General features: G+C 37.6%; 1 protein-coding gene across 2 annotated transcripts; it reads right to left on the minus strand.

Annotated features, from left to right (window-relative positions):
• Nucleotides 1-9,244: 9,244 nt before the first annotated feature.
• LOC126818655 (MAM domain-containing glycosylphosphatidylinositol anchor protein 1) lies at nucleotides 9,245-119,768 on the minus strand. Of its 2 annotated transcripts, none has more exons than XM_050546182.1 (8): nucleotides 117,458-119,768; nucleotides 56,317-56,444; nucleotides 36,257-36,476; nucleotides 34,359-34,379; nucleotides 23,651-23,695; nucleotides 16,342-16,632; nucleotides 15,423-15,446; nucleotides 9,245-13,916 (listed from the first exon to the last, which is right to left on the minus strand). In XM_050546182.1, exons 1-8 carry the CDS (start codon nucleotides 117,531-117,533, stop codon nucleotides 13,810-13,812), a joined length of 912 nt encoding a protein of 303 aa, XP_050402139.1. In that variant the 5' UTR covers nucleotides 117,534-119,768; the 3' UTR covers nucleotides 9,245-13,809. The 2 variants fall into 2 exon arrangements, with proteins under 2 accessions (XP_050402139.1, XP_050402138.1); XM_050546181.1 differs by having other exon boundaries at nucleotides 16,342-16,650.
• Between the last annotated feature and the right edge of the window lie 24,411 nt (nucleotides 119,769-144,179).

Genomic DNA, 144,179 nt, shown 5'->3' on the forward strand with positions numbered 1-144,179 from the left:
GACGGGCATACGCCATACAGTGTGCTATGGGGGGGGGGAAATTTTACCCGGGCAGCGGCACTATCGCCTACTCTTATATCTTTTACGTGCATTCCAATATATACACGGGACCTCGGTTTTTTGTCTCATCCAAACAACTAGACAGCTGTCAGCCCCTCCGTCCTGCATCACTGACAAGGGGAAACCACGCCGGAAAATCTGGATGAACTTTCTCGGCCAAAGCAGGGATAGAACACCCGACCTCCAGGCTAACGAGCCAGCGTCTTACCCACTTAGCCACGTGATCCCCCACTGACAAGGAAGAACCACACCGGAAAATCCCGATGAACTTCCTCGGCCAACGCAGGGACCCCCAGGTTAACGAGCCAAGTCCTACTCACCTATATAGCCACCGTTGCTCCCCACGGGATAATGAAGACGGGCGTACGCCATTCAGTATGCTAGCTACATGTGTGGTGCGTAACATCGCCTGGGAATACAAATAAAATGAACTGGGGTTTAATAAACTTCCTACTTTCCTGCACCAACCGGGATAATGACGACGGTAATACATCTTTTAGTGTACTACAAGTGAAGTATTTTCAAGGATTACTTTACGTACACGCCAACGTGTATACGGGAACCTCATGTTTTCGTAACCACCGAAGGACAAGACGCTGTGCCTTTACAGACTCTTTTTAGTGAACAACTCACATGGTAACATCAGGCTGAAAAATCACCGAGGGACTTTCTCGAGAATGAATCCCATAATGTCTTGGTTTTTGCAACTAGCGCCTTACAATTCCGTTCACGCTGAATTAAAATTTACACTTTAATGTATGTCAGTTTGTGACATAGTTTGTATTGAGTGCCTGTAAATCCCCCATATCTCTCATTCCACTTAGCCTTAAACGTTGCATTTGTATGCCCATGTTGTCCGAGAAAGTTGCCTGGGAATTCCCAGCGTATACTACAGTCTCCGCTTGTCATTGGCGTAGTACTGAGCGTCTATTCCTGCGGATGATACGAGAAACCGAGGTCTCGAGTACTCTTAGAGTAGGCGGAAACGCCGCTATATCGGGGCAAAATTCCCCCTATAGCGAACTGCATGGCGTACGGCCGTCTTTATTATCCCCGTTGTTCAGAAAAGTATACATGGCGTTACACCCCATTTCTTTTCACTTCATTTTTCACTTTACCTCATTTTCACTTTACTTGTGTAACTGGGAGCCACGGTGGCTAAGTGAGTAAGACACTGGCTTGCTTCCCCCGGGGGTCGCGAGTTCGATCCCGTTGTTGGCCGAGTAAGTTTACCGGGATTTCCGGCGTGGTTTCACCCTTGTTAATGGTGCAGAACGGAGAGCCTGACAAGGACAGCTGTCTAGTCGTTCGGATTATACGAAAAAACATTGGCAGTTGGAATTCGATATAAGAGTAGGATGTAGCGCCACTGCCCGGGCAAAATTTCCCTCATAGCACACTGTAGTAAACCCATTTCATTTTATTTTCATTTCAAGTGTGTAACTTTTCTGCCTTATATTGTATTTATGATTTTAAACGAGATTGTTTAGACCAGTATCTGGCCATCTGTCAGACAAGATTGACGTCATTGATCGCCGTGAAGCTCATGTTACATTATACCCACATATTTATGCAAAGACATGGGGAGTCACGACGGTTTGTATGAAAAGGTTAAATAGGGTGTCAAGAAATCGTTAAAACAAACCGTCGATGTGTTTACCGCCACCAACCAATTAGTTAGACTCTTTATAACCCCGCTTATTATCGTAGTGGTCATGTTTTCTGCGGTTCAAATTGTCGGGTTTTAACTGTCAGACAAGTTAAGAAAAAGAGTATGGCGCCGAGTATGGCGATCGCCCAGCGTCTACCGAGGTGGATTGCTAACACGGTGGTCCCAGGTTTGATACTGCCGTTGGCCGTCAATGTTCCTGTCAGACAAGTAAGAAGCTTAGTATAAAGGTAGAAGCCACGGCAGCCCAGTGGACAAGGTAGCTACTAGTCGCGTGTTTTATACTCGGTATTAGCCGTCCGTCTCTCTGGATTTTCCCATCCTGGTTTCCCCTTGCTAGTGGTGCAGGAAGGAGGGCCCGGGAAGGAACTTTGGGTTGTCGACGTTTGGGTGGTACGATAGGCCTAAGTTCACCCGTATACCTCGGTCTTTCGCCCCGAACGCCACGAGAGAGATGGCATTTAATGTCCACTCGACACAAACTCGGTCATTTTCGGGATTAAGATAGGGTTCAATTCAATGTTATTTCAATAATTCGCTTGTGCGCAGGGGTCTTTAGCTCTGGGGAGAAACCGGAGGAACTTGCAAAAACCCATCAGATTGAACAGGTGACCCTCCTCCTTGTCATATACAAGCGTCGGCTCGAAACCACGTCACTCGACTCAATGACCGATCTTATGATCTAAAGCTGTCACCAACTCCTCTTGTAAGTACCAGTAGTAGGTAAATTAGATTTAATCTAAACATATTTATCCTGTAACCAATTATTATTTCCGTTGAAATACTACAGAACCTTCTACACAATTAGCTACACCTCTTCGTATTGTAAACCCAAATATCTAATTCTGCCTCTGGCTTCATTATTATCATGGCTCTGTCGATGGTCGATTTTGAGATTTATGAGATTTTTGACTCAGATTTCGTCTCCGACACAACCAGACGTATACAATTCCATTTTAAGAAACAAAAAGTTTTATGGTCGAGGTTTATGGGAATTTTAACCGGGATTCTGTCCCCGACACAACCAAACTTATATAAAACTCTTTTTGTAGTAAATGTGTTTGAAAGTTCTTTTCCTCGCCTCATTGTTGTCATGGCTCTATAGATTTTGAGAGTTATGAGAATTAAACTATGATTTCGTCTTCGGCCCAACAAAACTTATACAACTCAATTTTTAGAAAAGGGGGTTTAAAACAAAGCATAAAATATATCATCAATAGTATAATTATATTCGTATCTTATTAGAGCGGATTTCAGTATCCGCCAAGACTGAAACACTTGTCACGACCGGGTTAAGAAGCCTTTTTCTACAAGTGTAATTCAATTATCGACGTTCGATTAGGTGACATCCGGTTGTAAATGGCGGGACTCTTACTGAAATCATCGACAATAAGTGATGTTGATATTCAGGATCATTCTAGGTTTCTGTCAGTCTCCATCTTCTGGTCAATAGCACAATTTATTGATTACTTATATGTTTGGTCGTGTTACGAATAGGATGGGGTTTATATGTGTCAAACTGGCTAATAATGACGATGAAGAAAATGAGGTTCAATGTCTCTTACGGCGAGCTGACTGACTAATTAAAGTGGCATGATTTAAGATAAAGAGCCTACAGTTCTCGTTATGATAGTTAGAAAATAGATAATGAAAACAAAATATGCTGAAAATTTCAGCCAAATTGCCTCACTCTGAACCGAGATATGATTGATTGAATTTTACTCTAGTCTCGGTCGTCATTACTAACGTTGGTATGATAATAAACGAAGTCTCGATTATCCATTTTTTACGTTAAATTATAAATCACAAAATGTATTCAAATCCACTAAATATCACACACTAACGATGGCACCGAGAGTTGAGTATGGTCTGGATAAGGTAATTAATGTCTAATTAATAATTAGATTGTCATTATTACCGCTGTCGTGATAATTAACAAAGTCTCGATTATCCACTTTGCGTTTAATTATCAACGGACGTTGAACAGCAGATCGGATTAAAATCCGCTGAAAATCGGACACATAAGATGGCATCGAGAATTGATTATGGTCTTTTCATGTTAATAAATGTGTAATTAATGGTTTGTATAACATTTCAGGCCCAAAGAAAGACCTGCAATTTAAGCGGATTTAGCTCCTCCATAATGCATGTTTTAAGGGAGGCAAAGGGCCATTATAAATCAGTTTTTAAAGGATCATAATATGTGATGAAAATTCATATTGATGTGTTTTATTGAATATTCACAATCCATAAAATCTGACTGTTATTAATTATGTCTTGATTGTGTTCATTATCGCACGTAGTACTGTGTACACAGAAATTAAATAGGGTTTAATGTCCTACTGTTCTGCTCCTAACATGGGCTAATGGAGACGGGCATACGTCATACAGTGTGCTATAAAAGAGAAATTTTGCCTTGGCAGCGGCGCTACGGCCTACTCTTATATCGAATTCCAACTGCCAAGGGATCTTTTACGTGCACGCCAATGTGTACACGGGGTTTCGTCCCATCCGAACGACTAGACAGCTCTCCTTTTCAGGCCCTGCATCCTGCATCACTGACAAGGGGAAACCAATGTAGGGATCGAACACCCGACCTCCAGGCTACACTGTGTACACATTAGCGTGCACGTAAAAGAATATTTAGTAGATGGAATTCGATATAAGTGTAGGCCGTAGCGCAGCTCTTCGGAAAACTCTTCCTCATAACACACTGTATGGCGCATGCCCGTCTTCATTAGCCCAGTCGCAGTAGAACAGTGAGAACGTTTGAAGAAACTGGAGGTGTTTTCTCCGGCGCCCCCCCCCCCACACACACACACCAGCACAACACATACACTGGTAAACTCCTGGCGCCTTCACTGTTTAACATTCCTGATAGATTTATATTATCAAATCAAAAACAATTATTATGTCGAAAATTATTGACATAGCGAGAGTTTCACTTTCATTCCATTTATATAATTACCCCCAGTTAAAGACATCGACTCGATTTCTGTAGATTCCAAATTATGTTTGACCTGTAAAACAAGCTAGGAACATTGCGAGTCAGATTATTTGATTAGAACTATAACCCAGACGACAACCGGCGCCTCTTGGTTCCCACGTCTGAGTCATCTTGTACATGCAATCATTCCTACGTCGGAGGAAGACCCCGACGTTCAACTTGGCTATTTCCGAAACCATTCCGGGCATTGAAGAAAGGTATCTTTGCCGGGACAACGGCCACCGCGTCCCCCTATTTCAGAAAAGTATCCCAGCAAGACGTTAAAGCTGGTAAGCTGATATCATTGACTTTAGCAATGACAAAGTTTGTCATCAAATCATATAAGTGGTCATTATTCTAAACTAACGTGTTGTATGTATAGAAAGTGGTTAGAAATTATACTATTGTCATTAATTAGCAGGTGTGTAACTAGCTGCAAAAGATGTCACTATTGGTGTAAAAGCGTGACTCATTATAACACCCATCATTATTGAATACACAAACCTGGACAATAGTGATGTATATCACTGAATAGTCAAAGCACCTACATAATGACTAATGCCTGATTACTAACAATTTTAACTGACTAATACACAATTATATAAAATAACTACTTTGATCTCTTAGTGTCGTATATTTTCATTTATAAAAGTTATTTGTTGCTTTAGTCAACGGGTAAGGTGTTGGCTCGCTAGCCTGGAGGTCGAGTGTTCAATCCCTGCATTGGCCGAGAAAGTTCATCGGTTTTTTCCGACGTGGTATTCCTTTGTCAGTGTCTAGTCGTTCGGATGGGACGAAAAACCGAGGTCACGTGTACACATTGGCGTGCACGTAAAAGATCACGTGGCAGTTGGAATTCGATATAAGAGTAGGCCATTGTCCCGCTCCCTCATAGCACACTGTATGGCGTATGCCCGTCTTCATTAGCCGACTCGGAGAAGAAAAGTAGGACGTTAACCCCCTTTCATTTCATTTCATTTCGCTTAGTCAGGGGGGTTGAATGGTTAGCACGTGCGCCCTGTACCATAAAAGTCTGTCATTGAGTCAACTGGCGTGGTTTCGATTCCCTGGTTGTACGTGACAAGGAGTAGGGTCGCCTGTCCAACCTTGTGGGTTTTCTCCGGGTCCTCCATTTTCCTCCCACTGCTAAAGACCTCTACGCGCAAGCGAATTATTGAAATAAAATTAAACCATGTTAGCCCGAAATGACCTAGTTTGTGTCGAGTGGACGTTAAACCCCATTTCTCCCTCTCTCTCTCTCTCTCTCTCTCTCTCTCGCTTGGTCAACGATATCAACTTTACAGTGTAAACGCCAGTTCATTCCACAGTTGCAAACCACTTTAATACACCTTGGTTTAAATATATTCGAGTGTTTTGCTCCATAGATCATACTTCTCCGGTAATAGTTCGATAAATTACTTAATTTCCACTAGAAGATGACACCTGTGACAAGAACCTGTTCATCATCATTACGCAAGCAACTGTATCGTGACAATACAGCAAAGCGTTCAATAAATATATAGCCAACGAGATCGCAGAAGATTAATTATTTACACAAACAAAAAAAATATAGATTATTTGGTATGAGGTGCTGAATTATACTCAAATCATACAGCAGTGTCGGACGGACTGAACAGATAATAAAAAAAATAATGTACATTTTCCGCTTTTCTGATTGATGTACGTGCTACTACGTATACGTGCACTCTATTTGAGAGTTTTTGTCAAATGTTTGGCTGTCAGTTGGAATAATTGCGTATATTGTCTATGGCAGTCGAGTGGACGTTAAACCTCTACCCCTCCCCCCTCTTTCTCTCTCCCCCTGTCTCTCTCATACTGTGTGGTATCAAGTGTTCTAGAAAGAATAAGCTTATCTTGCCTCTTGCAGCTAAATGAATCGAAGGGTTATATTTGGATTGGATGCGATATGCAAAGTCAAAAGTTACTTTGTAATATCGTGATAGTTTTAAATAAATAAAATAATGGTGTCCACTACATTACGTCTAGACTTTGTTCTATTAATTACTCTTCAAATCTTCCGCCTTCGTCTACATGACCAGGTCCAGTAAACATCCATTTCAGTAAGTAGTGGCTTCCATTATTATTGAAACAGGAATCATTCAATGATATATGAAAGGGCACCTGTCAGATCAGACCCGGTCAATTTTATTAACCAATAGGAAGGACTGACACAATTTATAAAATCGTTCCTAGGATTTCGCTAAGAAGAATACTGTCCACAATCTAGATATCTCAACTTGTGATTTTATATTTCAGTGGCTGGCACGATACTGTGGCTGTTGTTCATTTTCAGACCGGTTGATGACGAGATTGGGCCGGATGGGGATGATATTAGATCTGTTAAGGAGGGAATGTGGCTGGTTGGGGGTGCAGGGTGCAGGAGGTGGAGATCAGACCAGAAGGGTTTGGGGGGAAGGCGATAAGGCATGTTTGGGTGGAGATCGGGACGATTTGATTTAAGGAACCAGGCCGGAGACTTCACATCTGTATGGAAAGTGCGCATCTATAGCTCAGGTTAATTGGTTTTCTATTAACAGTGTTAATGCACTGATCTTTATAAATATAGCATTCACCTCCTTTTAATCCCTGTAAGAGATTTCCGTTGTGTAGGTTTAGTTCCTAATGGCCCCCTAATCAAAGGTGTTAAGCTTTAATTGCATTTGATTATTATGTTTGTTGCATATTCTGTATATATATTTGCCCACAATTCACATATTTGTATCATTTACTTGATAAAGACGAGGGTATCCTCGTCGAAACGTCGCTTAGTATTAAACTCAGTAATTGTGTATCCATAAAATTGTACCTTGTGTTAATATGTTCAATTACTAAATGCCAATCAAAGAAGATTCTGGTTTAGGGTTAGCCGTTATGATTACCTGCCTAGCCCTAACCATCGTGGTGTTAATCACGGCGTGTGGGAACTTCCGTCTTCCTCAAAAGATCAAATCCCCTCACCAAATTACATGATCTCCTGACTAAACGACTTATCGCCTCGCCAAACGACCTGAATATGCCCCCCCCCCCACAATAATATATTTGTTGCCATATGGATGGATAGGGACGTTCTCTATATGACCTAAACATTTGACTTACTGGCCCCACTTAAATTTACAACGTCTCCTTGACCAGTAGGACCATTCAGGACAGCCAGTACTAGGTGTTAGATAATATTCCACAGGCATTAATGTACTATACTGTTTTCGGTTTGTGAGGATTAAAGTTTGAGACTAGTCCAGACGAATATTGGACATACCAATTAGTAGGCAATTACGTTTTGTTCTATTTAAATATCTTGTCGTAGGAACATTTGTCTTTTGCCTTTTCGAGAAGAGTGTCGTGGAGTAGGGACTACCGGTTGGTTTGGATGGACTATTATTTGATCTCTAAGCCACATACGCTCACGCCAGCACTAGGGATCTGAACCACGACCACAAGTTAGAAGTGACTGAACAGGTATAAGAGGTAGACTCCAACCCAATTTTATACTATTGGTTTTAAACTATTGGTTTTAAACTATCTGTTATACTGTGACGGAGTTGTGGCCTTTTGTTATGAAATCGATGTTTTGCGAAGCCTTAACCCGCAGCAGTAGAAAACTCAATTCATTTTAAAAACAGTTTTAAAAAGTATCCTCTAATTATCCCAAGAAGGAATAGCGAGATTTTTAATTCTTAAAAATGACGTGATAGTCGTTATAGCAGTATTTTATTTCGATTTTCATTTTCAAAAGCCAATGCATTCCCACTAAACGTATATTTTGGAGCCACGGTGGCTCTGTGATTTTTCATTCTAGTTTCCCTTTGTCAGTAGAGCAAGACGAGCGGCCTAGCAAAGAAGAGTGACTAGTCCTTCGGATGACACGAACATAACATGAGGTCCCATGTAGACATTGGAATTCGAAGAGTATGCGGAAACGCCGACACTACATGGCGGATGGCCGCGGGTTCCCCTTGTCAGTTGCGCAGTACGGAGGGCATAGCAAGGGACATCGTATAGGCTTTCGGTGGGATAAAAACCAAGGTTACGTGTACACAAGAAACCTTGACTGTTGGAATTCTATATAAGAGTAGGCTTTAGCGCCGTTATCCGGGCAAAATTCACCGAATAGGACACTGCATGGCATATGCTTCAGAACACTGGGACGTTGAACTGCATTTCATTTCATTTCCGCGTGCGCGTGAAACCACAAGGTCCACCAGTCAAGTGGCGTGCTTTCGATTCCCCGCTGGTACGTGACGACATGGAGTAAGGTCGCCTGGCTAACCTCGTGGGTTTTCTTCAGGTCCTCCGGTTTCCTCCTATAGCTAAAGATCCCCCCTCTCTCTCTCTCTCTCTCTCTCTCCATTTCATTTCTCTCTCCATTTCATTTCTTTCTCCATTTAATTTCTCTCTCCATTTCATTTCCGTCGTTTGACTATCATAAAACTTGTATAATTAAACAGTGCCCAGGTAACAAGACGTAACATTGAACCACGTTTCAATGAACAAAAACATTCAAGAATAAATTAATGCAAAGTATTTTAATTGGACCGTTAAATAATAGAACAAAGCTAACCATTTTTATAACAAATTCTTTATTTACAAAAACTAGAACTTGAAGTAGCTGGTTTGTGATGCACTTCTCTTGTCAACACATAAAATGGTTGAAGATATAATCCAGTGACATAGTAGCTCGGTATTATTACAACCCGCATTGTGATGTGTATTCATAACCCAATACGATCAATCATACAGCAAGTTCATGTATTTTGGGCGTACGAATTATAGGAAATGAAATGAAATGAAATGGGGTTTAACGTCCTACTTTTCTGCTCCTAACCTGGGCTAATGAAGACGGACATACGCCATACAGTGTGCTATAAGGGAAATTTTGCCCGGGCACGCCAGTGTATACACGGGACCTCGGATTTTCGTCCCATCCGAACGACTAGACAGTTGTCCTTGCCTGGTCCTCCATCGTGCATCACTGACAAGGGGAAACCACGCCGGAAAATCTGAATGAACTTTCTCGGCCAATGCAGGAATCGAACACCCGACCCCTAGGCTAGCGAGCCAGCGTCTTACCCACTTAGCCACGTGATCCCCCGCGAATTATAGGACAATAACCGGTCGCGAAAGACTGACCATACGAAACATGCATAATGATGCTACATTAAAGATACATTATGTAAGATTAGATAAAGAGCTAGATAATTTAATTTGAATATGCTGAAAATTTCTGTCCAATTGCTTCACTTTAAGCCGAGAAAACCTTATTTTAAAAATTACTGTAGCCTCGATTGTCATTGTTACCGCTGTCGCGATAATTAACAAAGTCACGATTATCTATTTTTGCGTTTAATCATCAACGGACGTCGGACACATACGATGGCATTGAGATTTGATTATGGTATTTTCATGTTAATAAATGTGCAATTAATAATGTACATAACATTTCAGGCCTAAAGAAAGACCTGCAATAGGCAGATTTAGCTCTTGCATAAAGCATGTTTAAGTTGTTGGGCGTACCCGGTCTCCAGCGTCAATATAAAGCATGTTACGATTCTATAAATTATGCATTATGTTGCACCCCCTCCCCCAAAGGTCCCACACAAGAATATCTGGAGCCCAGTTTACAAGCATTATATAACCCCCCGTGCAATTATGATCCTCAGAGTTGTCCATATAAATATTTGATTTACAAGCCCGTAAGTCTTATGACCGCTGTGTGAATACATTTTATGTGTCGACAAGAAGGGGTAATTTTATTCTAATTACGTATCCATAAATACAGACTAATTAAACTATAAATATAAACAAGTTATGTACAATTATTCTCAAATATATACACATCGACAAAACTTATTTTAATCAAAGCATCAGTATTTTGTTCTGCATGGCTGTTGAGCTTTATAATAATTCAAAAACTGTCTGTCCAGTTAAGCGGTTCATGCTAGTGAGTGGCACTAGTGGGGTTATCTTGAGGTTTTATACCCGTATCTAAAGGACAGATCCTTTCATGTGATCGGTAAAATTTGTCCTGTGGTTACAGATGTTTTTGGACTACGGATAATGTCATGTAGGTTTTGTCCTACGGATAAATTCATGACGGTTTTGTCTTACTGATAAATTTATGTAGGATTTGTCCTACGAACTAATCAGCAACTGAGCCAAAATCAAGAATAATAAACTTCAGGAAATCTCCTTTAAAAGTTGTTTTAAAGCAGCAATCAGTTAGCTGACTGTGCCGGACTCCATTTCTTTCATATGAAAATATACATCGGGATGGTTGATTTTAAGTCTTATAATGAATTTTGTCGCGGAGAAAACTGTCCCATTAAGTAAGAGACAGCTTCTGTGTAAACGATCAACCTTACATATGATATTTTCAATTAAAGATACATTATGGGAGATTAGATTGATCCACTATGAACCGAGATTTAAGCGATTGAATTTTCAGCCTAGCCTCGATCATCATTATTAGGATAAAAAAACATAGTCTCAATTATCTAATTATGAATGGAAGTCGAACAGCAAATCGGAACCTAATCCAATAAACATCGCAGCCTACCAATGTCACCGAGAGTTGATTATGGTCTGGATAAGTTAATTAAAGTCTAATTAGTAATTTAGATAACATTTCAAGCCTAAAGAAAGACCTGCAATAGACAGATTTAACTCTTGCATAATGGATGTTTAAGATTATCATTTTAAAGGAGCTAAGTTTCTAACTCAATATCTTCGATAATATTCGAAATTAAAAAACACGAATTATAATTGAATATTGGTCAATTTCAATCAATATTGATGCTGTTATCTTGCCGTGAAACTATAGGATTCAATTATCCAATATTTAAGACACAATTAACATTAATTGTATAATCATTACACGAGTCGTGTACCCTATGGATTCGGGTGTCATTTTACAATGAACACATAAAAACATATTCTACTACACAATGTGCAAGTAATTAGTAATGGCTGATTCACAAACGATATAATAATAATTTAAAAAACGTGTAGAATGCACTAAACAGGCGTGCACGACTGCGGTTCAATTTGAACTGTTCACGTGTTTCACCGAACATAACTGATTAGAAATTACAATATTTTGTTTCAAAAATTGAATACAAATCACTTTGCATACATATTACATTATGTACTTTTCGAACCATTTTTGTATATTTCAAGGTTAAAAAAAATAGAGCCACATGCCCTTTAACTCAATATAACTTACCCTGAACCGCTTGATTGGAAGGTCAGTTAAGTTAGAATTTATTGATAAAACACACACACTATTAAGCATCATTTCACTATTATGCGGAGACAATTTTGTGATTAATACACAGAAGCGGTATACTTAAAAAGAAATACATTAATAAGACTAGCTGAAAATGAGGGATGTAGAATGAAAGCAGTCAAATCTCTTTCATAATCCTTCTTCTAGTGTCTGGTTCTCCTCCAAAATGGCTTTTGTTTCCTTGACGATTTCGGTCTTTTAAAGACTCTGGTTGTTACGTGCACAACATCATTTATATAGAAATGCTGGTGGTGGCGGGGATATTAACTTAGACGTGCGAAAGGAATTTAGAAGCTTGGGTAGTAAGTATGTACATAAAATGACCGCGAGTCTAGTGGAATGCGACAATAGGTAGGCTAAAAACGCCGCTGTCTTGGCGAACTCTCCCCCTGCATGTAACAGCAATTAAACTAAACCGTGAGTGAGTTCCAAAATGGCGATTGTATAGTTTAATGATGTGTTCCACCTTATTAATTTAATATCTACACATAGTATTAATATAACACAATTAATGGCGCTAAAATAATCAAACAATTTCACAAAAAACAACAAAAAAACAATAGGCCATTTATAATATATACAGCATTGATATTTATAATTATTATCCCATGTCTCTCCAGGAAACCGATGAATGGAAACTGCCAGAACTGTTTAAAGTGAGTATCGGAACATTTGTCAATCGAACACCAGAGTTGTTTAAAGACAGTATCGGGAGACTGGTCAATCGTACAACAGAACTGTTTAAAGACAGCACGGCGACATGAGTCAACCGCACACCAGACCTCTTTAAAGATGACAGTACGAGAAAATTTGTCAGTCGATCACCACAGTTGTGAAAGAACAGTACCGGACCATTTGTCCATTGATTAGTTTAAAAGGATTATTCCACAAGATCTTATCATCCATCTTGAATGACATCATTCTGTTTCCGAGTTACCTGTTACAAACACACCGGTCAGTAGGCCCCTGGTGATGATGTCATGCGTATTTCGTTTTACGGAGTAGCTACTTCCGTTTCCGTTTCTGTTTACTAATTTTTTCACTGTGGCAATCATTGTTTTTTTTTAAAGACTAAATATAAATGAATTATGTTATCAAAATCTATATATTACTACGAGTTATTATTTCAGATTCAGTATAAAATTGCACAGCCCATCCCTGTCACATTCGTTGCATTTTCAAAATTCTGCTATCGACGACAGCAATGATCTACATTGTTCGTGACAACTTCCCTTTTTTTCAGAACACTTTCAGTAAGCTAACCAATTTAAATTCCGTTGTTTTGCATAAACGTAATTTCACAAATAACACTAGCTTTCCTCATCAAGTTGAATATTTACGTTGTATTTTTATACACTCGAAAAAAATTGCTTCCGCTTAATGTTTGTGTTGTTTTTTAGTATTTAAAAATTATTGACGGGGACACGTTTTGAAAACAACTGCTGGATAACGCTTATTTGATTATTTAGAAGATCTAGGGGTCAAAGGGTGCCATAGGTTAAAGGTTTCACTGTGTATCGGCCATTTATAAGCAGGCTACCAGGTGCCTGACTATTTTTGTTGTCCTTAGTCTATGTCATTGTGTTTTAGATTGATTATACAGACCCGCTTTATCCATGCAAATTAGTTTATAGTTCATACAAATACATGTATTATCACATATAACACTCGCTCAGCTGTTGTATCACTCCGTCACTTTACGTCACCTCACACTGCGCATATTAACGTTATGCGCATGTCGACTAGATGGATTAAGGCACGCCGATTGCACCACATTTGTGTTCTACCATGTCACGTGATCGGCAGCCATATAGATAACGTCACTAAAAACATTAGAAAGAGTTTACCAGAACCACAGAACGAGGCTGAATCGGTGAGTGTATGAAGCGATCCAGTTCCTGCAAAGAGAGAACATTATTATAAATGAAAAGAACGTTGTACACTCAGAGTATGACTCTGAAATTGATCAAAGTCATTAGAACCGTTGGGGTTATAACACCTTTTTGCTTAACACACGTTCACGAATATTTAAGTATCTTGTTTCTGTGCTATAACTTATAAGTAGAATATGTTATTCGAAATAATGCCAAGGTATAATTCTTCGTGTATTTTCCACCGAAACGTAACTATACATATCTCCCCTATCATGTCAAACATTATATGGAATAGGCATGGTCTCGAGCTTGCACGAATTTATCTATGGCTAAATAAACAAGACTATAATACATTACAAATAATAATCGTCCCACTCCAACTCAACACGGTCATTCTTCAAAAAAAATGCACAGATACATCGGAATATTTGAAATTTATCCTTACTGCGTTAATGATAGGATAAACTAATAGAGGTACCGACACATTCCAACCGTTCGAAATCAGAAATCTTCCAGGTAAAGTCGAATATTATGCACAGATACACCGCAAGACCAGGGCCTTGTTTCACAAAATTTTAACTAAAGATAAAATCCAAATTTTAGTAGATAATTCAATTTTGATTGGCTAAGCACTAAAATCAATCTAATATTATCCAATCAAATTACTCAAATTTGGATTTTATCTTAGTTAAAATTTAGTGAAACAGGACCCTGGTCCTATTTTCAATATTTTAAAATAATTTTGTAATGCTTTCCTTACAGCATTATCAACATGAACTACATCTTGTTGTCCCCAACACTATAGACTAGAGTTTTTTGGTCACAGATGATTCTCATGCATTGTATCAAATCTATGGAATTCACCGCTGATCATGAAGAATTTAAAATCTCTTGACTGTTTGGAGAATTAGTTAAAGACTTTATTCGACTGCTTATAACTTTAATTGTGTTTTTGTCTTGTAAATGAAATGAAATGAAATGGTGTTTAACGTCCTACTGGTCTGTTCCGACTGAGCCAATGAAGACGGGCATACGCCATACAGTGTGCTATGGGGACAATTGTGCTCGAGCAGCCACACTATGGCTTACTCTTTTATCGAATCCCAACTGCCAAGGGATCTTTTACGTGCACGCAATGCATACACGGGACCTCGGTTTTTCGTTCCATCCGAACGACTAGACAGCTGTCCTTGTCAGGCCCTCCGTGCTGCACCACTGACAAGGAGAAACCACATCGGAAAACCCGATGATTTTGTCTTGTAATAAGTTGAGAGCTAACTGCGCATTGAACACTAAATTTGATGGGCTGGGCAGTATAAGTACTCGCTGTTAGTATAAAAGGATAAATAATGGATATACTTGTAAAACAGGAAGACCCGATCAATGCACAATATTATTTTTTAATATAATTATTTGTTTTCTTTACAACATTTACAATCTGATAAACAATTGTTCGATGTCAAGTGTTTTAAATAAATCAAAATAATGAACCCAATTTGGAAATGAAAATTACAAAATAAACAAAATTACCTCTTTTAACATTCGGTGATTCAGCTGCAAATAAAAAAAATTAAAAATACATTTTATTAAGAAATGCAAAAAAAGAGCATGATTAATGGTTGTTTTTTTTTAAGTCTGCTGCATTATTGTCGTCTGAAAAGTAGGGAAAGAAATGATGATAAATTGGAAATTAGCGACATAGCAGATATAGGTTGGATAAAAACACTATAACAAATCCACGTTGTTATTGTATTAAACAGCTTCCTTTTCATACGAATTCAAACTTTTAGATCAAGTCCCAGTATGTGCAGAATTCTCGCACTGGAAAAGAAATGAAATGAAATGGGCTTTAACGTCCTACTGTTCTGCTCCTATACTGGGCTAATGAAGACGGGCATACGCCATACACTGTGTGCAATGAGGGAAATTTTGCCCGGGCAGTGGCACTATCGCCTACTCTTATATCGAATTCCAACTGCCAAGGGATCTTTTACGTGCATTCCAATGTATACACGGGACCTCGGTTTTTCGTCTCATCCGAAGGACTAGACAGCTGTCCTTGTCAGGCCCTCCGTCCTGCATCATTGACAAGGGGGAACCACGCCGGGAAATCTGGATGAACTTTCTCGGCCAATGGATCGAACACCCGACCTCCCCGCAAACGAGTTCCGTGCCAATATCTCCGTCCTGCATCACTGACAAGGGGGTGCCACACTAAATAATACAGAGGAAATCTCTCGGTCTAAACCGGCATCGAACCAGGGACCTCCCCATAACCGGGTTCCGTGCCAAGACCCCCGTCCTGCACCACTGACAAGAGGACGCCACACTAAATAATATAGAAGAAATACGTCGGTCGACGCCGCATTCATCCAGGAACCTCACCGTAAGCGAGTCAGTGACCTACCTACTCAATGAACCACTATGGCTCTCTTTTTGATCAACTTACCTAATAAGACTGTGACGTGTTTACTGTCAATGACGTCCTCAGAACTTCTACAGATATAGGTTGCTGTATCTGACATAGAGCTTCTATCTATATACAGTTCACTGATTAATGCACGATGTTTTATACTGTGGTATTTAGTCATTATTATGTGTTGGTATTTATCACTGTCTATTTTATCGCCATTTTTAAACCAGTCGATGTCCTCTGGCATGTGTGGACCGCCGGTGGCGTTGCATCGAAGATGTATTCTATGTCCAAGTTCCACGTAATCTTTTCCCGTTACTTTGACAGCTGCAGAAAATATAACATCTGAAATTTAATAAGCAATCTTTTGAAATATTATTATCTGAAGGATATAACATAATAGTCACTTTTACCGCTAGCGCTAAGTTCCCACTATCACGATTCGCGCTACGATTGAACTGGCTAGATCTATTTGTTAAAGCCAACTCAATTTTCGTCACAGTCGCTGTGATGTGAATAAAGTTAGGGCCCGTGATTGTTGACGAGATTGTAGGTTAGGGTTAGGGTAAGCGTTAGGATTGAGTTCAGGAGTAGAGTTAGGATTGGGATTAACCCTAGCCTTGTTTAGATTTCGTGACCTTTGACCAAACTTGAAGTTGGCCTGTAAATTCCTATCTGGTCTTATCATCTGCACGTACCAGATAGTGGACTCAATAGGGACAATCCTAACGTAAAACATCGCACGGCAGTGGGAACTTAGCTTAAATACTATATTGCACAGGACAGGGGCGTGGTGGCAGTGAGTTTGCGAGTACACATACAATCCCCACTTTTTTTGTGCCATTACTTACTATCAAATAATTAACATTTCTTACAGACTTTTGCTACAGAAAAACAAATGTTAAAAAAATGTAGAAATGATAAAATATATGTGGTGTACACGATTGTCAATCATTATCAGAAGTCTTTTGAATTTTCACAAATTTGTCGGTAACTCTTGTTACCTTTGACTTTTGTAACGGGGAGAGGAGACACGCCCCCACCCACCCACATCACCCCTAACACATGCCCCACTCAGTTGACTGCCTACTCACGGTATTTACGCCCCCACCACGCCCTGCCACAGGAGATATTGTCTGTTTGGTAATAAACGTTATTTATATTATTTTATTTCCTGGATTGGTCAGTTTTTTCTTTTGATATATAGAATAGAACATTCGCTATTTAAAAAACAAATATTATATCAACAAAAATTGTATATAGTAAGGCCTCAGTAGAACTCTGTATATCGAGAGTTTCAACTTCTTGAGGGAAAAAACCCACCGAATAAGATCCCAGTTACACATGTGACGTCAACCACTTTGTGACGTCATCATCTTACAGGTGTATGTGACCAGAATGTATTACTTGCACTGATCAATGACCGGGTGGGTTATTTCTAGTTGAGTAGCGATACAACTATTAATAACTGATAAAACTAGATAAACACCTGCACCGTAATCACAACCCACACATCGACTCTTCCTTTTTATCCCGAATGGTTAGCACGTGCCCGCTGTATCATAAGGTCTGTCATTGAGTCAACTGGCGGGGTTTCGATTCCCCGGTTATACGTGACAAGGAGTAGGATCGTCTATCCAACCTCGTGGGTTTTCTCCGGGTCCTCTGGTTTCCTCCCACTGCTAAAGACCTCTACGCGCAATTATTGAAATAAAATTGAACCATGTTTTAGTCCCGAAATGACCAAGTTTGAGTGGAGTGGACGTTGAACCTCATTTCTTTCTCCCTCTTTTCTCGTTTTAAATTTGGTGCCTCATGTTAGTGAGTATAACCGGTTAATTCTGCGTAGAAGGCTTTTTAGAAACTTTGTGATTCCAATTGGCATATGTAGTCGGCCTAAAGATGCCTACGTCTTCATTTATCCGGGGGGTGGTGGGCTCATTTAGTCAAGTGGCGTGGTTTCGATTCCTGCTTGTAAGTGACAAGGAGTAGGGTCGCCTGTCCTACCTCGTGGGTTTTCTCCAGGTCCCCCGGTTTACTCCAATGCTAAAGACCCATGCACACAAGCGAATCATTGAAATAAAATTGAACCCAATGGGTCTCTCTTATTAATCCAGTTGATCTTATAATGAGAGCTACGGTATAGCATCCACCCAGTTTAAGTGATAACTGATAGTCGTTATTACCAGACTTTAATTGAACAATAGAACACGTTATACACGTCACGAAAAAATCTACCGGTCACTTCCGGATGACGCTATATTTCAAACACGATTTTTCCCAAAACAAAATTTCACATGTCGGCTTTTGATTTCTATCAATGGATACTCTGTGAAGTCCAAGAAGGTGCCTTTAAAAGATATAAAAGTGATACGTCTATACAATTAGTGTAAAAATAATTTATTTTTGTCTGTATTCGGGAATGAAGTTATTTTAGTTACAGAAAGTAACAATTCCGGAAATTAACATACAAGTATAGACAAATTGAAAATTGTTCTGGGCGATAAATAGACGAGTGCTTTGTCAAAACGATCGCGTGTGAACCAGTTTTAGAAAGTCGTGTTCCAGTCCCCAAAACTGTACAAAAAAAGGAAGATCAAAAGATTGACGTCTGAGAAATGTAGTGGAGATATCGAAACAATCCACACATATGAACTCATAAAACCAAAGATACGATAGCCTACAATTGGAGTCAGATTCTCCAAATTCTTATTTATCTTAACGACATGTTCCATCTACATAAGTAACCACTCGGCAAACCTCAGCAGATCCCAGTACCCTTCATCTAGCTGCGGCTGTACGACGAAGTCAGCCATTGGAACTACTTTCAAGTTCCCGGATTACCAACGGCGTTGCCCATTACGACGCCTTTGAAGAATGTTTAATCAAGTTTATCCGATTTTCTTCAAACAAGGACAACTTTGCACTGAAAATTCTAAACAGGCTTCGAACGACGCAATTTTGATAACTTCTTTTTAAAAGCGGCAAGTTTTCCTAATAGTTAAACCGGTGCGGCATCGCAATTGTACAGGCGTAGGTACGTATCACTTACCGTCATACAACCGAGGCTAAATGTAGAGTAACGGAATCTGCCGAGGTTTGCCGAGTGCATAAGTAACCAATTCCCAACGTCAATCTACGAAATTCGGCACGTCGACTTACAACTGGTACCAAAAAAGCATATTCTTAAAACTCATCTGTTCAAAAGATTATGATTATTAAAGTCATCCGTATCCCATTTTCAATAACCTGTGTCAGTGTCAATAAGTTACTTTGTGATATTTTTGTGTTGATCATATCTGATCTGTTTTACTTCAGGCATTCGTGTTTTTACCACTTGTTTATTGTAAAACGCCTTTGAACAATCTTTTTGGAAATGGCGCTATATTAAAATTTCGATAAATAATTGTCAAAGTTGAGGTTTGTGTTTTCTGCGAAACATATAATTTCTTCAGAATGAAAAAGATGGCAGTAATCTTCAAACATTGATGTGGACCTTTTGTAAAAACAAAACCTACAATTTTTTAATGACGTGGGAGAAATTTGCGCAGATATATAACATACTAATGCCACCGATCTTTATACCTTTTAGGGCAATATCTAATTTTTCACGGCTTAATACGCGCTAAAATGTACTCAAATGAATTATTTAAAGGTGATAAATCGCTATTCTTTGGCACCTAGAAATGAACACAAATCGGTCGGAATGCATAAAATAATGCATATTGATTGTATATAAATTGACTTACATTCAACTGTTTTTGTTTTTACTGTAATTTCCAATCAATTAATTATATTTTGCGAAATGCGCGAAGAGTTCAAATTAAATGTTCATGTTATTCCAGTCTACACCGGTAGTATTCTCCTGTGTCCACTCGATTATTAATTCTCTTTAATTAGAAATATTATTAAATGGCAGCCAATCAGATATATCAAACGAAGGGTGTCGTAGCGCGTAAATGTAATAAGTCTCCCGGAAGTAGAATGATGGAAAACAGAATGGACCGGAAGTAGCTATATAGATGTATATATAGAGACATATATATCAGAAAATAGCCAGATCGATACGGAATATAGACAAAATGTCTAGAAAACAGGAACTTATCAAATGGTAATTTTCTATCTTAATTTCATCCGTTTAGCTTGAAACGTTCAAGCAAGACATAGATTGCCTTTTATCCCACAACGGAACTAAGTTTTGATTATAAAATATAAAAGGCATTAAAGGAAAGTCTAACGTAAATAATATATTGGGTCTATTTCATATTTAACCACCAAGCAATTAAATGAAATGGGGGTTCAACGTCGTAGTTTACTGCACCAATCAGGCTAATGGAGACGGCCACTAAGTCATGCATAAAACAAACAGTAAGCCAAAGAGTAATTTAAAAACCAAAATTAAACCTATTACATATTTTAACAGCCAAGCAAATTAAATGGAATGAGGTTTAACGTCCTGCGTATTCTTCATCAACCGGGCTAACGAAGCCAGCCAGTCAATGGAAAGGGGTTTAACATCCTACTGTTCTGCACCGACTGGACTAATGATGATCGGGAGACAGTCAATAGCCAAGCAATGCAGATAACAAAACAATAAAGTCAAGGAGTATTTTTCAAAATCAAAATTGGGTGAAAAACACATTTAACAGGCAAGCAATTAAATGAAATGGTGTTTAAAAGTCCTAATTTTCTGCAACATCTGCAATAATGAAGTCGGTGACCGGCCAAGCAATTCATAGAACAATCAATCAAAGTGGGGGTAATTTCAGAATCACACTTTCCCCAATACCTATAAATAATGCAATCGTGACATCGAGCTGCATTCTATTGCAGACCACAATGGCGTTATACACTTAGCCAGATAATAGCCTGCTGAGTGCATAGGTGCCATCTCCTACAACTGGTCGACAATCATAAATTTGAACATGTTATTGTAATAACATAACGCTAGATTATGAAAATTGTTTAAGACAAACGGACCAATTTCCTTCGTGCTTCCGTGATGTCTGCCTGTGTAGCAAATACGATTTTTGGTTTTCTTAACAGTTCTTACGCAATAGGTTAGGTATGGGGGGATGTAAACCTCATTTTAAAGTTTTCCCCGGTCATTAACTCAAAATTGTAATTCCAAACGCTAATTGGGGAAGGTTTAATTACAACATTGTGCATTCTTCGTTGTAGATTTTTGTATTAAGAACGTTATTGTGCTTACATGAAGACTTACCAGTAAGGATGAATAGAGCTCTACATTTTAACTGAGGGTTTTGTGTTGAAAATACAGAAGCTAAATATGCCAATTAATTGCGTAAGCCAAATACATATCTTGTTATAAATGAAGGTTGAAGTGATAAAGAGAGTGAGAGAGAGAGAGAGAGAGAGAGAGAGGGGTGAATGGAGTTTAATTCAAATCGACAAAACCTAGGTCATTTTCGGGACTAACATGGCGTTTGATTGTATTTCAACAACTTGCTTACCGAGGGGTATTTAGCAGTGGTAGGAGAGAGGGATAGAGGTGGGTTTTACCGTCCAATTGACACATACTAGGTCATTTCGGGACTAACACATGGTTCAATTTTATTTCAATAATCCGCTTGCGCGTAGGGATCTTTAGCAGTGGGAGGAAGCCGGAGGACCCGGAGAAAACCCACGAGGTTGGACAGGCGACCTTACTCCTTGTAATCGAAATCCCGCCAGTTGACTCAATGACATACCTTATGATACAGCGCGCACGTGATAACCATCCCCCCCAGCAGTGGTAGGAAACCGGAGGATACGGAAAAAACCTGGGAGGTTGGACATGCGACCCTTCTTGTCACGTACAAACTGGGAATCGAAACCACGCCACTTGAATCAATATTTAGTTTAGGAAAGAATCCTTCCCTTCACTTCCCCGCTAATTTTTAGACAAGTAGAAAATGGTGTTTATTTCGCTAATCCGTGGATGGGGGTGGGGGGCATATCTGACGCATCTAATTATTTGTGCTTTTTCATATTCAATAGGCAGGAGCGGGCTCAGATATCTAACGTAGATGTTATCATTGAATTCCGTATTAGAGATGTTATAAAGCTGTATAAATATATTTGTTTATTTACAAAGTGACATAGACTGCTATGTTTTTTCAAAATCTTTCGTTTAAGGGATTTAAGAAAAAAAAGCTTATAGAAGTTGTGTAAATATAATACAACACATAAATATGCTTCTTATAATATAGTATTTTACAGATAAAGTTGTGTTTTTACTTAATATAATATTTGCAGAGAAAGTTATGGTTTTACTTAATATAGTATTTATAGAGAATTTATGTTTTTACGTAATATAGTATTTACAGGTAAAGTTATGTTTTTACTTAATATAGTATTTACAGAGAACGTTATATTTTTACTTACTATAGTATTTACAGAGACAGTGATGTTTTTACTTAATATAGTATTTACAGAGAAAGTTGTGTTTTACCTAATATAGTATTTACAGAGAAAGTTATGTTTTACCTAATATAGTATTTACAGAGAAAGTTATGTTTTTACTTACTATAGTATTTACAGAGACAGTGATGTTTTTACTTACTATAGTATTTACAGAGAAAGTTGTGTTTTACTTACTATAGTATTTACAGAGAAAGTTGTGTTTTACTTAATATAGTATTTACAGAGAAAGTTATGTTTTACGTAATATAGTATTTACAGAGAAGGGAGTCTTTTACAGAGATGTATTTAAAGAGAAAGAAAGTTTCAGCTTTAGAAAGGTTTTCAAATTCGAAAAATAACAATATAGTGCAATTTTAAGACGTTTGTTTTGTTTACAGGACTAACAGAGTTTAAAAGTCCTAGTCGGTGATAGATTATGGTGCAAGGGTTGAACATGAGAATATGTGTGTGTTTTAATATACGTGTTGAAAGATTGGGTGGGTCTCAAGTATGCTCCCTTAAAGATAAGGTGCATTTCAAGTGTAGAGATTAAAGATTAAGTATACATCCCAAGTAAAGAGAATTAGCTCAATTAAAGATTAGGTGCATCTCAAGTATAGAGATTTAACTCCATTAAAGATTGGGTGCATCTCAAGTATAGAGATTTAGCTCCATTAAAGGTTAGGTGCATCTCAAGTATAGAGATATAACTCCATTAAAGATTAGGTGCATCTCAAGTATAGAGATTTAGCCCCATTAAAGATTAGGTGCATCTCAAGTATAGAGATTTAGCTCCTTTTAGCACCTTTAAAGATTAGGTGCATTTCAAGTATAGAGATTTAGCTCGATTAAAGATTAGGTGCATCTCAAGTATAGAGACTTAGCTCCATTAAAGATTAGGTGCATCTCAAGAGGAGTTTGGATTATTTGATAAACTTACGTTTATGTCTATGTCTATATCTATTTCTAGATCGCTCGATTATTCCTGCAAATTAATCAAAATATATTTGTATCATATGGTGTATAACTGAAATAAAATCAAAAGCGCTTTATCGTACTTATTGTCTGCACCACCCGGGCTAATGAAGACGGGCAATTCTCTAGCCTCTATCATTCAGAAATAATATTCTAGGTCGTTGGCTAGATTATCCGGTCTTATACATTATCATGAACAAGGACTAAGGGAGGTAACTAGCCCGAAAACAAGATGTCGACGTCCGTGAAATTAATTTAAGAAATGCCATTTCAGAAAATTCATGTGCATTGCCAGTTCAATATCCAGCACTCTTAATTTTGTTATTGTTTCTCTTTTTATGGAGCACGTCTGTGGTTTTTTTTTTAATTAATCCCAATTCGTCGTCACAATTCATGTTTATTTATAATAATGCATGAATTATGGGATTTATTTCGTGAAGGAGCGCAACTCTTACTTGACACGGTGAAATTTACTTGATCAACTCCCGTTTACGCATTGGCAATGGAACATTTTGTGAAATGTTAACAACAGACCAAGATCCGTACTTTGAAGACTAGGAGGTTCTGGGTAACTAGCAATACTCCATACAGTGTGTTATGGAAATTTTCTGATAGTCTACTCTTAATTTGAATTACAAATTCCAAGAGTTATTGTACATGCATGCCAACGTGTACAGGGGACCTCGAATTTTTGTCACATGGGAACCACTAGACACCTTTTCTATTGCAGACCCTCCGTCCTGCACCGACTGGCCAAGGACACCATGATGGACAATTCATAATAATATTGAATAGTGTTATGACAATAACTTGTGGTCGATGTTGGAGTGAGTCAAGTAGTCAAATTAGAATAGCTGTAAAATGTTTTACAGACTTAACGTGGAAATTTACGGAAACTTGCCAGAAAACTCTCTCAATACTGCCTAAAATTATTGTAATGCTATGAGATAAGTGGCATGCTTCAAATCCCAAGCTTGAATGTGACAAGAAATAGCGTCGCCTGCCCATCCTCGTGGGTTATCTATGGGTCCTCCAGTTTTCTTCACTGCTAAAACCCCTACACGCAAGCGTATTAGCGAATTAAAAAAATGTAAGATGGTGACTTGTGTTGAGTAAACGTTAACACTTTTAGCACTGTGAGAATAGATTTCTGCCCTGGCTGAACGCACATTGAAACATTACTATATTATGTTTTGTAATGTGTGTGAGAGAGAGAAATAGGGTTTAACGTCTACTCGACACAAACTAGGTCATTTTGAACTAACATATGGTTCAGTTTTATTTCAATAATTCGCTTGCGCGTAGGGGTCTTTAGCAGTGGGAAGAAACCAGAGGACCCGGAGAAAACCCACGGGGTTGGACAGGCGACCCTACTCCTTGTCATGCACCACCGGGGGAATAGAAACCATGTCAGTTGACTCAATAACCGACCTTATGATACAACGCTTACATCACGCTAATCATTCCCCCCCCCCCCACGTTTTGTAATGTGGGTATTGTCTGATTTATATCTTTGATACACACAAAGACTAAATAAACATTTTCGGTTTCATTATATGGAAGCAGAATAAAAACTCCTCACAATTCTCGAAGTATACTTTAGTGTTTTCTATTAAAATCGGTGATTTAGAAATTAAAATGTCGGCCAAACAACTAATTGTAGACAGAAGTTGAACCTGTCCTCCCCGTTGATGTGGTCAACTCCGGCAGAATACGAAATGAAATGGGGTTTAACGTCCTACTGTTCTGCTCCTATACTGGGCTAATGAAGACGGGCATACGCCATACAGTGTGGCACTATCGCATACTCTTATATCGAATTCCAACGTGCATTCTAATCTATACACGGGACCTCGGTTTTTCGTCTCATCCGAAGGGCTAGACAGCTGCCCTTGTCGGGCCCTCCTCTGCACCACTGACAAGGGGAAACCACGTCGGAAAATCAGGATGAACTTTCTCGGCCAATGCAGGGATCGAACACCCGACCTCCAGACTAGCGGCGGAATACGAACTAAATGCATCTCGACATTTATCTAATCTAAAAACTTCACACATGTTTACAATGTTGTGGTTTTTCAAGGAGTACTCCCATTGCAGTAGCGAACAATGGTAACCTCCAACCAACAAGCTATTTCTAAATTTTCAAATCCCGAACATTATTAGTTCTTTTAAACCTATAACGGTAAGTCTTTTAACGGTAAGTTATTCTATGCCCGGAATAACTTGCGGTCTGAAATACAGGTAAATTGTGGATTATTCTTCTGAAAGTTTTTCTTTAAAACTGTAACGGGTTATTCTTCCAGGGTAGTTTTTTCCATAAGAAAACATGATATAAGGTTTTTCTTACTTGAATTCTGAGATATTCCCATTTTACGTACACGTAAACATAGCCGGTTTATAAGCAAGATAAAGTCCTCGCTTCGGTTATGGTGGGCAAGAAAGACTTCAGAAAAAACCCTCAACAGAAAATACTCGGCCTGCCGGCCTCGGGTTTCTTTTTCTCGGGTTATTTTCTTCAGTCATTCTTTCCCCAGGATAACCTCGGTCTCGTGCTTTATCCTTCACTTAATACAATACAGAATTTGTGTTTGAGAGTCAATCACCGGTTCTCGCAATGATTCACTATTTAATAATTTCCACAGAATTTACGAAAGTAATTTTTGCTTTCATCAAATACATATAACAGTCGAGCTTGGACTTATTTCCGGAAAGACGTGTGACCCCCCGGCACACTTTTGTTTTTTTACTATAACGTTATGTAATAAACTAAGCTAATTTTCATTTTGATCATCTTCGTGTATCCGCGGGGTATTGACATACGCAAGGAAAAAAACCGTCGATGTTAATTCGCTTTTCACCACGATTTCTCACTTGAGGCAGAACGAGAAGCAATAGTTGAGTGTGCCGCGAAAAACACCGAGGCCATATTAATATCTTGTTATGTAAATGGTTACTAAACGTTACAAACCTAACATTTTTTTCGGATACAGAAAAAAATACGCATTTTTGTTTGAGGTGGTGTGGGAATTATGAAATTTAAGGAAATTTTGAAAGTGCGAATATTCACGGTAGGAAAAATAAATAAATAATGGGGTTTCACGTCCGCTCAAAAAAAAAATATATGTCATTTCCGGAATAACATACGGCACATTTTTATTTCAATAATTCGTTGGCAGTGGGGAAAACCGGAAGACTCCGTGTAAAACCAAGAAGTTACGAAGACGACTGTACTCTTTGTCGCATACAAGAGTGGGATCGAAACCACGCCACTTAACTCAATGAATGAATCAGTTTAGATCATTCGGCCACCTAATTAATATATACAACCATTTAGATTTTAAACTTGACTCAATGAATGACTCAGTTTAGATCATTCGGCCACCTAATTAATATATATATAAACTTTTAGATTTTAAACTTGACTCAATGAATGACTCAATTTAGACCATTCGGGCACCTAATTAATATATATAAACTTTTAGATTTTAAACTTGACTCAATGAATGACTCAATTTAGACCATTCGGCCACCTAATTAATATATATAAACTTTTAGACTTTAAACTTGACTCAATAAATGACTCAATTTAGACCATTCGGGCACCTAATTAATATATACAAACTTTTAGACTTTAAACTTGACTCAATGAATGACTCAATTTAGACCATTCGGCCACCTAATTAATATATATAAACTTTTAGATTTTAAACTTGACTCAATGAATGACTCAATTTAGACCATTCGGCCACCCAATTAATAAATACAAACTATTAGATTTTAAACCTTTAAGTCACGTGTATATTGGTCATCAGATTGCAATGTTAAATATAATGTTGTCTAGCCGGAATGAGTTTGAATTTACCCAAAACACATAAAACGGAACCTGTCGTATATTCGGTGATTCTACAACATAACAGGAGACCCGGTGGCTCAGTGGGTAAGGCATTGGTTGGCTAACCTTGAGGCCCCCGTGTTCGATTCCGGTGTTGGTCGAGAAAGTTCATCGGAATTTTCCGGCGTGGTTCTTTATTGCCAGTGGGCCTGACAAGTGGAAACGTATAGACGTTCGAATGGGACGTACACACAGCGTGCACGTACAAGATCCCTTGACAGTTGGAATTCGATATAAGAGTAGGCCGTAGCGCCGATGTCCGGGAAAAATTTCCCTCATAGCACATTGTATGGTGAATGCCCGTTTCCCTCATAACACTTTGTATGGCGTATGCCCGTATTCATTTGCCCAGTCGGAGCAGAACAGAGGACGTTAAACTCCATTTTATTTTTTTTATATAACGCAACAGATATCAGCAAAGTAACTATTTTATAAATGATCGCCTCATTGACTTTTACAATATTCATTTTAAAAACAGTATCTTTACCTTATTACCTGTCAACACCTGGTTTTATCAATCTGAATACACGTGTATAAATCTGTCAATATTACTTCTAAAACACCTGTATTTATGTTTTTATCTGCCGTATTTATAGAAGTATCTGTACATTATCTACTTTAATATAGTTATATATGTGTCGGCATACCTTTCATAAGCAGTTTTTGTCGGCATACCTTTTATCTTTTCATCGTTTACCGTGAAACAAAGTAGGGAATTTTATATATGAATTTTAATAGATGGCCTGCTCTTACCATCTATATATATACGAGTATATACAAGCATTTTCCCTAAAAAAATATCTGGCTACATTTCAAACTAATAGTAATCTTACGTTTTCTACTTCCAAATGCCTCAGTCAACTTTGTAAATGCTGCAAGCCTGTGATTATTGATACTAAATTCAACTTTTCTAACGTTAATCATACGTTTAAAATTAATAGTAGTATGAACTGTATGTTCTTGTATGTATCCAGTTCGGAAAATATTATTTAGATGACTCCGGTACAGAACTACGGATACCTGTTCATCGGTATTAAAGCATACAAATAAGTCCCGATTTTAACGCTTCTAAACTATGATCGGACTATGGACCTGTAACTGACCATGTTGTTGGATGAAATTTAAACATCTAATTCATTAAATCGATGCAGAATTGTTCAAAGAACAAGAATGCCAATTTTCACGCCGATCGGACTTGAATTGATGGACCCCAAGAAAAAGAAGAGCAACGGTTAGTGACCTGTTCCTGGTCCAAAATATTATTGTCTAAATAATTTCATTCATAGGACTCCGACTGGGCTAATGAAGCGGGATTGGACGTACAATTACTCGTGACAGGAAGGTAGAAACGCAAAATCTTCATCACTGCACACTGCGTGGGGTACGTTCATCCTTATTACCGGGTAATCGAGTTAATACAAACCATTAGGACGTTAACTCCATCTTATCTCATTTCATAGGATTTTAAAGACAATCAGCCCGGGTCGGTTTTAAATCATTTTTGAACAATAAACTGGGGAACAAGCGCTACTCATTTTGTTCTTGTTCTTCTTTTTCTTGGATCCACGCCAATTCATGTACAATCCATGAAACATTTCATGATTATTCCTTGGAGAAATTAGGCATCAATTGACGGATATCCAATTCCAAGATGGTTGCGACGTTCGGTTCCGGTTTCATATAGTTATACTGCAGCTTAACATGGAAATGGCCATATTTTTAGATAATTTTGTTCTCAGCTGAAGAGTCTTCTTAATATAATATAACGACTACAAAATAGAAAAAAAATCGCAGCGTGCTTTTTACTCCACCACAGGTCTAAACCAATCCATTTCCGTCATTTACCGTGGTATTAGCACGAACGACATTGTGGGCTTTTATTTAAAAATATGGCTGATTGCTAAGGAAGCAAACACGTGACCCTGGCACTGAATCGATATAAATAGGGGTCCCCATTTATTTACTACAATTATATACAGAGTTTGCAAATGGCCTCCAAAAACTGCCGTTGTGGCACGTGCGTTCTTCAGAATAGCTTGATGGGCCAATGGACATGTAATGCGTGGTGTGATAAGAGAGAGAGAGAGAGGGAGAGAGAGAGAGAGAGAGAGAGAGAGAGAGATGGGGTTTAACGTCCACTCGACACAAACTATGTCATCTCGGGACTAACATATGGTTTTATTTTATTTCAATAATTCGCTTGCGCGTAAGGATCTTTAGCAGTGGGAGGAAACCGGAGGACCCGGAGAAAACCCACGAGGTTGAACAGGCGACCCTACTCCTTGTCACCTACAACCGGGGATTCGAAACCACGTCAGTTGACTCAATGACAGGCCTTATGATATAGCGCGCACGTGCTAACCATTCGGCCATCCAACCCCCCTGGTGTGATAAGTCTAACGACCACGGGTATATCTGTTTTTGTCGTTTGTGGATCAGTCATGTTCATTTACGTTCATATAGTTTGCTTTGCTCATCGAGTCTTCTAATTTCATCGGCACTCGAGATCATAGAGGAATCGACGTTTGCGCCTGGTTAGGCCAGTGTACAAGTATCTTCCGTTTTGTCGTTTGGGGATCGTTTGTTTAATTACGTCCGCGTTGCCATGTGGGATATGTTTAGCTTCTTTCATCAAGTCTTCTCATTCCACTGGTCCCCGAGACCATAGTGAAACCGAAGTCGGGAACTTATTTTAAAATTGCAATCAGTCCGGTTGGTGTTGTGTTAAACCCTATTTCATTTCGAGGGGGGTTGGGTGGCTGAATGGTTAGCACGTGCGCGCTGTACCATAAAGTCTGTCATTGAGTCAACTGGCGTGGTTTCGAATCCCCGGTTGTACGTGGCAAAGAGTAGGGTCGCCTGTCCAACCTCGTGGGTTTTCTCCGGGTCCTCCGGTTTCCTCCCACTGCTAAAGACCCCTACGCGCAAGCGAATTATTGAAATAAAATTAAACCATGTGTTAGTCCCGAGATGACCTAGTTTGTGTCGAGTGGACGTTAAACCCCATTTCTCTCTCTCTCTCTCTCTCTCTCTCTCTCTATTTCATTCGTTTCCAAGAACATGATGGTCTCGGAATAGTTTTCATTTTAGAATTTAACATAGCTAACACTATTGACTTTTTGTAATTTTAGAATCGTTTTCCGTAAAGGGTTTTTTTTTGGTTTTTTTTGTCAAACTTGGAAATCTGTGTTGTATCTGACAGAATGTCAGGCACTACTAAAGCTGTACTTGACATATTTAATTCTCTGTCGGACGTGTATTAAACATATTACGCCGATGATATGGAAAAACCTCATAATTCTACTAATCGAAAATAAATTTTATTTTGGATTCGTATTTCCATCTGTCAATGTCAATGGCTAGGTTTTTGTTATGTATAGTTAATCCACAATTTCAATTTTAAAAAAAATATAAATTACGATGTTTTCAATGAAACAAATTCCCTGGGCTTTAGTCATTTGTAATTATGCAGGATAAACACATAAATCAGCATTATTTACGCTATTTTTGTGTTAATTTGTTTAAATACCTTACAAAAAACACATCAAAGCTACATTTGAGCAACTTTATCTGTAAAATATAACCCCAGCTAAGAATGCAATTATAAGTCAATTGACAAGCACCAGATGATTTTTACCTGACAAAACCTAACTTTATACCTGACAGGTGTTTAGTTTCCCGTTTCGATTATTATGGACTTGAGTTGTCGTAAGATTTTTGTATTAAATTTATATGAAAAGTATCTTTTTTTAGAGTATTTCTACCTGGCAATATCTAAATTATTTGTACTTGGCATTGCTAGTGGCAGGTGTCTTCTTTCTTTACTTGATTCCCCGGTTGTATGTGACAAGGATTAGGGTCGCCTGTCGAACCTCGTGGGTTTTCTCCGGTTTCCTCCCATCGCTAAAGACCCCTACGTGCAAGAGAATTATTGAAATAAAATTGAACTATGTGTTAGTCCCGAAATGACCTAGTTTGTGTCGAGTGGACGTTAACACCCCCTCTCTCTCTCTCTCTCTCTCTCTCTCTCTCTCTCCATACTTGATTATTATGGACGTAACTACATACTTCATTTATGATTTAAAAAGCATCTCGTTTTGTATCCACCATTTTAATTTGACAACCTACATTAATTTGGTCATACGATTAAATAGAGTATTGAAGAACGTAGGCTATTGGAATTTAATTTGACAGACAAAAGTTCACTAGAGTACATTGGACACATTATTTATATAATGGCGGATACAAGTCGAGATGTTATTCATCAAATTATTCCCTGGCTAATTTGACAATAGTTAGACATTTTTATTATTTTAGAAAATGTTTTAATTCTAGAGGTTCCGTATATATGTATTCAAGAGAGAGTTTATTTGTTTTGAGGGGGTGGGGTCGAATGGTTAGCACGTGCGCGCTGTATCATAAGGTCTGTCATTAAGTCAACTGGCGTGGTTTCAATTCCCCGGTTGTACTTGACAAGGAGTATGGTCGCCTGTCCAACCTCGCGGGTTTTCTCCGGGTCCTCCGGTTTCCTCCCAATGCTAAAGACACCTACGCGCAAGCTAATTATTGAAATAAAATTGAACCATGTGTTAGTCCCGAAATTACCTAGTTTGTATCGAGTGAACGTTACCCCCCCCCCCCCTCTCTCTTTCTCTTTGTTTAGAACCTGTACAGTAGGTACTTTTCTATATCATATGCTGTCAACCTTAGTAGATTAAGCTTAAATACGAATACAATTGAAGACTTTCCTTGGTCGCCTTATTTTTTTACCAAAACTATATAAAACAATCTTTTAATAATGTCTAATAAACAACGAAGAACAATTTAAGTCACTACCGGGAAGGGATCAGCCTTTGCCATGCACGCGTTGTTGATTAGCCAGCTTAGTGCAGAATCGTAGGATGGTTAATCCGACTTCTGTCCATTTCTTTCCTGTTAGCTATAAATCATCATTTATAAAATCAAAGGTAATCTATGTTCTCGTTCCATCTAAGTGGCTTCCTGGTGCATTAAAGTACAAAAGAATAACTCTATATGTAGGGTCTTATTCTACGGTCACTTTAACTCTTTACAGATATCTTGAGTTTATTCAATATATTCATGATATTATATTAAAGCACTTGCAAAGCACACATAATCCACACTATTGTTGGTTTTATCGAATTAGACAAATTTATATAACTGTAACGACAGTGGGAGACTGTATATAGATCGGAAGAAGAGCACTTGGAGTCTTGGAATCGATAGAGAACCTGGAAACCCTCTTAGATGCATAGATCTAGACGTTTTCTTCAATATTTGACACATTTAATTTCATTCCCGTTCAATATATAGCAATATATATTATCAATCCTTATCAATTTGTATACAAGTATGAAATCTCATTTCAATTGTGTGGTTGTTATCTCTTTGTCTTCAGCCGAAAATAGTTTAAAGAAAAATATCCAACATAGTTTATAACAGCATTAGAGACATTCTTTAAAATAAAGTTCACGGCGAATATGCACTGTGTAACATTTGGTTGGGAATTTAAAGAGAGTTTGCCAATCTATAATCGAACCTTTGTTTGGAAAGTAAGGGGAGATTATATTATCTAACCTTTGTTTGGGAGGTAAAGGGAGTTTACGATTACAGATTGGTAATTAAAGGGGGTTGACCCTTATAGAAGATTCCTTTTGTGGGGTAATTAAAGGGAATTTACCATTAAAGGGGTTACCTTTACATAATCTACCAATTGGTTGGTAATTCGGGGAAGTTTGCAATTACATTCCTACCATTATGGTTGGCAATTAAAGGGAGTGTACCATTACATAATATATCCCTTGGTTGGTAATTAAAAGGAGCGTACCATTACATAATCTATCTATTTGTTGGTAATTAAATGGGTTTTTTCCATTTCTTAATCTACCATTTTGTTCGGACTTAAAGGGAGTTGCTATTACAGAATCAAATGTTTGGTTGGTAATTAAAGGGAGTTTACCATTATATAATCTATCTTTTGGGTGATCAAACTGAGTTTGAGATTACCGAATCTTCCTTTTGGTTGGTAATTAAATATAAAGGGAGTTTGCCATTATAGAATGTACCTTTTGGTTGGCAATTAAAGCGAACGTACCATTACATAATCAATCTTTTGATTGGAAATTAAAGGGGTTTACCTTTATATAAACTATCTGTTAGTTGGTCAAAGAGAGTTTGTCATTACATAATCTATCTTTTAGTTGGTAATTAAAGTGGATTTACCATTACATAATCTATCTTTTAGTTGGTAATTAAAGTGGATTTACCATTATATAATCTATCTTTTAGTTGGTAATTAAAGTGGATTTGCCATTATTTAATCTATCTTTTAGTTGGTAATTAAAGTGGATTTACCATTACATAATCTATCTTTTAGTTGGTAATTAAAGTGGATTTACCATTACATAATTTATCTTTTAGTTGGTAATTAAAGTGGGTTTACCATTACATAATCTATATTTTAGTTGGTAATTAAAGTGGATTTACCATTATAGAATCTTCCTTGTAGTTGGTAATTAAAATTATCTCAGTTTTATGTAATGATAAACTCTTTTATTTTAAATAGTATACCTTTATACAATCTACATTTCGTTTTCTCGTTTTATCGTATAATGGGAGGGGGGAGTTCTTCTGCTTCTACGTTTCCTATAAGGGGAATAGTGAGGGCATCGTGGGTTGTAATTGTCAGTGACTACTAGAATATGCCTTTCTATAAAAACAAAAGCTAACTTATAAATAAAATCAATATTAGTGGACGTACCTGCTTCCTGTATAGGTGGCCCTGTAAGTAAAAACAAATAAAATATCATTTATAATTGAAACATTCCTTCTTTGTTACTTTTGATATCTTAGAAATTTATTTTTAAAAAATAGAATTTATAATAAAGCGAGTTTTTGAAATAATCTCTCAAGTTCATCGATCCGTTAGTAGTAAAAGTTTATTGGGTACAATTTCTAGTGTTTCTAACGTAAATAGGTCAGAGCAGAAAACGTTATGTATTATTCAATTGTGATATCTTTCAACAAAATAAAACACTCCTTAAAGTATCGATGAGCCAACTTTCACCCACTGAGCCACATGGTATATAAAAATGTTTTTTTTTATTAATTCAGACGTTTCAATCTTTTGTGTGTACAGGCCTTTAATTATGACTGTTCAACCAAAAGTATTCTTTTTGTGATGAATATGTGTATAGCTTATATCGAGAGATGAAATGAAATGCAAGGGATATTTAGCGGCCTGCTGTTTTTGCCCCAACTGGGCTAATGAAGGGGGGGGGGGATGGAAAGAGGGAGAGAGAGAGTGAGAGGGGGGTAACGTTAGTTACAAACATTGTCCACTTTTAATTCGATAATTCGCTTGCGCGTAGAGGTCTTTAGCAGAGGGTGAAATCCGGTGGACGATACTCTGAAGCTTGGGCATGCGACCATACTCCTTGTCACGTACAAGCTTAGGATCGATACCAACCCGCTTGATTCAGTGACAGACCTTATGATCTAAAGTACACACCTTGTGCATTTGGATCCCTGCCTCTCGCACCCCTAGAGCCTGCACATTTTATTACATGTAACAGTGAAACTTGTATTTAAAACGGGGGATCACGTGACTAAGTGGGTAAGACGCTGGCTCGCTAGCCTGGAGGTCGGGTGTTCGACCCCTGTATTGGCCGAGAAAGTTCATCCAGATTTTCCGGCGTGGTTCACCCTTGTCAGTGATCAGGACGGAGGGCCTGGACAAGGACAGCTGTCTAGTCCTTCGGATGAGACAAAAAACCGAGGTCCCGTGTATACATTGGAATGCACGTAAAAGATCCCTTGGCAGTTGGGATTCGATATAAGAGTAGGCGATAGTGCCGCTGCCCGGGCAAAATTTCCCTCATAGCACACTGTATGGCGTATGCCCGTCTTCATTAGCCCCATTTCATTTCATTTCATTTCATTTTTGTATTTAAAACAAACATATGGTCGTCACCAAGAAACTCTTTGTACAAAATTGTGTTTGACTTCCCTTCAGGGTCAGCACATTTGTAAGATGAATATAATTATCCCGGGCCTGTTTCACGAAATTTTAACTAAGATAAAATCCAAATTTTAGTAAATTTGATTGGATAATATTAGATGGATTTTAGTGCTTAGCCAATCAAAATTGAACTATCTACTAAAATTTGAATTTTATCTTTAGTTAAGATTTCGAGAAACAGGACCCTGATTTGAAATAGTATACTTTCTGTTTGTTACCTAAATTACAGTGTTAATTAACAAAAATAAATAAACGAGATTTAACGTCCCACTTTACTGCACCAAAGGGGCTTATGGAGTTTCCTTTTTTAATGTACTGCCAATGGTATACAAGTGGACTAGACCAGGCGCTTTTCTTTGTCAAGCCAGATGGGGACACTAGACTGGAAAATATCGAAGAACGTACTCTGCTACTACCGGGATCCAATTCAAGATTTCCCAGTTCGTGCGCCAGCGCCATGCTAACCATGTACTGCTAATGGTATACAAGGGGACTAGACCAGGCGCTTTTCTTTGTCAGGCCAGTTGGGGACCCTAGACTGGGAAATATCGAAAACGTACACTGCTTCTGCCGAGATCCAATCCAAGATCTCCCAGTTCGTGCACCAGCGCCCTGCTAACCAAGAAGCTATAACTTACCAACAACGTTCAAAACAACATGTCTGAGATATTCAGTTGTTGATGTTATCTGACATTCATAGACCCCAGCATGATCAGGTCGCACCTTGACTATTCTAAGATCCCACGACGTTACTTCATTATCTTTATATTCATGATTGATTCTCAAAGCTTCATCAGCCTTCCACGTGGTTTTACCAACCGTCAGATACTCGTCTTCTTCAACCCGTCGCCATACCACCTACAATTACAAACACGTAAACCAAATAAATAAAGCAAATAATAATTCAAAGATATATCTACAATTGTTCAAGGAAATTATCTTAGTTCAGAACTATTTACTGAACTATACCACCTACAATAAAAATAAATGTTCAAATAAATACAAAGAAAACAGTTAAACATACATTATAAAAGAGCTAAATCTGCCTATTGTAGGTCTTGCTTTAGGTCTGAAACTTTATATAAATTATTAATTAGACATTAATTAACTTATCCAGACCATAATCAACTCTCGATGTCATCGCTATCCTGCATGCGATATTTACTGGATTAGAATCAGATTTGCTGCTCAACTTTCATTCATGATTAAATCATGAACTGGATAATCGAGTCTAAGTTTTTTTTTATCTTATAGACTTTAGTAATGATGATCGAGGCTAGACCGAAAATTCACTCGCTAAATTCTCGGTTCAGAGTAGATCAATTTGACTGAAATTTTCAGCAAATTCTCTTTACATTATCTAGTTTTTAACTATTATAATGACGACCCCTAGCTCTTTATCTTCTTGAAGACAAACGTGGTCTTCAAGAATACATCCCTGACCATAAAAAGCATAAAGAGGTGAACCAGTATTGAGATTAATAATGATTCTTAAATGAATTCAAAGATTCAGTATTTGAGCCAAGAAAAGAGTAACCTAGGGTATAGCGGTGCAACGTCAGAAACAGAATTCAATATGGTAATTGATGAATGATGAAAAACGTCATTTTGAGTCCACAGAACACATTGATGTCACAAGCAGGTAAATACAAATAAAGTTCAATTAAATACAGATTAATTCTCAAATTAATACAAGATTTTTTTTAAATTGGTTTGCTCTTTTACAGGCAGGTTATTGGAGTGGTGAAGGTGTGTTGTTTTAAGGACCGGGTCAATATATTGTCCAGATAAAAAGGAAGATTACTTATGAGACGGGGACGAAGAGAGGAATTAGACTTGGGACTGAAACAGAAGAGATGGAAAACAAGTGCCGGTCTTAGTTCGTTATAAATGTCTTCATAAACTGACAAATGTGTGCATATTCTGTGCTCAACTATTTTTGTAATAATATAGGAGCGCTTACTAGTTCTTTGGGACGCCACAGCCATTTGCGTGATTCGGTTGGCATTGGGCAGTCTACGGAGCAAAAGTCTAGGGCGATCCAAGCACTAAATAGTAAGTACAGGAGGACCGCACAAGACACAATTACACAAGACAAACCCACGGACAAGACACACAATATACAGACATCACAAACAACAAACACACATATCAGATCAATTGAATGGAAGCGTCCACTGCGCTGTACAGTTATGGGCCTGTAGTGATACAGACTTCCCTCAAAAATAAAAACAAACTAGCAATAAGGGAAGTAACTCAAGAAAAAGGGTTTTAGCATACCCGAGTTTATCACAAAGCTCTCATTTGCATAAACAACAGCATAATTATTATTACTTTCTATATATAAGACACGAAATGGGTATAAATCAATCGAAACTTTCAATAGATCAAAAAATCTTCTGAATAAAAAGTATTTCTGAACGTATATGATGTTAAATACTTCAATAAGGGAAGTAACTCAAGAAAAAGGGTTTTAGCATACCCGAGTTTATCACAAAGCTCTCATTTGCATAAACAACAGCATAATTATTATTACTTTCTATATATAAGACACGAAATGGGTATAAATCAATCGAAACTTTCAATAGATCAAAAAATCTTCTGAATAAAAAGTATTTCTGAACGTATATGATGTTAAATACTTCAATAAGGGAAGTAACTCAAGAAAAAGGGTTTTAGCATACCCGAGTTTATCACAAAGCTCTCATTTGCATAAACAACAGCATAATTATTATTACTTTCTATATATAAGACACGAAATGGGTATAAATCAATCGAAACTTTCAATAGATCAAAAAATCTTCTGAATAAAAAGTATTTCTGAACGTATATGATGTTAAATACTTCATATTTAACCTTTATTTCTGGCACGTTAGTGTTTCACAAAATATACACGTAAAAATGTGTTTCCGACAATGATTAGGTCCATCACGTGTTTCGACAATGTATTCTCACATTGTGTACATTAAACTGCGTGATCTGCCGCATAAAAACCTAGAAGAGTTTTATGAATTATAAATATTTTAATGTTTACACTCGAATTACAACCCGATATTTCGCAAATTGAACAATCAGACGAACACGATGGCCGACACACAGATGAAAGAGTGTTATTGATTGGACAAACAAACTCTGTTGCTTCACGTCTTGTACGGATGAATTCAGAAATTATATAATAATAATTCCAACAAATATTATAACCGACAAAAAAACCTGTTTTTTCATTCCAATAAGGCTGGTAAATATATGATTATGTTGTAATTATTACAGGTTTTTTCTTTGATGTTTGACAAAAATGAACATTAATAGTTGTTTTAAACGACATTGTTCAAACAATATTCTATTTTCGATATCAAAACCAATTGATTATAGACAGTACTACAAGCGTAGATCAGTTCAGTCAAAAGTTTACAACATAACATAATATTACCTAGCTACGACACCTTGCTAAACACGTTGATCTTAGCCAGTCCTCACGAGAGTCGGGGTGCAGCCGGGCCCACCAGGGTAATTATGTAATGGGTAATTATGCATGATTGTTTTATTGTTCCTTTGAAGATTATAAAATGTATGTACAAAAGTCTTCGCTTTATCGCAATCTGCTAGTGAATCATCTAGATTATGGCTAGTGCTGGAAAGAAACAAAGAAAGGGCGGGGGCGGGGCCCTGGTCGTAGCTATGATCGGAAGCTGTTCAATTGCCCATGCAAACATGTTTTTTTTTTTCATTTAAGTGCGTGGCTTCGTGGACACGATATTTTACCATACAATTAAATTTGACTGAACTCGCTCAAAAGAACAATAAAATTTAGCTTCTCAAATAATTTTCATTAGTTACGCCTACTAGCGATTTTCGAAATCAACGCTTTTGAAACTGATGCATACGTTATTATATAGTTTAGATTAATAATGTCGTACACCATTAACGCTAGTATTAAATATGTCTTTTTTACAAATTTTGTATCAGCACTCTACCCATATGCATTAGCCTGGTGGGTGCTGAAATGATAAACCCATTTTCATTTGTATCAACTCATGTGTCATTTAATAATTTCTGAATCGACATTAAGTGTCAACGATCAATCAAGAGTAAAGCTTACTTTAGGGCTGTTAGCTACGGGGCAATATGATACGGACTCCCCCATGGAGATGTAAGAATGAGTTATGACACAAGGTATTACCTGATGCATCACCGTTTTATTATAAAATCTATTGTCTACAGACTTCATTATTGCTCTTCAATAATTCCAGGTGGAATTTAAAGAGACAATGCAACAACAGAAGTCAACTGTTGCTGAATTGAAGGGCTAGTACTGGAATGGTCATAGGTAAGAGCGTGGCTGCGAGCACCTGTTGGACCCCTAGAAATACCTTTCCGGATCTATAGTATGTACATGCACTCTGTGGTGGTTTGTACATATTTAACAACCGCCATTTGTCAATCCAGTTCCAGGAAATATCACAAAACCACAAAAACTACGACTACTTCTAATAGTGCTACTCGTTCTACTACTACTACTACTACTATTACTACTACTACTACTATTACTACTACTACTACAAATACTTCTATTCTACTACTAATACTACTACTACCATTAATACTACTAATACTCGGATTAAACTGATATAACATTTATAATGAATATTATTGTAAGCGAATTGACACTTTGATTTCTGCACGTGACTAATGATAATGGCAGCCATAATAATACACATTTATTTTATTGGAATCTCATTGGAGTTACTCAACATCCGATTAAAACGTAATGAAGCCGCAAAGTTATGATGTCATCGGAAATTATTCTTCCACATTTCGCGTATTATTATATAGAAATAAAGTTAATGACTCAGTCAATATATCAACACATTTTATTGAGCGGGAAAAAAACAGCACTGGTGTCATTTTATAATTTCATTACTGCGAAAAGTGGTTGGGGTGATTAATTAGCAAGAATTTCATGGGACATGTCTGATTATACTCCAAAACTTGAAAATCTCGGACAACGATTGTCAGAGTTATGGCAGATTCAAGTTTTGGGCTTCACGGAACTGATGACATTTTATAATTTCTTTATTGAGAAAGGCGGGGGGGGGGGGGTATTCACAGTACTTTTCATTTGGATACCATGCAAATACGAAAGTATAAATAATGCTGAAAATGGGATATTTAAGGGGATGAACTATAATTGTACACGGGGCAATCGTGACGGTCGGGTCGGGAGCGGGTCGGGGATGGGGGGGGGGGGCTTTTGAATGAAAGTGCATGCTACTTTTGTCAGTGGATCAGTGGAACCAAACATCAAAGACCTGAACGCCATGTCTGGTGCCATATAGCCAGGTTGGTGTTGACGTATCAAACAATTTTTCATTTCATTTCTAAATCCTGAAGATTCCTTTCAGGTCCATGTGGACATTCTGGTCGGGTGTAAACAACCGAACCACCTGACTACCGCCATCTACCAAGTAAATCAAAACCATTATTTTCACAGAAACAATTTATTAGAAAATATATCATGTTTCCTATGTTCAATTACTACTAAGTAGTCTTTATGAAGTGCTTGACGATCAAGCTATAAACGTGATTAGATTAACCAGTCTCACCTTCGGTGCATAAATAAATCTCCATATACGAGTGAGTCTAGATTGATTTAATCATTGCTTTGAGAAGCTCTAGATGAAAACAATTGTCAACGATCGTAGTTTATAGATTCAGCAATCACTGAGTTTAAATGCCATACTATTCAATGAATATTTTTCTGTATCTGGACTAATTATTCGATCTGGTGACAAGATATAGGCTAATATTTGTTCTCTCAAACAAAAGTGCAAACCAGGGCCCTTACTCACGAAAACTTAAAACTAAGATACAATCGAAATTTTAAGAAATACTGCAATTCGATTGACTGACCAGTAAAATCAATTTGCATATATCCAATGAAGTTGCAGTATTTCTTAAAATTTCGGTTGTAACTTAGTTTAAGTTTTCGTGAATAAGGGCCCAGGGTTTTCACTTTAACATTTTGACAGCCGATGCCCCAGATTTGTAAGTTGGGTTATTTTGTATCCTATAATGAGTCCTTTTTTAATACGAGACTTGAAATGAAATGGGGTTTGACGTCCTACTGTTCTGATCCGAACTGGGCGAATGTAGACGGGCATACGCCATATAATGTGCTATGAGGGAAATTTTGCCCGGGCAGCGGCGCTACGTCCTACTCTTATATCGAATTCCAACTGTCAAGGGATCTTTTACGTGCACGCCAATGTGTACACTGGACCTCGGGTTTTCGTCACATCCGAACGACTAGACAGCTGTCCTTGTCAGGCCCTCCGTCCTGCATCACGGGCAAGGGGGAACCACGCCGGAAAATCTGGGTGAACTTTCTCGGCCAATGCAGGGATCGAACACCGGACCTCCAGGCTAGCAAGCCAGCGCCTTACCCACTTAGCCACCATTCTCCCAAATTTAAAATAAATACCGTAGACATGATTAACTGTGTGATAGTCGCCTTAGAAAAAGGATAATTATCCTAATTCGTCCATTTGCCCCCAAAAGAAAGCAACCGAGGCTTCAAAAAGAATTTCTGTACACAATTACACAACTGTGTTGGCAAAGAAAGTTCCTCGCGATTTCTAGTGTTTTCCCCCTTGTCAGTTGTGTGTGGTAGAGGGCCAAGCTAGAAACAGCATCTAGTTGTTCGGATATGCCCCAAAAGAATGCAACCGAGGCTCCAAAAAGAATTTACGTGCACAATATGTACACAACTGTGTTGGCAAAGAACTTTCCTCGTGATTTTCTAGTGTTTCTCCCCTTGTCAGTTGTGTGGGGTGGAGGGCCTAGCTAGGAACAGCATCTAGTTGTTCGGATGGAACAATAAACCGAGGTCCCGTGTACACCTTGGCAGGCATGTAAAATAACTTTTGACAATTTGAATTCTAATAAAGATTAGACCGTAGTGTCGCTGTCCGGGCGAATTTTCCTTCGTAGCACACTGCATGGCATTATTATGCGAGTCTTTATTTCCCCAGTTGTTGCAGAAGAATGGTACATATATACCCTCTTTCATTTCATTTGACGATATGCAATAACTACCCTCAAATCATTATTGCAATTATCCAAATAAATCGGAAATAAATTGACATAAAACACAATGATCTCGACCTACCATCAACTATTTGTCTTATCTGACCTTTATTCGACATACAAAAACATTTAGAGAAGATTCATTCCATGTCGAATAACGACGGTCATTAACTAAACTATAACAGGATTCCAAGTTAATCTACAACCACGCAAACTTTAAACTTCCGGCACTAATTTTTCTATTAATATGTTCAATTCTCCAGAGCTTTTAAATTGCACTGGCTGTCAAAATGTCAATATTTTGACAGAAATTGGATTTGGATACATTCTGATGGTTTATTTACATAATCGATTATCAATAATCGATTAATTGTGGCTGTTTTCTATAGATGTCATAGCTGAAGAGTTAAATCTTTTACAAGAAGATATCAATATGTTGACTACTATTAGATAATTTATTTGAAATGGGTTATATTTGAGAGAGAGAGAGAGAGAGAGAGAGAGAGTTGAGATTTAACGTCCATTCGACACCAATTAGATCATTTCGGGACTTACATATGGTTCAATTTAATTTCAATTAGTCGCTTGCACGCAGGGGTTTTGCGCAGTGGGAGTGGCGACCCACGAGGATGGACAGGCGACCATACTCCATGTCCCGAACTGGGAATCGAAACCAAGCCACTTGACTCAATGATATACCTTATTATCTAAAGCGCACGTGCTAGACCATGAGAGAAGGAGAGAGGAGAGGGGGGGGGGGGTAACATCCACTCGACACAAACTTGGTCATTTCGGTACTAACATATGGTTCAATAATTCGCTTGCTCGTAAGGGGCTTTAGCAGTGGGAGGAAACCGGAGGGCACGGAGAAAACCCACGCAGCTGGACAGGCGACGCCACTCCTTGTCACGGAAAACCGGGGAATCGAAACCCCACCAGTTGACTCAATGACAGACCTTATGATACAGCGCGCACGTGCTAACAATTCGACCATCCAACCCCGAGAGAGAGCGCGAGCACGCTATAATACTCTTTGGGTATTATAACATGTATTATCCATCTAAACTTTGTCGAGTTCTATCTACCAATGACACTTTACAAATATACCACGAAATCCTTCTTCATAAGACAAATATCACGAATTATTCATAACCACTTTGTGCCGACACTTGACATACTTCTGAACAGTGATTTGTACTATGAATAATTATAAAACACACCATTGAATGATGACTAACGCGTGTGCTTTAAATCGTAAGGTCTGCCTGCTCTCACTACTGAAGACTCCAACGCGCCAGCGAATTATTGAAATATAACTGAAACAGTATGTTAGTCCCGAAAGAACATCATCTGTGTCGAGTGGACGTTAAAACCCATTTCTCTGTCGATATGGTACCAAAGATTAATTTCTAGACACCATCACTAATATTACATTTAAAGATTGCTATACAATCCGTGATACTAAATATATAATAACTGATTTGAATACATTTTGAAACTACTATGTGTAGTAATCTATCTATATAAATAAAATCAAAGTGTGTATGTATGAATGTACAGTGTGACCCCCCCCCCCCCCCCCCACACACACACACACACACAAACAAAAAATGGAACACATAAGATTTGTATTAAATCCCACAGAGGTCTAGCAAATAACTTTAGTCTGTGTACGATCAGTCCAAATTGTTTCAGTTATCTTGGTGGCTTTGCATAAAAGTCATGTTCTTTCCAAGACATACTCCAAGTGGTCTCCGCGGCATTGGAGGCAAACTTGCATAAGTTGTGCAAAATTGTCAATTACTCGAACACATTCCTCTTTGGGAATTACCTGAACTCATGGTATGAATATTTGGTGACTATTTACATCATTCAATGGATGTGTCACGACCGCTTTCGGATGGGCTGAAAAATCGATGTGCATATTGACGGGCACGTAAAAGATCATTAGCCCATTTGGTTAAACCCCATTTCATTTCATCGTGAATCAGCACAATATAGAAGGCACATAAATTTAATTCAGTCCGGGTGATGCCTGTCATCACGCGAGTGTCCGTTATTCAGTGAGTAAATCATGAAACTTTTATCCTACAAAAATATCAATTAATTTCGTGCCATTTAAATCCTTTCGTAGAATTGAACAAAAATCGAAGATTTCTTTTACATCAACAAAAACGGGGATGTTGATTCTGTGTCTAACAATTTGAAAAGCCTAGCAAATTTCAGGCATTAAAATTTGAAAAAAAAATATTTAACTAAATCTTTCGACACGTTGCTAAAGGGTATAATGAATATGTATTAATCATTAGTGATGTAGTCGAGTAAGATGTGAAGGCCATGGATGAGTTCATGTGTTACCATCAATGACGGGAAAAGCAAGATGAACGAGGTTTAAATTAACCAGCAAATCACTAAATCTGTTCAACTCATCATCTTGGCAATAAAACTAGAGGGGATAGAAGCTCTGGATATCATTTGAAATTACCAATTCTTCTTGAATCTATAGCAGCCACGGTGTCTCAGTGAGTAAGACGTTGGCTCACTAACCTGAAGGCCTGTGTTCGATCCCTGTGTTGACCGAGAAAGTTCATCGGGACTTTCCAGCGTGCCCCCCCCCCCCCTGTCAGTGCTACAGAATGGAGAGTGTGGCATCAGACAACGTATAGTCGTTTGGCTGGGACGAAAAACTAGGTCCCAAACACATGGATGTGCACGTAAAAGAACACTTGACAGTAAGAATTCAATATAAGAGTAAGCCGAAGGTTACGATGTCCGGGCAGAATTTCCCTCATCGCACGGCGTAACAAAATCAATCGGGATTAACCAGGGCTCGAAATATGTTAACGTAAAATTGTTTGACAATTGCGTTTACATTATGTCATAGCGCGCGAAATCTATTATCCTGACTTAACCAGGGTAGAGCAGAATATTGCAGATAAACTAATTGTGTGACAAGCGAGGCTATCCAAAATAACTACAAACATAAACATTAGGTAATCGCTACATGTAGAATCTTTATATCATCTGTTGGACCAACTAGCAAACGAATAATATTTTCAAATTTAATACATTTAATCAAAACTTTTAGGGCAGAATCCAGATCAAAGAGACAGGCTGTCATGTTACGTATTTTGTTACAACAAACCAGACGTTAGAAATAATTACACTCCATCAAAAACTCAAGATTTCGCTCTCAGTACAGCAATGGCCATAGAGATTTCTCGGGCCCTTGCTTTAGGAATATGAGACGAATATGCCTTGGCGGCCAGATCCTTGTCTAACAATATCACATCCGGCATCGTTAATAAGGTACATGGGAGAACGTGATTCTGAAAAGTTTGTGAATGAGGTTCTATTCCCATCATTTCACATGTCTGCACACAGTTTACAAATTATAACATTCCGTCTTCATTCTTGCTCTCAGTTATCGACATGTTTGTTATTTTTTTCACTTCTATTTTTCAGTTGAAGTACTTGAGGGAGTGATGGATGCTAGAAACAAAAAAACTAAAATAAATGATTTTTAACTCGTCAATTTAGTATGAGACTTACGATGTAAGTGCGCATGAAGACGCAATAATTAATGCTATTTTACTGTATTTCATTTAAGAATGATTTGTAATGTTATGTATTATGCGTGAGAAAGCCCAAGAATTTGATGCCTAGAATGTGATGAGTTTGCTTAGTTTGGGCTAGGACTTCTGAATTCTGGTCAAGGATTTATTGAGTTGATGCTAGGAATTTACTGAGTTTTCTGCCTAGGATTTTTTTTTTGCGTTGAGGGTAAGGATTTATTGAGTTGTGGTTTATAATTCATTGAGTTCGTCGAAATTAGGATTTATTAGGCTGGGGATTACGATTAATTGAGCTGAGGCTAAGGATTTGGTGCGTCTCAGCTTATAATTTATTTGAGATTTACTGATTTAAGGCCTGGGAATATCGAGATCAGAATTAGGAAATACTGATTTCTGAATTAGGGCTTATGGTGTTGAGGCTGAAAATTTATTGACTTGGGGCATACGATTCATTGAGTTTAGGCTTAGGATTTATAGAGTTGCGGCCTAAGATTTAATGAGTTAGGGTTAAACTTTGAGACACAGGATATAGTATAAAGTTGAGACACAGAATTTATAGAGTTGAGGCTTAAAATTTAATGAGTTAGGGTTAAACTTTGAGACACTGGATATAGTATATAGTTGAGACACTAGATTTATAGAGTTGAGGATTAGCATATATTGAGTTGATGCATAGGATTTATTGAATTCGGAAGTAAAACTATATTTGGTTATTATCATCAAGCTGATCACGAGATTATCTCACCAATTAGGCTCAGCTATTTAAACACCATACAAATACAAGATGAATAGTAATTATCCTGTAGATTTGTAATACAACCAGATCTTCTCTACAGGTAATCATGTAAATACACGTACATTACACGATCTTCTTACAAAAACACACATATATACATGTAGGTATAGATATTGTAAAACTATGCGTGTGTTCTACCAGCTGGGGGAGATAGAAGAATGAAAAAAATCTACAACACGACATGCTTTATTTTAATTCCTGGGATCAATGAGTAAGGTACTGACTCAATATCCAGGAGGTGGTGGGTTTGATTCCGGTGTGGCTGAGAAAGTTACTTTGTATTTTTCAGCGCGATTTCCACGTCTTGTCCGTGGTGTCGGCCGTAGGGCAGTTGTAATTCTGTGAAGGGCAGGCCGAAACGCATCTATTTGGGCAATATTGCGTGGTGTGTGTCCTCCTTCATTATTCCAGTTGTTTCATTAAACAAATCCTGTGGGTATTACTATTAAAGTGCTGAGATGCCTCAAACACACTTTAGTTACTAATGTGTTGACTCAAAAGTGGGCTTTGGGCAAGTCGACTGACCAAGTGGGGTGAGCAAGTAACATAAGTAAGTGACGTAACCAAGTAACATAAGTAAGTGACGTAACCAAGTAACATAAGTAAGTGACGTAACCAAATAACACCAGTAAATGGCGTAACCAAGTAATACCAGTTAGTAATGTAATCAAATAACATTAATTTCGTGATGTTACTTGGTAACATCAGTAAGTCACGTAACCAAGTCACCACATAACGTCGCCAAAGCGCATCAGTAAGTGACGTAACCGCTTAAAATCAGCATGGGACGTAACTAGGTAACATCAGTAATTGGCGTAACCACGTAAAGTCAGCATGTTACGCAACTAGGTAACATCAGTAAGTTACGTAACTAAAAAATACCAGCTAGTAGCGTAGCCAAGTAACATCAGTTAGCGACGTAAAAAGGTAACAGTTTCAAGTGACGTAACCAAGAAACATCAGTAGGTAGGTAACCAAGTAACATCAGTAAATGATGTAACTGTTGTGTGACGTAACCAAGAGATGTAGCCAAATTAAGATTGTTAGATGTAAAGAAATTGATTGAGAAAATCATTTCGGTCTTTACAGCGTTGTAAATTTACCAAACATGTAGATTTCCGCTGGGATGTATACTCTGTCTAGAAGTTCAATGGTAATTGCAAATGACCAATTGTGAAATTATATTCTCGAGACTAGTTATTACATTAGTTATCTCGTGACTTCCAGAACGTCTAGTAGAACACCCAATCAGGGGGGATAATTGGGCAAGCATTTAACGCTAAAAGTTATTACCTTGTTTGGTGTGTTAAACCACATAGTGATTGAATAATTTAATAAATGATATATTCTATCTCGGTGTATACAGTCTGTCTGGAGTTAAATACAATTAAACTGGGACCGGTTACGTGTATAACTGTATAACACTGATCGTTGCTGTGGAAAACTGGGATGATGGATGGCCGAATGGTTAGCACGTGCGCCTTGTATCAAAAGGTCTGTAATTGAGTCAACTGGCGTGGTTTCGATTCCCCGGTTTTACGTGACAAGGCGTAGGGTCACCTGTCCAACCTCGTGGGTTTTTCTCCGGGTCCTCCGATTTCCCCCCACTGCTAAAGGCCCCTACGCGCAAGCGAATTATTGAAATAAAATTGAACCATGTGTTAATCCAGAAATGATCTAGTTTGTGTCGAGTAGAAAAATCCTCAAACTCCTCTACTAAAGGGACATGTCTTAAAATATTTATGTACTGGACTTGTTTGCTCGATAATGACTTTAGAACACTAGTCGAAAAGGCGCTCAGTAATATACAGTACTTGTATATGCCCTATTTCTGAATCTATGTTAATGATATTTAGTAATTAAAATTACTAAGTGTCATTGACGTGGATTAAACATACATTATGCAAGAGTTTAATTTGCTAATTGCAGGTCTTTCTTTATGCCTGAAATGTTATTTAAATTATCAATCAGACATTAATTAACTTATCCATGCCATAATCAACCCTCGATGGCATCGCTAGCCTGCGATATTTACTGGATTAGAACCCGATCTGCTGCTTCTGATTAAATAAAAAAATGGATAATAGACACTGTGTTTTTATCGTACCGACTTTAGTAATGATGATCGAGGTTAGATCCAAAATTCAACGGCTAAATACTCGGTTTAGGGTGGATCAGTTTGCCTGACATTTCCTTTACTTTATCTAGTTTTTAACTATTATTGTGATAACTACCAGCTCTTTATCTAATCTCCCATATCTAATCTTTAAGCAATGGGGTCAAGGTGAGAACTCGTGTTTCATTCTGGTGTTCGCCGAAGGAGTTCCTTGGGAGTGTCCATTGTGGTTCCACCTTGTTAGGAAGTGTAGGAAGTATGGACTGAGTACGAACAGCATCTAGTCAGAATAGGCGATCAACTAAGATCCCGCGTACACTATGTCATGCGCTTAAACGAGCCTCTGTCAATTTATTGGGCACCATCTAAGAAAGTTGTCACTCTAAACAAGCCAACATCTAACCCAATTGAACATCTTTAACAGTAATTGTCTGACTCTGACCCGACTCTACATTAAATATAACCGCCATGTAGTTGATTACGCGTATCGATATCGTCATATCACCGACGATAAATTACACATAATTCATACGCACCCTTTCCGTCTATCATAAATTAACCATATGATTTGACCAGTCGCACGAGAAAATCAATTAATATTACAATGTCCGTATCAATATCCCCAGTATGATCGATATCTTCGTTCCTTTTGATGTTCCCTAATTTGTTTCATGCATTTGAAGCGGTTCAGTCAACCCGAAAGAATCCCTTATAATAATATAATAAAACAAACCGCTACTTAACAGCTTAATTTTTCCCATTAGAACTTAAAAGGCCAAACAGCGTTAGGGAAGGCAATTTTCACTTTGTCCTCCCAAGAGGAAATATTCACGCATACTGTAAATATACTTTCACACGGTTCTGATTTTTTTTGGTTAAAATCTAATTCTTTGTTTTGCTTTGATTGCGGGAGATGTATGAGGCACCAGACACTCGCGGCCTTTTCTGGTTGATGAAATTGTGACAATATTTGTTGTGAATAGACACCATGAATGCCTGCCTGGACGGTGGTATCTCTAAACGTTCTGTGAACCATGGAGCATAGTCTGGTGGCTCGGTCGCCCGATGGATAGTACAGCAACCGATTAGAGATCAACACAATCCAACAATGCAGCTTGCGCTGGCATGGTGGTCTTGGTCCGAAATGTCTTACATTTTCCATACCTTTTAATCCATGGAATACTACTTTTCTCTGGTGTTCGTTGTATGAATGAAGTTAGATGGCCGAATGGTTAGCACGTGCGCGCTGTATCATAAGGTCTGTCATTGAGTCAACTGGCGGGGTTTCGATTCCCCGGTTGTACGTGACAAGGAGTAGGGTCGCCTGTCCAACCTCGTGGCTTTTCTTCGTGTCTTCCGGTTACCTCCCACTGCTAAAGACCCGTATTCGCAAGCGAATTATTGAAATAAAATTGATCCATATGTAAGTCTCAAAATGACCTAGTTTGTGTCGAGTGGACGTTAAACCCCATTCTCTTTCTCTCTCTCGTTGTACGAATCTGGTAATTTTGGACTGGAGCGTTCGATGTATTTCAACGAAATATGATAGATATGGACAGCATGCGTGCATATTCAGATTTGGGAAATTATGCTGATTATCTACAGCTGATATTTGGTTTGCACGTTGAAACTAGTGTTATTGATAGATGGTAATAGTTTGTAGAAATGAAAAGGTCAATCAAAATGTCCGCCAATTAATAAGGTATCTTTATCTGAATTCTCGAAAAACTCACAAACGCTATAGAGTCTTATTCATTTGATTTTGTCCTAGTTATAAATCATCTAATAGTACCTGTAGGGAAACGGCATCAAACAGTAACCCAGAAGGGAACCCGCAGACACGACACACAGCGGACAAGACACACAGCGGACAAGACACACAGCACACGAACATTTCAAGTAATCAGCTGTAAAGTACTAAAAATGAATTAAATTGGGATTACTTAGACCAAGTTACATAAAACGGACCATCATCCGTTTCAAATGGACAACAAAAAACAAACATCCGAAATACATTGTCAATGAGCATACCAAAACGTTAGATGTTGATTTGATTGTAAATAAGTATGAAATCGTTACTTGAGAAGCCAAGAAACCCGAAAACACCCGGATCCACATTTTCTCGACAAACATCTATGTATTTGCAGTAATCACCAGATATTTTATAGAGATGGTTGACAAACTTCACTTTAAATCACGGGAAATCGCCGATCATAAATTCACGTAAAAACACATTTAGAAGGAGGAGAACGGTATAACCCATAAAACAGTCATTACTACCCCGACTCACGGTTCACATAAATCACCGCTTTATCTCATCTCAAATTTGAAAATGGGTAATAAAAAATCTATTTCAGTTTCACTAACAGTTCCTATACAAACATTTGTCTAGGGCGCTTAGATCTATTGGCTTTAAGTTTATTTAGAAATCGTCAGGATGGAGGACTGAAATCCAATCCGGTTATTACAAAGTATAATATATATAGATCTCGGTGAACTAATATTTTCTTTAAGCGAATCATAGACGTCATTAATTACTCAAACGATGTGAGGGGATTAAAGAAAAATGTTAATGGTCAGAATGCCCTGTTACTATGGTGATCAAATTTGATATTAATATAAAATATTGTTTCGCATCGGGCAAATTGTCTCTAGTGCTCCCCGCCCCTCACGCTGCGATTTGCATATCGGTGAACTACAAGTTTCTTTAAACGAACCAGGGGAGATTAAAGACAAATGTTAATCTCCCAAACGTCTTGTTACCATGGTGATTAATTTTGATGTTAATAATTGGTTCACATCAGACAAACTATCTGTGATATCCCCTAGGGTCGAAGCGGACGTTAATCCCGACATCATGTCAAGTTGGGCAAGCTATTTGTACAGATAATGATATAAGCCATTGGTTCACATCGGGCAAACTATCTGTACAGATAGTAAATATGAACCATTAGTTCGTATTGGGCCAACTGTCAGTGCGGCCTCCATATCCCCACACCCCTATACTACCGGCGGTCGAGGGCGACCATACTCCGATAGTGATATAAACCAGTAGCTGACATCGGGTAAACTGTCTATACAGATAGTGACATAAAACATTCGTTGACATTGTGTAAACTGTCTATACGGATATTGATATAAAACAGTCGTTGATATTGGGTAAACCGTTTATACGGATAGTGATATAAAACATTGATTGACATTGGGTAAACTGTCTATACGGATATTGATATAAAACAGTCGTTGATATTGGGTAAACCGTTTATACGGATAGTGATATAAAACATTGGTTGACATTGGGTAAACTGTCTATACGGATATTGATATAAAACATTGGTTAATATTGGGTAAACCGTTTATACGGATAGTGATATAAAACATTGGTTGACATCGGGTAAACTGCCTGTACAGATAGTGATATTAAACATTAGATGCCATCGGGCAAACTAATACGGATAGTGATATAAAACATTGGTTGACATTGGGTAAACTGTCTATACGGATAGTGATATAAAACATTGGTTGACATTGGGTAAACTGTCTATACGGATAGTGATATAAAACATTGGTTGACATCGGGTAAACCGTCTATACGGATAGTGATATAAAACATTAGATGACATCAGGCCAACTGTCTATACGGATAGTGATATAAAACATTGGTTGACATCGGGTAAACTGTCTATACGTATAGTGATATACAACATTGGTTGACATCGGGTAAACTGTGTGTACAGATAGTAAATATCATTTCAACGAGTTTGTCATGCGTCGCCTGATCTTTTTGAGCCGTGGTGGCTCAGTGAATAAGGCACTGTCTCACAACCACCGGGTCCTGGATTAGATACGAGTGTTCGACGATACAGTTCCTTGGGATTTGTCAGCGTGGTCTCCCCTTCTCTGCCGTATAGCAGGGTACAACGTCTAGCCGTTTGGGTTGTATGATAACAGAGCCCCTGACAGTTGGTCCCGGGTTTAATCGCGGTGTTACAGGAGAACGTTACACTGGATTGTCATGTATATTTCAAACATATTTAACCCATTTATCTTTTAACATCTATGTCGTGGTGTCCTGACCAGACACGAACTCCGACTGTTTAGGGATATCCCCTAAGTGCTTAAACCAATGAGCTCTATGGGATGACAAAGATGGGTTTCCACCAAAAAAATATTCAATTGATTTATATAGTCACGCATTGTAATAATGCACGGTGTATAATACTGCATGATTTAGAACTTAACAATACGCAAATGGCGAGAAGTGTGAAAATGTTCAACATTGATTAACATTTAAAGCTATTACCATTCTTTCCTTTGGCTTCAAATGTTATATAAATTGTTATTTAGACGTTTATTCACAACTCTATTAAATGGATTTGAACAGCCGCGAGATTTAAAAAAAAATAACAATAAAATGGATAATCGAGAATTAGTCTCGGTTGAAAGTACCGTTGAAACAATAATAAACGAGCTACGCTAATTCTTCAGGAGTCCCGTCTTCATTAGCCCATCGGTGCAGAACAGTGGGACGTTAAACCCCATTCAATTTATACATCTTCAAAAAGTTATAACTACGCTCAGAATAAAGTAATTTCTATTTATTTATTTTTCATTATCTTTTTTTGAACCATTATGTCAAGAACGTACACTTTTTTTTATCTAAATCTTACATAATGCATCTATAATATAAACCAGATTGAATAGCCAACATTAAAGATACATTAGTTAAGAGTTTTAAAAAGATTTGGCCATTCTTGCTATAATAATTCAAAAATAGATGATAAAAACAAAATGTTGAAAATTTCAGTCAAATTACTTTGTTCTGAACGGAATTGTCACTGTTGGAAGTTTGGACTAGAAATAGGCATCAATTGTGTCTGCACCACCGTCTATGAATATTGGCGATCGTTTGATTGACAGGCGATAACTCCACCCATATATTCTCGATTATCAAGTAACATGCTCAATGACTATGGTAGCCTCGCTTGGCAGGCCTTTCATCATCAGTTTACAGTAGTGACATCAACAATTAACGGTAAACATTGGTTTGGTATGCCATTTAATATTAAATGGACGTTTGTTTAAATCCAAACTGTATCCAAGAAATCCGCGGGTCTACAGAGTTGATTTTGAGCTTGTCGTGTAAATAAAGGTCTAATTAATAATTTCTATAACATCAGAAGCCTAAATAAAGACTTGCAATAGGCAGATTTAGCTCTTGCATAATGTTAAGCACTTGTGGCTTTTTAAACTACACACTTGACAAAATCAGAATGTCCTGGGATTATTATCCAAAAGGCTGACTATGAACCCTTTAATTGCTTGTCTGCAAAGTCATGCTCACCATGCATATCTTACCAATCATGTAACCATCTACTTTTACAAGAAACTCAATGGTGCTATTTATTTTGTGTTTGATGCAGAATTTAAATGATGAAATTGACACAATTAATGATTATTGCGTTACTGTGACTGATGCTATAAGGAGACATTCTAGAACGCACCACAGATTGTTAAGATTAAATGGAGATGACCTCTACCCGTGTAACTTCTGTTTTGGGTAAAACGCTGGCTCGCTAGCCTGGAGGTCGGGTGTTCATCGCGATTTTTCGACGTGGTTTCCTCTTGTCAGCGATGCAGGACGGGGGACCTGACAAGAACAGCTGCCTAGTCATTCGGATGGGACGGGAAAAGGAGGTCCCGTGTATACATTGCTTTGCGCGTAAAATATCCCTTGGCAGTTGGATTTCCATATAAGAGTAGGTCATAGTGTCGCTATACTTGACTTTTACGAACTAGTCTAGACTGTCAATTATTGTCGAATTTTGACAGCGTTTAACAGATTTGAAACTAATCCACCAAATATCTATTGTTCCGAGGCCTTGAATTGAAATGCAATCCCCTTTATGTTGAAAATGCCACAGCCCTCTGTGTGTGTGTGTGGGGCGGGGTATGTTCTTTATTTAGAAAAAGTATAAATGTTTCAAAGCTTTTTGTCTAATTTGGGGCGTCATCTAATTGCTTAATGTACTTACAATACATTAAACGACTGGACCGTAGGCATTGAATGCCCTTAAAGAAATTGAGCGAGAATTGGTATGTTAATATTGTCCAGCCTGGTCGCCATCAGCGTATTAACATTATTCTAAACAGATCTATCTGTCTCAATAATGTAGATCTGAAAACTAAGCCCTAATGTTTATGTCGTGATCCAAGTTAGGAGAATTAAAATTAATTTTTGTTACAATTTCCCTTACATAAAAAAACACAACACAATTTATATGGAAAACAATTACTGGTTTATACACATATTATAGCACGACGTTTCGACAAGTATTCAACAAAGGAAAACGATGATAAGATATTGATAAGAGAAAACTTGTCGAAACGTCGTGCTATATGTGTATAAACCAGTGATTGCATTCCATATAAATTGTGTTGTGTTTTTTTTAAATGTGCTCAATCCCTAAATTCCACTTAATGATTATATTCCCTAACAGAGTTTTGTTGAACACCACTATTTGAAGTTAAGATAAAAAATTTAACTTAAAATATTATTTTAGTGGATTTTTAGCTAAAGGCTTAATTCGTTTTGTGAAACTCACTCATCTTAAACATGCATTATGCAAGAGCTAAATCTGCCTATTGCAGGTCTTTCTTTAGGCCTGAAATTTTTCTAAAGTATTAATTAGACATTAATTAACTGATTCAGGCCTTAATCAACTCTCGATGGCATCAGATTTCCCCGATATTAAATAGATTAGAATGGTTTAGCGATACTTTGATTAAATCAAATATGGAGGACCGAGACTTAGCTTCGATCAACCAGTACGGTGGTTGAAATTATTGCACACGTCTGTCAAACCTTCAAAGGCTAATATCTTCGCTTGCAATAGACTAATTTGAATGAAATTTTCCAATTATTCATTTTACATCATCTACTTTCGAACTATTATAGCAAGAATGGCTAGTTCTTTATCTAAATCTTACATAATGTATCTTAAAGTTAGGATGGAATTTTAATTTCCGACGACATTCCTGAGATTTAAGATTTTGTGAAACCGGGTCCAGGTTCGTAAGTCAGTGCTTGCAGCTTACCAGTGTTATAAATTAAAGTGCACCTACCTGTTTTGTACCTAGATATTGAACTGAACACGGTAATACAGCCGTTCCACCTTCTCTCACTGTTATATTAGTTTCACCCGCTAATATCTTTGGGGTCGGAATGCGATCATGCTTTGGTCCAAAACCATCTGAAAATAAGAATAACAAATCTGATAAATACAATTAAACAGAAGAAGTCAAAATACAATGCACCCCTTTGCTTGACTCTGTGAATGTATGTAACATTATTACGTTAAAGATAGGTTGCCAGGCAACGAAACATACGCCCACAGCAGCTATATCGTCCGGGCAGTCAACAAGAGTTGTCACATATTTTTACTTTTTTCGGTAATGAAACATTTATAATACATTAAAATCTGATTAAGAGTAACAACTCATTAAGTAATTATCAGAAAACCATTAGAATTTGTTTGGTTGTTAATAAGATCTGCCCCATACTAGCTGTTCAAGTCATAAAGATTCATTAAAAATCAATATACTTGTTCGTCTCATGACCTTAAACACTGTGTATAAATTTAAAGTCAATCGGATATTAACTTTAGCCTCTAGAGCGTTCACAAGATTTTTCAAAGTGATCAAGGGCCATAACTCTGACAGTAATTATCGGAAATCGCTGAAAATCAATAGGCTGCTTCGTCTCATGACCTTTGACACTGAGTATAAATTTAAAGTCTATCCCCTATTAACTTTGACCTCTAGAGCGTCCACAAGATTTTTCAAAGTGATAAAGGGCCATAACTCTGTCAGTAATTATCGAAAATCGTTGAAAATCCATAGGCTTCTTCGTCTCATGACCTTAAACGCTGTGTATAAATTTAAAGTCAATCGGATATTATTAACTTTGTCCTCTAGAGCGTCCACAAGATTTTTTGAAGTGACCAAGGGCCATAACTCTGACAGTAACTATCGAAAATCGATGAAAATCAATAGGCTTCTTCATCTCATGACCTTAAACACTGTGTATAAATTTAAAGTCAGTCGGATATTAACTTTAGCCTATAGAGCGAACACAAGCAATTGTGGACGCCGGACGGACGGGGCGACAACAATATACGACCAGATTTCAATGTGGGCGTATAAAAACAAAGTCGCAGCCTTTAATACAATTTTTATTTTAAACAAAGTAAAACTCTTGAGTGATCCTCTAGGAGTAAATCAGTAATCTGAAGTCCACTAATCCGAGCATGCGTATCTCTACTTGCTTGACCCAGTGAGTGTGTGTAGAATATCACTCTCAAAAAACAAGTCGCAGTCTAGAATACAACTTTTATTGTAAACACGTTAAAACTCTTAAGCGAGCAAATCCAGAATCTGAAGTCTACTAAACCAAGCATCCTAATCAGGTGAAATAGTTGTTTTACATAATTAAAATAACGATACATGATTTGCACATTCCGCAAAGTATCAAATTTTTCTTTTCGCGGCTTAATACACTCTACTTTGTACTCAGATTGATATTACGTTAAACAAATGCTAGATAATCTAACGTCCTGGATTTAGAACAAGCCTATCAGTCTTGTTTCAAGGACAAATGAAGATGGCGGTCGTCTTGTTACACAGGGAGCAACATAAATGGACGGAATTTTCAATTCGTTTTATCTTTATAAATATTGAAAGGAATTGAACCATTTTTTTTTTACTGATATTCCATCAACTTATCAATTCCCTCTCTCTCTCTCTCTCTCTCTCTCTCTCCAGGTCACAATGTTTATCCGATTTTGACGAAACTTGAAATATAAGTTTATATCCCAAAGTTCTCGGTTCCTTTTGATATTGGCATGGATTATGACCCCTGGTTGTACAAAAAATCATGTTTTAGCTTCTGCGTGTTATGATAAATCGCGTTTTTAGCCTTTTAATTGTTATCTGATTTTAAAAACCGTTCACATTTATCACCGTTACACCATAATTATGGCCGAGTTCGAATTTCGCTAAAATCGGACGGAGACTGTCTGACAAGGTTGTGGACTCACTAGATGTCACAATTTTTATCCGCAAATGATGAAACTTAAAAGATATGTTTATATCCCAAAAATCACGGTTCCTTTCGCTATTGACGCATGTTGGAACGTAACATCCTGGATTATGGCCATATTTGTTTTCTGCCCGTCTCTTACTAAACGTGGGCGTATCGTGCATCGCACCCGCTTATAAAGAATTGTATATATGATAAATTCCGATTCACACCTATGATACTATCTAGAAAAAGTAACACGTTTAATATCGTTTGTTTTATGACAATGACTTGATATTTCAACATATCAAATCTCTCGGGACTCCGTTATTTTTGTTCGATGTCCTTTGACATTAAATTAAAATTACCCTAAGTGTGCAAGCAATCAATCATATTCTGTTCAACATGTGGATTTGTATCCTTTGGGATTTTAAAATGAAAATATTTGCAAAAATGAAGATTAATTACAGAAAAGCAGTAGAGAAGGTTAGCGATGCAAGGGTATCTTTCTATCAGTATGCTATTAGCAAGCTGAAGTAATCCTTCGCGGTATTTATGTTGCTTTGTACAGAGCCAGAGAGATCAAACCAGGTCATTTCAATAACTCGCTTGCACGTAGGGATATTTAAGTGTGGGGTGGGGGTGGAGTGAAGGACTCGAAATAACCCACAATGTTAGACAGGCAGCCGTACTCCCTGCCACGTTGGTTAAATTAGTTCCTTCCAATACAAATTTAACAACCGGTTTGGGATCTGGTTCAAATTACACGATTTAGATACCGAATGGTTATCACGTGCGCGCTGTATCATAAGGCCTGTCACTAAGTCAACTGGCGTGGTTTCGAATCCCCGGTTTATGTGACAAAAGAGTAGGGTCGCCAGTCCAACCTCGTAGGTTTTCTCCTGTTCCTCCGACTGCTACAGACCCCTACGCGCAAGCGAATTATTGAAATAAAAAATTAAACCAGAGAGAGATGGGGTTTAACGTCCACGCGACACAAACTAGGTCATTTCGGGACTAACATATGGTTTTTAATTTTATTTCAATAATTCGCTTCCGCGTAGGGGTCTTTAGCAGTGGGAGGAAACCGGAGGACCCGGAGAATACCCACGAGGCTTAACAGGCGACCCTACTCCTTGTCACGTACAACAGGGGATTCGAAACCAAGCCAGTTGACTCAATGACAGGTCTTATGATACAGCACGCACGTGCTAACCATTCGGCCATCCAATCCCCCTGCTAAAAGACAGACCTAAAGGGCACGCGTTAGACCATTCAGCCATCCAACCACGTGTGTTACTCCTCTTCGAAACAAAGCCTAAAGCTCAGTCGATTCCTGTACAATTCACATGAAACAATTCCAAGGTGTTGGGGATCACGGAATGCTTCGTTCCTGGTGACATTCTGTTTTCAGAATAAGAAAAAGTCACAAATCTGGTTTGCACATCCCGCCTTTAGGGAAAATTAAATTTCCACCCCTAAACCAAGTATACGGTGAACTTCATGTAAAAAAAATGTCTATTAGACAGAATCGATTATATTTCTCCACTATTTTACAATTACATCATATATCATCCGATGTCAGTGAAGCTTTTTACAAATACTGTTGCATTAGATATGTTAGAGATTAGCCTGTCGGAGGTTTACAATGAAGAATGATCAAATCGGCTGGCTACACACTGATCTTAATCAAATTGGTTGAAGATATTAGCTTTTTTACAGTATGTTAGATGTTTAAGACAGACGCGTGATTATCGGCTACACTTAAACTGGTTTATTAGTAGATGTAAAAGCTTTATTTATTGTGTCAGTTGACACGTTTATTCGTATATGGAGTCTCTGTTAAAGGATGGTTAAAAGACTACTTAATGAAGCATGGCCTATCCATTACTTGGCCGGTATTTAATGTCACTGAAATGATTACGCCAAATTGAGATCGGTGATGTATTTTGCATGAAATATAAAACTGTAAAGAGATGGATCATTAGTTTTGTTCGTGGATCTTTACGTTCGTTTTCATCGAGAGTAATATCGCAGTAGATTGAGCTGGATCTTTTAACAGAGGGGTGGGGTGGGGGCAGGCCTAAGTTAAAAGTCTCATTTAAAATAAGAATGAACAGATGGTGCTTGAACTTGTCCTGCTATCTTTAACATCTACCTATGGCTTTTTCTTTTGCGGAGGGTGGGTGTCTAGCGCGTGTGCGTTGTATCATAAGGTCTCATTGAGTCAACTGGCGTGGATTCGATTCCCAAATTGTACGTGACAATGAGTAGGGACGCTTGAAACTCGTGAGGTTTCTCCGGATCCTCCCACTGCTAAAGACCCCTATGCGCAAGCGAATTATTGAATAACAAATTGCACCATATATCAGTCCCAAAATGACCTATTTTGTATCGAGTTGACGTTAACCCCCTCTCCTTTTGATTTGTCAGTTTTTTTTGTTCTACCCCATCGACTCGGCCATAGTGCACATCGTGTTACATATTTAATCAAGGCAAACTTAGTCTCAGTTGTCAAATACAGGTATATGTAGAGGTACCCTAAGTTTTGATCAAGACTACCCAGGAGACTCGATCAAATATGCGTATCGTGTATTCTTTCATATTAGTATAGCCATGATAATCTATTAGGCTGTCGGCAAGGGCAACACCGACCAGTGGCTATAATCAGACTATAAGTAGGAAGACCTGTAATATTCCTATACGAATAATAACAGATTGTCCAGCATAGCCCCTCTTTAAATGCTGATTTCGTTTCGTCTGGAGAATTAATTTTTCCGCAATACTAAATTTGAACAAAGCCCTGGTCATGACAGCCTGATTGAGGAAATCGTTTGAGTAGTGTGGATTGCATACAAATTAGAATATCACGCGTCAAACAGAAAAGAAAAAGGGGGGAGTTTTATGTCGGGAGAGAAAATTACGCTCTTAAAGGCGTCGCAACAGAGAGGGAATCGAAAATCAATTGATGAAGTGGAGTTGGTGGACGGCGGAGGTCAATTCTTGAATGATATTAATTACTAAAAAAGACGCTGGTAGTTTGTTAAAGGTCTAAGAATCTATTTTTATCCGTTTCAGTCATGTATCTTGGTTGGCTGTGATTGTTCGGTCAATTGATGACGATGTGGTTTTAGGCTCTTGATGAAAGACAGAAGTACGAATTACGTTGAATGCTGACATAATAGCGACTGGTATTGAAGAGTCCGTTTCTATTTAAATCTAGAATTATAATCGAAGGGTGGGTTAGTTTTGCCCAATTGCCAAAGCCTCCAAATGATCGAGAGTGAAGGCTACGATAAAAAATCAGAAATATACGTCCTGATTTACTGGAACGAAATAAAATTTATCCTATCTTAATTAGATTAGCAATGCAGTTTCGGCCTGTAGAATAAAGCAACTTAAAGTCTGTATAGACACGCCAGGATAATTGAAACATATATTATCAAATTTGCAATATTCGTATCATCATTTTAATGAGAAAAATCTGCATTTCACCAATTACCTCAAGAATAAATTTGAACAAGAAGAATTATCTGCACAGGTACTACATTCCATACTTTGACATACATTTTAAATGAATTCACATCTTTTACAAACGTTTTAATTCCATTCTCATGGCCAAACAACATTTAAAATGTTTAAATTTAACATGTATTCCCCACTTTCATCTATATTTAAAATTCATCCTCTTTTTCATCAACACGTTTCTTAAATAGGAATTCTTAAAAAAAAAAAACAAAAAAAAAAAAAAAACGCTAAACATATTTACGAGTCCTGAGAATCAGTTGACATAATTGTAATTGATATATAATATAATATCTGGATAATTATGGCCATTGGTTTATTCTGTCTTAAGTCATATAAGTTTCCGCGGGGTCCCTGGGGGTTTGGATGATATTTAATCACCTAATGGGGGTCACCAACATAATCAACGTCCTCTCTACGGGAATAAAAATGTCTGGTAAACGGTAAGCATTGTTTCCTAAGAGACTGCTAATGAAATTTAATATGACGAATTCCGAGACATGGTATTCCAGGTGGCAAGGTAGTTTAACCTTTAAGTATTTTACCAACAAGAGAATTTGTCACAGTGCTGCTAATTGTTATTGATATTCTGTTGTGAGATTGTAAGCCAGATATACAAGGTAATATAAGAAATGAAACGGTATTTAACGTTCTACATTTCTGCACTGACCGGTCTAATGAAGACGAGCCTACGCTTTGCAGTCGTCCTACGTCCTGCCCTTATTCCGAATTCCAACTGTCAAGGGGTCTTTTACGTGCACGCCAACGTGTACACGGAACCTCAGTTTATCGTTTCACCCCCAACAACTACCCATCACCAGGTCTTCAATTTTGCGCTATAAAAATAATTTCACAGACTGTCAACTACCTAACCGATTTCTTCGCGATTGAGCCTTTTACTGCCCATTTTTTTCTGGACGTGAATCGTAATTCGCTTAGTTGTACTTCAGTCCAATGAGCCATGCGTTCTTATGTATAGTTCAAATTTTACTGATTAAACATACATTATGCAAGAGCTAAATCTGTCTATTGTAGGTCCTCCCGTAGGCCTGAAATGTTATCTAAATTATTAATTAGACATTAATTAACTTATCCAGATCATAATCAACTCTCGATGGCATCGCTAGTCTGCGATGTTTATTGGATTAGGTTCCAATTTCCTATTCGACTTCCATTGATAATTTAATCATTAAATGGATAATCGAGACTATGTATTTTATCGTATAGACTTTAATAATGCCGAAAATTCAATTGCTAAAATCTTGGTTCAGGGTGGATCAATTTGACTGAATTTTTCAGCAATTGCCTTTACATTATCGAGTTTTTAACTATTATAGTGCGAACTGCCAGCTCTTTATCTAATCTCCCATAATGTATTCTGAACAATCTTATTAAAATCATTGTCTAATCATAGTAATTTTTGTTTTACTCTACTATTACCGACGAGACAGAATATGAAACAAAACAGTCAGAGGAACTTACACGAGTTATAAAACAAAACTGACGTCAGAGATCGAGTGTCTTACGATGTAATTATGGTATACGATGAGAACCGTCTCATTGAATAGCCAACTGTGTGTAATTACTTAAATGATATAATTCTGCACTTACTTAAAGAGAGAGAGTCACCGTGAGATTAGTGTGGAGGGGGTGGGGGTAACGCCCATTCACCACAAACTGTTATTTCGACACTAACATGGCACAAGTGTATTTCAATAATTCGCCTATTCATAGGGGTCTTTATTAGTGGGAGGAAACCAAATGAGCAAGAGAAAACTCAGGGGGTTTGACAGGCATAAACGTAGCTAAATTTTCGATTATCTAAAGGAGCTAAATTCTCTACTTAAAGATACATTATGGGAGATCCGATCACGAGGTGGCAGTTCTCACTATAATAATTAAAAACTAGATAACGTAAAAGCAATTTGCTGAAAATTTCATTCAAATTGATCCACTATGAACCGAGAACTAAGCGAATCAAATTTCTGCCTAGCCTCGGTCTTCATTACTAAAGTCAGTACGATAAACTGCATAGTCTCGATTATCCATTTAATCGTTTAATGGAGAAGGAAAGTTATGCAGTAAATCGGCTCACAATCCACTTAAGATCGCAGGCTAGCGATGCCATCTAGAGTTGATTATGGTCTGGATAGGTTAATTAATGTATAATTAATAATTTAGATAACATTTCAGGCCTAAAGAAAGACCTGTAATAAGACAGATTTAGCTCTTGCATAATGCATGTTTAAGTAAGCTAAATCTACAATTGCTTAAAGCAACTAAATCTATTTCATTTAAAGGCTATGTCCCTGTAGGTAAAACACACACCCGTTCGGTGCTGAATAGTAGGACGTTATATTTAATTTTATTTGATTTAGGTCAAAATATTAGTGTTGAATTAATGAATGACGAGGCCAGCTCTAAACTGTTAAAATGTCGTTTCAAAAGAAAAATTCGAACTGTATAGGTTTGCTTAGTGATTTTAGTTTAATATTTTGTTATATGGTCAACACGCCTGGAAATACGCCACAAATAGGCACAATTTTAGTCTTGGTCAGATAAAATTCCAATGGCGCCTGTTCTTTCGTCTACCACAGATTAGTCTTATAGTTAATACTACATGTACATGACACAGCTATAGGACAAGATTGTATTAAAGCCATTCTTATGTCCCAGAACCACTACACTGGCATCCCTTCCGCTTTGTAATTAATGTGTTCAAAGCTCAAATAACTTCATAAATGAAAAAAAGCCGTTTGTTGGTACAAATGTCTGCTAGACAATAAAAAGACGTCCTATGTTGAATTGCCCACAATATTTGATATCTCTTAACAAAGTTTTCTAGATCAAATTTCTTTTCTAATAGTGTAATATCCTGCTAACATTCAACCTTCTGGTTTCCATGTCGTCCACCATTCACACGATACGTGATATTTTCAGAAAGACGACCATCAGATGGTTGGGATGTAGCTGGTCACCTGAATATATCGAACGTGATATTTTGTATAGTCTAGATGAATCAACTCTGACTAGAGCTATAGAGATCTTTATGTAAAATTGGCATTCGGATTACATCTTGAAGTTGCTAATCTTGTTCATTGATTAATTATCATATTTAATCGATTATGTGTAGACATGCTGCCTGTCTGGGTTTTTAAAAAGAGCTTTATGTTCTTTTTATGTGTTTTATTTGTAAACTCGTGTATGAGAATCAAGTCTGTTCTTATCGTCCTTGCTAAAGACATTTGTATCCCAGTGAGTCAGTTGTTAACAGAGCCATATGAGATACTCATTTTAAAATTTTACAAAACCTACTTAGCCGTCATAAGGCAAACATTTACGAATTTTAAATTAATGGGATTTTCAACTATGTATTACAATTATATCTTCCAGCTGTTTTCTCCTCTTTTCCCCCTTAAAAATTGTACTATTATAATTGACAATTATAACGTTGTAGTATAATTGTCCATTATGAAATATGTGGGGAGGGTATCGGTAAGTTTTCGTAACGATTGTCCCAACCCTTTTGCACTGTCTTTTTGTTCTGGCACAGTAAAATATGTTTAAAACAAACCTAATTTCAAGCCGTTGTTTCAAGTTAGAACCCAACCCCACCCTACATGGAAACAAGTAGGCATTTTAGCTTTGTACATCACCTGCAGGTGTCGGACCCGTGTTTTCGTATGAAAAGAAAATTGTGTTCTACCCCGACAAATAATAACCTTCTTTCAATGCAGTAGACCAGTGCCGCCCACAACGAAGTGCTGCCAGGAGATGACTTATCCCCTCTCTAGCCTATAGCCACGCTACTGCTCAAATTATGCACTCGGATAACGTCACTCGAACAGCAACCTAGACTTCAGTAGACCCCAAACCCTTCCCCGCTAAAAACAAGTGCCTTGCCGCCTCACCCCTCACAAGCTACGATACTGTTACGCCCACGCCAATCGAACAACCAAGCCTGCATTAGAAACTGATGTTTCTGATAAGTTCTTCCGTTGACGGCGAAAACAAAGATATATATATTTCCTGAAGAAAATCTTGAATAATGAGCGACCAATGTCCAACTCGGTCAAGACTCTGGTGATTAGGACTAATCAAAACAAGATATGCATACGATAAAACTACAAACTAATTCATTAACAATAAGAAATCCATTATGGCTGGGTGTTACAATATTAATCTTGCTCTTGACTGATTAAAGAACACGGTCCGACAATATATCTACAAGTTTGACTATGATAGACCTTCAAAATAATTAGAAACCGGTGACCAACAATGATACCAGTCTCGAATTACAATACAGGTTGCCCGGAACAATCTAATGACAGACGGCCGATGAGCAATAAGACATCAAGACAAGTAGAAGAAGAGAGGCAATCAGCCTGTTGAAGAAGAGTATGTTTGTATAAATGTCATGTGATGCCCAGACCTTGTTAAACAGGTGCCCGTCCACTCATTGGTCAAAACAAACAATGGCGTTAGTCGTCCTGAAGAAACGCAAATACTTTGGAGATGGTAATAAAGTTTTGTAACAGCACGTTCAAGTAATCAACAAGAGAGGACAAACAATAACTGATTCGACGCATATATATATTTACAGCTTTCCCTGGGGGAAACAAATCTTAACCCGTTCAGTCGGACATCATTTTGAAGATATTTAAGACTTATTCTCCAGGACATTGAAATTATTCCAAAGTGGTCCAAGCATCTCGTAGACTATTAAATACCCTATGGCACCTTTTAACATACTAATCTGTGGCCCTGATTATACAGAATATTCCTAGTTTAGTCAGACGCAGACCTGTAATTTCATTTATCTGTGTTACCACATATTTTCACGTTTATTGTTAGCCCATGCTGGTCCAGTAACTAGGGAGATCTTGCTTTTAATGGCGTTAGTAACCGACAAAGTTTCCTCGGAGTATTTCAGTGGATTTGTCTGGAGTACCTGGCAAGGAATAGCGTCTAGTCATTCGGGCGGAAGGGGCGAAAAACCAATGGGCTGGCAAGGATAAGCATCTAATCATTCGGACAGAAGGGATGAAAAACCAAGGCCTTCGCATTACTTGCACGTAGACGGACAATTGGCATTCGATGAAAAGCAGACAGAAACGCTGCTCTCCGGGATAGATTTTTCCAGTAGCACTCTGCATGGCGTATGGCTATTTTCATCAACTTGGGGGGGAGGGGAGGGGAGGGGGCTGGTAAGGCGTGTGCGTTAGATCATTAAGTCTGTCATTGAGTCAAGTAGCATGCTCACTCTCTCTCTCCAGCCCAGCTGAAACATAAAAGTAAGACCTAACATAAACTTAGGTTCAATTTATTTCACTTCAGTAAAATTAATATAATCGACAATATTGGCGCCTGCAGGAATAGGGCCGATAAATCGTACATTCCGTGATGTCATCCCACGAGATTTAGAATAATTCTTCTGTAATCACGTGATCCAAAAGGTGAGACTTATTCATCTCTTAATGGGATTATTTTTTAGAATTTCAATTTTTGAATTTCTGATTTTTTAGCAGTTTCATTTAATAGGCATCAAAAATCTTGACGATCAACTACCAAGGGATTGTTATAATGGAATTGATTTAAAAACAGGTTAACGTTTAACGCAATTACTGGAACATCAAATATTTCTAATTCAGCGGTAGGTGGAGCTAAAGCGGTGACTGCATCGTAATGGGCGTTGTCGTCTTGATTTTTACAGTTGACTGTCGACCGATTGAGAGACAGTTTGGTCGTGGACTGTCACTGCATGTCGTAAATGTAATGTTGTTAATGTAGATTTGATAACCGAGTCTACGGTATCACGACTTGTAGATAGGTGCACGTGTTGTTAAATGGTAAAAGATAAAAGCTAAGGACCATTGCAGATTTCGTCATAGATCACGAGATGTAAACAGGGTTAGGGCACCTGATTGTTGACGAGATCGGGGGTTAGGGTTACCCCTAACCCTATTTACATCTCGTGACCTTTGACGAAATCTACAATGGGCCCTAGCTTTAATCTTGTTAAATAAGATGCCTTGACTGTCCAGAATAATATGCACTCCAACAGCTTTAAACATAATAACAATATAACATATGTTGAATTTGTTATTGGTCGAATGAAGGCGAGTTTGGTGGTGGGTGACATTCACGAATTAGATTACACATACCCTTAGTGGAACACCATTCTGATTCTGACTGAATCGTAATCAAGAAATTCTTGATTTTTACGAATGATTTTAAGCTATGTGTTCGTCATGACATTGATCCTGTCGACTAATACTAATTGTGGAAGAATTTGGCAGTGGACGTGACAGGTAGCATTCACAATCCAGATACACATACTCTTAGCGGAACACATTTCTAATTCCTTAACTTTGTTTGCCGGATAACTCTTTGCTACTATTTCATAAAGCATGCAAACCCTATCGATATTAACAATTGGTGCAGGATGGATAGCGCCTGACCAGAACAGTGTCTAGAACGCTTGCAGTTTTTCTCTCCGGGTACAATTTATCTCATAGCACACTGTATGGCGTATGCCCGTATTCATTACCCCGGTTGGTACCTAAAAGTGAGACGCTAAACCCCAATTCATTCATTCACGTTTTACTGGTAACGGCCAAAAACATACAAAAATCTTGTTGCGACTCAAGTCGACCCACTCCAATTCGTCTCGAGTTGTGTTCTGGGTTCATTTTAATTTGATATTCAAACTCGAGATGAATTGAAGTAAAGATTGTCCTACTGTCTGATATTAGTCATTCTTTCCTCGACTAATGAACAATTCATTGATTTCTATTCAGCCATTTCCCGGTGGCCTACGGGCAACAAAAACTTTACAAGCTAACAAGCAATGAATGATGAGTTACCATCTGTATTTTATTCTCTGAAAAATGATGAATTCGGATTTTACATCGTTGGCACGACTCCAATCAGTCGACATCTAGAAAATGGACGAGCAATAACAGGGGTGACGGGGGAATCGTAAAATAAGTGCGTTTTACAATAACCATAAACATGGACGTGAACAGAAATAAAAAACAAATAAATATGGTCGCTGATGGACGACATGTTCTTTATGTGCCTTCCACAACAAATCGTTTCAATGTAATGAAAATTGTCATGGAATGGGAGTATGGCTGTCACAAAAAACAGCCTCAGACAAATCTCGCACGTTTGTCCAAAGCCATTTAGAAAATGTATGTTTTTTTAGATAAATATTGTTTGTTGATTGCGGTGTGAAGCATTAGGACTGCGTGAGAATGCACGAGTTGATTTCAATCATTTTAGTAACTTTTTATTCTAGATATACATTATGTGTTAGACAAGGCTTGTGAACACGATTAACAAGGCTCGTGAACACGATTAACATATTAAGTAAAGTCATATATAGCATCAATGTCATATGTCGTCAACAACCTTTTAGATAAACAAATGTTTTTGGCTATCTTTTCAAGCTGCTATGGACGACATCTCTCCAAGCTTTGCGTGCTTATCTATTTTTCGAGACAAATCTGCTGTGTGGGTGTATTTCCAAGCTTTGCGGGGCTATATTTTTGTAATTTTACTACTGTGTCATATTAAAAGATCATTGATATTAGCCAATTTTCCCTTTCCCCATTTGGACTACAAGAAAATCTTTAATTCGTTTAGCCTTTATTCGCTGTGCTGTAAAATACGAATGAAATAAAACGAACTGACAAACATCAAATATGATTAGACTATAAAGAGAAGTCTAAATTATTTTCCATTATTCTGCCTGTTTGTCCATCTCTCGTATATAACGACAGAGGTTGATATTGCAGATAAATATATTGACTGTTGGTACCCTCCCTCGCTCCTATATTTAGAGTCACGATGCTGACTCACCAAACAGGGGGTTCCAGATTTTGTCCCCATGACGGCTGACAAAGTTCCCCAAGAAAAGCATCAAGTCATTCTGAGGGCAATCTGTGTACACGCTGGCGTGCATGTAATAGAACCACTGACAGTTGGCATCTTACGAAATGGAGACGGTGCGTCGAGAAAGTAAGACGGTAAACCCAATTTCATGTATTTAATTTATAATTATTTTTTTTCTCTTTGGGATACATGGAATGTATATATTCCGGATTATCGGATTATAATATGCAGCCGATGTTCTATTTCCGACGAATAGCAATTGTGCAGCGATAAATTACAGTCCGTCAGATTGTCCCCAACATTTCGTTGACTTAAGTGCATCAGTTGCCGAGAATCCATTGTCGACTGTGATAAATCATTTTTACAGTAGTTGTTCTCCGGGGCGCTTTCATGTTTTGTATAAACCAATTATGCTATGCGTGACTGCTTTAGATTGAAATGAAATTAAACGGGATTTAACGTCCTACTGTTCTGCTCCCAATGGGCTAATGCCATAGAGTGTGTTATGAGGGAAATCGTGCCTGGACAGCGGCGCTACAGCCTACTCTTATATCCAATTCCAACTACCAAGGGATCTTTTACGTGCACCACAATGTGTACACGGGATCTTGGGTTTTTGTCCCACTAGAACGACTAAACGTTGTCCCTTGCCAGGCCCTATGTCCTGCACCATTAACCAGGGGAAACTACCCCCTGAACTTTCTCAGCCTACATCCGATTACAGTTTTCTATTCAGAATTTAGTATCTCTCCAGCGGCATAGTGTTGAACTGTTGTGGATCCTGTTCTGATGGTCTTACCTATTCAAGCACTGTACTCAACCCATAAATCTACCTATATTTATTTATCAAAGCCTGTATTTAAATTCATTGAATGTTCTCAACATTTCAATTCCCAGATGGAGTAAGATAGACCCTTCAAAATAACATATTGCCAAATGACATATTAATCGTGATCGACCGTTTAAGTCTTGAATGTCAGTGAATTTCTTTAAGCTTTTCTCCGATAGCCTTGATCGTCAAAATAATTAAATAGATGACAGGCATTGGAATGACTTGAAATGTACATGTTGATTTAAGCTAAATTGAAATAGAATTGTCTGGGGCTGCAGGAATAATTTCAGCTATGTGGTGCCATCTTAAACCAAGGCGATTGAACGAATACGTTTCGTGTGTGTTGTTGAGATTCTCTCGAGTACAGGTTAACGCATTCGACCCCTGAGGTCTGAGGAGATCCAATGTCAACAACACACACTTTGATATTGGTTACAACACCCGTTCGTCTTTGATTGAAACTTGAAAGATACAACAGACAGCGACATTTTGTTGAAAAGAGATTTTTTAACTAAAATTATGAATCAGTGAAGTCTCGTAAGTAATTGGTACTACAGATAACAAAGGCCAAGTGCCTGAGAATAGATAGACTGAACAAACTAACAGTGCTTAATTAGAAATTAGATACATAGTTTAAGGTACAATAATTTGTATTTTTACAGTAAGTAATTAGATACATAGTCTAAAGTATAATTACTTCTATTTTACTGTATATAATTAGTCTGAAGTACAATGACATATATTTTTTACGGTAAGTAATTAGACACATAGTCTAAAATGTAATGACTTCTATTTTTATGGTAGATACACAGTTTAATGATTTCTATGTTTACGGTATATAATTAGATACATATAATATAAAATACAATGACATCTATTTTACGGTGAATAATTAGATACATAGCCTAAAGTACAATGACTTCTATTTTTACGGTAAATAATTAGACACATAATCTAAAGTATAATGACTTCTATTTTACGGTAAATAATTAGATAATGGTTTAAAGTACAATAACCTGTATGTTTACGGTACATAATTAGATACACAACGACTTATATGTTGACAGTAGATAAACGAATACCAAAAATAAAAACCCCGCGAACAATAAACATGATAAATCCATGTCAAAGACCTTGATGTCACCTCTGCGCTGGAGTAATGTTTGTCCTGGAAGCTATTGATCAGAGTTCCGGAGAAGATATATGATTCTCCAGTTGTAATAAGACAGAACCATTTGGAATGTGGCCGATACCTGTAAGAAGATATCTTCAATGGCTGCCGGGGAGTTGGATGACCGGATGGATTACACGTGCACACTGTATCGTAAAGTCTGTCATTGAGTCAACTGGCGTGGTTTCGATTAGCCGATTGTGTACGTGACAAGGAGTATGGTCGCTTCTCCAACTTCGTGGGTTTTCTCCGGGTCCTCCCACCCCCCACTGCTAAAGACCCGTACGCGCAAGCCTATTGTTGAAATAAAATTGAACCACGTCTAAGCCCCGAAATGAATTAGTTTGTGTCGAGTGGATGCTAAACGCATATCTCTCCCCTCTCTCTATCTCTCTCAATGGCTGCCAGAAGATGCAATGCAGATGGTATTTATGTTAGAAGACTTGTGAGATTTATAGTTGTTTTGAATGAAAAAATATACTAGTTACAAACTTTTAAAGTCACAATATTTGTACGAGTACTTTAAAAGAATAATTGGCATTATTATTTTTGAATTATAAATGTGTCCGTAGATGTAAGCTAGTTTGTTTCTTTGTAATATCAACAACAAGCTTATTTATATTTTACAAACAAATTTTATCGAGAAGTCAGTTAAGCAATTTTTAATGGGGTTTTCGATCTAGTGCTAAAAAGGAATTGACGTCTTGGTTCCTACCCATTACTTTACACTAACTTTTCTCTCTTATGTTTGTATTTGATGTTTCGTTATTGTATAAAAGGGTGTAATTAGGTTGCGGAAAATGTAAAACAATTTAGCATAAGACCTTATGTAAGGCAATAGTATACGATGATAAACATGATAATTCCATGTCAAAGGCCTTGATGTCACTTCCAGTAATGTTTGTCCTGGAAGCTATTGATCAGAGTTCTAGAGAAGATATATGATTTCTCCAGTTGTAATAAGACAGGATATTTTGGAATGTTGCCGTTACCAGTGATTACTCGAATCATTTACGTATATAAAAGATACATGAATTCATAAGGACGATTTGATAGCGTCATTAAAGAGGCAACCAAAAATATTACTTTGATTGAAGGAATGGGAATCGTAGGTAACCTTTATTTATTAAATTAAAAGGAATAAATATTCGGTATATCATCCACGAATCTTGTATATATCCGATTGTTTTTAGTACATCCATGTAATAACGATGATACAAAAAATCAATTTATTTCAAATTTTTGTTTTTATATGCGTTTTTGTTTTACATTGAAACAACCAACCCATTCCTAGTACAAACAGTATTGTATTATTTTATTGATAAATGTTTCTATATACATAACATATTATTATATATTTAACCATTTCTATATACAGAACTATTATTATATTGATAACCATCCTTAAATGCATATTATGATATTGATTATTTTCTTTAGGATGTTATTGATCGATTTATGTTGCGAGTGCACAACAGTCTTTTTGTTACGGTGGTATATTATATTGTATATTTTCACTCGAAAAGGCTTTATTAAAATTTGCATATTTAAATATATAACTACTGTTCTAGTGATAATGGACTAAACAATATAGTAATTAAATGTTTAAGATTAACCACTTTACGTAATGGTATAGTGAGGCAAATGGTAGGTTTGTTTATAAGTTAGTAACGTGTTTCTATAGATTTGGGAACTTAACTCAAGTATTTATGAAATGAAATGAAATGGGGTTTAACTTCCTACTGTTCTGCTCCTATACTGGGCTAATGAAGACGGGCATACGCCATACAGTATGCTATGAGGGAACTTTTGCCCGGGCAGCGGCACTATCGCCTACTCTTATATCGAATTTCTACTGCCAATTGTATGCATTACAATGTATACACGGGACCTCGGTTTTTCGTCTCATCCGAAGGACTAAACAGCTGTCCTTGTCAGGCCCTCCGTTCTGCACCACTGACAAGGGGAAACCACGTCGGAACTCAAGTATATAAAAAAACAAGAAACGGTTAGTTCTTTAGTTACGTTTACTAATTATAAACTTAATAGAAACCTGGTCAGTTGTTCTCGTATTTAGGTATGTGTAAATATATTAGGATTAATATTAAGTCATTAGATTTTTATATATCTAAGTTTCTAAGAATAATTAATAATAGTTATTTTCATTTTCATAACGTATCTATATTCAATATTATTTTGTAATACTTAATGTATTTTTATCATTCATATTTTTAGTTACGTTTACTAACTATAAACTCATTATGGCCTTACAAGGTTTCCTTCCTTTTGTTCCATTCCCTGTATAGTATAGAGACTGATTATTAGATGGAGATCGTCCCTATATTAATAGTTAAAGGAGCTAAATCTCTATTCGTTGGCAGCTAAAAATGGACACAAATGGGTCGCAACGCATATAATAATGTAATGTGAATGTATATTATATTATAAACTGATTTACATTCAATCGTGTCTGTTTTTACTGTACTTTCTAATCAGTTATATTCGGCGAAATCGCTTCATTACAAATGGCGCTCGAAAGCATTCTGGCTGGCGATTCGTGTGCTGATTTTAAAATATTTCATTTTGTCTCATCAGTTATATTCGGCGAAATAGACGAAGTGTCCAATTTGAATGTCAGGCTTTGGCGTCTGGTTATTCCAGTCTCCACTGGTAGTGTTCTCCCGTGGGGCATGTTAGCCTCGTTCCGCGAGTCGCTTCATTACAAATGGCGCTCAAAAAAATATGGCTGGCGATTCGTGTGCTAATTTTAAAATATTTCATTGTCTTAAATATTAGATATCAGAAGCCCATCTTTTCACGGTAAGATAAAAACATCAATGTTGATTTAAATTGACCAATAAGTCGTGATTGCGTTTTTTTAGGACTTCGAATTCTGTCTAATGGTTTGGATTGTTCGTACTTGGTTTTATTTTATTGCTATGTCGAAGACTCTGGATGATATTGTGTTAAAGACTCGCTTCTTTTAAACTAAATTGGAAGCCGAGTTACTGTTTTCAAAACAGAGTGATAGACAGACAAGCCGAAAGTCGCACGTACACATTTTAAAAGCCCACTGCTTTCTCCGAACACTGGGTGACAAAAACCTACCTGGGAAGCTAATACTTTTATTTTCCCATGTTTCAGTCGTTCAGCGAGAGTTCATCAACACATTTTTAGCAGTTCATGGTCAATCGGAAAATTGGTATTGCTAAATATTGCGAGCAAAAATGATTAACGAGATTCCACTTCAATTAGTATAAATGCTTAAACTGCCAGTAGATGGCGCTAATTGATCTACTTATATCTAATGATGACAACTCTTTACTTGATGATTTATTAATATTCCAAATCAAGTCAATAAGTTTCTACTCAAATCATAACGTGTCCTTGAATCTTTATATACCAGGGTGTTGGGCGGTCGTGTGATCCAACACGTACGCTTTAGGTCATATTGTCTGCCATTGAGTCCCGGGTGTCGTGGTCTCTATCACTAGATTGCACGTGACAAGGAGTCGGGTCGTCGGTTCTATCTGGTTGGTTTTAGCTGGGTCCTTCGGTTTTCTCCCACTGCTAGTCCTGAAATGACCTATTTTGTGTCGACTGGGCGTTAAATACAATTTCTCTCTCTTTTTATATATCAAACTATGTATCATACACGGGCACGTGTTCAAAAGACATTCTGAAAATAGTCCCTGTCCAATGTTCCTATGCCAGTCTCAAAATATCTATTTTTAATAAAGGGATGCACCTCAGATAATAACATCAAATGTTGTGGTTTCGACTCCGTGCTTGTATACCTGACAAGAAGGGTAGCATGCGTAACCTCGCGGGTCTTTTCCGGTTGTTCAGCCGATATTATTGAAATAAACATACATGTTACTCGTGAAATAACCTAGTTATTGTTGCGTGGAAAATCACAAAACCGCTCTACGGGCAAAACTTATACACGACACCCTTCTCTCCGCAGGGCTTGCAATCTTAACCCTAAATATCAAAAGTACCATGTGTTAGTCTCGAAATATCCAATATATTGTGTAGTTAACGAGATGTTAAACCCCATTTGATTATACTGTTTACTGACCTTGTACAGGTTGATCAAGTCCAGAGAGACAGTCCAGTGTATATTAAAACAATTATCTTCATCGTATTAAGATCTGTTTCATACTAGGCTACAGTCTCTACTACTCGTATATCAGTCCTTGGCAGTCTTTCATATTTTAACATGTTAAGCTCATTCCAATCCTCGAAGGACCCACGTTAACGAATTCTGTATAGAAGCATACAATGAAACCTTTATTATAGACCTTACTTAGGCATGTCGGCAGTTGGAAATTTAGACGTCTAGTTGTTTCGGTGGGACGAAATGCAAGGATTCTTTAAGGTGCTATACAACGTCTACACTTGACACTGTTCAGTGTCAGGCCCTCCGCCCTGCACTACTAAGGGAAAACCAAGCTGGTACTTTTTCGGCCCTAACCGGGATCGAAACCATGTGCCTATTCACTGAGCCACCGTGAATCCCTAAATAGATATAGTAGAAATAGACTGGTGCCCATAGTGACCAGTAAAGAAAGGGCTAGAGTTACACCTGAAAAGATCATTGGTCAAGAACGCCAATTGTTTATAGGCGTAATTCCATTTGAAAACAAGGTGTCAAATCAATTGATCATCACAATTTAAAATGTCAATTTTTTATTTGCTTTTCTCTTGGTCTGGAGATGTCAATGTTTTCTGACAATTTTAAATAACACCTTTCAGAACAACGATGGATTGTACAGTATATTTTTGTTTAGTCTTTGTGATGAAGAATCCAATAAATAAATGTTTTGACCATTGTTTAACACCTTTATAATTGATTGACTGTCTCCAGACGTCCACAACAAGCTACGGGAAGTAAGGTCAGATCAAACATGTGGTAAAAGGTAAATGACTTTTTGATGGTTACCTTGATCACCTGTCAACTCAAACAAAATTACCTGTACTTTTGGATGGATTATAATTTATAGATCAAGAGAGAAAGAAAGAGAATTAGGTTTAAAGTACACTCAACACAAACAAGGTTAGGAAGGCGACCCTGGTTCCTTTCGCATAGGCCAACAAGTAAGGGCTCTAAACCACACAACTTGATTCATCAACATATTACCTTATGATCTACAGCGCACGACCCACAACCTCTACCCATCTTGTTCTTGTTTTTCGCCAATTTATGATCAATCGACATGACATTTGGTATGTATGTTTCTTGGACAATAGCCAATCGATTGCCAAATTTCGATGTTTGATATTAATTTACATTTCCTAGATGATTACGATGACGTCATACCCAGTTCCTGGTCCATAGTACGGTGATACTTGTTTTGCAAAAGTCTCTGTGAAACACAAATTCCCTGATTAATCTCGATCTCAAAAGTTCTCTCCTTCTCTCTCTCTCTCGGATATGCATAGTCGTTTGATCAATAATTTGTGAACAGGCGGCAAAAGTCCAAATAAGAAACTGTTGTTAGTATTGGTTGTGTGTAAAACATCATGATAAAGCCATTCTCCCCAAAACAATAAAACGAACAATGTACCCGTTACTATTCAATGACACGATTTGAACTAATTGAAAACTTTCCATACAACTAATCAAATTAATTTTATAAAGTGCAAATATTGAAAGAGATCTGAGGAAATTAACTGAGTAGCTTGTAAGATAGAAGGCAGGCAAGATCTGCCAATAATTTGATTCTTAAAGACAAACTTTGTCTGGCGGCTGTTCTTTGACCGGACACGACATGGCGTCGCCCATTAATACTAGAATTGTAATCAGACTCGGCGTTTACTCTCTTGTCTCATCGAGTGGTGGCAGAATAGAAGGACCTTAAACCCCATTTTATTTCAATTTATCGGGTGGTTTTATTGATCGCTCTACATACATGTATGAGCATTTATATTTGGGGTGGTTCCCCCTTGCCCGTGACGCAGGTTGGAGGGCTGGACAATGACAGTGCCTAGTCGTGCCGATGCGGCGAAAAATCGAGGTCTCCGACTGCTGGAATTCAAAAGCTGTGACAAAATTGCCATCCTGGAACACTGCATGGGGCATTCCCGTCTTCATTAGCCCGGTAGGTACACAAATATAAGGACGTTAAACCCCATTTCATTCATTCAGTTTTGTCATAGAAACAGTATGCATATTGTTATGTTTTCAGGGACCCAGGAATCATTAACGGTCGAGTGCCACATTGGACAACTATTTAAATAATGTAAACTACACTGATCTTGGGAATATCTGTTTTCAATTCCATTTAAATGCCTAAAGTCTAGCGTGCACGGGCGATTTTATTAGGCATTTTGTATTGGTAGAAAACATCGCAGATTCGATCTACAGTCGTACATCAATCAGTGTATATTATGACAGCAAATAAAATCTCGTTGAGCAATTTGTTCTTTGGCCAATAAAATATCACGTAATCATGCAGAATGGTGACCACCAAGTCGATGAAAACGTGGACACACAAAAGCCATTTTGACTAGTCACATGGTCTGCGGTGACAATCCCTAAGTGGTTGCCTGCAAACTAATTCTATACCTGCACACATCGATGTTGTTTCACAGGATATGCTTGTTGCCTAATAATTTCTCTTTGCTTCAACAAGCGAAACAAAATTGCTCGTGTGAACTTTATTGTCATCCCACACATGTGATCTACTGCCCAATTACCTTGGGCTGACCAGGAGATCCAGAGTTCGCCAAGAAAGTACCTCTAGATTTTCCAGAGTAATTTCTCCGTATCCGTGGTGCAGGACGGAGAACATGGCAAGAACGAGTTGCGGTGAACGTAAAAGAACACTTGTCAGCTGGAATTCAACCGCTGTCCTCGCAAATTGTCCCTCATAGAACACCTAAGAGGTAAGCCAATCTTCAAACGCCCGGCTAGAGCAGAACAAAAGGAGGACAATATCATGGGATACTGGTTATAAACAACAATCTATTGGTAATCGAACTTTAACTTTCTATTGTTCCATTACTGACTAGAAATAGGGACACTCGCCGACTTCTCTAGATTAAAAAAAATAAGATAAATCTATAGGGTGAATCAATAGGCTTCACAATGATTCAATAAACTTGTCTGGGAATAAACCCAGGGCTCAGAGGAAATATTTTAATTTATAAAGATAGGCTTATATTGTAACATCCAGTAAAATACGATTAATGTGATAGCATTGGGACAACTATTAAACTACCCTTGTAGTTTAAAGGCACAGTCCCAGGTCTTGGAGTAAAATACGATTCATGTTATAGCATTAGAACAAACTATATAACTATCCGTATAGATTATAGATGCTATCCCATGTTTCACAATAAAATACGATTAATGAGAGAGCATTAGAGCGAACTATTTAGCTATCCGTGTAGATTAAACTGTCCCTGGTTTCATAATAAAATACGATTAATGTGAGAGCATTAGGGCGAACTATTTAACTATCCGTATAAAAGGTTTCACAATAAAATTCGATTTTTAAGTATCCGTATAGGTAAAAAAAGAGAGACACGGGGTTTAACGTCCACTCGACACAAACTAGGTCATTTCGGGACTAACACATGCATGGTTCAATTTTATTTCAATAATTCGTTTGCGCGTATGGACTCTTTAGCAGTGTGAGGAAACCCACGAGGTTGGACAGGCGACCCTTCTCCTATAGGTAAAAGGTACTAGGTTTAGAATAAAATACGATTAATGTGATAGCATTAGGGTGAATTATTTAGCTCTCCGTTGTTGATACCATTGAGAGAGAGAGAGAAATGGGGTCATTTCGGGACTAACATATGGTTTAATTTTATTTTCATAATTCGCTTGCGCATAGGGGTCTTTAGCAGTGGGAGGAAACCGGAGGACCCGGAGAAAACCCACGAGGTTGGACAGGCGACCCTACTCCTTGCCACGTACAACCGGGGATTCTGATACCATTGATGAAAGTGGCTCAATGAGTATGGTGCTGGCTCATTAACCGGTACGTCCAAGGTTCGATTCTGCAGGTGTCGGACGACGAGCGTTTAATTGTATGGATGGTAGGATAAGCCTAAGACCCTCCCGTGTACTAAAGATAGGTTGCCAGGCAACGAAACTTACGCTAAAAACAGCTAAATCGTCCGGGCAGTCGACAAGGGTTGTCACATATTTATGCTTTTGTAGGTAATAGGAGCATTTACTAGACACTGATATCAATTTCAAACCGATCGAATGTTCACAAGGATCAACAACCTGAAACAAGGGCCATAACTGTGGAAGTTATTGGCAGAAATTGCATAAATTCAAAAGGCTTCTTCGGTGTACTAATCTCAATAATGTATTTAAATTTAATACAGATTGGGTGATAATTTTAGCCATTAGAGCGTTCACATGGGGATTCAACAAAGTGAAACAAGGAAATGGCTGAAATTCAATAGCCTTCTATTTAATTTTTGCCATTAGAGCTTTCACAGTGGATTCAACAAAGTGAGACAAGGGAATGGCTGAAATTCAATAGCCTTCTTCGTTCCACTAATGTAAATAATGCATATTAATTTCACACAGATCGGGTGATAACTTTAGTCGTTAGAGCGTTCATTTGGTTCAACAAAATGAAACAAGGGTCATATAAACGGAAATTGTTGAAATTCAACAGGATTCTTCGTTTTAAAGAATGTGTGTAATTTTTGTTATACAGATCGGATTATAACATAAGTCGTTAAGGCGTTCACAAGGTTCAACAACGTGAAACAATGACCATAACTCTAGAAGTAATTAACGGAAATTCTTGAAATTAAATAGTCTTCTTTATCTCACTTTAATGTAAACAATATAGATATATTTCAAACTGATCAGATCATAAATGTGGTCTATAGAGTGTTCACAAGAAATTGTGGACGGGCGGAGGCGACGGCAATACACGACCACATTCATGTGGGCGTATAAAAATGAGATCCACTCATGGTGAGCTAATAAAGATATGCGTTTGTCGTGACATGACAGAAATATTAACCGAGCTGATGCAAAATATATCTATAATAAATTAGAAGTTGACACTAAACAGTGTAAAATGTTCAGGAAATAATTATATCTCCTGGCAATATTTAAATGACATTAACGGTGGCACATTCCGTCAACCATTAACTCTCCCCACCCCTTCAACACCCTATAACAAGCCATTAATCACCGCAGTTTTTACCTTCCAGAGTTACAGGTTGCTGAATACTTCCGGTTTGTTAAAACGCGTGTTAATAACCGGAAGAGGTTGTCAGATGGTGTGGTTTGTGTCATTAATTGTGTTTTAAGTTAAACGTAGTTAACAATATGCCACATAAACCGTATCTTGATATGTCAGTTGGTTCATTATTTCAATACAGCAGTATGGTTGTTAACGGCTTACTTTTCTGCACCAACTGAGATAAGCAAGACAGTCATATGCCATGCAGGGTTTTTCCAGGGCAGCGGCGTTTTCTCCTACACTTCAACAAATTCTAATTGCCACGGGTTAATATTCGTGCACGGCGAAGAGCACACGGGACCTCGGTTTTTCGTACCATCCGAACGACTAGAGCTACTTTATTATAGAAAATATTTTATAAGTAAAACAGTCGGAGCCACTTTAATATAGCAAATATTTTATTTGTAAACTTTAATATAGCAAATATTTTATTTGTAAACTTTAATATAGCAAATATTTTATTAGTAAACATTCGAAGACACTTTAATATAGCAAATATTTTATTAGTAAACATTCGGAGACATTTTAATATAGCAAATATTTTATTAGTAAACATTCGGGGCCACTTTAATATAACAAATATTCCGTTTACAAGAGTGACACATTCCATTATTATATTTGATTTGTAAACATCTGTCAACACATTAATGCAGCAAATATTCCATTTACTACGATATTTGCCATTACCATATCTTATCAATATTCATTCGGGGCCTCTTTAATATAGCAATTTTCCGTTTAGAACAGTTTATATTTTATCATGATAGTTTATCACTAAACATTTGGAGCCCCTTTAAGCCACATTTACAACGAAATTATATAAATTACAGTCCTCGACATTGTTATCAAAATAATTCATTCATTCACAGACTGGAATAATAAAAGAAAAAGCATAGTTTTGCCACCCGTATTAAATGTGACGAATTAATTACCCATTATATTAATTGTCCCATCAATATTAATTAGATGATATTAGAACAGAGAATTCTAGACTCTACCATGGGTGATTATATAGCGTTATTATTCGCCAATATCCTGGGAAAAATTTACCCTTTTTATGGTTAGTCATTAGTGGACTGGATCTGAGAACATACATTCCCTACTTCCTTAAGTTTCACACGATGCGATGGGATTTAGCCAGTTGATATTTACTTAGGTCATTTTAAGACTAACGTACGGTTAGGTTTATAGTAAGTCTTATTACAAATGAAATGGTGTTTATGTCCTACTGCTCTGCTCCGACTGGGCTAATGAAGACGAGGATACACCATACAGTTTACATTGAGGGACCACGACCTACACTTATACCGAATTCCAACCGCCAAGAGATCTTTTACTTGCACGCCAATATGTACACGGGATCTTGGTTGTGTTTTCGGACCATCCGGGTGACTATACGGTGTCTTATTACATCAATCCACAACAATTCGTACTTTCTCCATGTAACATAGGATGGAATTGAGTTTAACGCCTCCTTATACTTTACTTGTGTCATTTTGGAACTAACATAGTTCTTTTTATTGTAAGTCTTATTTATATATATATTAATCCATAATAAGTTTTTACTTAATTCTATGTCTATATAAAATAAATATACTTATTAACTGCATATCTTTAATTATATAAAATAATATAGAATTTTGACTATGTTGACTAACATAAATATACTTATTAATTGCATAATATCTTTAATTATATAAAATAATATAGAATTTTGACTATGTTCAAAGAGACAATTACTCGTAGATTTGAGCTAGAATGTAGTAAAGCATCATTTAAATGGTCTGTGATTGTTTAATAAATGTAAATTGATTTTAATCAAACAATTAAAACCTTGTTATTCCCAATTAACCTAATTATTACCCGTATGTAGATCAAATGGAGGTTTAGAAATCATCTGATTCATAAATGTAGTAAGGGCATTGCACTCCCGATATGACAACTGGATTGGCGCCAGTGTGCGTATGCTAACGGTAACACCGAAATCTGGGGGACTGCTGTGGCGCCGACTGGAATTACGGCGTGAACATTGTCTCGCTAAACCACTTTACTTACTTGATGCATTGCTAAAAGTCTAGGAGAGTGTTGATTTCAGTATTTGTAACAATAAAAATGGCGATAACCTAACTATGGGCCGCTTTAATTGTGTTCCATAATATGTATTATTATTTTAAAAAGGGCATAATAAAAGAATCTGCTGCACTGTGGCAAACGGGGTTGTTGAGGTTCCCCCGCCCATCCCTTCGCGAGAAAACTTTCATATTTCGATATACCGTAGAAGGGTTTTGGGTTGTGAACAACTTGTGCTTTGTGTTGAACTAATAGTGTAATTACAAGTGTGATGCTAAACTAATAGTGCTACATTATCTCTAAAATATTACCAAGATTTGTGATCGTCACTTGACATCATCGGTATTGTCCCACTGATTCTTTATTTTGTTGGGGTGCGGGGGGGGGGGGGGGTTAACACGTGCGTGTGAAATCATAAGGCCTGTCATTGAGTCAAGTGGCGTGGTTTCGATTCCCGGCTTGTACGTAATTAGGAGTAGGATCGCCTGTCTAAAATCGTGGATTAAATGTCGAGAGACTATGACTTTGAATAATTATATGTTTATGACAACAATGGATATCAAGAGACATATGTATTATAAGATAAAATCGTGTATGTGATAGGACTATGGTGAAAGCATACGTTGAACCAATTGTTACTATTACTACTATGACTACGATGCTACCGCTACTGGATACATCAGTAGTTGGAGATAGCAGCTTATAAAGGAACCCGTATACTAGTTGGATGTCCGATGTATAACAAATTATTACTTTTCCAATTGTTATTGCTCTTGAATAAATATGTTGAAGATCCATTCCAAAAATCTGTATTCATTTCAGATACCTTTAGACGACAGACTCGTCTCCGAGTCGAACGGCAAGCAATCAGAGAAAGACAGAAATGGGATTTAACGTCCACTCGACACAATCTAGGTTAGTTCGGGACTGACATATTGTTCAATTGTACTTCAAAAATTCGCTTTCGCGTAGGGGTTTATAGTTGTGGGAGGACTCGGAGAAAACACACGGGGTCGGGCACGTGACCATGCTCCTATTCACGTACACGCAGGGAGGCAAAACCACGTCACATGGCTCAATGACTAAATGAAATGAAATGAAATGGGGGTAAACGTCCTACTGTTCTGCTCCTATACTGGGCTAATGAAGACGGGCATACGCCATACAGTGTGCTATGAGGGAAATTTTGCCCGGGCAGCGGCACTATCTCCTACTCTTATATCGAATTCTAACTGCCAAGGGATCTTTTACATGCATTCCAATGTATACACGGGACCTCGGTTTTTCGTCTCATCCGAAGGACTAGACAGCTGTCCTTGTCAGGCCCTCGCACCACTGACAAGGGGGGAAACCACGCCGGAAAATCTGGATGAACTTTCTCGGCCAATGCAGGGATCGAACACCCGACCTCCAGGCTGGCGAGCCAGCGTCTTAACCAACTAGTCACCGTGACTCCCGGCTCAATGACAAACCTTATGATCCAACGTACACGTGTTAAAGTATTCGGCCATTGAACCCTCTTGACAAGCAATCAAATTGAAACGATTTAAATTGGAGAATTACCCAGTCATGAGACCATCAGAAGACTATGTAAGTCGTTCAAATTAGACGGACAATTAACATACTGGTCAAGAGATCAAGAAAAAAAATGGTGGCATCTGGCAATGTCAATCAGCCTTCTCTCGGCGGTGACAATATAACAACCATAATTATATTAAGGAAATAGTTTCTGTCTAGCAAGAAGAGATTCACTTTTCGTTCAAAGTGACTAATTATTATTTATTCCCCATTTAGACTTGTAGAGTCCTCAAGGTTCATCTCGAAATCCAATTAAAGTTGGTCTAAATGGGCTATTAAATTTTCTGTATTATGTAAAGTTATTAGGCCACGTACGTAATAAATGATATAATTATTGTTTAATTGTTCAGAGGGGTGGAGCCTGTTCTGAAGATCATAAAAAAGTCTATCATCTTTGAATGGTGCGAAAAACCGAGGTCCGGTGTAGATTTTGGTGTGCACATAAAAGAACTCTTGCCAGTTTGGAATTCGACGATAAATTGACAGGGAACGCCACTGCCCGGGCAAAATTTCCTTCATATTCAATTTATGTTAGGGGAGAGATATCCGGGGGAGGGGGGGAAATCCTGCCATATGTCGCAGTATGCATTAACCGCAATTTAAATATGACTGTACTGTTTTGACAACTTTGCTATCTACATTACTTTTACTATGTTAAATCCTTTTATACAAGTACAACTAGATTTTTCTCGCTCGACATTTACTAAAGCACGTATTTTATAATATGATTGTTTTTATGATGAAAACCAGGTATGGCTCAGCTATTAAATATTCATTTAAAAACACTGACTACGTGCCATGAAACATATGATAATATTAAAGTTATCAGATTGCAATAACTGAATTACATATTCATGTTTCTGTTGAAGTGTGAATTATCAATTTTTAAAACATCAATATAATTGTTGGATATAAGTCACCGTCGTTCACCCCCACCTCCCCTGTTATTGTTTATGTAGACTACACCATGGGCGTGCGCAAAGTTAGCTGGAGCTTGCGTTCATGTGACCACGGGGTTGTCTGTAACACATCACTATTGTGGACGCTGAAGGTAAACTACCAGCTAAGTATGATCAGCTTCAAAAACAAGTACGTGCGTCATCGCAGCCATATTGGAATTGTGACGTCATATCAAATCAAAATCCACCAATGGATACACAACTGTCTAAGGAACACGCATGTCGATCCTGCATGAATTGGCGGAGACTTAGGCTTTTTCGAAGAGCATCGCCCGCCGAAGAACAAACAAGAACAGCAAGAGGGGTAGGGCATGTGGACCAGTTCCTAGTGCAAAGACTTCTTGAAGACATATAGAAACACCGCTTTAATAAAATAGTAATTGTGTTCCATTTTTTTTTGTATTGCTACATATTCTGTACATCTAGGCTGTGTTCGCTTTAAATATGCAATTTAGAATATAGTTAAATCGTGCAAGAACGACATCCAGTTAAATGGGAAATTTATGCATCGAAACAGTTAGTTCAACTTAGGGTTAGGGTTGGGGTTAGCTTTGTATAGTTCAATAATTATCATTCTTTACAATGGCTCACCAATGCTTCAACAGTGTATACTAGGTAATAAGGTAATCTTCACTCGTAATCGTGGTTATAACTAACTTCCTTATCAAATTGGTACTTTTAACAAATCTGTGTACAGCACTGGTAACCGGCCTCAATAACGATAGTCGCTGGACTAAATTTACAGTAAAGAAACATACACGCATATACATAATCAACGAGTACGTAAACACTGGCTACAATAATGATGGGTATTACCAGGACAAACCGGTCTACAGATTGAAGTTTCAATCAAACATAGAAACCAACATACAAAAAGACATGAAATGAAATGGGGTTTAACGTCCTACTTTTCTACTCGGCCTGGACCTACAATCTATTCCAACTCTCAAAGGATCTTTTATGTGCACGGCAATGTGTACACAGAACATCGTTTTTTTTTCGTCCCATCTGTACGACTACCCACTCTCCCTTGTCAGGCACCACTGACATGGTGGAACCACGCCGGAAAATCCCGATGAACCTTCTCGGCCAACACCGGGATCTCCAGGTTAGTGAGCCAACGTCGTACTGACTGAGCCACCGCGGCTTTCCAAAACACACATACACAATTAATTATATGTATTCTATAAATCATACACAGGAAACGGATGTTTAAATACAGAAGATAATAAAGAACACAGCAAGATCGCATGATAACTACAATTACCTAATGTATTGTCATAAGATTCATTATGTCAGACTTAAATCTGCCTATTGTAGGTCTTTAGTTTGGTTTCAAATGTTATATGAATTATTATCCACAATCTAGATCATTGGATGGCAGTAATTTAAAGGGTCAGGAAGTCCGCAAGGTTTAAAACATTTAACGACAAAATTAATACGATAATAAACAATTAACGCGACATCCATATTCAAACACTTATAACACCGCTCAGAATCAAATCATTTGAATGAAATTTTTAATACATTTTTCATTTTTGAACTATTATAACGAGAGAGAGAAAGAGAGAGAGAGAGGGGGGGGGGTAGGTAACGTCAACTCGACACAAACTAGATCATTTTGGGACTAATATATTGTTCAATATTATTTCAATAAATCGCATGCGCGTAGGGGTCTTTAGCAGTGGGAGAAAACCGGAGGACCTGGAGAAAACCCACGTGGTTGGACAGGCGACCCTACTCCTTGTCACGTACAGCTGGGGAATCGAAACCCCGCCAGTTGACTCAATGTTTGACCTTATGATACAACGCGCACTCGCTAACCATTCGGCCATCCACCCCTTCTCGGATGACACGAACAACCGAGCTCCTATGTTCGCGTTGGTGTGTGCTGTACGTAATGGAACCCTTCACAGTTGGAAATCGATGAAGAGTGGGCGGAAATGTCGCTGTCAAGACCAAATTTTCCTCACAGCACACTGCCCGGTTGGTGCAGAGACGTAGGCCGCTAACCCCTATGTCCATTCTGCAGTCAAACAGACTGTAATTCTGGAAACTTGGAACCGCCTTTTTAAACCCAAGTAACTTGTTATCCACAGACACTCACCAACCAAATACCCAAAATAACAGAACAAATAAGTAGATTTAATGAAATAAAATTTGTTGGATATATGGAGTCGAACGTCTGGGAAATGAGCTAAATTGTTTCGATCTGTTCTATGCTGTGATTTTTTTCTTCTGTAGATTAAAAGTGAAGTGGAACTGTGAATGAGAAAATGTTAGGATAATTGAAATCCTACAAGTGGAGTGATTATTTCGTCTAGAGGATCGCCTCCAGCTTCTGTACATCGCTTATAGAATCGCCTGTGAGTAAATTGCAGACTCTTAGTCGAACAGTTGGAATCATACTTACGGTAAAATTACAGACCACAGTTGGAACTCGTGTCGTCATTCCATCAGACGTTTTATAGTCTACATGTTTACTAGCCAGCAGAACATATTCTGGTTAATTTCACGTTGACTTTATGACATCAAAGATTCCTATTTTTAGAGCTTTGAAAATCAGCTATACTTTAAAGCGACAGGATCAAATATATACGTACTATAAATGAAATGAAATGGGGTTTAACGTTCTACTGTTATGCTCCAACGGGGCTAATGAAAACGGGCATACGCCATACAGTGTGCCTTGAGGGAAATTTTGCCAGGACAGCGGCGCCACAGTCTACTCATATCGAATTCCAACTACAAAGATATTTTTTACGTTCACGCCCAATATTTTTCGTGCCATCCGAACGACTGTACGTTGTCTCTTGCCAGTGCCTATGTCCTGCACCTCTTGCAAGGGTGAACCACGCCAGAAAATCTCCGTGGCTACTAACAAAGATGGGCTTATGGCACCAAAGCCTCCTATTTTAAAAGCTCAGAAAACCAGTTATAATTCAAATAGTACGTACAGGACCACACAACACGCAAACCAAACCGGAACGACAAACATGCGGACAATATAGAAACTTATGACATCAAATTAAATGGGATTAAACGTCCTACTTTACTTCTGGGGGTTGGATAGCCGAATGGTTAGCACGTGTGCGTTGTATCATACGGTTTGTCATTGAGTCAAGTGGCGTGGTTTCGATTCCCCGGTTGTACGTACGTGACAAGGAATAGGGTCGCATGTCCAACCTGACGGGTTTTCTTCGTGTCCTCCGGTTTCCTCCCACTGCTAAAGATCCCTACGCACAAGCGAATTATTGCGATAAAACTTAACAATATGTTAGTCTCTCTCTCTCTGCACCGACTGGGCTAACGAAGACGGGCTTATGACATGAAAGCCTTCCATTTTAAGAGCTCAGAAAATCAGCTAGTTTCCAAATAGTAAGCACAAGAGGACACAAAACCGAAAGGACAAACCTGTGGACAAAACACCAACCACACAGACATTGTAAGCAATAAACAACAAATATCAAATTAAGTGAATGAATCCGGTGGCGTTAAGATCAGATAAGCACACTGTAGTGTTTAATGTTTCCAGTATGGAATTCTCGGTACGTGTGGTGTGGCATATGAACACAGGAAACCAATACGGTCCTACTGCCACTGATTACCGAAAATCCTGTGCATAATTTATTTCACAATCACAATTCTTAACTTTAATACCGTCTTCATTATCCCAGTCGGTGCAGAACAGTAGGACGTTAAACCCCATTTCATTTTATTTCCTTTTACTTTAATGGTGCATATTCATGAAGCTGCATGGGATCTGTCAGAAAGCCTGGATCAACAGTTTATTTGATAGATGAAAAGGACATTATTTTAAAATCGCATGTTTTCATAGCATTAGTATTTTATCGGATCTGAACTCCTGGTATAATACTAGTTTAGATCTTCAAGCATAATTAAACCATTTCCTTCACGGATGTTGTTTTTTTATATTACGATGAGGTCCAATCATTCGTTTATATCACTACTTCCGTTCTGAATGACATTAAGACACGTGACCGATATATATTTTTGGGTTATTGCTCGAGGACTATTTTCAATGACAGCTAAATTATTGTGGCACAAGCGTTTTTATTTGTAAATTACACCGACGCATTTTATAAAATGAAATGATTCGGATGTGACTTTTTTCGACTGTTTTTTTTTAGAAAAAAATAATCTTAAAAATTACACCGACGCATTTTATAAAATGAAATAATTCGGATGTGACTTTTTTCGACTGTTATTTTAGAAAAAAAAATCTTACAAATTACACCGACGCATTTTATAAAATGAAATAATTCGGATTTGACTTTTTTCGACCGTACACGCCAAGGTGTAAACGGGACCTTGGTTATTTTCCATCTAAACGACTAGAAGTTTCTCAGCCAACACTGGGATCCAATTTGGGATCTCCTGGACACTGAGCAAGTGCCATACTCACTGAGACACCGTGGTACCTTTTTAAAGAAGCTAAACCTCTAACCCAATCTTATCCACAATATTCAAAACTATTAACGCGAATTATAATTCAAAATTGACTCCTTTCAATCAATGTCAATATGTTGTTATCGAGACGTGAAAATTTAGCATCCTAATATCCAATATTTAAGACACAATGAACATATATACCGTGGTTTAGGGCGCCCTTTGTAAAGAACAAAGAACCACATATCCTAGAAGAAAATAATTTTAAAAGCTTGCAGAATGGACAAAGCAGGGGACAAAACGACTTCAATTTGGCCTTTAACGTACCTCACCGAACATAACTGATTATACATTGCAATATCATACATTATAATATGTGCTTTTAGACCCATTTTCATATAGTTTGTGGTTTCAAAAAATAGAGCTATACGCACTTTCCAATTTGTTCCGACAAGTTTTGTATTTATTTGTTCCGGCAAATTATTTGTGATTGGGAAAGAAAAATCATATTCTCAGATTTTTTCGATTTAGTCAATCTGCTCGCGAGTAATTAAAAATCCGATTGTATTTCGTATTAGTTTTAGCTAATGAGTAGTTATTGTTTCACAAGTTGCCGAGTGAAATAGTAATTCAGTGTAAGTAGAAGCTGTTGTATTTAGTATTGAGGTTGATCCCTTGGTAATTACCAATATGTATTATATAGCATAGAATAACAAGGTGATGTATGTAAGTAGTATCTCTTTATACCATAGGCGAGGCGGTCTAGTAAGTATTATCTCTATATACCATAGAATAGCGAGGCGATGTAGTACATACTATCTATATATACCATAGAATAGCGAGGCGATGTAGTACATACTATCTATATATACCATAGAATAGCGAGGCGGTGTAGTACATACTATCTATATATACCATAGAATAGCGAGGCGATGTAGTAAGTATTATCTCTATATAGCAAAGAATAGCAAGGCGTTGTAGTACATACTATCTATATATACCACAGAATAGCGAAGCAGTGTAGTACGTACCATCCCTATGTACCATAGGATAAAAAGGCGATGTAGTACATACTATCTATATATACCATAGAATAACGAGGCGGTGGAGTACGTACTATCTCTATATACCATAGAATAACGACTCGATGTGGTTAGTATTATCTCTATATACCATAGAATGGCGAGGCGATGTAGTAAATAATATCTCTATCTACCATAGGATAACGAGGCGATGTAGTTAGTACTATCTATATATAAAACAGAATAACGAAGCGGTGTAGTACGTACCATCTCTATATACCATAGGATAACGAAGCGGTGTAGTACGTACCATCTCTATATACCATAGGATAACGAGGCGGTGTAGTACGTACTATCTCTATATACCATAGAATAACGAGGCGATGTGGTTAGTATTATCTCCATATACCATAGAATGGCGAGGCCATGTAATAAGTAATACCTCTATATACCATAGAATAACGAGGCGATGTAGTACATACTATCTATATATACCATAGGATAACGAGGCGATGTAGTACACACTATCTCTATACCATAGCATAACGGGGCGATGTAGTAAGTACTATCTCTATATACCATAGAATAACGAGGCGATGTAGTAAGTAATATCTCTATATACCATAGAATAACGAGGCGATGTAGTAGGTACTATCTATATACCATAGAATAATGAGGCGGTGTAGTAAGTATTATCTCTATATACCATAGAACAGTAAGGCCATGTAGTACATACTATCTCTATATACCATGTAGTAAGTAGTATCTCTATATACAATAGAATAACAAGACTTGGTCCTATACCTAATTAGACAGGTGTTGTTAATTAACCTACATGTAAAACTGACGTGCATCATTTACGAAAGCATGTTTCCTCCCATTCAGTGCGTGTAAAGAGAATGATGGTTGCTGGTATAGTATTTAAAAACATGATTTTAGAATGACTGACATAAAGAGGCGGAAAAAAACCTCATCTCTCTATCATATGTTTACATTTCTAAAATAGCAGGCGCGTGTGTAGTGGTGTGTGTAGGGCCTGTGCGCGTGTGCTGGATTATTCTATCATGTGTTGACTTGATCGTTGGGAATTCCCTTTGGCTAACAATTCATACTTGTAATACCACCAGTTGAAGGTCACCGTCGGCCTATACGTATTGCACGGGGGCCCTATACTCTGGTCCCTATGCTTGTTGAAAATAATATTATATACTTTTCAAAAAAAGTAGGGGATATTCAGAAACAATACAAAATTGCGGAAATGCACTGCTGTTTTTATTAGAGGTAACCAATGTATGTTAATAACAGGCTAATTGCCTACACATGAACATAAACAGTTCATATGGGCGGCTTATCTGACGACCCCATTTCACTCGCAAAGAGATGCATCGTCAAAAGTGAAAATGAAAACCTAAGCGGTTAGACAGGCGACTCTACTCCTTGCCATTTATTAGTAGGTTCAATAACACGTTACTTGACTCAATGTCAGATCTTATGATCTAAAAATATATCTTATAAAAGAAACAAAGAGAAAAGATGACGTGTTACAAATCCATTTCTAAAATTAATCTGAATTTACTGGTACGAGATGATTCATTTGGTAACATATGCGAAGTTCCATTACCCAAGTCGTGAATATACTCTCTAGGGACGTCCATAAGACAATAAATTATGTTGATATAAATCATTTATATCACCAACAATACAAAGATGAGGTGACGAATGTCGTAATAAAACTAATGAATTTATTCGCGATAATTAAATAATAATGGGCCTGGTATACGACCTGTTGATTGATAGGTTGATATTTTCAAACATTAATGATCCTTCACACTACATAACTAAAATGTTTCTATTTGCACAAATTAAACGACAAAAACGGCTTTGCACTACTCCAATTACACGTCATACCGCCTTTACTTTGCACAACTCCGATTCGGCGCTTGACAATATACGTCAAAATCGCCTCTGATTTGAACAATTCCGATTCGGCACTGAATTTAAACGGCAAAAACTCTTTTGAATTGCACAACTCCACATCAGCGCTTGAAAATACACATTCGACCGCCTTTGATTTGCTCAACCCCGATTCGGGGCTTGACAATACGCGTCAAAATCGCTTTTGATTTGATTCAGCCCTTGCAATTACACGACAAAAACGCTCTTGATATACACAACTCCACTGCAGCACTTGAAATTAAACGAAAAAACCGTCCTTGAATTGCACAACCAAGGTGAGATAAATACAATTTTCCATGGTTGGATTCTAAGGATTTATGATTTCCACAACTGTAACTGTGCCTAGAACATAATATAGTTTTAACAATCACTATGCCTAAAATACTGTATAGTTTTAACACACATTTTTGTTGAACTGTCGAATGGACAAAGTTGGCACAGTTTTAATATCAGAAAGATAATTCAGATCAGCTAAAGACATTATCCAACAGGCCGTCAGCAAAATAGATTTTAATCACACGATTAACGTCCTACTGTTCTCCTCCAACTGTTCTACTGAAGATGAGCATACGCCATACAGTGTGCTATGAGGGAAATTTTGGCCGGGAGGCGGCGCTATGGCCTACTCTTATATCGTAACACCCGAAGGCCTAGACAGCTGTCCTTGTCAGGCCCTCCATCCTGCACCACTGACACGTCGGGACATCCCGATGAACTTTACGATAGTCACATATCTTTAAATAGAATTCAAACATATAATAAAGCATGCTTTTAGTTTGACAAAAAAATACTAAAGGAAAAGTGGTCTGAATCTTGGGAGATTATTAAACTGGATCAAACTAGACGTAGGTATTTGTAAAAAAGAAAAGGTTTAATCATAGAAATTGGACAAACTTCTAAATTAAAAAATATATATATAAAAAAAAAAATATTTGTATAAAAATAAAAACAAACATTAACGTGCCCTAAATAGTGGTCTGACTCCAGGGAGATTATTAAAACAGTGAAATCGAGGTCAGTATTTAATTTGAAAAAGAGGTTTAAAAACCAATATTTCCGAAAAAAATATTTTTTAAACATAAGATGCCTTTATTAGTGGTCGGATTCCTAGGAGATTATTAAAATATTGAAATCGAAAGGGATTTGTAAAAAGGAATTAATCACATATTTCTGGGGAAAAAACAATGAACCATATTTTTTAAACATAAGATGCCTTTATTAGTGGTCGGATTCCTAGGAGATTATTAAAATATTGAAATCGAAAGGGATTTGTAAAAAGGATTTAATCACATATTTCTGGGGAAAAAACAATGAACCATATAGATTGATTAAAGTGCTTGGTGACATTTTCTGATTCCTGGGAGAGTGGGTCATAGTACGTATTCTATTTGTGAAAGGCTTTAAAGCTCATTTTTAAAAAAAAAAATAATAATAATAATAAAAAAATAAGTAATTAATGATGAAGGAATTGTGAAAGTGAAATTGGTCTGATTCTCGGGAGATTCTTACAAGTCAGACTGATATTTAGTTTATAACATGGTTTTAATCACATAGTTTGAAACAAGTAAAAGAAAAGAAACATAATATGCCCGAAAGATAGAAACAGTTGCGGCAGGAAGTGGTCTGACTCCAGGGAGATTCTTTCACAAGGACACCCTGTAACATGGTTTTAATCACATAGTTTTGAACAAAGTAATCTGAATCGTTGGAAATTACCAAACTGGCTCAAATTCAAAGTTTTTCATCACATATATCAAATTAAACAAAACAATAATAATATAAATAGAAACAATTTCGAAATTAAGTGGTCTAAAAAAACCCAAGACAAAACATAAAATAAACACAACATACATTTATGGTAATAGTTGTCGGAACCCTCAGAGATTATAAAACATAATCCCGTTTTCCATGTATGTGTTTTCACGGTCGTTTTGTGAGCGTTTTTGCCGGTTACATGGAAATGGTCCCATTGCATTTTCATTAGACCGATCGCGAAACCCGTACATGCAAAACCGACCTTCGTCAGGCTAAAAGTTAGTATTTCTATTTTAAAATGGTTTTAATCACAGGATTGAGACACATCTTTATACCAAAACATAAAATTCTGTTAAAAGTGGTCTGATTCCTGGGAGATTCTAAAACTAGGTCAGGCTACCAGGCGGTATTTAGATGTAATTCTGCTGATTACAGAAGAAGAAACGAGAAGAGATTCTCTGATTTAATTGTCTCAACAAGATGACTAAATTTAACGGTAGAAAAAGGATTCCACCCGCAATGATTTCTGTTGTCTGATCGACCAAATGTCTCCAGTAATTGTTATTGTAGGACCAATGAGTCGTTCAGATAAAGTAAAAGTTAAAGGAGCTAAACCTCAAACTCAATATTTTCCAGAATATTCGAAATTAAAAGCACGAATTATTGGACTACTTCAATCAATATTGGAATTGTTATCTTGCTGTGAAAATATGGGATCCTAATATCCAATATTTAATACACAGTGAACATTTAAAAATCAGTACACGAGTCGTGTAATGAACAAAGAAAAAACAATGCGGAATTAATTAGTAATAGCTGAGTGACAAACGACAAAATAATAATTACAAACGTGTAGTATGGCCGAAGCTAGCGTTCAATTTGGACTGTTACAGTATTTCACCGAACATTATTGATTAGAAGTTACAAATGTTTTTTTTTAAAAATTGAGTTTCATCACTTTATATACATTCATATTACATTAATATGTGATTTTAGACCCATTTCCATGTATTTTAATGCTCCATAGAATAGAGCTATACGCCCTTTAATGTGAGTGGGAATATCCCACGTTCAATTTAAAGCTAGTGGATATCTGAATTCGATCATTTCCACATGTATATAATTTAGAATTGGTCATTACTTCATCAGACGATCTGTAAAGTCGTTTTTAAATTACAGTCGTGTTGGGGTACATGCAATATTTCGTTCTTTTTGATCATGTATCAGTATATAAGAGAATCGTTGTAGAAACGTGGGGGATCACGTGGCTAAGTGGGTAAGACGCTGGCTCGCTAGCCTGGAGGTCGGGTGTTCGATCCCTGCATTGGCCGAGAAAGTTCATCCAGATTTTCCGGCGTGGTTCGCCCTTTTCAGTGATGCAGGACGGAGGGCCTGACAAGGACAGCTGTCTAGTCCTTCGGATGAGACGGAAAACCGAGGTCCCGTTTATATATTGGAATGCACGTAAAAGATCCCCTGGCAGTTGGAATTCGATATTAAGAGTAGGCGATAGTGCCGCTGCCCGGGCAAAATTTCCCTCATAGCACACTGTATGACATATGCCCGTCTTCATTTAGCCCAGTATAGGAGCAGAACAGTAGGACGTTAAACCCCATTTCATTTCATTTTATTTGTAGAAACGTAGCTCCGATTAAAATAGAGTAATTGTTTTCCGCAGAACCCTTGAGTTAATTTTTTAAATGTCTCTGTCAGTAGTGCAGGAGTGGTGCAGGACGGAGGGTCTGACAGTGAACAACGTCTAGTCGTTTGGATGGAACGGAAATCCGAGGTCAAGTGTACACGTCGGTGTGCACGTAAATAAATTTTTGACAGCAGGAATTCCTAATAAAAGTAGGCCATTGCACCGCCATATTGGCCACATGTTGCACATAGCAAACTAACTGGCGTGCGTCCATCTTAATTAGCACGGTTAGTGGAGTAAACGTTAAACCCCATTTCATTTCATATTACCACCCTGTACCCGCCTGTATATGTTCCCACAAGCCGCAGTTGATACACGTGTGCGGTTGTTCCCAAGCTTTCTGATGGGAGCTGAAGGTTATATTTCCCCGCAATAAATCGTTCAGAATCGTTCTTCCGATTGTAAACAACGCATTGAGTATTTATTCGAACCTAAGTGCCATTAGCCAGAATATGAAGACGGTCGATTGCCAAGAATTTTAATAACATAAACTTAGGTGTACCACTAGATAGAAATGACGGCGTGCCAAAGGGGGCATTGTAAACCTTTCATAATGAAATCAAAATTCCTTCTTGGGAGATATTATACGCCAATGAGAAAGGCGGTTGTCAAGCTTGGCCATTACAATTGTTTACAGGTCTCTAAGAGGCCATGGTGACTCGGTGAGACAAGCTGTTCCATTCTGAGGATGGGAAAGCCTTATTTTAACATTATCAAAGATGGCTGGCATAACCTCAAGGTCAAGTGGAGTATCGTTTTATTGAACACGCTATAATAACATAATAATTTATAGCCCACTTTTAACAGTTTAAAACCACAGATAAAAGTCGTAAAATACAACTACAAATATCAACCAATTAATCTGTCTTTGCATCTATAGAAGAAGAAGAAGAATGGGAGTTGGATGGCCGAATGGTTAACACGTGCGCGCTGTATCTGCCATTGAGTCAACTGGCGTGGTTTCAATTCCGCGGTTGTACTTGGCAAGGTGTAGGTTCGCCTGTCCAACCTCGTGGTTCCTCCCACTGCTAAAGACCCCTACGCGCAAGCGAATTGTTGAAATAAAATGGAATCAAGTGTTAGTCCCGAAATGACCTAGTTTGTGTGGAGTGGACTTTAAACCCAATCTCTCCCTCCCTCTCTCTCTCACTCTCTGAAGAAGAAGAAAATCTATTGCAAAAAAAGAGAACTGTGCATGTCTCCTGAATTTTTTTTATAAAAATCTACATTTTATTCATCATCAGTATTTTAAATGATTGGAAATCGTTCAATTCATCAAAATGTGGTTCATGAAATAAAATAAATCTAAACAGTTATTTTCTCCTTCGGCCTGTGTGCCACCACACGCGAAACTAAACTTAGTCTAACCAAACCGACTTCCGCTTTATCATTTGAAACTAGGCTAATCCATCTCTAATTGGAATACAAAACTTTGATCACATAACGCTTGTGCAAGTACTATTCGAAATACAATAATTTCATGTCCTAATATTAATCGAAATAACATATCAAACAAATCTAACCTAAATCAAAGTAGTCTTTTTATCGACAGCCATATTGGAAATATCAAATTTCACCTCTACAATAGGGCATCTTTGTAAACTCGCCTTTCCATAAATTTTGCCTCTGGCAAGGTCCAGGCACGTTATGTTCTATTATCACCAGCATTCAATTACTTTCTCAAATATGTACACATTTTAAAAATAAACAACAACGCCTTATCGCCTGGTTTCCACATCTATCGTTTACCGATTGATCTGAGAAAACTGAAATATATCATATAGCTTGCAGCAAGTAGATAAGGCTTTTAAAATAAAAAATTCCGAATATTGCGACAGTTAGATAATTTAACAAAACTCAGTTTATTTAAAGATACATTATGGGAGATTAGATAAAGTTTCAGTCAAATGGATCCACTATGACCCGAGATTTTAACGATTGAATTTTCGGCCTTAGTCTCGATCATCATTACTAAATTCGGTAGGATAAAAAAAACATAGTCTCGATTATACACTTCATGATTTAATTATGAATGAAAGTCGAACAGCAAATCGGAACCTAATTCAATAAACATCGCAGTCTAGCGGTGCCACCGAGGGTTGATTATGGTCTGGATAAGTTAATTAATGTCTAATTAATAATTTAGATAACATTTCAGGCCTAAAGAAAGACCTGTGTAATGTATGTTTAAAGCAGCAATCAAGTTATTAATTCATGCACCACCAACCACGCCCAGTCTATATTATGATCATTTATATAAACTTATTGAATTTTACAAACCTCCACAATTCTCAAATAAAATGTTAGTAATTTATAAAACACCAACCACCCCCAGTCTTTGGGGAACCACGGTGGCTAGGTGGTTAAGACGCTGGCTCGCTAGCCTGGAGGTCGGGTGTTCGATCCCTGCATTGGCCGAGAAAGTTCATCCAGATTTTCGGACGTGGTTTCCCCTTGTCAGTGGTGCAGAACGGAGGGCCTGACAAGGGCAGCTGTCTAGTCCTTCGGATGAGACGTAAAACCGAGGTCCTGTGTATATATTGGAATGCACGTAAAAGATCCCCTGGCAGTTGGAATTCGATATAAGAGCAGGCGATAGTGCCTTCATAGCTCACTATATGGCGTATCCCCGTCTTTATTAGCCCAGTATAGGAGCAGAACAGTAGGACGTTAAACCCTATTTCATTTCCCCAGTCTTTCGATGGAGTTTTAAACATGCTGTGTTATGGTCAGCTTTATTTATTTATCCAAGACTAGAGGCATGGTGATGAGGATGATACTAAAGTTACATGATAATAAGATGAGAAAGTTTTGATGAGAGAAAAAGTAATGATGTCATGAATGATCAGTCTCTTGAGGATAACCCATAAAACTTGCTAAAATTAAAACTAGGTTTAAAGATACATTCCCGGGTACAAACTGGGTGATTTGATGATATATTTGGACTAAAAACATATTAATTTTGCTTCAAATCCTTCTCAAAACATTGCAATTGTCGGGGAATACCCTGGCTATAAAAAATCAATCAAAACAGGGCATGTTTGTGTCACGTGACTTACCTCTCTCAGTACCTAGCAACGCAAGTGAAGTCGGAGGAGAATTCATTGCATACACAAGACGATGTTGTCTTTAATCGCTGAATATTTATTACAAATATCGAAGCCTAATTAAATTTTCGGATTATCCACTGCCCGCGTCTTTTTCCGTGATTTTTATCTCAGAAAGTGTTGTACGTCTAATTATTCATAAAGTTTATCAAAATGTACATCAAGCGCTCAATCTCCGCGTGCATACTTCGATGTCATGCGTGCAGACACTTTTAATCGTCGGGCTGTCGATTAGGGAAACCCTTACATTTTTGTCCTGTATGCGCTCCATGTGTGTTTTTCAGAGAATCCAGTATTTGTCTAGTAAGATTGGATATTTCTACTTTCCATATATACCAAAATTGCCATACTTTTATTGAAAATAACCACCCGATAAATACTTTTCTGGGAACGTAGCTTTAAGTTAAAGAAGCAATATGCTACTAATTCAGAAAGAATAACCACGTCCAGTCTTTGTCATTGCATGAAGTTACAACATAGTATATTATGGTCATCAATATAAACTTATCGAATCCTTTACACATCCTGGGAGCCACAGTGGCTAAGCGAGTAAGGCACTGGCCCGTTAGTCTGGAGGTCGCGGGTTCGATCCCGGTGTTGGCCGAGAACGTTTATTGGAATTTTCCAGCGTGGCTTTCCCCTTGTTAGTGGTTATTCCATATAGCTAATTGTATTTAAACAAAACATAATAATAGATCCATACACCCTTTAAAACTGACACGGATATATTTGGACTAAAAACATATTAATTTTGCTTCAAATCCTTCTCAAAACATTGCAATTGTCGGGGAATACCCTGGCTATAAAAAATCAATCAAAACAGGGCATGTTTGTGTCACGTGACTTACCTCTCTCAGTACCTAAACTGATAGGGGACAGAAAGAATACTGTAGAAGTGTTATCAGGCGTCTGGAAAGCGGAAACAGTGGTCGATAAAACGGATAAACAACTAGACCGGTCCATAATTACGGTATGAATAGAAAATTATGATCAATGTATTTCCGATACGGCGGTAATTCAATGTCTAACTTTTGTTCATTAAAGTTTGTGAAACACCATGCGATTGATCACGTCTGTCTGTAGTACACGGTTTCTCAGACCGATTGGTTAGGTAAAAACAGAAAAAATCGTTTTATTAAGAATATTAATGGCAGGAATTTTGTATCTGGTTATATATCATTTATTTATGAACGATAACATGAGGTCAAAGTTCATCTACTACGTCTGTCATTCTGTACACGTCGGTGTATTGCGTTTTGGATCATGTGGGAGCATGAAAATTTTACTGGATCTTTTTATAATTGAAAAATGGAGAGTGAGGACACGCTACACCCAATGGCTTTTTAAATTTCTATATTTACCCTCTGTCTTGAGCCCGGTGTTCCTCAGGTTTTTCCGGCGTGGTTCCCCATTCTGTGTAGTGCTGGACGAATGTCCAGGCAAGGAACAGCGTTTAGTCGAATTGGACGAACGCGTCAGAACCTACTGCCCCAAACCGCCAAAATTACGTAAATAGTTGTGAACTCTGTGACTATGAAATTTCGAGCCGATCTGGGAGCAGCAGTTTCATGGCATCAGAAAGAGAGAGAAATGGGGTTTAACGTCCACTCGATACAAACTAGGTCATTTCGGGACTTAGATATGGTTCAATTTTATTTCATTAATCCGCTTGCGCGTAGTGATCTTTAGCAGTGGGAGGAAACCGAAGAACCCGGAAAAACCCCACGAGGTTGGACAGGCGGCCCTACCCTTTGTCACGCACAAGCAGGGAATCCAAATCACACCACATGACTCAATAACAGATCTTATGATGCAACGAGCACGCGTTAACCATTCGGCCACCTACCCCCCAATAGGGAACACACGCAGTCAATATTTGCATGTACGGCGTGTTAAAGGGTTAAATTGTAATTGCGAATTTTATATCCCACTGATGTTATTATATGGATTATTGTTTGGTAATTTTTATATGAAATGATGAATGACATCACCGTTAGCGGTCTTACACCTTAAAATCTTCTTAATTCATAATAATAAAAGGAATCTGTTTTATTTTACCTTGATGGTGGATGTTGTACAAGCTGGTTATCTTCTGTCATCCAAACCTATCTTTTAATTTTGATTTTGACAACAACTTGGATGTTATGCCCCGTAATCAAAAGATATTTTAATTTTGATTCTGCCATCAACGGTTTATTTATGATATGTTCCGTCATCAAAGAAATCTTTTAATTGGATAATCTATCAACAACGTAATATTATAGAGAATATTCACATTGTTTACAGCATATTATTAGACAGGCTTTTCTGGCCAGACTAATCTCCTAATTTCAAATTTTGATATCTCTGGCAAATGTTTACCTTTTTATCTTTTATCATAATTATTCTACAAATACATTTTAATGGAGATTGGCATAATACCAATGTTTCAAATTGTGCTTACAAATTATTTAATTTAACCAGTCTCTTAATATTTTAATTTACATTCCAAATCTTTCAGACATTGTTAACAGTTTTAAACTCGTCCAATAGTGTATTATGTGCATGTGAAATGAAATGAAACGAAATGTGGTTTAACATGCTGCTTTTCAGCACTTACCGGGCTAATAAAGAGAGAGAGAGAGAGAAATGGGGTTTAACGTCCACTCGACACAACTAGGTCATTTCGGGACTAACATATGGTTTAATTTTATTTCAATAATTCGCTTGCGCACAGGGGTCTTTAGCAGTGGGAGGAAACCGGTGGACCCGGAGAAAACCCACGAGGTTGGACAGGCGACCCTACTCCTTGTCACGTACAACCGGGGATTCGAAACCACGCCAGTCGACTCAATGACAGACTTTATGATACAGCGCGCGCACGCTAACCATTCAGCCATCCAACCCCCCGGCTAATAAAGACCATGATACCCCATGCAGTCTGTTATCGGGCCCGTATCTAGACACCATTAAGCGGGGGGGGGGGGCATTACCTTTCGGTAGGGGGCGAACATTTTGAGGAAATTTTCGGAAAGGTCATTCTAACAGACTGTTGTAATCATCATGCTATGTAGTTACCGAGGCGTCTAATAGGCATTTTAAAATAAGTATTCAAACAAAAAAAAATCGTGATTTTTTAAATTTATTTAAAACTATTTTAGATTAGTACAAAAAAAAATGGTTTATAAAGTAATGAGATACCGTGGGATTAATATGCGCATAGTCGCCTGAATTATACCTCCTCCTGCTTAGGGAAGCGTAGTTTTTTAGGTTAATATAAGGAACTGTGTATACTTTAATGATTGTTAGCAATTTCTGAGCGGGGTGGTGGGGGGGCGAGCATTTCACGCGGGGGCCATGCCCCCCCTCCGGCGCCCCCCTGTAGATACGGGCCCGTCTGTTATTAAATCCAACTGCCAAGAGTTATATTACGTGTACACTGGTTTCAGTTTTTCGAGCCATCCGAACGATTGGACTTGGTTCCTTACCAGGGCTTCCATCCTGAATCCCTTGACAACGGGGAGCCACACTGAAAAATGTCCAGCATTCCAACAACAGAATCGAACTCGCCTGGTTAGTGTCCCAATGCCTTAATCATTGAATTAAGATGTTTTGAAGGACTCAGCAGCACATATTCAAATGACGTCACTAAAGACTAAATAGGATATGTTCAACTGAAGTCACTAAAACTAAATAATTCATGTTCAACTGGTGTCACTATAGGACATCTTCAAATGACATCACTAGGACTAAATAGGATATGTTCAACTGAAGTCACTAAAATTAAATAATCCGTGTTCAACTGGTGTCACTATAGGGCATCTTCAAATGACATCACTAGGACTAAATAGGATATGTTCAACTGAAGTCACTAAAACTAAATAATCCGTGTTCAACTGGTATCACTATAGGGCATCTTCAAATGACATCACTAGGACTAAATAGGATATGTTCACTAAAGTCATTAAAACTAAATAATTCATGTTCAACTGGTATCACTATTGGGTATCTTCAAATGACATCACTAGGACTAAATAGGATATGTTCACTGAAGTCATTAAAACTAAATAATTCATGTTCAACTGGTATCACTTTAGGGCATCTTCAAATGACATCACTAGGACTAAATAGGATATGTTCACTAAAGTCATTAAAACTAAATAATTCATGTTCAACTGGTATCACTACTGGGCATCTTCAAATGACATCACTAGGACTAAATAGGATATGTTCACTGAAGTCATTAAAACTAAATAATTCATGTTCAACTGGTATCACTTTAGGGCATCTTCAAATGACATCACTAGGACTAAATAGGATATGTTCACTGAAGTCACTAAAACTAAATAATTCATGTTCAACTGGTATCACTATGGGGCATCTTCAAATGACATCACTAGGACTAAATAAGATATGTTCACTGAAGTCATTAAAACTAAATAATTCATGTTCAACTGGTGTCACTATAGGGCATCTTCAAATGACATCACTAGGACTAAATAGGATATGTTCACTGAAGTCATTAAAACTAAATAATTCATGTTCAACTGGTATCACTTTAGGGCATCTTCAAATGACATCACTAGGACTAAATAGGATATGTTCAACTGAAGTCACTAAAACTAAATAATTCATGTTCAACTGGTATCACTATAGGGCATCTTCAAATGACATCACTAGGACTAAATAGGATATGTTCACTAAAGTCATTAAAACTAAATAATTCATGTTCAACTGGTATCACTATTGGGCATCTTCAAATGACATCACTAGGACTAAATAGGATATGTTCACTGAAGTCATTAAAACTAAATAATTCACGTTCAACTGGTATCACTATAGGGCATCTTCAAATGACATCACTAGGACTAAATAGGATATGTTCAACTGAAGTCACTAAAACTAAATAATTCATGTTCAACTGGTATCACTATAGGGCATCTTCAAATGACATCACTAGGACTAAATAGGATATGTTCAATGAAGTCACTAAAACTAAATAATTCATGTTCAACTGGTATCACTATAGGGCATCTTCAAATGACATCACTAGGACTAAATAAGATATGTTCACTGAAGTCACTAAAACTAAATAGGACATCACTGAGGAATCACAATCCAGACTTTCAAATCAGTTGATCTGAATTTGATTAACATTTAGATTGGTGATAAGTAAGGTGTCCAAATAAAGGCCCCACGTCTGGTGCTACCGAGACTTTAAGTTAGTATCCTATGACAACATGGAATAAATACTAGCGTTAACAATATCACAACCCCCCTGTAAGGCTTATTGATAGATTATTAAACTAGTCATGAAGATTTAAAATCTTGTTAACAAATCAAGGCTGGTAAATCCCCGGGATTACCCAGTTATGTCTGTAAATTAACTGCATTTAGAACATAGTTACAAGGTAAGTTCTAACCTAATTTTAATGAAGGATGTGTGTCTGTTTTAAAGTCTGAGTTACAAGATAAATTGGGCGAGATAAATTTTAATGATAGGGTTCCCTGAGACAAAAAGAAAATCTCCAAAGACATTAATAATTATGCCATCATATTCATAACTATTCATAATAAGAACATAGTTACAAGGTAAATTCTATCCTAATTTTATGAGGTATGTGTATGTTTATAAATCTACAACATTAAGGTCCGGGTTACACCGGTGAAATAAGCTTACAAGTTTAATGTGTATTGATAAAAACAAAATCTCCAAAGGTATCGATATAATGATGCTACTATATTCACACATATAGATAATAAGGCATTTACCATCAATACAGAAAATCAAATGGGATTTAATGTCCTACTATTCGACTCCGATTGGGCTAATGAAATAAAATGAAATGGGGTTTAACGTCCTACTGTTCTGCTCCTATACTGGGCTAATGAAGACGGGCATACGCCATACAGTGTGCTATGAGGGAAATTTTGCCCGAGCAGCGGCACTATCGCCTAATCTTATATCGAATTCCAACTGCCAAGGGATCTTTTACGTGTAATCCAATGTTTACACGGATTTTCGTCTCATACGAAGGACTATATTGGGCTAATGAAGAAGTGGGCATACACCATCTAATGTGCTATGAGTGATATTTTCCAAACTATTATATCGATTTCCAATTGTCAGGGGGGGTTGGATGGCTGAATGGTTAGCGTGCGCGCGCTGTATCATAAAGTCTGTCATTGAGTCGACTGGCGTGGTTTCGAATCCCCGGTTGTACGTGACAAGGAGTAGGGTCGCCTGTCCAACCTCGTGGGTTTTCTCCGGGTCCTCCGGTTCCCTCCCACTGCTAAAGAACCCTACGCGCAAGCGAATTATTGAAATAAAATTAAACCATATGTTAGTTCCGAAATGACCTAGTTTGTGTCGAGTGGACGTTAAACCCCATTTCTCCCTCTCTCTTTCCAATTATCAAGGTTTCTTTTACGTGCACGCCAATGTGTACACGTGACCTCTGCTTTTCGTCATCGATAAAGAAATAACCATGACATATTTAATAAATTTATAACCATTTAATGCAATTATGATATTTTAATAAAATTACAACCAATTAAAATACAATAAAAACACGCAGAAATCGTTCGCAATCTTTTAAAAGCAAAATGAAAAAAAAATGACTAGTATTCTATTCTTCCCAACGGTGTGATCTTCGATCACGAACGATATGTTTTAAAAAAAAATAGTCCATTGAAAACTTAAGCCAACCGGTATTTTCTGAAGTTGTTGTCATAACTGACAATCTAAAAAATTTAATATTAAAGCGCAATTTTAGAATATAATGTAAAAAGAGGAAGTCACTGTTTTCCCTATAGGATACCAAACGATTGAACATTTGTAATTTTATAATAACTTTGTTAGAACATAATTTACACGAAATTCAATGGTGCTATTTATTTTGTATTTAGTGTAGCATTTAATGATGAAATTGACAATTAATTATTGCGATGTTAGAAATATAGCTAGATATTGGATAGAAACATAGCCAATATCACGACCACGAATATTTATAGATGAATTGAATTCAAGCTATATAGAAATTAACATTTGAGGTTGAACATGCACAAAAGTCCATTTCGGGATATGTGGGGGTTACCGTACTACTATTTTAAGTGCGTAACCACATCACCACTCACAACAGCAACCTAATAAACACTGAACGAAGATAGACAAACACGCGGCAAATTAGTGAGACAACAGGTGACCTTTTGTTTAATCCAGGAGATTTTTAATATGTTGGTTTTATTTTATCAATAACATGTCAAATAATAAATTTCAGTACATTTTAGAATGGATTAAACCGTGAAAAATTTGATATTGTCAGGGAAATGTACGTTACAGATCAACGACTTCAAAAACAATTAACATTTTTATACATATGCCACAAGTTTCACTTTCCGCCAAATAACACAATTATCTTATATACCGTGAAATAATAAGACTATTATAGTATTACACAAACTATATAATGTTGACTCACCAGCCGCGAGTAGTGACGATAAAATCATGGCGGAACGTCGCATAATTAACCCACTGACATTTTTATTCCTACAGACTACTGTTAAACTTAATTCGTGTTATAATGTCGAAGATTATGGATAACATTGAGTTAGGGATTTAGATACTTTAAGTCATTGGAAGTCCTTTGGTTTGATACAAAATTCTGTCCATTAAAAACGAATTAAATCAAATATAAGGGCATATAACTCTAACGCAATATTATTTGTAATATTTGAAATTATAAAAACGAATTAGAATTCAATTTTGGTTTAATAGTGATTAAGTCAAATTAAAGGCCATGTATTATACCTCTAAGTCACTGTTATCTGTAGTATTCGAAAGTTGAATCACGAATTAAATTCCAAAATTGGTTCATGTCGTGCGATGCGTTAGAGTCCACGATCTGCTACGTGCAGATACGTTCGGATACGTTTCGATACGGTTAACAGATTGCTTCGACTGACGTCAATATATGATAAGATAAGGTCTGTTAGGATCAAAACGATTACTCCACGATTAAAACCACGATTTCAATCGTAGCGCGAACTGTGATAGTGGGACCCAAGGATTACCTAGAACAGGTAGGGTCTTGATATTCATTATACAATAAACATTTTTAAATCAGTTCCCGACGTCGATATGACGAAAATCCCAGGTTCCGTGAACACGTTGGTGTCCACGTAACAGAACCCCCGACAGTTGGTATTCTAAATGAAAGTAGCCCGTAGCGCCGCTGTCCGGGCAATATTACCCTAATAGCACACTGCATGTTGTATGCACGTCTTCAATAGTCTGGTTGGTGAATGAAATGAAATGAAATGGGGTTTAACGTCCTACTGTTTTGCTCCGAACTGGGCTAATGAAGACGGGCATACGCCATACAGTGTGCTATGAAGGAAATTTTGCACTACGGCCTACTCTTATATCGAATTCCAACTGTCAAGGGATCTTTTACGTGCACGCCAATGTGTACACGGGACCTCGGTTTTTCGTCCCATCCGAACGACTAGACAGCTTTCCTTGTCAGCCCCTCCGTCCTGCATCACTGACAAGGGAGAACCACGCCGGAAAATCTGGATGAACTTTCTCGGCCAATGCAGGGATCGAACACCCGACCTTCAGACTAACGAGCCAGCCACTTAGCCACCGTGATCCCCCCTGGTTGGTGAAAGTAAATATCACTATAAACCCCTTTTCATGCATTACCATCAATACGTTTACCAGTTATTGGTTTCACCTGGTATCTGGAATGTTAATAGGTTAAAATAACAGCCATGTTCTACCGGGATTATTATTCTTGAATGAGTTATGTTTATAAATCGGAGGATTCAACCAGGATCAGCAATGGTATATATTTACAAATCTAAAGGGGATTATCGAAGAGACTATAGATTATACACCGTCATAAATTAATCTCCTTGGATTCTAAGACTTTGAATTAATAGGAAATATTTCGATTAATTCAGAAAACCCGCCTCTATCGTTCCATCATACCAGTTCCTTCCCATTCCTTTGTATAACCGTTTTTATACCGACTCACAAGGACAACTGCGCCATCCCACCCCTAATAGCTTTATGGGTTATAGAAAAACACACCATAAGTGTATAAAGTATAGTGATGTTTATACCCTGTCCACAGTAAATGAAATGAAAAGTGAGTTTAACGTCATCCTTTTTTGCACCAGCTAAGCTAATGAAGACAGGCACACGCCATACAGTGTGCTATGAGGGGAATTTTTCCCGGACAGCGGCGCTACGGCCTACTCTTATATCGTATCCCAGCTGTCAAGGTTCTGCTACGTGCACACCAATGTGTACAGGGAATGGGCTTTTCGTCCTATCTGAACGACTAGACACTGTCCTGTCCTGGACCTCCGTCTTGCACTATTGATAAGTGGAACCACGCTGGAAACTCCCGGGGAACTTTCTCTGTCAACATCGGGAGCGAACCCGAGTCTTGATGGTCACTCCCTGAGACACCGAGACTCCTAATATACCCAATCTGAATTAGGAAAAATCCCAGCGAATAACTTAAACATGCATTATGCAAGAGCAAAATCTGCTTATAACAAGTTTTTCTTTAGGCCTGAAATGTTATCTAAATTATCAATTAGACATTAATTAACTTATCCAGACCATAATAAACTCTCGATGTCAAGGCTAGCCTTCGATGTTGGCTGGATTAGATTCCTATATGCCGCTAACGGCCGTTGATAATTAAATCAATAAAAGTGGATAATCGAGACTAAGCTGTTTATAATAATGATTTTAGTAATGATGACCGAGACTATGCCAAAATTTCACCCGCTTCTTTCTCGGCTCATAGTGGATCAATTTGACTGAAATTTTTATCAAATTACCTTTACACTATCTAGTTTTGAACTATTGTAGCGAGAACTACTATCTCGTTATCTTATCTCCCATAATGTATCTTTAACTAACCTTCGCGATTAGCAGTAATAACATAATTAGCGCTGGTGATTAGCATTTATTAAGCCTATACTGTCCGCACGAGGTCAGAATGAATGAATGAAATAGGATTTAACGTACTATCTGTCTCCAGTAACCAGAATAAAGTAGAAAAGAAATGAAATGAAATGGGGTTTAACGTCCTACTGTTCTGCTCCGAACTGGGCTAAAGACGACGGGCATACGCCATACAGTGTGCTATAAGGCAAATTTTCCCCGGACAACGGCACTACGGCCTACTCTTATATCGAATTCCAACTGTCAATGGAACTAAAGAAGGTCATATGCCAGGCATTGTGCTGGGGAGAGCAATGAATATAAAAAGCAAAACAACAATCCACAAGAAAGACGCAACAGAAACAATGCGGTAGGTCAAGTGGTCGATTACTGACTGAAGACTTGGCCCCAGTTTCACAAAGCATTCTCAGACTTAAGATTTTACTCAACTTTGATCCAGAAACAACAATTTGCATATAGTTTTTTCTTTGATACATTAATACAACAACAGTTTTATCAAGGGTTATATTTTAGTTAAACTAAGACTAACAATTTTGAGTACATTCTTAACTTAAATTGGGTGATAAGCAGTCTAAAATGCACATTTTAAAGCTAGCACCGTAATTTTTGTTGATAATATATGACATTTCTTGTTATTTTGGGTGGTAAAACTACATATTAATCAACAAAGAAATACCAATTTTATTTACCAACTATGTTCAGAACTTGGCCCAAAAACATGATAATAAAGGGTGCTGATGACAACAAAAGTCAAATTTTCTTATTTATGCCTGCATGGATATTCTTTAAATTTGGCATGAACAATGCTAATTGCAAGTCCAAAAAAGCTACTGGACAATTTTTGACTATAGGCTGTGGTTTGTCTAGTATCCATGGAAACGCAAAAAAGCGATGAGTTTTCTTGGAAATTCTATTAGTACATGTTAAAAGGAGATATCGATAGTCACATCAGTAGAATGTTTTGGGAAACTGAGGCCAGGTCGTGATTCAGGAGACGACCACTGACCGGCCAGAGAGTAAAAACGAGTCATCCAGGAATCATTGGTTATAATTTTAGTTATTGCTGAGTAAATCTGTAGGATTAGAGGCGACTATAATATCTTGTCTATCTACGATTAGCTATCAATGTTAGTATGATATCTTGATAATAGTGTATTGATCGCCCACTTCTAGAATCATCAAAATAAACATTGGTCACTTGTGATATTATAGTCCTCCATATTACTATTTTATACTGAATTGTAAGCTATGTGGTTCTATATCTTATGGTTATCAGAGTTTTTATACAGACGCCTAGAAGAATCTATATCAATAAAATATATTTAGTAGGCTCCTACCATCGGCCTTAATAAGAGCAATCAAATGACAAGCGCACATAAATAGTAACTCATTGTAATGGTGTGTGTTGTATGTATACATTACCGCAGAGAGAGAGAGAGAGGGGGGGGATATTGTTATCTTCGATCCTACTCGACAAACCTTATAATCAAAAACGCACGGGGAATACACAAGGATCAGCCAGGGACTCTTTCTTTAGCAAATGTTTCGTTGGGCGTATATATCTATTGTTTGGAACCACGATATTGGGTCTAAAGGCACATAGCAATGTAATATGAATGTAAGCCTATTTAAAGTGAATTATCTTCAATTTTTACAATTTTATTGTAATTGCTTTTCAATTATATTCAATGAAATACGTGAACAATCCAAATTCAAAGGCAGTCATTTGCGCCAGCTTAGTCCATTCAACACCCATCCTACACGTTTCATTTGAATAGTATTTTGTCGTTTGTCAATCAGCCATTTTAATTACTTGAGCATTGTCTTGTGAGATATGTATTTCTTTGTTTATTACAAATGTCACTCGAACCCATAGAGTACAAGAAGTCGTGTACTGATTTTAAAATGTTCGTTGTGTCTAAAATAGAATCCCATATGTTTACGGTAGATTGAAATGGACATATATTGAAATTCGTGTTTTTAATTTCGAATATCAGGGGTAATATTTGGGTTAGAGGTTTAATTCCTTTAAAAAACAGGGACGATGGCTTTCTCGAAATTTTTTTTTTTTTATTTTCGTTTAGTTATACCTGAATATGTATATGTTTAGAATGCCCTCCATTAAAATGTCTTATAAAGTAAGAACACGTTCCTCATATAAAACCCACATCCAAGATCAAAGGTTTAGTTAAAGAATAAGAATATACTACTACGTGTACGACAATAATAATTACTAAAAGCTAAATGAATCGATAGTTTTGAAGGAATTCCAGCACGTCTCTCCTAGATAGCTCGTATCACGAAGCTAGCAATTTCGATTTGTTTAGATCGACCAACGTATTTTACACATAACATTTTGAAAAGTAAACATACACTTTAAAAACAACGTAATTTTTTAAGTTGACTTAAAATATTATTTCATTCGATTACAACAATTAATTCTCTTTTGACAATCGATCGGGTAGTTATGAGCGGTTTATTAAAAAGAAAATATTGTGTTTACAATGGTTTGATCAGCTTACTAAAACAACACTTGTACCCGGATGTAAATTACTTGAAAACAACTTTTCTCTTGGTGGTTGTTGTTTTTAGTGACAGACATTCCGAGTGGTTATGTCTAAAGTTGTTTTTATTTTCTCACGGTTTTGAAAATACACTTAAGTTCGTGTCTCGTATGGTAACTCAAAAAAGCAGAAAAAATTGAATTTTATTCAAAAAAATCAGACCAAAGCATATCCTGCCTGTGTACGGCATGTTAATGGTTGAACATAAAGTTCAATAGAGCAGCATTATTTGTATCTAAACTTATAACTTCAAATAGACACCATTTGGTCACGGTGGCTAAGTGGGTAAGACGCTTTACATGAAAAAAAGACGATGGCTCGCTAGCCTGGAGGTCGGGTGTTCGATCCCTGCATTGGCCACGAAAGTTCATCCAGATTTTCTTGCGTGGGTCCCCCTTGTCAGTGATGCAGGACGGAGAGCCTGACAAGGGCGTGCACGTAAAAGACCCCTTTACAGTTGGAATTTGATATAAGAGTGCGGCTGTCCGGGCAAAATTTCCCTCATAGCACATTGTATATCGTATGGCCATCTTCATTAGCCCAGTTCGGAGCAGAACAGTAGGACGTTAAACCCCATTTCATTGCATTTCATTTCAGGACTCCATTTGAAAAACGGGTAATCACCCTGGTCTCAATGCACAAGGAATCCAAGCCGCGAAACCGGTACGACAAACCTACGTTTACTGCTTAAACTATAACGACTCGAAACGTTGCATGTTAATAAACATGTAATTGATATTCCAAATTGTGTTACTGTTTAATTACTAAATGCCATTTAAAGAGATTTTAAACTATTTTAGTAGTGCAGAAAACGTTCAGCGTCCAGGCTATTTTATTTTCATAATTCTAAAAACAACAGGCATAATCATTAACTGGCTTTGAGACGCTATGGATGAGAATGTCGTTGTTTGAGACGGAATGAATGCAAATATTGCGGAAAAGTGTTTCTTTGAGACGGAATGAATGCAAATATTGCGGCAAAGTAGTTTAATGAAACGGAATGAATGCAAATCATGCAAAAAAGTGGTTGAGACGGAATAGGTGCAAATCATGCGTGAAAGTGGTTTGAAGCGGTAAAATGTTGTGTTTTAGGGTTACCAATTGGATGCTAATCATGCGACAAAATATTGATGTTGCTTTTTTAAGAGTTACAAATTTGAGTAATATACATAATATGTTTTTGTAAACACTTCTTTTCTGGAATAGATGGCAATATTAATAAGTCATACTTGTCATATCGTAATAAAACACTATAATTTTTCTTTTTATTTTAAGCTGTTTATATTATTCTATAGAAATTAATAAGTCTAAAGAAGAGCAAGAGAAAGGATGTATACAAAATATAAAACAATAATTGTATAGTGAATCGTTGATGCGTATTAACTTATTTTTCTATTTGTTATCTATGTTTAATTCGCTCGTATTGTTAGTATACATCAGATGATTGTAGAAATCAATAATGGGCTCTTTGATATTTGCTTTACAACGTGCAGTATTCGGAACATTACACACGACACCTTCTGTAGTTTATTTTATCTTAAACGGTTCTGGGAATTTCCGTGGCTGCGATTATTAGTAAGGGCACACTGGGCGATTTAGTCTTGCCACCCTACCAACCACCTGTCGTAATTTCCCATATAGTTTGTTGGCGATTTCATTTGACAACCTCGCATACACTGATCGACCATGGCCGGTTTATCGTCAGTCCGGTGCTCCTACCTGATAGCACCATATTGATTTGATAATATTGCGTACAGATCAATTATAGAGGCATTTTTTCAACAAGATCTGTTTCTGACATATTATCTAAGATTTTAATTGGATAGTAAATCATATCATTAAAAAATATTTGGTTCAGTTTTACGTAGTTGGGACAAGAGACTTATTATCAATAACAGCAAGGTTACAACTTTGAGAGAATATCAATAACGGCAAAGCTACAAATTTGAGAAGGGGGGGAGGGGGTAAGGTCCTCTCTACAACACGTCGGCCATTTCGGGACTATATAACTTTAGTAGTGGACGGAAACCGGGGGACCCAGAGAAAACCCACGAGGATGGACAGGCGATCCTGCTCCTTGTCATGTACAAGTGTGAGTTCGAAATCACGTTACTGCACCTGTTAGGTTCCCCAACCTTAGTTACGGATAGGTTTAGGTTTAAAAACACACGGCCGAAACCTCTTGCATTAACATTGGACATAACGATATGACATTTACGTTTCTAGGCTATTTTCATTTTAGCTTCTGTGTGAGACAAATGAACTAAAATGAAATGGGGTTTAACGTCCTAGTGTCCTGCTCCGGGTGGACTAATGAAGACGGTCATGCGCCATAAAGTGTGCTATGAGGTAAATATTGTCTGGACATCGTCTCTACGGCCTACTCTTATTTCGCATTACAACTGCCAAGGTTTCTGATTTCTGATGTGTACACGGGACATCGTTTGTTTTGTCCCATCCGAACGACTACACGTTGTCCCTTGTCAGGCCCGCCGTTCTCCAAACCGGAAAATCGCAATGAACTTTATTGACCAACACCGGAATCCAAAACAGGACCTCCGAATAAGCGAGCCAACGTCTTACGCACTAGGCCACCGCGGTTCCCAGAATAAAACAATAACTATGGTTTAACATTTTTCTGTTTTAATTGAATTAACAAGTTATGATTAATATTTGATAGTGAAGGCGAGACAATGAGATCGCTATTATCCCATGACACAATGAAATCGCTATTATTCCAGGAACTAGCTATTGTGATCAAATATTCTGACAATTATTGGACAAGCTAATTAGGCTAATTAGTTAATTGATTTCATAATTATTCAAATATTTCATGTGTTCATGATTTATAGCTTTTATTGTTTCAATCTGTCATTTTTATCCAGTGATATGATGTACAGTTTTACAGAATTCACTAATATTGATGGGGGGCGAGTGAGATCGTAAGCTATGTCATTGTACGTTACAAGGTGTTACAAGGTGTCGGGGGGTTGGATGGCTGAATGGTTAGCGTGCGCGCGCTGTATCATAAAGTCTGTCATTGAGTCGACTGGCGTGGTTTCGAATCCCCGGTTGTTCGTGGCAAGGAGTAGGGTCGCCTGTCCAACCTCGTTGGTTTTCTCCGGGGTCTCCGGTTTCCTCCCACTGCTAAAGACCCCTACGCGCAAGCGAATTATGTAAATAAAATTAAAACCATATGTTAGTCCCGAAATGACCTAGTTTGTGTCGAGTGGACGTTAAACGTCTTCATTAGCCCAGTTTAGGAGCAGAACAGTAGGACGTTAAACCCCATTTCATTTCATTTCTCTCGTTACAAGGTGTAGGGTCGCCTGTCCATCCTCGTAGGTTTTATTGCAATAGAAATGAAATAAATGTTCATCCCTAAATGAGTTTGTTTGTGTCGTGTGGACGTTAACCCTTGTCGGTGCACGTGGGTGTCCGTGGACCCCATGCACATGTTTTATAGTGTTTTGTAATAGCTATTGGGTACTGCTTTCTGAAATTTAGTGACTTTGCTATACATTTTTACAGGTAGCATATCAGGCCCAACGATTTTGCTACTAATGGGTTTGCTGTCTGATACCATATTGAGTATGCCAGAGTATTCTCTCTTTTAGCATCTGCATGTTACAAATACCAAAAATTAAATGATAAATTCCAAATATTCAATAGTTTTTGTATCAAGCGTGAATTGCCATTTAACCTCTTTATCACATAGCACACATAGTAGCAATTTTGTGAGAATTATTAAATCTTTTCCATATGTCACTAAAATGTTTTTGGATAAAAGTTTAGTTGTTTTTCAGGTGTCAAATATGATTGCAAATAAAAAGCAAACCGCTGCCTTTTAATTCAAGTATATCTGTACGTAAAAAGTTTGAGTTATAACTAGGGTCCATGGACCCCATGACACCTGCTATGGGAATCTCACAAGGATTAAGCTCTCTCTCTCCCTCTCTCTCAAACCAATTACTATCCCTTTTAAAGATTCAGCTATCAACATCCCTCCGATGTCGATCAACAGGTTTATGGCAACCTTGAAAAATGATCAGACCTTTCTTTTGTTTTCAATGGATTCATGATAAGAATTATCGTGCATCCTAAATAATACATAAAGACATTAGAGGCCATTATGTGATGATGCCTCAATTTTAACCTAGATACTGAAAGCATTTTTCATCAATAGAGAAATTCGGAAAAAAATGTTGATTTCATATCTCTTCTCTTTTTTTAAATCTTCAAATCTTTTCTCATACGGGGGGGGGGGGGGGGTGTGGGGTGGATGGCTTAGTGGTTAGCACGTGCGCGCTGTATCATTAAGTCTGTCATTGAGTCAACTGACGTGGTATCGAATCCCCGGTTGCACGTGACAAGGAGTAGGGTCGCCTGTCCAACCTCGTGGGTTTTCTCCGGGTCCTCCGGTTTCCTCCCACTGCTAAAGACCCCATACGCACAAGCGAATTATGGAAATAAAACTGAACCATACATTAGTCCCGAAATGACCTAGTTTGTGTCGAGTGGATGTTAAACCCCATCTCTCTCTCTCTCTTTCTTTTCTCATACACGAATAACAACAGAAAGACATCCGTACAAATGATTCTGCATTCTATCTTCATTATATATGGATGATATTACACAAAATTTCTTCTATGTACGCACTTGCTATGTTGAAATTCGAGTTACATTTTGGTTTAAGCTTGATTTTTCTTCACAATCTTACTTTACTTTCTAACTTCAAATTTATCTAAAAGCTTTAAATATACTACGGTTGGGTTACCGCTTTCAATAGCCATTATCATGTAATGAGAGTGGAATGGGTGTCGGAGGTCGGAAAAGTTTTTTTTACGTAAAATCATCAATGCAACATGTACCCAAATAGAATTTACATCAAATTTCTTATACGTAAATACGTGATGTGTTGACATTCCAAGCTATGTTTGAGTTTAATATTATTTCTCAATCGGACTTTACTTCCTGATTTTAAATTTTCTGAAAGTTTTACGTATACCACAGTTGGCCGACAGCCTTCTTTCGTGATTATCATGTCATGGAGGGACGTTGGTGTGGGAGAAAGCCTTTTTTACGTACAACCACCTAATATGCAAAATGTATCTCTAAGAGAATTACACCAAATTTCTTCGGCGCACATACGTCCCCAAGCTATGTTTGAGTTTAACCTTATCTGATACATTACTTCAAATTTAAATTTTTCAGAAAGTTTTTAAAACCCTATAGTTGGATTACATCCCCCTATTCGCCATTAACATCTCATTGGAGATGACTGGGCGTTGTGGGTCAGAAAGCTTTTTTACGCACAACCATCAAATATGCAAGTTTTAAATGCACTATAGTTGAGTCACAGCCTTCATTTGTGATTGCCATGGAGTACAGAAAGTTTATTTTTTATGGAAAACCATCAAATATTTAAAAATGTACTTACTGGTTTGAATGACCAGGACCAGTAAAATCTTCAACACAAAAACATGCTGTAAATTGTTCAACATTTTCACCATCATGTTTCGCCGTATTACAACACGTTCATATACTCCTGGAAATATTTAAAAAATTAATCCAATCCTGTTCCACGGAGACACAATTCTCGATTTTCACAAATGAATAACTTTCCAACGACAATAGCACATTTTGTTATTGATGCACATAAACATACACACAGCAATGCGCAGGTCACAAATCGAATACTAATCTGTCTCAATCGGGAAGTAACACCATTTAAACTTTCTTTCTTTTTTTCTGAATAAAAAACAAATATTTCTCACAGACAAAATTAAGCAGTTTCTAACCGAAAGTACTAGTTAAAAAACACATTTCTTCAAAATCCAGTGGCAGGGGAAAAATTTATGTATTTAAGAATATATATATTTTTTTTTCAATGAAAAAAATACGAATTAGTTTTTCAAATCGAACACTATAAAATAATCCTTGCTAATCCTAAACCAGCAGTTATATTTGCAACAAAACAAGAAGCAGCTCGAAGAATAAGTTCACAAATTCACAATATATATTATCCATAGAACTGTTGCTTTTATTTATTTTCTTGTATTATCCCGAATCTGTTCTAATCTTTACTAATCCTGAAATAGTTCAGGTGTTCTTTTTAAAAAAAGCATTAGCTTTAAGAATAAGTTTCACAAATCCACAATTTGTATTATCCATAGAATACTGTTGTGTCTATTGTCTTGTATTGTCTGTTTTTCTCTGTCCAATTAATCACAAGTTGGCGATCGTCGAATCCACATAATGAAATACTCACAATTTATTTATTTCTCCCTTATACAGTACTTAAGGTGATTCATGTTGTAATACAATAAATCCATATTTTCTTGTGTTGTATCCATTTTTTATGTGATTGAAACACGTTTCACCCAGGTAGTCCACATTACATCAATACATATCAATCTATATCAAACACTCTATACGATCCAGTTTTTTTGTTTGCTTAGAAATTAGTTTTGTTTTTAGACTTTATCTAATGAATTGGCAAAATGTCCGTTGTCTTATTTTACCTGTAACTTATATATCTGTACTGATATTACGGTTAGTTTAATCATTCATTTAAACATCAAATCAACACTTCAAGACAAAAGAATTCAACAGTTTGTTGTTTAGAAATTGGCTTTGTCTATGGACTATCAATTTACATATAGCTCACATATGCCTACCTGTGTTGATATCACTTTTAGTTTAAGCATCCATTTATTTAGCACATTTTTAAAACCAGTTACAGTCACGGCGATTTAGAGTATGCGTAGTTCAAGGGTCAAATTATTTGAACACAGTTCAATACCCACCAATATATTTTATATTGTAGAAATTTTTTAATCATGTATAGCTATGTAAATTGATGTTTGTGTGATTGGCAGATCGAATAATTGAATCTAACTGATTTCCACCAATAAGATATCCGTTAAACAGTAATAGTGTATCTAAGACAGATGACATCCACCAGTTGGACAACTGTTAACCACAAATTAACGGTGTATATTTTGGAAAACGGTAGATGTCCACCCAAATGATAACTGTTGCACATTCATTCACAGTGTATCTCTGAGACGATTGATATTCGCTACTGAACCCTATACATACACGCAGTCAAGTTTATAAACTTTGAGACAACCAATCTGACATCTATTGCACTTAATCCAATGGGATATGAGGTTTTATACCTATGATCGGTTGATATCCACCAATTGGACAACTATACGTCGTTAACTTTTTTTAAAACAAAAACTCTGTAGATAATTTTCGCCAACCGGCTTACAATCTGTTACACTTAATACTATGCAATATAATCTTGATATCCACCGGTTGACAACTTCTTATACACGGTACAGATTCAATGTATATTTGTAGACCATTCATCCTATAGTAGACTACATACTATAACGTCTATGTTGAGGACTCGCGGATTATGATGAAATCGATAGCAGCTGTACCGCGGTATATGAGACCGTTTTATGCCGTGTCTTTTGTCACTTTTTAAAAGATATAATAACAAAAACGTCGCTTTTAATACAGTGTTGCTAAAAGAATACTGTCATTATCCATTCATGTTAAAGTTTTTAACACTAGTCACTTTTAACGAAAACGTCGCTTTTAATACAGCGTTGCTACTAGAATAATGTCACTATCCATTCATGACGTCGCTTGTACATAACACTATGTTGGATGGGGAGTTGTTACTTTTATAATGTTGCTTACAGAATAATGCCACTGTTCTCTCACGACGTGCTTTTTAACACAACACCTTGTTTTTTGTTACCTTAAACATAGTAGTACTACAACTTTAAATACAACGTTGCTACTAGTATAATGTCACTGACCACATGGGGTCGTTTTTAAACATATATAGTAACAAAACGTGGATTTTTAAATACAATAATGCTATTGAATAATGTCACAATCCATTCATGTGGACGTTTTTTGTAAAATGGCTTGTTTCTAATATTCTACTATCGCGATTTATCCATGCGAATTAAACGTGAAATAATGCTTTCCTGTTAGAGAGAGTATCATCAATGAACTGTTTTATCAATAATAGTCTCTTATCAATGAAGCACTAGTAGCTGACTATCTGAAATAGGAACAATGACTAGTCGTTGATAAATTTCATTCATTAACAGGCCGCGAGTTTCATTTAGAAGTCCCGTAAACGTTTCTGTGCTTTATTTTCATGCATGAATAAAAATAATTTCTTCTTGCATCAATGTAATATATTCATTATATTAGCACTGTATTGACCGAAATGGAACAATGGTGTTTGATAGCTTGGGATAACGTTAATCATATCAATATCTGGACACACGAAACGAAAGTTCACCAATTAAAATATCATTCAATAGTACTTTAATTAATGTCAATACAGATAATCGAGGCTCTTATGGAAAGCGATTCTACTGGGGAAAAAAATTTAAATAGAAAAAGTTCCCGAGAAAATGTTGACGAATTGCAGTTGCAACACCAGGCAAACAAAATTTTGACGATGATAAAAATTTATCATTATTCCGCTACACGATCCGTGAAGAGAAATTTTAGACTTATTATATCCAGCAATTACGAGTCCGTCTACAGCGTCAACATGAAGCTTAAAAATTAAATGGATGCAATGGGGAAATCGATTTATTACCCAACACCGTACATATACATCTGCAACATCCAATATTGACTTCTACGTTGTGATAACATAAGTTGAATGGCGATGGGACTTGCCAACACTAATCGCCACTAAACTATTTCCCCGATATCAAAAATCACACAAAAAGTATCTGGTAAATGACTTTTAGTAGTCGACATTAATCTAAGCCAAGACGCAAGAACGAAAGAAATAAAGGAAGGAGTTTTACTGGAGAAGACAACCATCAATCAACGCCTACTGCTCTTCACAGTCTTGTCTATTTAATATTTTCACGGCAACAGGATAAATTATTCTTCAATTAATTCCGACGTATGATGAAAGTGTCTTCTTTTATAACAAATATCCACCCCTTATTGCATTCCTCATTTTCTTGAAGTGTTTCCCTGACTAACAAATCTTAAATTATGATTTATGTTCATTTACCAATGCAATCTGTATCCATAATTATGGAATCGTTATCCAAAGCAGGAGGTCTATTTGCTCACAATTTACAAATCCACCGATTTTCACATTAGTTGCAAAGACACAGACAAATCTGAAAAAATACAAAATCAAAATATTGCAATGTTTATATATGTAAATAATTTTTATTTTATGCAGTTCATTTAGTAGTTACGGCAATGCTAACTGCAAGAAATGGCCCCTTATTTATACTACAAATTTATTATATTAGTATTGTTAAATTATTCCAGTGGCATTTAGTAATAGTATTGAACTGGACTATACAGGTCACAATTATGTGGAATAGACTTACTGCTTATTACTGAGCTACGTTTCGACTAGTCTTCTGATAATGACTAGAGAAGCCTAGTCGAAACGTCGCTCAGTAATAATTGTATTCCATAGAATTGTGACTTGTATATACATATATTGTTATGTTTTAAATATACTAGTATCATAATCTTTAAATTGTATTTATCAATTGAGAAATCCCCAGACAGAATACAATTTTTATGGGGAAACAATCGCTGCTGTACAGGGCTCTCACAAGCTTACGTGCCCTAGCCCAGGGTAAATGTTTCAGTATCCCCCCTACCCTTCCGTTGCATGCTGTAACTGTTTTGTTCAGTGTCCGCGCTCAGTTGCTTTTTATGATAAGTGTGCACTTAGATTTGGAATTTGCAATTTCAAATCTAATAATTTGGAACGGGTGTTTATCCGGTGAAGGGATCAGATAGGTAAACTAATTAGTTGTGTAAAATTACAATTTCTTTAAATTCAAATTTGTTTAATTGAGGGGGGGGGGCTGCCAATTTGCTATTTTATTGGTAAGACATGAATTTTGAATTTCGCATTTGGAATTTGGAATGGGCTTTCTGGGCTTTCGTACATTTACTTGATCAACTTAAATTGACATTATTACGAAAATTCTAAATTCGACATAGGAAGTATGAATCTTCATGTTTACTAGTATTTCTTCATATCAGCTGACAACAATAAGACAAACAAGCAGATTGTACGATAAGTATTACTTGGTATTTTTTTATAAAGTAAATTGACAACAATCAAAAGAAAACCAGCTTGTATAATAAAAAAAAGTGGGAAGAATATAATAGGTTGACGGAAATCGATTTAAATACGTCTATATCCATTCCTGTCTCTATACAGCTTTACGTGATATCCACCAATATAGTTTTTTTCTGGTCATATATCTCGGTCTAACGGCTTCAAATTACTCTCTCCTTAAAGGGACACGGAATTGTATTTGAGGAGAGGGGTGAAAGAGGGTATGCCTGTTCCCTGGTCCGTGTTCATCCAATTCAAAGAAGATATTGTTTACACAAAAGTGGGGAGCCACGATGCATATGGCTAAGTAGGTAAAACGCTAGATCGCCCGGAGGTCGCGTGTTCGATCCCTGCATTGGCCGTGAAAGTTTATCGAGATTTTATGGCGTGCTTTCCCCTTGTCAGTGGTGCTGGACAAGAGCAGTTGTCTAGTCGTTCGGATGAAACGAAAAAACGTGGGTCTGTGTATACATTGGCTTGCACGTAAAAGATCCCTTGGCAGTTGGTATTCGATATAAGAGTAGGCCATAGTAGCACACTGTATGGCGTAGGCCCGTCTTAATTAGTCCAGTCGGAGCAAAACAGTAGGACGTTAAACCCCATTTCATTTCACACAAAAATGTTAATTTTATTTCGAAGAATCCCGTGCTTTAATTCGTGAAATAAAATGAAATGGGATTTAATGTAGACAGACATACGCCATGTTGTATGCTATACTGGATATTGTGATCGGACAGCGTTTCATAGGGTTTTTAACCTAATCCGAATGCCTAGAAGTTGTTCCTTGATTGGCCATATGTCCTACAGGAATGACAAGCTGTAATTTTTGTTTGTGCTCACAGTTAACCCCACCATCAACAGAAGACACCACCCCATCATACATATTTGACTGCCAACAACTTGATCTTAGTGTATCATTCGCCATATGAAAGCTTAATGGTAAGCGCAGGGTGAACCGCGCCACGCACAAACAATTAAGGGACGGACAGGACAGAATATACATACACACACACCAAAAAACAACAAACGCACATCAAGTGAATGGATCCGGGGGCTAGACGTAAACTAACAATATAGGAAGCAAATCGAGAAAAAGGGGATATTCCCCAAACGTATCATACTAGTGTGAGTCATGGTCGGCTATGTGCTACATGAAATCTAAATGTAGGCACATTGGAGGAATAAACTTTTACCAGCAACCATAAGTTACTGTGTAGGTAGCTCTTTCCCTTTAACCAGAGATACACAGACGACTTTTTGGAAATAAATGATGAAATAAAGATCTGCAAGAAGTCAAGCGGCTGCTGGATGTTAAATTACTTGACTGTGAATAGAGAAGTATCCGTGAAGTTTGGGTGTTTGAAATGAGCGGGTAATGTGACAGTTATTGGTATTGAAAGAAGAGTTTATAATGACCAAGGTTTCTTTACGTTTATCTACTAGATGTTTTCATCCCAAACAGACCGGCGATCTTTTCCTCATATATCTCGACCATAGATGTGTTTTGATAATCGAGATCAATATAACTAGCCGAGTCTACTTATCTGATTGGACAGCTCGGGTTAAAGGGACGACATGGTGAAGCGTTAAAGATTTTGCCAGACGAGCGGAGAGGGTGTAGAATTTCGATTCAAGGATTTATCGTCTTAATTTCCTGCACCAACCAGGCTAATGAAGACGGGTGTGGGACATGGAGTATGCCATGAGGGACTCCCGTCAAAAGGCAACACACTGAACGGGCAACATTGCCTTAAGTACAATGCATGCTGAATGCCCGTCTTTATTAACCCATTTGGTGCAGGTAGAATAGTAGGACATCAAACACAATTTATTTTAATTCCATCTCTACCCTATTTAAATATTAATACTATTATTGTATAACTGATTTCACGACACACCAAATATGCATTATGCAAGAGTTATACCAGTCTATTCCTATTATATAAACTACTATTTAGACATTTGTAACAAGCTCATGATCAAATCTCTAGACCATAGGATGGTCAAGATGTTAAATGGATTATAACGTATTATTGTAGCAATGGTACTTTACAATCAAGACTATCTACCCTACATCTTATTAAAACTTCAAACACTCACAACTTGGCTTAGAATAAAGTAATTTGACTGAAATATTCAATTTATTAATTTTGCATTATCTAAGTCTTAAATATAATGCCAAGATTATAAATGGATTATAAAACCGCGTCATTTAATAATTAAATGTTAGAAAGCATGACCAAGACTTTGTTTATTATCGTTACAATGGTACTTTACAATCGAGTCTGTCTAAGCTACATCTTGTCAAAACTTCAGGGAATAATAATCGGAATTTCTTTCCAAAGCAGTGGAGGACAGTATCGCATTTTTAACCTGTAGTACCATCACAATCCGGGGTATAATCACCATCCGCGTAATTCTTTTCTTTGTGTTGTTCGAAGAGTTTAATAACCGCTTCAATCAAGGATGATATCCCAGACATCCCAGACAAGTTGTTTTAGCGAAGTTTATTAAGTGTATACGTATGGATATTTCCTGTGGTAGGAAACCGGAATACACGGAATAATGAGGTTAACAAGTCGCCCTTGTCATACGCGCACTCAGGGATCGAAACAACGACTGTCGAACTTGTTACGTTTCAAGAGAGTGTTATTTGATAAAGGTAACCCAAGGGGAGAGTGAGTACCATTCTTTCTACACCAGCTGCCATCAAAACATTTACAGGTATAAATAAATGTCAAACAGTGTAGACCATGTAAGAGTAAATTAAATGAAATGAAGTTTAACGTCCTACCCTTTGCACCAACCGGGATAATAAACACGGGCATACGCCATGAAGTGTTGTTGTATGAGGGAACTTTTGTCTGGACAGCTGTCGACACTTATTTTTTCATATTCCAACTGCTAGGAGTTCGTTTACGTGCATAGCGAATGTGTACACGGACCTCGGTTCTTTTTGTCCCACCCGTACGACAAGCAGCTAACACCTGAGACCTCCTTGCTATCGATGGGATCACGGTGGCTAAGTGGGTAAGACGCTGGCTCGCTAGCCTGGAGGTCGGGTGTTCAATCCCTGCAATCCCTGCATTGGCCGAGAAAGTTTATCCAGATTTTCCGGCGTAGTTCCCCCTTGTCAGTGATGCAGGACGGAGGGCCTGACAAGGACAGCTGTCTAGTCCTTCGGATCAGACGAAAAGCCGAGGTCCTGTGTATACATTGGAATGCACGTAAAAGATCCCTTGGCAGTTGGAATTCGATATAAGAGTAGGCGATAGTGCCGCTGCCCGGGCAAAATTTCCCTCATAGCACACTGTATGGCGTATGCCCGTCTTCATTAGCCCAGTTTAGGAGCAGAACAGTAGGGCGTTAAACCCCATTTCATTTCATTTTATTTCCTGGCTAGCGGACTGTCGCGGCCCTAGAAGTGTTTAAAACGGGCGTAGTGTGATAGTTGCTTTTTGTTCTAGTAATCAGCCTTATAGCGGAATTCCAGATATTCTGTAATATATGTAAATCATCTTGGTCGTCGGCATGTTACAACTACCATATTGATGGAGAAGACTCTATGTGGCTTGTAATGATGGTGTTCGAGATATGGATGGACTTATTTCAATCCAGACATCAAACCTTGATTCTACCCCATAGAGTTCCAGTCCTGCATAATTATTTCGATGTTATCACAGAAATAAAGACCAGGGAAATCAATCCTGAGTAAGTCTGATTTCCCCTTGTCAGTAATACAGGGCTTGGAGTCTGGCATGAAAAGGTGTCTAATAGTTCGGATGCATGGAACGAGTGCCGAGTTTTAGTAGTTTGAATTGGACATAACAGTAGGCCGTATCGCAGCCCCCTCCCACCCCTGGGGGCAAGATTTCTCTCATGACATCACTAGTAAGATGTTAAACCTCATTTCATTATATTTCATTTGCTTTCTAGGGGCAGCTAGAGTAAGTCGCTGGTTCGCTAACCAGGAGGTCCAGCGTTAATATCCCTCCGTTGGCCGAGAAAGCTCAACGGGGTATGTTTTCTAAGGGCAGTTATCAGTGAGTAATTCGTTGGCTAGCTAACCAGGAGGTCCCGTGTTAAATCCCTCCGTTGGCCGAGAAAGTTCAACGGATTTTCCTTCGTGGTCCCCCTTGTTACGAAAATCGAGGTGCCGTGTACACATTGCCGTTTACGTAAAAGACCCGTTGGCAGTTGAAATTCGATATAAAAGCAGACCGTAGCGCCGCTGTCCGGATAAAATTCACCCATAGCACGTCTTCATTATCCCACTTAGAGCAGAACAGTGTGGTGTTAAACCCCATTTCATTTGTGCTCGCGTCCAAAATATCTCTAGATAGCTGTATTTGTTTATGGTACAGTGTTAATGAACATGGTTATCATGGGATGAGGATGTTTACAAACTGTAACTCATTCAATTTGTCGCCTCTAGACGGAAAATTATTTCTAAATAACACCCGGGAAATATGTTGACACCGCAACAGAGAATAGAGCTCGGGTGTGTTTTTTGTCTACATTGTTTTTTTAATTAAACAAATGACTTGGTTATAGTTTAATATATTAAATATGTTATGTTTAGTATTTTTAGAGCACCTGATACCACTTAGCGATGATTTTCTGTTTCATTATCCCGCTTGGTGCAGACAAGGAGGATTTTTGCTTTGGGGTGCCTTATATGGCACGAAACACATTACCGTTTAATCTCAGATATACAGTTACAGGCTATGCTTAGTCTTTAAAGAGCACCTGGTACCACTTAAGGATGGTGCCCTTTATTTATTAGCCAGGTGGTGGCAGACAGGTATGACGTTAAACCCTATTTCATCATAGGTATCAGATATTGGACAAAAAATAAGCATAGCGTAGATATTTAGCTAGAGATTCGATGTGTATCTAAAGAGTCGGCGTGTTAGCTAAAGAGACGACGTGTCAGCTAGAGAAGGATGCGTTAGCTAGATAGACGACGTGTTAGGTAGAGAGGCGACGTGTAATTTGCTACAGAGACTACAGTCGGACCACAACTCCCAGATCCGTGACCATTTCTCGGGGAACAAGGTATGGCGATGGGTTCTGATAGAAAGGAACCTAGGGAGGATATTTGTAGTCTGTTACCTTTAAAATCTACGGGCTGACTCCAGGATGGCGGCAAAAAATGGTCTGACATTGACCTTTGCAAACATTGTTGGCGAAATGACCCGTGTAATGTATCATTGTATAGGTTTTGTTGATCACCGGTCCCATTTTGGACAGTTTCCGATATATCTTACAAACGGTTGCTCCAATATGGCCCCCAAAATCCAAAATGGCGTAAGAAATTGGCTTGAAAAGTATTACTTCAATACCAATAGCAACATACACGTGTGATCTATCGTTTCAGCTGATTGAACTATTTTGAAAGGAGATATCGTACAAAAATTAAGCATTTCACGACTACAGACTTACATAAATTGTTCAAGATATTCACGACTACAGACTTACATATGTAATGATAACAAACATAAATTGTTCAAGATATCCATGAATATTATTCTTCATAATTATATTGCAGCTATCATAATAAATTATAATGGATCTTATAATAATGTATTCCGCAGTATGTGGATTCTGAAGTCTGTAATGCTGCATGTAGGATTGATAGTTAGCTAGTTTGACCTTTCCCATAAACTATCACGATCTTGTGGTAAAGACGTGAGAGAGAAATGGGGTTTAACGTCCACTCGACACAGACTAGGTCATTTCGGGACTAACATGGTTTAATTTTATTTCAATAATTCGCTTGCGCGTAGGGTCTTTAGCAGTGGGAGGAAACCGGAGGACCCGGGGAAAACCCACAAGGATGGACAGGCAACCCTACTCCTTGTCACGTACAACCGGGGATTCGAAACCACGCCAGTTGACTCAATGACAGGCCTCGTGATACAGCGCGCCCGTGCTAACCATTCGGCCACCCAACCCCCCTCTAGTAAAGACGTGGCACACAACATAATTTGTATGCTTCCAAGGTACTGAATAGTTGTTTTTTTTCGGGGGGGGGGGGGTAAATAAACGTGACTGCTTCCGAATTGGGGCATTTATAGTCTTTTTCAAAGTGCACATGTATACATGTAGGCGGCACTCATGTCCCAAAACATTACCAAATCTGTGTCATTTTTAATAATGGCTGAATGGATATCTCTGAAAAGCGTCAAAGATCACAATAAGAGGATAATGCTAACAGTTAGTCTGAAAGTAGTTGAATAATTTTGATAAATAGTGACATGATGTTACTTAGTTTGCGGTTGTTGCGAGAGAGAGAAATGGGGTTTAACGTCCACTCGACACAAACTAGGTCATTTCGGGACTAATACATGGTTCAATTTTATTTCTATACTTCGCTTGCGAATAGGGGTCTTTAATAGCAGTGGGAGGAAACCGGAGGACCCGGAGAAAACCCACAACCCGGGGATTCGAAACCACGCCAGTTGACTTAATGACAGGTTTTGTGATACAGCGCGCACGTGCTAACCATTCGACCATCCACCCCCCCCCCCCCCCCCGCGGTTGTTGAGATTTAGTCTAATGGAATTACTCGATCCCATAGTTTTTGGTGCAGCAAAAGCACCTTGATTGAGCAAACGTGGTAGGTACGTGGATTGATTGGTGCTTGTCCAGATTCGTTTATGCGCCATCCAATCAAAGAGTGGAATATTTGATGTAAATAACTGTAACACTGACCAGATTATATTTATACTCAACTAAACAGAATTGAGGAATTATAGCAACATAAAAAACATCCATCGCCCAGATAACTTAATTCAGCGCCATTCTCTTGATATATGCAGCAAAGATAATTCTTACCGTGCGAATGTCGCATAAATAACCCGAAATAACCTACATTAACACATAAACTAAGAGTCTTTCTCTTGTATCGGGTCGGCAAACGCCCATAAATCTCCCCCGGAGACTCTAAATGACTACTTAGGGTGCCGATAAGTGGACGTCCAAGCCTATAAGAACATCTTTATGACGTTCTTATGGTTATTCTGTTAAATAACATTGTGTTTATATAGCCATCTGTTAAGCTACACATATATCCAGTGGTGTCACAATAACAGTCATTTCAATCATCTTTTAAACATACATTCATTGACGTTAAGTCTGTTATTACCAGTGATCTATAGCATGGGCTTTAGATCACAAGGTCTGTCATTGAGTCGAGCAACGTGACAAGAATTTTGATCGTAACAAGGACTAGGGTCGCCTGCCCAACCTCATGGGTTTTCTCCAGATACTCCGGTTTCCTCCTACTGCTAATAGCCTTACGCGCAAGCGAATTTTTAAAATTACACTGGATCATATGTTAGTCCCGAAAAGACCTGGTTCGTGTCGAGTGGACGTTAAGCCCAACTATCATACCCATTTAGGACTGATATTTCATTTTTAGATTCAAAATCCCCGGAGAGAGAGAGAGAGATTTCTTCACTGTTCAATTTATTTCAATAGTTTTCTTGCCCGTAAGGGTCCTTAGCAGCGGGAGGAAACTGGAAGATCCGGACAAAACCCACGAGGTTGGGTAGGCGACCCCACTCCTTGTCGCGTGCAAGCGGGGAATCGAAACCATGCCTCTTGACTCAATGACAGACCTTATGGTGCAACGCACACGAGTTAACCATTCTGCCACACACCCCCATCCCCACCCTGGAATAAACCCCGAAGTACTTTGTCGTCCAACACCGGAATTGAATCCCGGATCTCCAGGTTTGTGATTCTGCGCATTGCTCAGTTCTTGTATCTAAAGTACACGAAGTACATTTTTTTTTTATCAATTTGAATTATCATTTTATTTCTATTAAAATGCCTAGTTATGACATAATGGCAGTGGAAACGAAACAAAACTGCATATCTTATGATTATTACATTGTAACGTCTTCAACGTCAGTATACCGGTAAATATTTTCACAAGAAATAAATCATATTCTATTTTTATTTACACGTGGATTGTTCATGAGATTTTAATTCAACGAGGTTATCCCCCAGCGAAAAGACTGCGTGATTTATTGTTTTTGCTAGAGCCCTGGAAATGATTTTTTCTAATAGTTCTTACTGGTGATTTTAATAACAAAAAAACATATTAAACATAACTATGATTTATTGTTATAACTTATTGTTATATACTGATGTTAGCTATGTTAAAGGTTCAATACCACTCTTGTTATAACTGAATAATATGTCCCAATCTTTATTCTGGTCAACAAATTGTACTATTTCACAGTATTCCAATTAATTGATGATACAAATTTCATCTTAACACACCTTATTTAAAAATTTTGAAAAATTCAACATAATGGTTTGAAACGTCTAACGTAAACCTTTTCAAATGAAACATCGATTTAAAAATATTTTCGAACCCTCTGGACAAGTAAAATAGGATGTAATGGATAATTTACACAACAGGTAGGACACTTAAACATCTAGTACTTAGATAGAGATATTATTTATTTTCTGGAGCTTTCAAGCCAGCAAGAGTGTTATTATCCCTTTAACTCATTAATGATGTATTGTTATACGCTGACGCTTGCTATGTAAACTAGGGGGGTTGGATGGCTGAATGGTTAGCACGTGCGTGCTGTATCATAAAGTCTGTCATTGAGTCAACTGACGTGGTTTCGAATCCCCGGTTGTACGTGACAAGGAGTAGGGTCGCCTGTCCAACTTTGTGGGTTTTCTCCGGGTCCTCCGGTTTCCTCCCACTGCTAAAGACCCCTACGCGCAAGCGAATTATGTAAATAAAATTAAACCATATGTTAGTCCCGAAATGACCTAGTTTGTGTCGAGTGGACGTTAAACCTCATTTCTCTCTCTCTCTCTCTCTCGCTATGTAAACTCCCTTATGGCGTTTTGTTATATTATGCTGACGCTAGCTATGTGAACTCCCTTCATGAATTATTGTTATTTAGCTATGTGGACTTCATTGTGTCGTATTGCTATAAACTGACAAGAAGACGTTAGCTATGACTTATATTATACTAACGCTAGCTACGTTAACACACGTATATCTTGTTATATACTGACGTTAGCTATGTGAACTCATTTATAACTTATTTTTATATACTGATGTTAGCAATGTCAACTCCCCTTACTGATGTTAGCTATGTTAACTCATTTATGGCGTTTTGTTATATACTGATGTTAGCTATTTGGACTCCCTTATGTACGTCTTCATTTAACAGAACGTTAAACCACATTGTATTTCATTTTAATATCTGTCTTTTCTACTAATAAAAAAACATGATCTGAGCCGCTATTAAGTAGTAGATTCGAGACGAAACAAGGTCTGTAAACCACTGTGTTTGATTTGACTAACACGGTTATTTATTTAATTACTAGGTAAAATGGCTAGACATATAGTTACTACTTCATTATATAAACCATTTCCGTATTCCCACTCTCTAATTTACCTAGAGACAGGACATCTCCGCCTTGTTCGCCACCTTAAACCTTAATTATGGATTACTGAAGTACAAGGGACGGTTTATCAAATTGGGCGCCTACAAATTTGTGATATCCGGTAGATAAGTACAACAAAAGTGAGTCAGCCCTGTGAACTTAATACATAATGGGAATTGGTCTCGGGTGTTCTGGAAATGGTAATAAAACACTGCCTCATACATGATATACACAACTTAGACTATAACTTATACAAACATCTATTTGTCAGTCATTTGCAAAATGTCAAGACCACTAATCGGGTTTTGGGTTTTTTCCCCCTCGAATTGCGTCAGTTTTTCTCAGTCAATAGAAGTGATTGTATCAGACGAACAGGGCATGGAGTAGGCCTTCGAGGCCATATATTGTTTCACTGTTCTTAAGTGAACAAGATAATTTTTTTTATTCAAAAATCCAGCATTCGAAAAAAACTAGACAAAAGGGAGCACAGATTGTAATCTATATCATGAAGGGTATTCTGAGCAAGCACAAGTGAGTGTTTTAGGATTTCCGATCCAGCTGTTGTGGTCAAATAGCCCTCTTACACAAATTGTATGGACCGGGAAAATGAGAGGGCGACACAGAAAAACGACACCAATCGAGATAATAATATACGCGACGTATACCACTGCGAATTTTATGGCGCGTGAAGATAAATGGAAACGTACAACAAACTGCCACTAGTTATTTAAACAAAAGGAATGCTGCGTAACTTAACTTAGGTTATTGGAAATACAAACAGGTTCAACCACAACAACCCAGTATTGTCCAGCGAGCTTCGTCAAGTGGTCCTAAACCAGAGGCGGATTCAAGGGCGAGGGGCGCCCCCCTCCCCTAATTTTCGACAGTGCCCCTTTTTTACTGCTGAAAGTGCCTTTTCTCAGACCCAAATATGTCCGTTCCCAACCCGTTGCGGGGATCCCAAATGACTCAAACCATCGACTCAAACACACCAGTCTGGTCTAATTAATGCTTCCACTTTCAAACGAATTCGTGTTTAGCTGACGGTGCCCTAATCCTATAGAGTGACTATAGACAGACATCTTGTGGAATCGGGCGGCGTATACACTCATGTCCATCATCGACGGGCATGAATGCAACTTGATGTAGCACTGTTTCATGAGTGGACAGTACAAGTTACAAGGTTTAAATAGTGAAGTGGCTAGGGAATAGATTCGTTTTTTTCCCATCATAATGCCTCGCTCGCCTTGACAATTTTCGAGTCGCATGTTCAACTGGCTTTTTTGCTCGATTTTAAGGCTCTTTTTCAACGATTTCCGAACGTTTACTTAGATGAAAATATCAGCCAATGACGGATGATTTCTGCTCATGAACGGTTTATTCCGGTAAAGAAATGTCCACAAGAAGAATATGGTGCCAGATCCATGTCGTAAAAATAAATTATTAACGTGTTGACGGAATCATCCCCTGTCTCTTTAACCGTCGAGTGCTACCAACTAGCCAGGGGTTTAATAGACCATATTTATATATTAATTATTTAACCTCCATCCTCTTACTGCCTATATCAATTATCTATATATCTGTAATTGGTATCGAAACATTCCCCGTGAATGTAGCAACAATATAACCAACTTCCGTGCAAACTGGAAATTAAGGACGCTGTTCTGTCACGTTATCGCTGTAAAATATCAATAATTAATTACCTCCCCTTATAGTAGTCACGATTAACAGAGACGTAATCATGAAATTAGCTATGACGAGGAAAGCGAACGCGCTAGAAGCTTTCTATGTTGAATATATTATTGATATATGTTGACAAGTTTAATGAAACCGATGGCTTTTTCTCCTAGCCATCAGTTGCCTTTGTTAATTGACATGGTAGCCGCGGTGCCCGAGTGCGTATGTCCCTGAAATGAAATGTAATGAAATGAAATGGGGTTTAACGCCCTACTGTTCTGCTCCTTTCCTGGGCTAATGAAGACGGGCATACGCCATGCAGTGTGCTATGAGGGAAATTTTGCCCGGGCAGCGGCACTATCGCCTACACTTATATCGAATTCCAACTGCCACGGGACCTCGGTTTTTCGTCTCATCCGAAGGACTAGACAGCTTTCCTTGTCAGGCCCTCCGATCTGCACCACTGACGAGGGGAAACCACGTCGGAAGATCAGGATGAACTTTCTCGGCCAATGCAGGGATCGAACACCCGACCTCCAGGCTAGTGAGCCAGCGTCTTACCCACTTAGCCACGCGTATGGCTCTGACACACTAACCATGAAGTACCATTTTCGTGTTTTGTGCGTTCGGGTTGTCAACCGTGTTGTGAGTTGAATTTCATTTTGAAGCCTTTTCCCACCACATGCTTTGCAGTGTACAGCGCAACTGATGCTTACAGTAATTAACCCTTTTATTTTCGAGCAAAATGTAATCATTTTAAGTAGGTATTTTAAATGTTTGCACAATCTCTTAGTGTTTGCCAATATTCAGTGTTATGACCAGTTTAAAGAGGAATAATATTAGACAAAATAGTCTAATAACTCGTTGACATCTCCGGGTATTAACCCCAGCATTACCAAAACCAAAACATTCTTCCCATTTGTTAATCGAAATTGCGTCACTTTGTTACACGTTAGGCCACACCAATTCGATTTTCTGTTCTTCGGGGACACCTGTTAAAATTGTTTTTATTTCTCCGAGAAAAAAAGTTTCCTGGCTGCACTGTTCAAAGAGCTTTTAGTTCCAGTTTTTTTAGTTATGAAATTTTAAACTAAACATCTTTCAAGTGATTTAAGTGGCTATTTATTTATGAAGATCCCGAAGAAAAGGAAATCAAATCGGTGTAGCCTAAGAGTGCAGCAATCAATGTGTGCAGTCGATTGTAAAATATATTCAAATATCGAAAATCTCAGAACATTAACCTTTATCGACCTTCAGACGGCGAGAGAATACCAGTCCCAAAAGGTGCCAAGCTGGTTCTGCAAGAAAAGGTCTGATATCTCGATAGTTATTAGGACAGCTATTTGGTTACTTTCCATAATTCATCGAATATTTAAAGCTTGACGGTTATTCATCTGTTCTCATGAGACATGAACATGAAATCTAATTGGGATTAACGTCCCACTGTTTTTTTTTCTTTCTCCTAAGACCACGAAGATGAAATTAAAAGTTACATATATATGATTGCTCGGCAGTCGAAAATGTTTTTGAGCATCGTATAATCCAAAGGGTATAATTCTGAATATAACAGTACATCATTTGTTAGCTATGTGAGGGAATCAATGACTGGTTGGGTTCGATTTTGGCACATGTGCGACTGTAACAACCTTCATCTGAAATCGACTGACTGTATTGGTGCTAGGTCAGATAACGTAATGAACTTCACAAAACAAATAATTCCTGCTACTAAAATCTGAAATCGAATATCAATCGAAAAGCAGATACTGATCTTATTATTTTGGATTGAGGCGAAACTAAAGCTTCTTGTTTTTTTGGTGTCGATTAAATGTTTTATTATTTCGATTTATGTGCACACGGAACGGATTCGTGTTACATTTGTCAACATAAACTGTGTTGCAATATTATTAGAATTGGACTAATCAAACTTACGGGAAATACATGTATAATAATGTTACTTGTTCGAAAACGATATCAGGTAAAATGTTTGGTAATTTCGATTTAGTAGTGTATGCACTATACGGATTCGGCTAATTGAACACATTACGATTTAGTACTACATAATTTTAAACTCTTGATATGGGGGTTGGTGACCGAGTGGTCAAACGCTTGCGCTTTAGATCATAAATTCTCTTACTAAGTCAAGTTTAGTGATTTCGATCCCAAGTGTCCTGGGTTTTCAACTGAAACCAAGCAAAAGTAAAACATCATTTGCTTGTTAAAGATGGCTTCCCGCGTACAAACTGGGTGATTTATTGGTATATATGGAACTAAAAACATATTCAAACTAATTAATTTGTCATAACTTTGCTTCCAATCCTTCTCAAACATTGTAATTGCGAAGGAATGTCCTGCTAAAATTTTTTAATCAAACCAGGTCATGTTTACGTCACGTGACTTACCTCTCTTGGAAGTCAGAGGAGAATTCATTGCATACATAAGACGATGTTGTCTTTAATCGCTTACTATTTATTACAAATATCGAATCCTAATTAAATTCTCGGATTATCCACTACCCGCGTCTTTTTCCGTCATTTTTTTTTTATCTCAGAAAGTGTTGTACATCTAACTCTTCATAAAGTTTATCAACTTGTACATCAAGCGACCAATGTTCGCGTGTGACCTTTGACATCACGCGTGCAGAAATTCCTAATCGTCGGGCTGTTGATTAGGGGAACCCTTACATTTTTGTCCTGTAAACGCCCCATGAGTGTTTTTCGGGGAATCCAGTATATTTCTAGTAAGATTGGATATATCTACTTTCCATATATACCAAAATTACCATACTTTTATTGGAAATACTTTTCTGGGAACCCATCTTTAAAGATTGGAATTTCCTGTAGAAACGTCTTATAATAACAAATCCAGTCAATGTCTATTAATAACATTGTACCCAATTTTAATATGTTCAATTATTAAATGCATACCGATGTATTTTTACGTGTCATATAGTACATAATACTGATTGTTTTACACGGTTCATTGCATAAACTTATCACTAAGCTAATTCTACTTTGTGACATACGTCATGTATTATATATATATATATATATATATATATATATATATATATATATATGTATGTATATAAACAAAGAAGTACTTGTATATATAGATATCGTACTGTGCAAACGGCATTTAGTATGTTCACATTAAAATAAATACAACAGTACTATAGAAAACAATTACTGTATTTTTTATCGGTGCTACGTGTCGTTTTCAAGCACAATACCGGTGCAAAAAACTGAAATATACCATAAGAGAATCAGTGTAGCTCCGATTAAAAATATAGTAATTGTTTTCCATAGGACTGTTGTATAGGTTTTTTTGCGTATTCAAGGAATAATTCATGTGTACACCCATTAATTACTACATGAATACATTAATAGATTCTATACAGAGCTGTAATCTATTAGTGGCGACTCAATCCTTTGTTTTATAAATGTCAGCTTATGTAGTAAGCTGTTTAATCTATCAACTGTAGAGCTTGGTTTATTAGCTTGTTATATATGGAGTCAGACTACTAGTTTGTCTATTTATAGCCACTATCTATTTCTCACTTTCTCCCATGTTTGCATGCCATCATTGGCTTTGTCGTCCAAATTGACCTAGTCTTTTTTTTTCTTTTTCGTTTATTGGACATGCACAAAGTTTTAGTGTTAGTATGGATAACTATGATGTAATGATGACTAGATACGACTCTTAAATATATTTATTCCACTAAGAGTTTACTTTTTCGTTATTTTTCTCTTTATGAAATACAAAACATAAATCAATTAACGAATAAATATTGTTTTGTTTTTATCTCTTGGCACAATGCAATAGAATTAACTAAAATGAATTGAAATGGGGTTTAGCGTATATACGACCACACGGCAACTTTCTAGGCAAACACAGGGATCGAACCCGTAACCTGATGGTTAGTGAGCCAGAGCCAGTCTCAGTGGACCACTGTAGCTCCCGATCGTAATATACTTTTACAACACATACACACAGCTTGCTTAGAGGCGACTATATGAGTATAAATAATGAATTACATATGAGGTTTATCTTCCGGCATAATAGCCAAGAGATTTTAATAAACTTATATAATTCGAATCTCCTAGGTATTACCCATCTCATTGTTGCTATTATATAGAATTATTAAACTTATATAATACACAATCGATTATAAACCCGAGGACAAAAATAGGCCGCGGCATTCGTAAGTCCAGAGGGAGAGCAGCAGCAACAGGTTAGCTATTCATGAGAAAACTATAACAAATGTCAAGCGTCGCGAGATGAATCAGGATATTGTTTGTAATCTGTGACACATAGTGGACCCTCCAAACAAGCGAAATCTAAAAGTGAACTCTAAGAGAAATACCATCGTCTTTTATATGGGAGAAAAGACAAAATACAGGGAATTTATTCGCCCAGAGAGAGTAGCACAGCGGGTTCGCTATACACAAGTTTGGTTACGGACCAGGGTCGATCATGTTGTTCTTAATACCCATACGCCACCTAACGAGCCCGGTAACAAATTTGCATGTTAGTCTCAAGTGACCTAAACTGTGGTGTTCACTAGACGTAAAAGCTTTATCAAACCGCATTGCACCTGTCGTGTGTTATTCTAAAATGACCTAAAATGTGTTCATAAAAGTTAAGCTTTATCAAATCGCATTACACATTTCATATGATAGTCTCAAAATGCATGCGCTTTAAATCACAAGGCCTGTCATTGAGTTCGCTAGACGTTAAGCTCTAAACTCTTATTCCTTGAGGATTGGGGGCTATATTGGTCTATTGCGCTTTAATTTATAAGGTCGGTCATTGAGTCAGGTGGCGTAGTTTCGATTTCAGCTTGTACGTGACAAGGAGTAGGACTACCTGTCCAACCTCGTGGATTTCCTCTCACTCTTAAAAATCTGTAGACTCAAACGAATTAATGAAATAAAATTAATCCATTTTACCTAGTTTCTGTCTATCTCGAGGAAGTTAAACCCCATCTCGTCATTTCTCTCATTTATTCCTTCCGGTAAGCCAATAGATAGAAAACAAATGGGTCCTGTCAGAAGTGTTTGCACCGAACTAAACTTTAATTATGTTTTGCCAATTGTTCACAGACTAGAGTCAGAATCTACACAAATTAGTAAAAATTCCTTTTCAGCCAATCAACGAGAGACAAACATGATTAAAATCTAGTAATTGCCTTAATTTTGTTTAGACATATTATTCTTTCTGACAGGAGAGATTTGGTAGGAAATGTAATTAACGTCAAACCCAGTTCAACATTTTTACCTGCTTTTCTATTATACAAGAAGATTAAAATAATATTAATTAATTTTGATTTAACACCTTTCAATACTTTGTCTGTTCCGAGAAGGTGCGTTTATTTAAAGGCAAGATAGATTCTGTAATACCTGGCTCAATAATACATGTACGTTCTATCTACATTCCACTGTGTCACTGTATTGAAATTGCCGTCTTCATTAGCCCAGTCGGAACAGAACAGCGTAGGGCGTAAAACCCCATTTGATCATTCATTCGTATTGAAATTAACATTGGGACACGTTGTATTGGAATTTGTGTGTTTTTACATTATTACACTGTAATGGACAGTAGATCCGTGTTCTTTACACTCCACTTTATTGAACATTACATACGACATGGGTGTTCTCGGCTCTCCACTGTATTGTACATTACATCCTCAACACTGCAGTGTATTGTGCATTACATGCGTCATCTCTAAAATCCACTGTATTGGAAATAACATGACTGTCCTTTACACTCATTGTATTGGGAAAAAAGCACGCGTGTCCTTTAAACCCCACAGTATGGGACATTACAGTTGTCTACCCCACTGTACTGAAAATAAAATGCGTCACTCTACACTCCAATGTGTTGTACATTACATGCGCCATCTTTAGACCCCACTGTATTGAAAATAACATGCATGTTGTCTACGTTCCATGGTATTGGAAATAACATGCACGTTGTCTACACTCCACTGTATTGGACATTACATGTGTATTCTACACTCCACGATATTGGAAATCGTGTTCTCTACCCTCCACTGTATTGAACATTACATGCGCATCGTTTACAGATGATTATAGGTGATGCTTGCTTGTTTTGACCATATCGCTTGTTAATTCAGAACGGGATAAATCATTTTTTGAGAAAAATTAATTTCAGAGGTTTTTTTAAAGATTCAACTTTCACAATATTTTAGTTTGCAATGTATTCAAAATCCTTCGATTGGAAAGAAAGACCAGAAACTTTAACTAATATAAAAGAAATATAAAAGAAATGAAATGGAATGGGTTTTAACCTCCTAATGCTCTGCCCCAACTGGGCTAATAAAGAAGGAAAAGTAAAAGAAGAATGTTGGTGCACTGCGCTAAAATATGCACTAATAATCGCATTTCTATAGTTTGAGTTACTACACGCCAAATAATGGTGGCCCACGCTCTTTATTACTATAATTATATCATATGAATGTAATAAACAAGGTTGGGGGTAGAAAATTAAAATAACAAATATCACTATTAATGACGAATGTGATTTAACCAGTTATTATTTTAACAGCGTGTGATAATCCAGGAAACGCCATACTTTAAATATTATGTGTTTCATGCAATCTGGGTCATTATCTCTACTGAATATTTTAGAGCAATTGCTGATCTTTTTTTAAGGAATGGGATAGCTAAAATATCTTACAGGTTGATATAAAAATAGACCAATAGGAATTTGCGTTAAAAGTACATTTTCATTATTTTGTTTTAACCAATTCGGGCGTACCATGGATCAGGAAGTGAGTTTGACATCATCGCAGCCATTTTGAAATTGTGACGCCATATTGGAAATCCAAATTTCATGTCTATCGAAGCTTGAGATTTTTCAAAGAGCGTCGCAATCATTGCTTTAAAAAAAGAAAATAAGCCATAATGCTCCGTGAAAAAACAGGATTAAGACCACTAATTATTTCCCTACTTAGAAATGAAATGAAATGGGGTTTAACGTCCTACTGTTCTGCTCCTAAACTTGGCTAATGAAGACGGGCATACGCCATACAGTGTGCTATGAGGGAAATTTTGCCCGGGCAGCGGCGCTACGGCCTACTCTTATATCGAATTCCAACTGCCAAGGGATCTTTTTTCGTGCACGCCAATATGTACACGGGACCTCGGTTTTTCGTCCCATCCGAACGACTAGACAGCTGTCCTTGTCAGGCCCTCCGTCCTGCATCACTGACAAGGGGAAACCACGCCGGAAAATCTGGATGAATTTTCTCGGCCAATGCAGAGATCGAACACCGGACCTCCAGGCTAGCAAGCCAGCGTCTTACCCACTTAGCCACGCGATCCCCTCCCTACTTAGACACTCAGATATAGCATCGAATGAAGTCAGGGGGGACATAATTAGTGGCCTTAATCTGTAAATGTGTTGGTTATTTTATTGCATGTTATGAAAGACAGCATACGCCATACAGTGTTGATGGAAATTTTGCCCGGACAGCAGCGGCATGACCTGCTCTTATATATCAAATTCCAACTGCCAAGGGATCTTTTACGTGCACGCCAGTGTGTACACGAGACCTGTTTTTCGTCCTATCCGAACGACTACACCACTGTCCTTGCCAGGCCCTCCGTCCTGCACCACTGAGAAAAGGAACCCACGCCAAAAACCTCCGATGAACTTTCTCGATTAACACCGTGAAGGAACCCGCGATCTTCAGACCAGCGAGCCACCGTCTTACTCACTTAACCATCGTGGATCCCGACATGGTGGAAAGAGGTGGAATTTATAAATTAGGTAGAATGTAAATGAATGCTTGTCAGATGGAGTTGGCAGAAGGGCAGACGGAAATACCGCTGCCAGGACAAAACTCTCTTACTCGCATTGCACAAATACACAATGAAAGTTACTTTGTTTTAAAAATGACCGAAGTATTGTCTTGACAAAATTAAGTCTCATTTCATTCATATTTCGTGAAATACCTGCTCTGTGTTATGGGTTTTGTTTATGTGTGGTGCACTTATTATGAAACTGTCTAAAACAACTCCAAATATAGTTGTACATCGTAAGAGTTACAGCTAAAATAATTATAAATTTTAATGTCAATATATATATTTATTCATCCTTGATATAATGGTTGTTATGACTTGGATGGTTTTCATTTTGAGTGAAGCTATATCAATACTTCTCAAAAGATTTCAAAATATGCTTAGTATTTTCGTTTAAAATCGTTGAAAATGGAATTATTTAAGACAGACAATGCACTTTTCGTATCCGGGGTGTCCGCATACATACATATGCTAATAGCACACAAGTACCAGAAATTAGGAGAAGCCATTTTGAATTTATCGCTCTCTAGTGTTCTTCTTGAGGATTTGACGTAGACGCTTCCGACTGTCCATAGATCCATTAAACAAGGACATACGCCGGTCAGTGTGTTATGAGTAACATACGACCTACACCTATTTCGAATTCCATCTGTGCGGTCCCAATTCAACAACCAGGCACTATTCCTGCCATGAACAATTCAGCCAAGACCGGGTACGAAACCCGGAACTTCCCGTACATACTGCCACAACAACGGCACTTATCGTCACAACATGCACATACATGTATCGACACAACAACATGCACATATTCTATCACCGACCCGCACATATCGTCACAACGACCTTTAAATATCATCACAACGACCTGCAAATATCGTCACAACGACCCGCCAATATCGTCACAACGACCTACACACATATAATCACTTTGTTGTGATTAAATCAAATTAATTATGACTTGTTTTACATAACCATATTATTTTTTAAAATTGAAAGATGTAAATCGATAAAAATAATTAAAATGAACTGATTAATTTTCAAATTATTATCTACAGAAATAATTCCAAATTTGTTAGTTATAATAAATTTGCCAATTATCAATCACATTTCATGTAGAGAATGTAATAGCCTTTTCAGGAACTTAGATTATTACGTATAATTATAATCTAAAATAGACGCGACTCCATTGAAATGGTTTACCTGTTTGCATTTGTCATTCCAGAGTTGTTTGTTAGAGTTGCTTGCATACGAAACTTACGCTGTCGGTCTTTAATTAGCCCCGCTTGAGAACAAACATGAAGCTGATTCACCGAAATTGAAAATGCTTTATTTAATCTTTGTGTACATGAAACATGTAAAACAGATTCGATCCACATTACAAATTACTATACTGATTTTTGAATTTGGTTGCCGCCCAGGACAGGGATCTATTCTCGAAGTCGATAGTTTACCGTGTGCAGAATGAGTTGATTTTTATTGCGAGAACTCTTAAATTTCAGATGTCTACTGTCTGTCGCGCTAACTACAGTGAAATTGTTATTGAGAGAAGGCGTCCTTTTCAAAAGTCTACTGCGTAGTACTTACAGCGGCTGGTTGGACGGCCGAATGGTTAGCACGTGCGCACTGTATCATAAAGTCTGTTATTGAGTCAATTGGCATGGTTTCCATTCCCCGGTTGTACGTGACAAGGAGTTGGTCGCCTTGTCCAATCTCGACGGTTTTCTTCGGGTCCTACGGTTTCCTCCCACGGCTAAAGACGGCTACGCTAACGAATTATTGAAATAATTTTGTGTCGAGTGGACGTTAAACCCCATTTCTCTCTCTCTTATTGTTATTGAAAGAAGGCGTTCAACTCGAATGTCTACTGTCTGTAGCACATATTACAGCATATTGGTTATTGCGGTATCTAGTGTGTAGTTATTGAGACAAAGCGTCTACCGCGAGTACCCACTACATCATGACTGTTATTGTGAGTCTACTGTGTAGTATCTACTACACCCTGTCGCAATAGCGTTTTTTGGGTTATTTTTGGTATTTCATTTAAAATAATAAAAATATTAGTACAAAAAAAAAAGAAACATTTTTTTTTTTACAAAATAAAAAAAAATAATCTTTTAAAATTTAAAAAAAAAAATCTTTTTAAAATGAAAAAGAAAAATCTATATATATATAAAAAAAATAATAAAATATATTTTAAAAAAAATAAAAAAGAAATAATATTTAAAAAAAAATTAAATGAAAAAAAAAAAATTGAAAAAGAAAAGATAAAAAATAATTCCCGACGTGGCCCATCGTCGCAATAGTGTCTTGAGTATCCAGACCCAGTATACAGCTATCATTAGACTAGAGCGACCAGAAACATTTTGTGGCCCATTGTTGCAGTAGTATCTCGATTATCATGTGTGGGATCTATGAAGAACGTATAGACCCGAACGACAAGAAACGAGTCTGTAGTTATCTCACGTCAACATAATTGTAGATACTTCAATTTTGATTGGCTAAGCACTTAAATAAATCTAATATTATCTATTATCCAATCAATTACTAAAATTTGAATTTTATTTTAGTAAAACAGGCCCCAGACGAAGTCCACGTAGGCTATCATGCTCTATTTTGTCTTTGAAATTGATGTTGTGCGCCATCGCACTTTCGCACCTCTCACCCGTTCCTGTGGTCGTAGCGGGGGACTAGCGATGACCTCGGGGAGAGCAGGGGTTTCACAAAAACTGAAGCTAAAATCACTAACATAGATTTTAAAATCAAGGTGAAATTTTAAATTTATGCGTTTCACGAAGATCGATTGTAACTTAAAATTTAATTTTAATAGATTTTAGTTAAAATTACTTGTGCCTTGATGTGAGGTAACTATAGACTCGTTTCTTGTCGCTCGAGTCTATACCATACGTTCTTCATAGATCCCACACAGGATAATCTGAACGACAGACCCACGATGTTTGACAGGTCACCCTACTCCTTGTCACGTACAACCGGGGATTCGAAATCACGCCAGTTGACTCAATGACGGGCTTTATGATATGACAGGCTTTATGATACAGCGCGCACGTGCTAAC

The sequence above is a fragment of the Patella vulgata genome, chromosome 4 (genome assembly GCF_932274485.2).
Source record: "Patella vulgata chromosome 4, xgPatVulg1.2, whole genome shotgun sequence".
In the NCBI taxonomy this organism is placed as follows: domain Eukaryota; kingdom Metazoa; phylum Mollusca; class Gastropoda; family Patellidae; genus Patella; species Patella vulgata.

Bases quoted from the DNA above. Each gene is read 5' to 3' on its own strand.
- LOC126818655 (XM_050546181.1), bottom strand. From the start codon at position 117,533: ATGATGGTGAAAATGTTGAACAATTTACAGCATGTTTTTGTGTTGAAG. The intron at 36,477-56,316 runs GTAGGTGCACTT...TTGTAATTGTAG, and splicing joins AATATCTAGGTACAAAACAG to GTGGTATGGCGACGGGTTGA. The intron at 34,380-36,256 runs GTAAGTTATAGC...TTTTACTTACAG, and splicing joins TGTTGTTTTGAACGTTGTTG to GGCCACCTATACAGGAAGCA.